This window comes from Urocitellus parryii, chromosome 4 (genome assembly GCF_045843805.1).
Source record: "Urocitellus parryii isolate mUroPar1 chromosome 4, mUroPar1.hap1, whole genome shotgun sequence".
Taxonomy (NCBI): domain Eukaryota; kingdom Metazoa; phylum Chordata; class Mammalia; order Rodentia; family Sciuridae; genus Urocitellus; species Urocitellus parryii.
This window is the reverse complement of record NC_135534.1, coordinates 61,201,504-61,345,682: the sequence shown is the minus strand read 5'-3', so window position 1 is coordinate 61,345,682 and position 144,179 is coordinate 61,201,504. Positions and strand designations below refer to the sequence as shown.

The following is a 144,179-nucleotide window of genomic DNA, read 5'->3' as shown; positions in this document are numbered from 1 at the left end:
CATGATACTCCTGCCTCAGCCTTCCCAGTTGCTAGGATTATAGGTGTGCACCACTTGCACCTGGCATGAGGGCACTTTTGAGTGATGGAAATATTCTATATCCTGATTATGTGACTATACAGATTTTTCAAAGCCCATCACACTGTGCACATACATCTACCAACTGAATTACTCTTACCTCAATAAGGCTGCTTGTAAAATATTAAATGAATTATGTACATATCATTTTAGAAATACTATTTTGAGGAAATTAGTACATATAAGTCTAAATATTTACACTTTATTAAAATCCCTAATTTTGAGTAATTTTTTGTACTTTTTAAATGTATATGATGATCACCTACCATTAAAAGAAACACAAAAGGAAAGCAGACAACAGTTGTCACATATTTTGAAACAAACAAAAATAGACACTATGTCCAAATTCCATCGTGTAGTAATAGTTCCTAAAACTTTGGCATGTCATCTAATCTGTAAGAATATTTAAAATACATGGGCTGGGGTTGTGGCTGGGCTGGGGTTGTGGCTCAGTGGTGGAGTGCTTGCCTAGCATGCACAAGGCACTGAGTTTGATCCTCAGCACCACATAAATGTAAAATAAAGATATTGTGGCCACTTAAAAAACCTAAAAAATAAAATAAAAATAAAATACAGCAATATAATAGAAAACAATATCAACTTCAGAGTATTACTAGATGAAATAGGTAATAAGTTACTTCATCATGTTAATGATCTAGCTAATTTAAGGGGATTAGGAACTCAAATGAAATAAAACAAAGCTAAGGAATTGAAGTACATATTTTCAAATGATTCAAATAGTCTTATAATGGTACTTGTTATTGTTATAATTATTAGTAATAAGAAACTAAATATGAATGCCTATTTCTTTCCATTCTGGCATGTATTGGCTTTTCATATCTCCAGCTGTTACTATTCATAGGATGGGGATAGAGAATGATGTGTTAGTGGATATTCTAGCAGCAAGACTATTTCTTTGGTTGTTTCATCACTCTTGAAATGATTAAAAGTCCAATCTTCCTTTGATGATTACTCTATTATAGGATGTTGTGACTCAACTTGGTGTAGGAACCACAGGTAAACAAAAATATATTACTTAGAGTAATAAAAAGAAAAAAGGTAATATTAACATTTTAGTAATTTCTAGATGGGCTTATTAACCAAAATTACCATATTTAGAATGGGAATATTCCAAAAATACACTCACTCACTGGTCCTAATAAGGTATAGAATATTATCAAATCTGCCTAAGACATTAATATGATTCACAGTTCCATTGTATACATACATTGTGATTTTTAAAATGTTTTGTTATTTTATACATGGAAATTTCACTGAATTATGATGGCAATGGAATAAGAGACAGAAATGCATTTGTAACATGTTAAACATCATTAAAATAGAAGTTAATATATCTATTTTGAAAAACTTACTGATAGGCACCTGCTTAACTTGTTGATTTTTAAATACATTCACATTGCATCTCAAGACTCAGATGGCTTTTGAAGAGAACAATCTCTGCACTCTTCTTCGTATCTGATGGGTCTTGATACTGTAGATAATGGGGTTCATCAGGGGTGGAAAAAGGATATAGATGTTGCCCATGAGGACATGAACCAGTGGAGAGAGGTGTTTGCCAAAACGATGAACCATGGTCAGACCAATGATTGGGATGTAGAAAACCAAAACAGCACAGATGTGAGACACACAAGTCTGCAAGGACTTCATTCTCTCTTCCCGAGATGCGATGGCTAAGACAGTGTGCAAGATCATAATGTAGGAGATTAGGATGAGCACAGCATCTAATAAGAGGTTGCTGACCACCAAAGCCAGACCATAGATGCTGTTGAAGCGGATGTCTGAACAGGCCATTCGAATTAAGTCTTGGTGGAGGCAGAAAGAGTGAGAGAGGATGTGAGGACGGCAGTATTTCAAGAACTTCAGGCGGATGATGACTGGTGGAATGAGTAAAGAACTCCTACATGAGATTGCCACCCCGATTTTCATGATTTTGTCATTGGTTAGGATGGAAGAATAGCGTAGAGGGTTGCAAATGGCAATGTAGCGGTCAAAGGCCATAGCTAGCAGGACAGAGGACTCCATGAAGGACAAACCATGGATGAAATAGGACTGAGCAATGCAGAAATCCAGGCTGATCTCTTGCATAAACCCATAAAGGACTCCCAGCACCGTGTACACAGTGGACAGTCCCATGCAAAGGTCTGTGAAGGCCAGCATGGCCAGGAAGTAGAACATGGGCTGGTGCAAGCTTGGCTCAGTCCTGATTACATGGAGGATCATGCAGTTTCCCAGGAACACCATGGCATAGATGGAGGAGAAGGGGATGGAGAGCCAGAGGGAGTAATTTTCTAGACCAGGAACGCCAGTGAGAACAAATGTTGAACTATTGAGGTGGGAGTGAGAGAGAGCAGACATGAGTAGAAGATGGAAACTTCTCCCAAAGAACTATTTTAATAATACAGGTTTGTGATGTAAGAATTTCCAATAATGTTGACCTTCATTGGTGAAGAAAATAATATATAAAACAATTCCATAAGCAGTAGTAGAGAGACCCTCTTCATTTTTCTTTATAAGTAACCCTTTTTCCTAGACTTGGAACTTGCAATGGGAGTAATGAGTATCTCAGAAATTTAGGGAGTTTTATGAAGAAACAGTAATTGAACAGGCACAAGGGATTTAGATTAGAGGCTCAACTTCTGGGAGTCTCTGTTCAATTCTGAAAAAAAAAAAAATAGTGCATGCTCAATTATTTTGAATTGTCACCAGGGCAGGGATCACCCTCAAGGGAATGTAAAATACATAGATAACTTTTCTCTTTGGTACCATTCTTGTGCCTTCACATAGGTACATTTGGTCATAAAATCCCTAAAGAAAAGAAAAGGTTGGAGTAATCTAACTTTTTATTACATAAAAGTTAAATGAGAGAAACTAAACAAGGTGGAATCTGAACGCATCCAATTGACCATTCTTTCCTCTCTATAGATCTGTATTTATGTCTGATATTATTTCTGTGTGAAGATCTTCGTTCACATTTCTTCTACATATTTATTGACCAAAAACGTCACCTCCTTTCTTGCTTTTCTCAGTAATTTTCATTTGGTTTTGAGTTATGAAATATATATTTGCACTGTACAATATTCAAATGACTACTTTTTTTTCTCCCCCAGTATTTTAAAGATGGTTCTTCATCATCCAATTTGGCACAGTTTCAAATATCCTGTAGTCTCATGTTGTTTGCTTTCTTTCAAGTATATCTTCTTTTATATATGTATTCTTTTAGAATTATAATGTTGTTTTATTTCAATTCAATAAACCTTTGTCTGTGGTTTGTATTTTTACTGTTATTAACATCTATCCTCTTTTGAGCTTTATGTGTATATGGTTAGTTCCTATTGTGAATTTTGAAGAAATATATTTGGATATTATTTTTCAAATGTTTCTTCTACCCCATTTAGCCTCTTTTTCCCTTCTAGAGTCCAAGTTGTTTTCCCTAACTGTATGGCAGATGTGAACAGCTCTTTAATGTTCTTTTGTTCTCCTCCATTCCTCCTTTCTACCTTGTCCTTCCTTTCTTTTTTTCCCATTTTTGTCTTCCTTCTCTTTTCTTTTATTCCACGTGTTCTCATTATGTTTCCTTCAGTAGCCCTATTTTCAAACTTACAAATTCTTTCCTTATTACGAGTTTCTCAAAGGCCTTTTCTACCTCTCAGTAATTTATTTTATCTTTTTTTATTTGGTCTAACAATTTATTTGATTTTTTTGGAATAGTTTCTCTCCATCTGCTGAAATTGCCCATTTGGTATTGTGTATTTTCTACCTTTTTCCATCATTGACCTAAATATCTTAAGTATATTTTTAAAAAATCTCCCATTAGATCCAAAATCTGTGTCATATCTTAGTCTGGTTCTGATGATTTGTTTATTACTTGGAAATTTGTTTATTACTTGGCCTTGATCTGATACATTTTATAAAATAATATTAAAAAGACCATTTTTTTCTTATACATCTGGTAAAATGACAATATATATTAACCAGAGTTTGCTAATAGAAAATCTTTGTGATGAAATAAAACTATATAGTGATTTTCACCTTATCACTATATTATATCAAGTAAAATTTTCCCAGATCAAATTGCTGTTGTAATTTTTTTTTCAGTGCTGGGGACAGTACCCAGGGCCTTGTGCTAAGCAAGTGCTCTACTATGAGATATGTCCCCAACCTATGGTTATAAATTTAAATGTGAAAACCTGATTTTCATATCAGTTTTTTTTTAACTCTACATGTCTATTTAAAATGACACTTAACCATACAGCATTGCCACAGTAGATCATGTATCTTCATGACTAAGGAGGTTTCTTCATGAATTCTTATTGGCTCAGTACTTAATATAGCTCCTTCCTGAAGTAGTAAATTTTTCAATTCCCTTCTGCCTAACCTCTTCATTGAATGAATAAATGCTTCTGATTAATAACATGGAAAGATATAGTCAATAAATTCACGAATTATCACAGATAATGAAACTCACTTTCAGTAGAATAATCTTTAACTGCTTGTACTCAAATTGCATGTAATCACATTACTAAAAATATACCTTTTTCGTCTGGAGTGAATTTGTGTAAGCCTGTTGGTAAATAAGTATCTGTGTGCATGTGGGGTATGTGTGCGAGTGTAAGAAAGAGAAGAGAGGGAGGAAGAAAGAGAGAGAACAAAAGACAGAAAAGAGAACTAAAATCTGAGGTAAACAATTTAAACAGATTATCTATCTCTATACACATTCCTGGACCTACTTAATTGCCTCATCAGTAAGTGGTTATGTCTGAATAAGGGCATGTGAAATATATTCAATGTATATGCCCAGAGGCTACAGTTTGATGATGTAAAGTTCTCCAAAGCTCATGTGCTGAAGATGAGAAAAAAAGAAAGGAAGGAGAAGGTAGAAAGGAGGAATGGAGGAGAACTATTTGGAGGAGGTAGAGGCTTTAAGAGTTGGGACCTAGAGGAAGGAAGTTAGGTCATTAGAAGGGTGAACTACAAAAAGATATGTAAATCCTAGCCCCTTTCTGTCTCTCTCTTGTTGCTTGCCAGCCACCATGAGGTGAAGAGGTTTCCTTCGCCATGTGTTCCTACCAGGTTGTAATGTGCAGTCACAGGCCCAAAGCAACAGGACCGAGTGACCAAGGATAGCAAACTCTGAAACTGTGAGCCAAAATAAAACTTTATATATTTAATTTGATTGTTTGAAGTATTTTGTTGTTGTGATGAAAAGTTGATTAACACACTAGCTGAGAAGAGAATACAGAAGAAACATACCCAATATCTACAGTCATCCTGAATCAGAAGGAACAAGTCTGGGAGCTCTAAACACTAAGTTGACGTGCTCAAACTCAGTGGCTGAGTCTCAGTCCTTGGTGATCCCTGGCTTTGGGTGTGTGAAGTTCAGGATTGGACTTCTTTCTATGACATGAACATCATTTTTCTAGTAGTAATTCCTTGTTTTTGTTTATCATGAAAGCCATGTACAACTTTAATGAGACTATGTTGCTCTTTCTGGCAATTCTTGGAGCAACATATATTTCTCTCAGTACCTGCATCCAACTAAACATTCTAGAAATATTCTAGTGTCCTCTGCCAAAAATGTGTTGATGCCTTTCTCTTAAAAAATGTGGTTCATCTACAAGCTTCATTGTATTGAGTCAGGCACTTTGCTAACCATGGCATAGGGCCATATTGTGGCAATCTGTGATCCTCTGGTATGAACAATTTTAAATCACCAATTTCTCATTCAGATTAGCATTGGCATTTCTTGCATGTACATGACTCATTCTCATCAAATGCAGAATAAGTGTCTACCATGGTCTCCCATTCATATTGCAAGCACATGGCTATAGTGATGTTGGCAGCAGAAGTTGTTGAAATCAAGAAAATATGTGGTCTATTTGTGGATTACAATATGCTTGGATTCACCATATTCTTCACACTCTCTTGCATTCAAATATTTATAACTCAAGCTGCCTCCAAGGAAAACTAAGTTCATCTGGGCTCATTGGTAGATGCTTTTAATCCTAACTACTCAGGAGGCTGAGGCAGGAGTAGCTCAAGTACACTGTCAGCCTTGGTAAATTAATAAGACCCTGTCTCAAAATAAAACTTATAAAAAGGGTTGGGGATATAGCTTATCAGTAGAGCACCCTTGGGTTCATTCTCCAGTATTGTAAACAAATAAACAAACTAGATTCAAGGCCTTTAATACCTGCATCACCCACACTGTGTCCTCTTGGAGTTTCATCTCCTGCTTTGCTGGGCCCCTCCCCTGACTCAGACAATGGCAAGGCCCTACTGAGGTGGATGGCGCAAGTTGTCCATCCTCTGGAGGAGCGCAGTATGTTTCTGGGAATGGGCTGGTTTGTTTTTGTATTCCTTTAATAAGTATAGTTGAGACTTCTCATATGACCATTAAGTATGAAGGAAAAAAACATGACTTTCCCAATTAATGTAACTACTTCTAAAGAATAGATCTGTTTGCTCTAAATGCAATCATTCAGCTGTGGAGCGTAAATTGTTAATGTCTAATGAAAAACTCCCTGTATTCCTGTCAAGGAAGTTTTTGAGAAATTAAGTTAAAATCTAGAGAAGAAGAATTAATGTTAAGAAGACAGATTAGTGCTCACTACTGGGCAACTTGTTCTTGTTCCTGTGCACAATGGTTTGTGCTCTTACTCTTGTTTGATTAAAATTAATAACAAGTTAACCACTTGCTGTAACCATGCACCAGTTCCAGTCAGTAAGTCAAGAAAGAATAGTCAAGGTATAGGCCAATAGTTTGGGACATTTCTAACTATTATTAAAAGTTAACTAAGCAGAAACAGCTCAAAGCAAAACGCTAACTGAAAGGAAAAATGCTTGCTTATGCCTAAGCCAAGAGACATTCTTCTATTCTAACTGTAGCTACAGAATACTTTGTTTCTTTGAATAATGATTCCTGTTTTGTAACCACAAAGTACTGTGAGCCTGCCAAAATGAAAAGTATATATGATCAACTTCACAAGTAAAGATTGGGATTCAGCACCTTCACTTTGGTGTCTGTGTTGTTTCTCCACCCCGCTTTTGCCAACGACTCCTCACCATCCATTCCTCTCCTATGACCCCCTGTTGGAGCTTTCTTTATCTTTACACACAGGTTTAGTTACCACATTTCAGCCTATATTCATGTTCTGTCTAATCTTATTTAGCTATGCCACTTTTACTCAATCATATCATTTATTTGGTAAACACCAAAGAGGTTAGAGATCAAGTGTCCAAAAATTTCTACACTAAGGATTCCTCTTTATTTCTCACATAACTCATTTTATTCCCAATTGTAAAGGTCATTCCGAAAAAGCTTTGTTCTTGGTGAGCATTGGTGTTTTCTCAAGTTCATAGTGTAATGAAATACATATTTTAGATCTTTGTTCAAAATGGTCAGTTATTGTCTCTTAAACAATCACTTGATCACAGATGTTTTGAAACACAGGGAGTTAATCACATTTGATCAGCACATGACATAAAAGGCTAAAATTACAAAGTTTTTAAAAGATAAGAGGCTCCAACAAAGGACATTCTTAAAAAGCAGTACTAAATGTTACAATTTAGTTCTGATAAAAGGAAACATTTTTAATTAAAGATATATTTAAAACTTAAATAATAACTATCAATTCTTTTCTTTCCAAGATGAGGTACATGGCCTTGACATTATTGCATTCCACACGTCCTAAAGATATTCCTGCTGTTTTTTTCATGTAACATAATCTTATTATATTATTATTATATTATCAAATTATTATTATGTTATCAAAATTGTCTTGCACTAAATAATTACCTTAAAAATCCAAGATTTAAGTTTAAATATTTTATTTATAGCTTGAAATTATCACTTAAAATTTTTTCAGTGTTTGATCACTCAAAAAAAGGATCTTTTAGGTAATTTTCATGGAAGTGTTACAGAGAATGGTATTATGCTTGTTTTAACAGTTTTCTGTAAAACATGAGCAAGAAAAATGTGTATTAGACTGATAGAATGCTAAGTTTACAATCTATTTTTTTTTTCTTCAAAATTCTAGTCAGGCTTTCTTCAAAAACTATACCTACTTGTCCAAATAAAAGGACTATTGAAAGTGTAGCTGCTATCGTCTGGAGCTAGAGAGCTCATATCCACCTGACAAATCAATGAATCTGATTAATTTTTAAATGCTATAATTTCTCTGCCCTCTACTATTTATATTTATTACTCTATATTAACACAATATTTCTTTTAGAGAATTGTGCAAACTTTGTGATTACTATGTGTATTTCATTATCTTCCTTCAATTTGCTTCAAAACATAAACTCTGTATTATAAAATTATTTAAATATAACTAGAACTTTTATAGTATTGATAAATGAAATTCTGTGAAAATTTCTTCCAAATCCATGAAATGAAATTGACTAAATAAACAGGAATAACAAATTTGGGATGAGACTATTGTATTATGGACACATTGTTTTGGAGGCATAGTTTTAGCACCTAGTCCAAGAGAACAAAACCCACTCTTAAGTTGAAATCCAAAGTTTATAATAAGAATTATTGAAAGACATATTAATGTATATGAAGAATATTTAACAAATTAGAATAGTTTAAAAAATAGAAATAATTTATATTTGTTATATTTAACAAATAGAAATTATCTATATTTCTTTCCTAAAAGTTGGCAATAAAGATGAAAAAATAAGTTTATTGTGATTTTCAAATTTTTGTGTGGCCTCTGATTAGCTTACTAAAAATGTTGTATTGGGATTTGTTATTTCAATATCGTGTTGCAGGTCAATGTTTATACATATTCATGTTCTTTATTTGTCACACATTGAAATCACTACGTTGTAATTTATAGGAATTAGAGTACAACATGGTTCATTGTAAAGATGAATATAACCGACACACTTAGTCAAACTCACCAGAAATAAAAAGAAAAGATAAATGACCAATTATATATTTAGCAAATAGCATGATCAATTTTTACCAATATATTTAATAACTTGGACAAAAAAGGGAAAATTACTTTTAACACACAAACCACCAAAGCTTCTTCCAAAAGAAGCAGATAACAGAAAGAGCCTTTCACCTATCTGAGAAATTGTAATTGGAAACATTTTAACAAGCAGTTTACCAGGCCCAGCTAGATTTACTGGGTGAACACAACCAAATGTATAAAGAAACTAAAATTAAAACTCTATAAACTTTTCCCAAAACATTTTAATAGAGTATAATAATAATACATAATAGTTTGATTCATTTTGACAAAATCATACATGCAAGGAATTTGATTTACTCTATTTTGGTCCCTAGTGCCCCCTTTCCCTCTTCTCCCTTCTTCCTCTACTTTACTGGTTTTCTTTTCACTCATTTATAAGTTATTTTTGATCTGTGTTTTATATATATACATAAAGGTAGAATTTACTTTGGCATATCTATACATGCATATAGTGTGATTTTGTTAAATTCATTCTGCATTTCCTCCCCTATCCACCACCCCTTCTCCCCTGCTCTTGACCTCTTTTTTCTACTCCACTGATTTTTCCAATATCACTATGATATTTGGCCATCCCCCCTTCCTCCTTATTTTGCTTTAGCTTCTGCATACCAGAGAAAACATTCAACCTTTGATTTTCTGAAACTGGTTTATCGCATGATGTTCTCCAGTTCCATCCAGTTACTGGCAAATGACATAATTTCATTATTCTTTATGGAGTAAAAGGCAATTGCACACGTGCACACACACACACACACACACACACACACCATATTTTCTTAATCCATTTGTATGTTGACAGGCATCTGGGCTCGTTCCATAGATAGGTGCATCATAAACTCTGGTTACCGTTTCATAGCTTAGATCAGTAATTTAAGTTCTGTCAGATTTTCAGCCACATTTAATGATAACAAATAACAGTGCACAAGCACAAGTCTCCTGCAGCCTGGGGTCAGCTTATATTACAGCCTTGGGTGGGTACTGTGTGGCATGAGAAAAGTTACAAAATTTTCTCTTGTCACCAAGTGCCTGTGGCAGCAGGTCAGGCTCTCTAAAGTTTTAACATCTTAATTCCCAGACCAAAATCTCGCCTTCAAATATAATAGAATTAAATGACTGAATCATGCATCCTTGTGAAACACCAGGTGTGTCTGATACAGGTTGAATTCTCTGGATGTGGTCTCTAAATTTATAAATTCTAGTGGTCCCTCAAGATGGTAGAGGAGTTAAAGACACCTGAAAATGAACTTGTCCTGAGGTATGATAGAAAAAAAAAAGAAATAAAAAGAACATAGGATGCCTCAGTTATAATTCTTAAGTAGACACTCCCAGAAGAAAATATGTGTCTTCCAAAACAATGGAATTTGCAGAAAATGGGGCAAAATGACCCTACAATCATGGATATGGGGAGATCTGTGAGAGCAAATGATGATAGAAAATCAGTCAGTCTCCAGCCAAAGAAGGCATAGGATTTTATTTTTCTAAGAAGAAATTCAACTCCTAAAAAGTCAGCAGTCAATAAAAACATGTATTTCCCACTTTAGTACAGACATCAGAAATATTGAGAGTTAATTGGGGAAACATATTGCAGAAAAGGAACTGTCATTGTACAAGTCAAGATAGTGAAAATGTTACTGGAGATTACAAAAGAGTGCAGAGAGTGTACAGGGGCAAAGTAAAACAAGCCATTCACTGAGAAATACCCAGTTTAGGTATTAGGCAACAGTATAGGTTTCTAACTGAAAACACATTCTTTGGAGTCATATTTCTAATAATCAAATATCTTTTTACTGATTTTATTTATAAAATCTATTTATAAATTTTATTTATGAAATCTGTTTACTGCTTTATTTATAAAATCTTAGGAAAATTATTTTATCTATATGTCAAAACTTTCAATCAAGGAAGTCTATACAAAACAGTTTTAATGATGTCTAGAGCATAATAAATATTTTATGAATGTCAGGAATTATTAATAAATAAAATAATAAAGTTTAATTTTCACATTTTCATAGCCATGTTGAAATTTGGTTCAAATATGGAACACTGAAAAACAGCTAATGTCAAAAGCAAATTAGCATTATTTTTAAGTAGAAGTTGCCAAAATTAGGAGTTTTTACCACAAGGATAGAAAGTTGAAAAGAGTACATACACATATATATTATGTGTATACATGTATTTGTCTTCCATATATAGGGAATTTTTTGAAATGCAAAGCTATTTTGCTTTTTGACTATTCTTGATCTTACCCTAGAGTCTTATTCTCTTTAAGTGTTTCTACCAGAATGTGGACTATATAATGAGAAAATTCTTGTATGCAGAAAAAAATTCTTTCTACACACACACACACACACACACACACACACGAACTGAATCCCTTGAGCATGAGATGTGGGAGAGAGACAAAGACAGAAATGAAAGATATGATCTTCAAGATCCCATTTTCAACTACATATTCCCTGGTCCTCATTCAAATTGTCAAGGTATGAAAGGACAAACTCAATGTGATTTGAGAGGTAAACTGAAAGCCAGGAAACAGTGACACTTGATTTCTTACTTGAGTATCTGAAGGAGACATCTCAGGACATGGGAGGTTAGCACTGGAGTGCAAATGACACTGATACATGTTCCATAGGAGAAAGTGAGTGTGCCACTGGTTTCCTTCTCCCCCAAGAGGCACACTGGGATGTGGGAGCTCAGTACTGTGGGAAACAGGCTAATCATGACAAATAATTGTGACATTGTCATGAGAGACATCTTGACTATGTCTACATTTGTCAAAGGACTTCATGGCCAAGGACCATAAAAACAAATGTTCAGTGGGATAAGTAAAAGAAAGTAGGTCATGTTTGAGGGATTGTAAGGTAAAAATCAAGGATACAGATGGGTCACAAAATGAACACCAAAGAAAATATCAAAGTTCAGCAGAGAGTACAGAAAAGATAAATTTTCATACAAAGTCTGGAAATAAGCTGACATTATTTCAACATAGGCCAAATAAAATGTCAAATAACAACAGGCCAAATGACATGCTGGAGGCTAACCCTCTCCTCTCCCTTACTCCTCAAATACAGGTCAGTTTCCTCCTTTTAAAAATTGGTTCTTTGCAGTTTTACATAACACTAGAATTAATTTTGACATAATTAAAAAAGCGTGGAATATACTTTGCTCTAATTCAGTAGCTTTCCTTTTAAAGAGGGTGACATGGGGTGGAATGTGGGAGGCTCAGAGACCTATGGAGAAAAAAGTTGTCCAGTACAGATTGTCAACTGCCAATTGGCAGAAAAGTTATTCAAATACCTCATTTTATACTACAACAAAGGAATTTTTATTCAAAAGCATTAATTGACATTTAAGTGGAAGGTTTTCAGTTCATTAACATATACAGGGTCACTTGGAGCAAAACAAGACTACAACAAGAAACAAACAAACCCCCAAAGTCTACCCATACCTGTCTTTAAATACAAACTGCAAAACCTACTACACAGGAATTTGATACCAGGATATTGGCTGACAAAGGATGGATCTATTAAATAATGTATTCAGTTGGTAACCCACTTGAAAGTAAATATTCACATCAATATACAATTTAAAATACTTCACAAAAGTAATACCACCAACCACAAAGTACCAGAATAATGAGGGAATAGCTCTTATACAAAATGAAATATCACTGAACATTTTTATGGTAAAAGTGCTATTTTTTAAAATTATCCCATTATTATTTTCTACTAATGTAAAATCCATTTACTGCAAGATACTCAGCTACATTTTGAGAAATGTTTTATAATCATGTGGTATATATGTTTATATTACCTTTATTCAAAACCCAAACCAGTAAAATGTTAATCAACTGATGAATGAATAAACAGATTTTTGCATATGAAACAAAACAAGCAGTAAAGAGTAGAATTCAAAATACAGCTATGCAGGTCTGGGTATATGGTTCAGTGGTACAGTGCTTGCCTAGCATGCATGAGATCTTGGGTTGAAATCTTAAGACTGAAAAACAACAACAAAAACTGTGGATATGACCACAGGAATAAGTCTATAAAGAGTTATTTTAAGTGAAATTACCCAACATGAAAGATATTAGCTACTACTTAATGTGCGTGACTTTCTCTGAAGGGCAAGCATATATGATGGAAATGAGAAGAGGAGCAGCCAATAATTAGAGGTTGCAATAGAGGGTGAATTAAACTCAGTTAGAAGGGTACTTTTGAGGGAGATGGAAATACTTTATTTATTAATTGGGTTACAGCTATAGGACTCTCAGGTATTTTTCATAGCTCATGAAACTATTCACATATCTAACTATAATGTATTATATTTGTAATTCTATCTCAAGAAATCAACCTTAAACCAACCATGATCATTTACACGTTTAAGTACTATGCCCCTTTTCTATTCATCCTGTCTTTGAAATTTAATGTATAATATAGCAAGCCAACTTATATTCCAGAATATGCACATGCAATGGATTGAAAGCACATTTAATTTGTCTTTAATCACTTCAATCTGCAGGTTTTATAACTTAAAAAGTGTCAGCAGCGGATGTAATGAGTAAATTGTTATTATGACATACAAATGAAATATGTTTCTAATTTAATCTTTTCAAAGACTGAGGTATATGTTGTTATCTTTTACATTAATTGATATTTAAATGCACAGTTTAAAGGATATGCCAATGTCTAATATTAATTAGATATGTATCATTGTAGAAATACTAATTAGGAGTATCTAATGCTAATTAAATATTTTTAATTGTAGAAATGACTTTTTAAATTTTATTTTATTGGTTCTTGTTAGTTATACATGACAATAGTATCCATTTTAATATATTTAGACAAACATGAAATATATTTTATCCTATTCAGACCCTAGTATCTCTCCTTCTGCTTTCATTTCCTCTACTTTTGTTCCCTTCCCTTTTAGAAATTTTTTTTTCTTGCAAATGTACACACACAAACTAGAGTGTAAATGTGTTCAGCTTATTACCATCCAAGATTTAATTTGGTGACTGTTTGTATATCTGTTTGTCATATAAATGTTTATGATAGTCACAAAACTATTTGAAAACATTGTATTAAAGAGAAAAACAGAAGAAAGCAAGAAGGAAAGAACTGTCATGAGACCTATTACAAAGTATTTTGGACAAAATATACAATTTCCATCACAGGCTACCGCCTAATTGTTGGCATATCTTTTAAACTCTGCACATTTAAACATCAATTTTGTAAAAGATAGCAACATATACCTCAGTCTTTTGAAAAGATTAAATTAGAAACATATTTCATTAGTATGTCATAATAACAATTTACTCATTACATCCATTGCTGACCCTTTTTACATTATAAAATCTGCAGATTGAAGTGATTAAAGACAAATTAAATGTGCTTTCAATCCATTGCATGTGCATATTTTGGAATATAAGTTGGACTGCTATATTATACATTAAATTTCAAAGACAGGATGAGTAACAAAAGGGACAGTACATAAAAATGTAAATGATCATATAAATTGAACTTAGAAACTACTTTTAAATACTTACTGAATATCAACTTTTCTTAACTCCAGTGGTTGACTTTTAAATACATTCATATTGCATGACAAGACTTAGACTGCTTTCAAGGAGAACAACTTCTGCACTCTCCTTCGTATCTGGTGGGTCTTGATACTGTAGATAATGGGGTTCATCAAGGGTGGGAAAAGGATATAGATATTGCCCATGAGGACATGAACCAGAGGAGAGAGGTGTTTGCCAAAGCGATGAACCATGGTCAGACCAATGATTGGGATGTAGAAAACCAAAACAGCACAGATGTGAGACACACAAGTCTGCAAGGACTTCATTCTCTCCTCCTGGGATGCAATGGCTAAGACAGTGTGCAAGATCATAATGTAGGAGATTAGGATGAGCACAGCATCCAGCAGCAAGTTCATGATCACTAGAACCAGAGCATAGATGCTGTTGAAGCGGATGTCTGAACAGGCCAATCGAAGTAAGTCTTGGTGCAGGCAGAAAGAGTGAGAAAGGATGTGAGGATGGCAGTAATTTAAGAACTTCAGGCGGATGATGGCAGGAGAAATTAATGAAAAACTTCTACACAGAATTGCCACTCCGATTTTCATGATATTGTCATTGGTTAGGATGGAGGAGTAGCGTAGAGGGTTGCAAATGGCAATGTAGCGGTCAAAGGCCATAGCTAGCAGGACAGAGGACTCCATGAAGGACAGACCATGGATGAAATAGGACTGAGCAATGCAGAAATCCAGGCTTATCTCTTGCATGAACCCATAGAGGACTCCCAGCACCGTGTGCACAGTAGACAGCCACATGCACAGATCCGTGAGGGACAGCATGGCCAGGAAGTAGAACATGGGCTGGTGCAAGCTTGGCTCAGTCCTGATCACATGAAGGATCATGCAGTTTCCCAGAAACACCATGGCATAGATGGAGGAGAAGGGGATGGAGAGCCAGAGGGAATAAACTTCTAGACCAGGAATGCCAGTGAGAACAAATGTTGAACTATTGAGGTGGAAGTGAGAGAGAGCAGACATGAGTAGAAGATGGAAAATCTTCCAAGAGAGCTATTTTAACTGCACACGTTTGTGATTCCTGAATCTTTAGTGGTTTTTATATGCTTTCAGGAAGAAAATAAAACATTAAATTTCATGATTAGCAATATAGAAACCTGTGTCATTATTTTTCCAGATAAACTTCTTGTCTCCTCATGGAAACTACAGTGTGTGTGATCAGTATTCCAGGAAATTAAGAACTTTTATGCAGTAATATTATTGGAAATGGGCACCTGGGATTTGTGGAGGATGGACTTCTGTAATCCTCTGTTCACTTCTAAAGAGGATAATACATGCTCACAGGTGTGAAGTGGCACCATAGAGGCTTAACCCTCAGGAGACTGAAATACAAATGCATTTTCTAAGCTCTGCCTTTGGTTTCCACTAAAGATTTATGAAATCCCTAAGGAAATGGGTTGATTAATGTAATCTAATTTTGTAGAACTCAAAAATCAGCCAAGATCCACTAAACAAGTGGAATCTGAACTGCCAAACGCAATGCCTCCCAATAAAATTGGGAAAAGATTAAGAATCTTCTGATGAGTGTTTGGTGAAATAATAAGAATAACCTGAATCTTCCAAGTTCATTGTGTTATTAAAATGATATGTTTTCTACTATTTCCTTTTGTGTTTCAGTAGCAGATCATGATGACCTCGACCAAGAATCCAGTGACTGAAAGATAAAATTTCCCAGGTATTTTAATTTAATTTAATTTTATTTTATTAAGAAAGAGGGAATATGTGGGAGGCTGACTAGCACATGACCGTGTCTGACTACCCTGCTGACCAGTGAGGCAACTGGCGGTCACACTGTGATCTGGATAGCCCTGGACTTCTATGGTACAAGTGACTGTGTCTTCGTGTATGGGCATGACTTCCTATATTCCCATGGGTCCAGCTATGCTCACTTGTTCCTTTGTAATATTACCCCTTGCCCTGTTTAGAATAGAATGTTCCATAGAAACACCTTTTGTGTGTCCCCTTCTCTTACTGTGCCCTTGGGTGTGGCCTTCCTAGATGTCAGTCAACATTTGGACAGCAGTCATCATGAAGCTAGACTCAGTCCTCTGAAACCTGACCCCTTGCCTCATTTGAATGGCTTCTCCTCAATAAAAGAGGTCAACATATGCTCTTGCTCGCTCGCTCGCTCTCTCTCTCTCTCTCTCTCTCTCTCTCTCTCTCTTTGTACAGACCCTTAAGGTTACAGGAGCTGTCACAGCACCCCCAAAGAAAAAGGCATTTCTTTCTCTTGTGTGGTTATTTTGTGCAGCCCAGTTAGCCCAGTTCCCCTGGAGTGACCCCTGAGTGTTTTAGTCATGAGCAACCCGGCATTCACAGCAGAGAAATAATCAAGGGTGTGAAGAGACAGCCTTCAGAATGGGAGAAAATCTTCACCACCTGCACCTCAGATAGAGCATTAATCTCCAAGATATATAGAAAAATTTAAAAACTAAAAACCCCCAAACAAATAACCCAATCAATAAATGGGCAAAGGAACTGAACAGACACCTCAAAGAAGAACAAATATGATCAGTCAACAAATACATGAAAAAAATATTCAACATCACAAGCAATTAGAGAAATCCAAATTAAAACTACAATGAAATTTCATCTCACTCCAGTCAGAATGGAAAATATGAAGAATACAAGTAACAATAAATGTTGGCATGGGTGTAGGGAGAAAAGTTAACTCATACATTGCTGGTGGAACTGCAAATTGGTGAAACCACTCTGGAAAGCAGAATGGTGATTCCTCAGAAAACTTGGAATGGAACCACCATTTGACCTATTTATTCCACTCCTCAGCATATACCCAAAGTACTTAAAATCAGTATACTACAGTGACTAGTCCACATCAACGTTTAGAGCAGCTAAATTCACAATAGCTAAGCTATGGAACCAGCCTAGGTGCCCTTCCACAGATGAATGGATAAAGAAAATATGGTGCATATTTCCAATTGAGTATTACTCAGTCATAAAAAGGAATGAAGTATGGCATTTGCTGGTAAATGGATGAAACTGGAGACTATCATGCTAGTGAAATAAGTCAATCCAAAGAAACCGAAGGTCCACTATTCTCATGTTTCTCTCTCTCTCTCTCTCACTCTCTCTCTCTGTCTCTCTCTCGCCAGTACACTGGATTGAACTCAGGGACACTCGACCACCCAGTCACATCCCTAGCCCTACTTTGTATTTTATTTAGAGACAGGATCTCACTGAGTTGCTTAGTGCCTTGCCCTTGCTGAGACTGGCTTTGAAATCTCAATCCTCCTGCCTCAGAATTCCTGAGCTGCAGGGATTACAGGTGCCTGGCCAAATGTTTTCTCTGGTATGTGGATGCTGACTCACAATAGGCTGGGAGGTGTGGAGATAGGATGGGAAGTTTACCAGAACAGAGTTCGGGCAGTGGGGGAAAGGGAAGAGAATGGAAATGGTAAAACAGTAGAATAAGTTGGACATAACTTTCTATGTTCATATATAAATACATGACCAGAGTAATGACACACCATATACCACAAAAATGGGAAGTTATGTTCCACATACATATGATATGATAAATTGCATTCTACTGCATGTATAACTAAAAACAACAAACTAATAAAGAGAAAAACAAAAGAGTAAATTATGTGATTTTTCCCATAATATTTTTTTGTAACTGCTCTTATGCAATCAAGTTTGGAAATCTTTATAAATATATAAATCATTGATAATCATTTTCAATTTATAATAGTTGCATATCTGTAAATGGGTGCAAAACAAATATAGGGATTGCCCAGAAGTTAAAAATAAAACTGTCACATGACACAGCCATTTTACATCTAAATTTATAACAGAAAATGAAATATACATGAAAACATTATACTTCCATATTTTTGCAGCATTATTCACAATAGCCAAGGTACAGAAACAAGCTAAGTCTTAATTGACAGATAAAAATATAAGGAATCATGATATACTAATAAGATGGAAGATTATTCAGCTAAAAATATAAGGAAATACCATTGTGCTCTTAAGTATGAAACTGAAGATATTATGCTAAGTGGAATAAGCCAAACAAAAAAAATATGTTCCATTATACCACTTAGATATGGAATCTAAAGAAGTGTAAGATATATCAAAGGTATAAATGATACTTTCTAGGGGCTGAGGGGGGAAAGTAGTTAAAATAGAGGTTATGGGATTAAAATTTTGATCATAAGATGAATACATTCTACATATCTAGTGTACAGCATGTTGGTTTTGGTTAATTGTAATGTACATATTTTATTCTGAGAATTTATTCTAAGAGTAGTTTTAAAGACTCTTCACACACACACACACACACACACACAAACACACAAACACAAATACCTATGTGAGGTAATGGATATGTCATTGCCTTGCTTGTGGAAAACATCACAAAGGTATTCCCTATCAAAACACCACTGTATTCTATGCCTTAAAAATATACATGTGTTTATTTTCAATTATACCTCAAAAATTTAAAAAAAATGCAAATTGATAAATCTAGATGTTCAATTCTTCTATAAAGCAGTATTAGCATTTCCTATGATACATAGTCTCAAACTACATTGTAGACCTAAGTATAAAGCAGTAAGAGTATAACTTACATTTTTGTGTTGTTGATCATGTTTTGATGGTGTCCTTAATAAATTAATTGGATAAGTCACAAAGATTTAGTCCTAAAATTTCTTTCAATGTTTTATAGATATATAGTGGTGCACATCTTAAATTATATCTACTTTGGAGATCAAAGCAGATGGATGGCTAGTTTAAAGTCAGTCTATACAATTTAGCAAGAACATCTCTCAATAATTAAAAAAATACAAAACAAACAAACAAACAGATAAAAAGTCTTGGGATATTGATTACTCAGTGGTAGAGCTGTTGTAAGCTTGTGAGTCCATGAGTACAATTTCTAGTAGAATCCCTGTTATTATCAAATAGGTGTATGTGTGTATTTTTCTGTGTGTGTGTGTGTGTGTGTGTGTGTGTGTGTGTGTAGACCAAATACCTTTTACCAGAAATCTGTGACTCATTCTAGAGTACATCTTTTCATTCTATATATTCAAGAATCTAAAAATATTGGCAAAATTGGCAAAAATTTTCAGTACAGGTTTATCAAAGACAATAATTGTTTTCCTTCATTTTTTCCAACTTTATTACAAATCAATAGCATATGAATGGATCATCTTACATCTATGATGCCCATGTCCAATTTGAAGAAGAGCTCATCATTAGTAAATGACAACCTTTCTAAAGAACATATGTAGTAGGTTAGTAGGCATGGTAAGAACTCAATCTAAAAACACCAAGCAAATTGACCAGCTGGAAGGTAGTCTCTTATGCATGACAAATAAACAGTACAATTTAATCTCAATGATTAGAGATCTCTATGCCGAATCTTAACCTATACAGGGGTAAAAAATCAACAGGGACTTTGTTTCCCTAGCACACTTTTATAATTTCAGTTTCCCTGAATTCAGCTAGTCCATTTCAGCACTCATGAAAAGTATATTAAAGGTCCTACATCAATGTTACCATAACAACAAAATAGTTTAATATTTTATAATCCCTCCCCCTATTTCTACATGTTTTGCCTCAAGTTTCACCACTTAAATAAGCAAGGGAAAGATGAAAATTCCAGTTTCCCAAAGATCCTGTTACCTGAAAACTGGTGGTTGGACAAATGACTAAGACACAGAGGTTAGGTGATTGATTGTGGCTAATGCACTACCCACTACTACTTAATTTTTTTTCTATTCATTTCCTCTGTGCACACTCACCAATATCTGCTGAGTTCTCAGACCTTCAGGAATATATTTCTTTCCGTCTCCTTATGTGAAATACAGAAGAAAAGTAAGACAAAGGAGCTATAATAAAATTTAATCTAATATGAATAGATAGTTAAGCTGAATCCCATCATGCAAACCATTGAAACTATATGTATTTTAAAAATCAATTTATGTTAAAGAAATTACTATTTACCTCATCCTTGATGTAGAGCTTATATTAAAAACACTTATATTTCTCAATCACAGTAACAATACAGACACTTTATTCTTTTAATGGAAACTAGGAATTGAAATGATAAATGAAAGTATGGCCTCAATCTAAACATTTTTAAATGATTTTAATGGCTTTCAAATTCTAGTTACTGTTGGTATTATACTTTAAAGAAACTGATAACAAAACTCTCTTTTTCTCCACTAATGCCAATACTAATTATTCATATCTTTGGCTAAATTATTGCACACAGAGTGGGAGTGGGAGAGTATTAGGACAATGGACAATCAGGCATCAAGACTACTTACTCTTTGTTTATTTCACTACTCCATAAAAGATATAAAAAGTCCAGTCTCCATATGATGCTCTACCAATTGAAAGGCCATGTTACTGAACTTGTTGTAGGGTACATGCATAACAACTAAATATATTGCTTAAAATAATAAAAGAGACAAAATAATGGTTGATGTTTCAGCAATTATTTGATGAGACTTTAACACAAACATTTACTTTTGCCTGATGGATATGATAAAAAATGTTCTCATTCAGCTGTCCTTGAAAAGGTATAGATTTTACTGTCAAATCTACCTATATTAATATGGTTTTCATAACATATAGTGTGACTTATAAAATTGTTCATTTAAACATATAGTGTGACTTATAAAATTGTTCATTTAAAATTGTTACACATGTCAACATCATAGACTTATGATAGCTGTGGAAAAAATGGGGTAAAATTTGTGACAAGTAAATCATCATTTAAATGGAGGTGAGAAATATATTTTGAAATACTTACTGAATATTAACATTTCTTAACTCCAGTGGTTGACTTATAAATACATTCATATTGCATGACAAGACTTAGACTGCTTTCAAGGAGAACAACCTCTGCACTCTCCTTCGTATCTGGTGGGTCTTGATACTGTAGATAATGGGTTCATCAAGGGTGGAAAAAGGATGTAGATGTTGCCCATGAGGACATGAACCAGTGGAGAGAGGTGTTTGCCAAAGCGATGAACCATGGTCAGACCAATGATTGGGATGTAGAAAACCAAAACAGCACAGATGTGAGACACACAAGTCTGCAAGGACTTCATTCTCTCCTCCTGGGATGCAATGGCTAAGACAGTGTGCAAGATCATAATGTAGGAGATTAGGATGAGCACAGCATCAAGCAGCAAGTTCGTGATCACCAGAACCAGAGCATAGATGCTGTTGAAGCGGATGTCTGAACAGGCCAATCGAATTAAGTCTTGGTGCAGGCAGAAAGAGTGAGAGAGGATGTGAGGACGGCAGTATTTTAAGAACTTCAGGCGGATGATGACTGGTGGAATGAGTAAAGAACTCCTACATGAGATTGCCACCCCGATTTTCATGATTTTGTCATTAGTTATGATGGAGGAGTAGCGTAAAGGGTTGCAAATAGCAATATATTGGTCAAAGGCCATAGCTAGCAGGACAGAGGACTCCATAAAGGACAAACCATGGATGAAATAGGACTGAGCAATGCAGAAATCCAGGCTGATCTCTTTCATAAACCCATAAAGGACACCCAGCACTGTGTGCACAGTGGCAGGTCTGTGGAGGCCAGCATGGCCAGGAAGTAGAACATGAGCTGGTGCAAGCTTGGCTCCGTCCTGATCACATGGAGGATCATGCAGTTTCCCAGGAACACCATGGCATAGATGGAGGAGAAGGGGATGGAGAGCCAGAGGGAGTAGTCTTCTAGACCAGGAATGCCAGTGAGAACCAATGTTGAACTATTGAGGTGGGAGTGAGACAGAGCAGACATGTGTAGAAGATGGAAAATCTTCCAAGAGAGCTATTTTAATTGTACAGGTTTGTTATTCCTGAATCTTTAATGGTGTTTATATGGTTTAAGGAAGAAAATAAAACATTCAGTTCCATAAGAGGCAATGTAGATACACCTGAGTCTCTGTTATTCACAGAAAGTCATCTTCTCTCCTCATGGAAATGACAATGGCAGTAATCGTTATTCCAAGAAATTAGAAACTTTTATGCAGTAGTATTAGTGTAAATGGGCACCTGGGATTTGGTGTGGAGGAAGGACTTCTGGGAACCTCTGTTCAATTCTAAAGAATATAATGAATGATCACAGGTGTGAAGTGGCACCATGGCTGGCTTCACCCTCCGGAGACTGAAATACACAGGCTCTTTCCTCTTTGGTATCACAGCTGTACCTTCAACTTGCACAAACACATCATAAGATCCCTAAAGAAAAGGGTTAGTTAATGTAATCTAATTTTGTAGAACACAAAAATCAGCTAAGATCCACTAAACAAGTGTAAACTGAACTGTATTGCATTCTATATTGGACACTATGCTTAAATATTTACATATTTAAAATTTATTTCATTTTCTTCTTTATTTTCATCCCCTTTTTAATTGCAAATGAGATTTCTACATTTTCTGATTCACAGTACTATTATATCTTATGTGTTTCATTAATAAGCTAGCACAATTGTCATGCATTTTATACTGCATATTGATAATTAATATTGTATGCTATCTCTGTTATCAATAACTGTGTGTCTGTTTATAGTTAAAATAAAACTAGATGTTTTGAGCACATATCACTTCTGTAATAACCAGTTTATAAGGTTATACTATATATATCTAGCCTCTTTAGATCAACTGTAGTACCCAATGATTTCAGAACTTTCCATGAAATGCAAAAATAATAATAATAATAATAATAATAACATGATTGTTTTGTTTGTCTGTTTTGCTTTCTTTTGTTTTGTCTTTTGGTGGTGGGGATTTAACCCAGAGGCACTCTACTCTTGAACTTGTAAGGTCTTGATAAGTTGCTGAGTCTGGCCTCAAACTTGCAATCTTCCTACCTCAGTCTTCTGAGAAATTGGAATCAAAAGTATGCACCAATGTGACTGGCAACATGAGTTTGTTTTTTAACAGAATTTATGAATTATTACAGCTTATAAGAATATATCTAGAATTTTTTGGAACTTCATACAAAACTTCCAAATGATTTGTAAACTTGGTTAAAAGAAACTTTTTTAAAAAGCATGATTGTATTTCTTAAAGAGAATTTAATATCTACAAATATTTTTAAAAATCACATATTTACAACATATATGGCATTATCGTGCAATGCCTCTGATTGCCAGAATACTATATGAAAGGTTAATTAAGACAGCTAGTAAAGATGAATAATCACCTTGATACAGAATAGAGTTATTAAATGTGTGTAATTTTTTTTCTGAATAGGGATTCAGTCAAAATATCAGTGACTAATGCAATGAGTTTCTGGTAATATGGCTAAGAAAAGCCACTGGGAAATGTAACCAAGATATTGGATAGGTCAAGATAGAAGGGAAAATAAATGCCAGTTTTTAGGCAAAGACTTTCCCAGCTTGCAAGAACAGATATTTTAGTCATGTCACTAATAAAATTAATTAAATAGGGAGCCCCTTCTTAATGATTCTTCAATATATTGTGACCACCTTTGGTTTCACTATATTTTATGTTTATGCCCATTAAATATGCCAACTAATAAAAAATTCAATGCATGTTTATGAACACAGGAAAAAAATATTTAGAATAAATTATATGACCTTTCTAATAGTATTTTTGGGGAAACCACTATTATGTGTTCTAGGTTAGAAATTGTTATAAATGTGTAAATCATTGATAATCATTTCCAAATTAAAATTATTGTGTATCTCTAAATTTGTGCAACATAAAGTATGAAAGTTGCCCAGAAATTAAAAGCAGGACTCTCATATTTCCTAAGTATTCCATTTCTGAATTTATATCTAGCAGAATATAAAATAGACCTCAAAACATGGTATTTCCATATTTATTGAAGCATAGTCACAACATCTAAGGTATGGAAACAACCTAAGTGTTCACTGGCAGACATATAAGAAGTTGTAGTTAAAACTGAATACTATTCATCTTAAAATGAATGAAACTGAGGAAATTATGGTAAGTGAAATAAGGCACATAAGGAAAAGCGAATGGTCCATAATATCCCTTAAATTTGATACCTAAAAAATTGAGAGAATATTGAGGGTAGAAATGGTAGTTTCCAGGGACTAAGGGAGTAAGTAGATGGCCCAATACTGGCTATAGCTAAAACTTTCACACTTTTTTTTTTCACATTTTGTAATGGTGCATTATGAGGATGGGATTTTTAAATTTCATATTCATACAGGCACACCATGTAGCTATAGAATTTGGCCAATATCACTCCTCAGGACTTCCCCCTTTCTCCCCATCTGACTTATACCCTGTCGCGACCCCTTGCCAGCAAGGAAGACGCAACTCAGGAATCTTCTTTCAGCAGTTTATTCAGGCCCTTGATATTTCTTCTTCTGAATCCCGGATGCCCCTCCCAGCCTTAATAAAGCATCTCAAGCCCCAATGCGAAGCTGCCACGTGGAACTTTCTCATAGGGTGTTGAAAAACCATGCGCCAACTCTCCCAAATAAGGAGTTGTTTGTCACAGGCCACAGCGGAGCCAGCGCCATCTTGTAATGGCGACCACAGTCCGCAGAAACGGCTCACCACAATACCCTTTGGTCCTTTTTCTCTCCTGATCTCCTTTTGACCTCTATGGGATCTGCCTCAACTTTCTTTTTCCTCTTCCTCTCTAGTTCCAAATTTGAGAGAAAAACATATGACCCTTGACCTGAGTTTGACTTATTACAATTAAGATAATGGTTTCTAGTTCCTTCCATTTTCCTGCAAATGTCATAATTTCATTTTCTTCATTGCTGAATAAAATTATATTGTGAATATATATAAGATATTTTCTTTATCCATTCACTCGTTTATAGACACTTAGGTTGGTTCCAAGATTTTATTATTGGGAATTGTATTGCTATAAACATGGGTACTTATGTATCACTGTATTATTGTGAATTTAATTATTCAGCATACTTATTGAAGTGGCATAGCTGGGTCATACTGTGATTCCATGTCCAGTCTTTTGAGGAATCTCCATACTGATTTATATCGTGGAAGTACTAATTTATAATCCCACCAAAGGTGTAAAAGTGTTCTTTTTACCCCACATCCTCTCCAGTATTGATTATTACTTGTTTGTTTATGACTTCTATTTTGACTGGATAGGATGAAGTCTCAGTGTAGTTTTGATTAGCAATTCCCTTATTGTTAATGATACTGAACAATTTTTCATGTATTTGTTGACCATTTGCATTTATTCTTTTGAAAAGTGTCCATTTAATAATTGGGCCATTTGATTTTCTGGTGTAAAGTTGTGGGGGTTTTTGTCCTTTATACATTTTATGTATCAGTCCTCTGTCAGAAGGTTAGCTAGCAAAGATTTTCTCCTATTCTGTAGACTCTTCTCACATTCCTGTTTCCTTTGCTGTATAGAAGGACTATAAAATAGACTTAAAACATTATATTATGAAGTGAACAGGTCTACATACCTAGTGTACAGAATGATAACTGTGGTTAATAATAATGTACATACTGTATTCTGGGAAGTTATTTTGAGGTAGTGAGGTAGTTTTAAAGAATTTCAACACACACACACATACACATACACACATACACACTTCCACATAGATGTAAAATAATGGGTATGTCAATTTGCTTGAATGTGGAAAACATTTCAAAAGGTGTGCTCTATCAAAACACCACCATATTCTATGCCTTAAAAACATACATTTGTTTCAATTGTCAATTATATCTCAAAAGCTGAAAAATGGAAATTGATGAATCTAGATGTAAGTTCATTTTTTCCAACAGCATTAGCATTCCCTCTGATACAAATTCCAAAAGTGGATATTAGATATTATCTTAGACCTAACTATAAATTAGTAAGAGAAAACATGGATAAAATATGTGTGAACTTGGACATATGTTGAATTTGGTCATATTTGATTTTGTACAGAAGCTACAGAATTACAATGGTGTTTTTCCTCTTCAGTCTGTCGGAGTTGAGTGTCACAGCACTGATGAGCTCAGGTGAGGTTGAACCATGTGATTCTCTGCTCTCCTGTTTCAGTTCTCATACCACATACAGATGTCCTCATGTGGTCATTTAGTGCCATGTTGTAAAGATTTTTGTGCTTTTTATTGGTAATTGTTGTTGAATATGTCCCCCAAGGGAAGTGGTGAAAGTATGAATAATTCCTAAATACAAAAGCATGGCAATGTTACTTAGGGAAAAAATATGTCAGACAAACATCATTCACCATTTGCATGAGTTATAATGCTGTTAACTGTGTGTTCAATGCTGATGAATCAATATGTTCCATCCAGAAAACAAAAATAAAGTTGCCCATTCTGCACATAATGAATTTCCAAGAACAGTGGTGAAGTAACATTTATTATATAGATGGGAAATATGAGTAATATGGAAAAGCAGAAATATTTCAAGACATATGAAGTGACAACTGACTAAACTGTGAAGTGAACAACTTTGGTATGAGGCTGCTCAGTATTATCCACAGGGTCAGGAAAATAAACTCATCTAGGCTGCTGCTGGTTGTCTCCCCAGGTTCAAAAGGGAATGGGAAATTATAGACAAGGCAAAGGTGCAGATCAGGGGAAAACAAATAAATTAAAGCCAACAAGAGAATCATTAAGTTTTATCAAGAAAAATGTTTTGAGGATGAGCATATTTTTGATAATGATGACACTGTTAGTTTCACAAGGACATTGGTATATAAACCTATATTATAACAGGATTTCAATTGGTAAAATTTATTGGCCACAGGCATTGAATCCCCCATAGCAGTAGTTTTCTATGTATTGTTTATATCAACTTTATAGATCACAAATTCAATCAATAATGAGATTAATTTATAAGTGCATGCTTTTTGACTGTCAGTACAAATAGGTAGAGAAATAAATATTTTTCTAATACCTGAACTCAACCCACTGGGAGAGAATTTAAAGCAGTAATTTCCTATGATGAATGACCTGTTGCACATGTAAAGCTCTGCCTTTTCTGTCTTTTGCAGCTTTCCATTATGATAACAAAATAACTGAGATGATTAACTTACAAAGAGGATAGGATTATTTTGGTTCACTGCTTTGTACACTCTGATACCTGATTTATTGAGCCCTGTGGCAAGGCACCATACCACAGCAGGAGCACATGACAGAGTGAAAACACTGAACTCAGAATCCAGGAAGCAAAAGAGAAAAAGGCAGAGGTCCTACAATTTCATATGAAAGACACACCTCCTATGCCTGACTCTGACATTGAATGGGTATATATGATATTAATCCATATTGCAACATTATTCAGTATTTCATATCTTTTCATAGGTGGAAAATATTTCATTGAATGTATCTACTACATTTTATATGATAATATTTGTTGGACATTTCTGGTTTTTATTTTATTTTACATTTTGTGCTATTACCAAGAATACTATGGTGTACATTCATATAAAACATGTTTTCAAATCTTTTGGGCATATATGTAGCAGTGGGTTAGAATAATAATTCTACTTTTCTAACATTTTGAGAAGCTGATTAACTATTTTCTAAACCTGTTGTAACCTTTTGTATTCCCACCAACAAATGATGTTGGTTGAGATTTCTTAAGAGACTCAGTAACACTTGTGATTCTATCTACTTTGTAGTGATTCTGGTGGGTATGAATCTTGAGTTTTGATTTGCTCTTCTCTAATGACTAATGATTGATGGTATTATATTGTTTATCATTAAATTACTTAATTGGAAGAGCTATGATTCCATTATCAGAAACATGATTTACAAATATATTTATTTCTGTCTATTGCTTTTCTTTGCAATGTCAAGGGGATGACCTTTGAAGTGCAAAATATTATAATTTTTCTTGAGCATAATTTATATTTTTCTGTTGTTGATCATATTTTGATGGTATACTTAATAAGTAGTTGCCTAAGAGAAGTCACAAAGATTTATTTGTATGTTTTCTACCAAAATTTTATAAATATATACTGGTGCACACCTTTTATTCTAGCTACTTTGGAGATTGAGCAGAATGGTGGATAATTCAGCCTAGACAACTTATCAAGACCATGTCTCAATATTAAAAAAACAAATAAAAATGAAAAGGCCTGGTGTGTTGATTGCTGAGTCATAGAGCAGTTGCAAACTCATGATTACCTGAGTACAATCTCTAGTATAATTTTTAGTATCATCAAAGATGTGTGTGTGTGTAGATAGATTAGCTATTGCTAGAAATCTGTGATCACTTCAGAGTACATTTTTGCATACATGTATTCATAACTCTAAGATAACTTTGTTTAAATATTGATGACCCACTTATGCAGTACATGTTGATTAAAATAGTTCTTTTTTCCTTCAATTTTGTCAACTTTATTACAAATCAATAGCACGTGAATGGATCACCTTATATCTATGATGCCCATGTCAATTTCAAGAAGAGTTCATTATTAGCAAATGACAATCTTTCTAAAGAACTTATATAGTAGGCTAGTAGGCATGTCACAAACTTAATCTAAAAACATCAAGCAAATTGTCCAGCTGGAAGGTATGCTCTCATGCATGACAAATAAACAGTATTTTTTCTAGACTGATTTAATTTCAATGATTAGAGATCCCTATGCCAAATCTTAATCTGTGCATGGGTGAAAAATCACCAGGGATTTTGTCTCTGTAGCACACTTTGATGTTTTCAGGTTCCCCAGATCCAGCTAGTCTGTTTAGCACTCATGAAATTGGAAATGGCAAGTATATTAAAGGACCTACATCAATGTCTACCATACATTCAGATATTATAAAAACAAAATGGTGTATTATTTTATAACCTCTTTTCCTTTAGCTCAACATGTTATGTGTAAAGCTTCACCAGTTAAATTACTAACCAGAAAATGAAAATTCCAGTTTCCAAAAAATCCTGTTACCTGCAAACTGGTGGTTGGGCAAGTCAAAGGTGGGCTGAGACACAGAGGTTAGATGAAGGATTATGGCTAAAGAAGTACTCACACTCTTCTTTATGTTTTTCTCTACATCTCCTCAGTACACAATCACCCCTCTCTACTGGGTTGTCAGAGCTTCAGGGATATATTTCTTTCTGTCCCCTCACGTGAAATCCAGAAGAAAAGTAAGACTGAAGGATCTATGTTGAATTTGAAAGTGAGACAGAATAGCCAAATCTTATCTTGTAAACCTCTGAACCTATATGTATTTAAAAAAATAAATTTGTACTAAAGAAATATTTACTTCATTCTTATGTAGAGCTTATATAAGAAACATTTATATTACTTGATCTTTGTAACAATCTAGGCACTATTTTTAATGGAAATGGAATTGAAATGAGTAATGATAAATGAAAATAATGATTTTTAAATATTAGTTACTGTTGGTATTGCAATTTAGATAAAGACACTAATAATAAAACTCTATTTTCCTCCACTATGGCACTTACTGGTTGTTCCTATCTTCAGTTACATTATTGCACATAAACTGGGGGTGGGGGCAATTGTTGGATTAGTGGACAATCTAGTATAAAGCTTACTTATTGTTTGTCTTAGTACTCTTTACAAGATTTAGGAAGGCCAGTCTCCTTATGATTTTAGTCCATTAAATGGCCATGTAACTGAACTTGGTATAGAGCATATGGATAAACGCAAAAATGTTGCTTAGAATAACAAAAATTGATAAAATAAAAGTTAGTCTTTCAGAAATTATTTGAAGGGAATTAGACATCAAAATGTACCTTTTTCCCAATTAATGTACTAAAATATACCTTTACTCATCTGTCCCTAATCAGTATGAATTTTAATTTCAAAATTATCTAAGACATTAACATGGTTCTTATTCAACATACATATTATGATTTATAAAATTCTTCATAGATTTGTAGTAGCTGTGAAAAATTGGGGATACAATCATTTAAATAGAAGTTAGAGAATCTATTTTGAATTACTTACTGAATCTTAACTTTTCTTAACTGTACACATTAACTTCCAAATATTTTCACATTGCAACTGAAGACTTAGACTGTTTTCAAGGAGAACAACCTCTGCACTCTCCTTCGTATCTGGTGGGTCTTGATACTGTAGATAATGGGGTTCATCAAGGGTGGAAAAAGGATATAGATGTTGCCCATGAGGACATGAACCAGTGGAGAGAGGTGTTTGCCAAAGCGATGAACCATGGTCAGACCAATGATTGGGATGTAGAAAACCAAAACAGCACAGATGTGAGACACACAAGTCTGCAAGGACTTCATTCTCTCCTCCTGGGATGCAATGGCTAAGACAGTGTGCAAGATCATAATGTAGGAGATTAGGATGAGCACAGCATCCAGCAGCAAGTTCATGATCACTAGAACCAGAGCATAGATGCTGTTGAAGCGGATGTCTGAACAGGCCAATCGAATTAAGTCTTGGTGCAGGCAGAAAGAGTGAGAAAGGATGTGAGGACGGCAGTAATTTAAGAACTTCAGGCGGATGATGGCAGGAGAAATGAATGAAAAGCTTCTACACAAAATTGCCACTCCGATTTTCATGATATTGTCATTGGTTAGGATGGAGGAGTAGCGTAGAGGGTTGCAAATGGCAATGTAGCGGTCAAAGGCCATAGCCAGGAGGACAGAGGACTCCATGAGGGATAGACCATGGATGAAATAGGACTGAGCAATGCAGAAATCCAGGCTGATCTCTTGCAAGAACCCATAGAGGACACCCAGCACCGTGTGCACAGTGGACAGTCCCATGCACAGATCCGTGAGGGACAGCATGGCCAGGAAGTAGAACATGGGCTGGTGCAAGCTTGGCTCAGTCCTGATCACATGGAGCACCGTACAGTTTCCCAGGAACACCATGGCATAGATGGAGGAGAAGGGGATGGAGAGCCAGAGGGAGTAAACTTCTAGACCAGGAACGCCAGTGAGAACAAATGTTGAACTATTGAGGTGGAAGTGAGAGAGAGCAGACATGAGTAGAAGATGGAAAATCTTCCAAGAGAGCTATTTTAATTATTCAAGTTTGTGATTCCCACATTTCCAGCAATGTTAATCTGCTTTCAGAAGAAAATCAAATATAATGCAGTTTCCACAAGCAGCAATATAGAAAGTGATTCTTTATTCCTGTTATCTCTACATGGAACTTACAGTGTGAATGATGAGAGATATCAGAAATTTAGTTGCTTTTTATACAGTTACAATGATGCTAATAGGTACATGGGGTTTAGTTTGCAATCTAGCCTTTTGGGAATGTCTGTTCAATCTTAAAGAAAATTAATACATGACCACAGTGTAAAGCACTACCATGGCTGATACACCCTTGGGATTAGGTGAAATACATGACCAATTTCCCCTTCAGTACCACATTATAGCTTTCTGCTGTTGCAACAGATCATAAAATCCCTTTAAATGTACTGGTTAGGATAATTTAACTTGATGAACATGGAAATTTGAATAAGAGACACTAAGTCAATTAAGTGATATCTTAAATTTTGCTCAATTGTCTTTGCCTATTTAAATTATACTTTATATTTCTTTCTGTTTTCATCCACCCCTTCCACCTGTATAAAATTTCTACTTTTTCTTAATCACAATGTAATCACTTTTTATATTACGTATTTCTGATATCATACGTGGCATAAATTTTATACTGGGAATTAATAAATATTCATACTATTAATTGTGTTAATGTCAGTGTTAAGTAACTACTTATTCTAATAAGTTTATTTATTTTAAGCATATAAAATTTTTGTAAAAGCTAATAATGATATATGATTTGCATCTACCCTCCATAGATCTGTAGCAATTCCCTCAAATTTCAGAAATTCCAATTAATTATTTTACAGCAACATGACATGAGTTTCTTTGTTTGAGTTTATAAAATATTGAATTTTATAAGAAAAAATCTAGGATTTTAGAATATAATTAAAGCTCCATAGAAGTCTACCAAATGATTTGTATAATTGGATAACAGAAAACTTTTTCTAAGAAGAAGTGATTTGATTTTTTTGAAAGAAGTTAATATTTCCAAATATAAGGTTAATATTTAATTTTTTGATAGCTTTGGTACTATCCTCAGAATATGATTTATTGGCTGCATACTAGCCTTGAGAGAAGGTACTTAATAAATTTGTTAAGGAGAAAAAGTTACCTTGAAATAGAATTGTATTATTCAAGAAAGGTAGTATTTTTCTTAATAGGTATTCAGTTAAAATATCAGTGATTAATGCAATAAATTTTTTGAAACATGGCTTGGAGATGGTACTGAGAAATGTCACAAGATATTGGCAAGTTCAATGTGGAAGAGAAATTACATGTCAATTTTTCTATGAAGTTTTTCTGTCTGTAGAAACAGAGTAAAAAAAAATTCCATTAAGCTATTTCAGTAATGTTCTTAACAGAGAACTCATTAAATGGGGAAAATATTTTAATCAATGTGTGTCTATTTTCTTTTAGTAAGAAACTTGTGGTTTGATATATTTTATGCTTTTATCTATCTAAATGTAGTCCCTTACAAAAGTAGAGCCTCAATACACGTTTGTTGAATACAAGAGTAAGTTAATTACAGTAAATTCTGTAGCTTCTCCAATAAAACTTGATTTTTGAAAGCTTTATCACAGAATCCAGTTATAATCCCTATAAATATGCAAATAATTGATCATCATTTATATTTTGAAATAATTGGGTGTCTCCAAATATGTCTGAAATTGCTGCAGTCTGGCTGGGCACAAAATCACGAGCCACCACACACCTTGTAGATTCAAACAGCAACTCTTTATTCCCCAACTCACACCGGCACTCTACAATCATGTTCTGGGGAAATTCATGTTCTGGGCCAAATCCACTACTCCACCAGGCTCTAATCAGCAGGATACGCCCTATTCCCGGCAGGGTACACCTTAAACCTGGAACCGCCCTAAACCCAAGGAGCAGGATACTCCCTAAAACCTGATCTGCCCTAAACCCAGATCCGCCCTGGTCCTTGAGCAAGGTCACCTTACTCAAGCATACATGCAATGTCACTGCAAATGACCTGAGTCTAAGACAAGCCCAATTCCACAATGGAGAGTCCTTCCTCTAAGCAACATGGGGTAGGCTGACAAGAAAATTTCGATGCATCATTCCTACTTGGCAATGGCTCTCAGCATGAAATAATCTATGGAATGTTTCAGGTATCAAAACACAGTGAGCACAGACTTGTAAGATCCTATCTGAGTTCAATTCACTTGATGAGTCTGGAAACAGTGATATAATGATACAAATGGCCCGTTAATCAGGCAAATTTTAGCTTCTCTGTGTTAGTTACCTTTATGTCACTAAAATAAAATACCTGGAATGATTAACTTATGAAGATAAAAGTTTTGTTCAGGCTCATAGTTTGCAGATACTGGCATGTTATAAATTGATTCCATCCATTTGAGCCTGTGCCAAGGTAACATGTGTGGCAGAAGCACATGATGAACAAAACACTTAACCAGAAATCCAAAGAGAAAAAGGGAGAATCCCATGAATTTCCTTTGAGAAATCACTTCCAACAACGTTAGTGTAACTTGGAGCATACTGTTTTTGAGATTCATCCATGTTGTATTATTATTATTCAGCATTCTACTTCTTTTTACATTTACATTTGTGTTTTTTCCCACTTTTTGACTATTACCAATAATGCTATGATGAGCATTTATTTACAAACATAAGTTTTCAATTCTCTTGGGTAGATATCCATCTGTGGATCAGAATAATAATTCTATTTTTTAACATTTTTAGAAGCTGATAAACTATTTCCCAAAGCTTCTGAAACATTTTATATTTCAACCAATAACATTTTGGTTGAGATTTCTTTATAAACTCACCAACACTTGTTATTCTTTCTATTTTGATTCTGGTGGGTATGAATCTTGAGACAGGGCTTAATGAACAAAAATGTCGGTTCTCAAGCCTTTTCCAGCTTCTAGAGTCTATCTACATTTTTTGAATATATCCCTAATTTGATCTTAAAGGTCCTGCAGGACATTGAAGAAATGCAAAAATCACAGTTTATCAAGTGATATTCTCAAAAAAAAGGTAACTGTGAGATCATAGAGGATTGAACCACTCGTATGTTAGCAATTAAGTACTGTATGCCATAGACTTTTCATAGATGGTATATAATTTCTTATAAATTTAAATAGCATTGTTTCTATAGGTGGAAAAAAATAGTGCCACAAATTTTAGTACATTTAGCCACTGTCACATAATTTGACAAGAAAAAAAATCACAATTCTCATACAATAGTTGTTTTTCATGGAGAAATTCTAATTTTAGAGTTCTGTCCCTGCATTTATTATTTTATGCTAAGGTTGCTCTTCTTTTCCAACTTCCATTGTCTCACTCTACACAATTCATATGTTTTCTCAGTTTATACTGGTAACTATGGAAACTGGGAAAAAGAAATAACCAAGGTATGAATAATGTGCAGGAATTAAAAGCAATCTAGAATATTCCCTTCAGCCACTCCTTCCTTCAATAGTGAAGTCAAAGACCCCTCTCTGAAGACTTTGATCACATTTCCTCTTTGAGACATACTTATTCAGATTCTCTGTATATGAAGCCTCCCTGGGAAGATCACAGAACTGTAGAAAGTTACAGCAGGTAAGAGTTTCAAAATCAAGAAGTCATGTGTTATCACTTTATATATAAATAAAATAAGACCCAAAGATAAGATTTTACTAGAATTGTCTCAGAATATACAGAATAGATAAGTACTCTTGGACAATCAGGAAGCCTACAATATGAGCATATTTTACCTATGGGTTAATCACAATTGTCTATAAAAAAGGATCATGATGGCTGCAGAGTTCCCTAATTCAAGGTTGATTTTTAATTAATGATGAAAACAGTACCTTTATAGGGAAATTTTCATTTTTTTAGAAACTAGGAATGACTCTCTAGATCAACCACTGTTTTCCTATGCAAACAAGCAAAAGCTATATTAACCACTCATGCTTCATTATATAATAGCTAAAAGAGTTTATGATATTCACATTGGTTAAAGTACAGAGATTATAAGTCTTGGTAACTCCATTTTGTGTAAAATAGCACTTCTCTGGTATAACCACATTGAAAAGTGCTTCACTGAGCCAGCTTACATGGAAGGTAAAATGGTTGATTCAGGATATTGGGAGTTGTCTAGCAGGTGTTGGTGAAAACTGAGACATACAATGATTTTATGTAAATATCTTAGTGGTGTTCAGAAAAGTTTTTTGATATGGATGATATCACTTTCAATTTTTTGAAGGTAATTTATGAGTCCCTTGAGTATACTGGAACTGGTGTCTTAGAATTGGTTCTGACCTCTTCCCAGCTTCAATGCATTCTCTTTCAGAAATAATTCAAAGCCAGAATAAGCAATTTATGGTTTTGATGACATTTCTTTATCTTTCTTTTATCAACTCAGGTGTTAGGAACTGCCCAAAACTGAGTCTTTTTAAAACTTTTATTTGTTCTTTACAGTTACACATGACTGCAACATGTATTTTGACATATTTATACAAATATGGAATATATCTTATTCTAATTAGGATCCTAATCTTGTGGATGTACACAATATTGAGACTATTTGTGGTGTATTCACATATGAACATAGGAAAGTTATGTTAGATTGCACAGTCTTTCCTATTCCTATGTTTCCTCCCTTCCCTTAACCCTCATTTTTCTAATCCACTGAACTTCTATTATTCCCCTCACCCCACTTTTCATTGGTTAACATCCATTTATCAGAGTGAATATTCAACCTTTGTTTTGGGGGATTGGCTTATTTTACATCACAATAGTCTCCAAATTCATTCATTTATCAGTGAATGTCATACAGTCATTCATTATGATTCATAGTCATTCATTATGATTCATTCTTTATGATTAATTAATATTCCATTGTGTATATTAACCACATTTCTATACCCATTTATCTGTTGATGGGCGTCTAAGTCTAAGTTGATTCCATAATTTAGCTATCCTGAATTATGCTGCTATAAATATTGATGTGGCTGCATCATTGTAGTATGCTGATTTTAAATCCTTTGGATATATACCAAGAAATGATATAACTGCATCAAATGGTGGTTCATTCCTAGTTTTTTGAGGAAGCTCCATACTTCTTTGCAGAGTGGTTGCACCAATTTGCAGTCCCACCAGCAATATATGAGTGTATTCTTTTGACCGCTTTCTTGCCAACATTTATTGTTGCTTGTATTCTTGTTAATTGCTATTCTGACTGGAGTGAAATGAAATCTCAGTGTAGTTTTAATTTGCACTTCTCTAGTTTTTAGAGATGTTGAACTTTTTTTCATATACTTGTTGACCATTTATATTTCTTCTTTTGAGAAGTGTCTATTTCCTTTGCCAATTTATTGATTGAGTTATTTGTGTAGGGATTGCTTTTTGAGTTCTCTGTATATTCTGGAAATTAAAGCCCTAGCTACCTATCTGAGGTGCAGGTGGAAAAGATTTTATCCCATTCTGTATGCTCTCTCTTCCTGCTCTTTATTGTTTCCTTTGCTGTGACGAAGCTTTTTAGTTTGATACCATCCCATTTATTAATTTTAAAATTTTACTTCTACAGTTTTAGGAATCCAAGATTGAGTCCTATGCTCTGAATACTTAATGGATGGTTCCGAGTTACTGAGATTCAGGGAGGAAAAACAATGGAGCCTTGCAATGCTTCCTATATGCCTTCTCCTCTTAAATAAGGCTAGAAGGATCAGCTAAAATTCTTGGCCTGTAGAAATGATTATTTTGTCACTCATCAATTCCTCAGTAGAATCAGATTATTGACTTCATTTGAATGTTGATATTTCTTCACTATGCATGTCTCTAGGAATGAATTTCTTCATCTGCATGGAATGCAACAGGGGGGTGCACTGTTCTGTTCACATAGGAAGACCAGAAAATAAAATATGCAAGTCAGTGTTCATATGAGTGACTATGCACTTTGAAGGGAAACATTTTGGTAATATTTAAAGGGAATATTGGGAACTGAACATATTATTGTACCTAAGGGATTTAGTCTGAGTAAGTTTTAACTCTGACATTTAAAATTTTGATATTCAGAAAAGGAAATTAGTTTTCATATAAGATTTGATCTAGGACATGGGGAATCTTAAAAAAGTAGTAGTGATTTCCTTTGGTCTCTGGGTATTTTCCTTTTCTTCTCTCATCAGAACTAGTGTTCTTCAAACATTGCACTAAGAAAGGCATTTGTTTTTGCTTGGGTCAGCATAGGAACAGCAAGTTGTAGCAAAAGTAGATAAAACTTATACCTCAAGGTAGGATGATCTTTAGAATTTTTCCTAGATTTATCCTCTATCCTTCCCTTATGTGTCCATTTTTAACTGCAGGAAAAGAGCAACTGGATTTCCATCTGCATTAAAACCTGAGTAAATTTCATGTTTAATCAATTGAGAGAAAATTAAACTCATTAATTTATTAATTTTTGGTGGATTATATTAATTAACCAGTCTCTCACTGAGGACATAAAAGAAGAATATCAACTTCTATTTAAGTCCATAAAAAATTGTTACATAAAGAAATTAATGTTTCAGCTGAGAACTGAATAATTCACAGAATTTGTTGGTAAAGGGCAGAAATCAGGAGGGAAAAAAGTCAGGAACAGGAAATGAGCAAAGGAAAGTTTAAAAAGATATGTACATAATTCCAGAATACATTTTCTAACAACAAGAAAAATGCTTGTAAGGAGGGTTGAAGTGAATGACAATAGTAATATTAATAGTATAGTGTATATAGTATACAGTGCTGCCTACATGGTAAACATTCTTTTAAGCATAGTTTTCAAGTCATGCTTTTTAAAGTACTTCAGTTGCAGTCATTTCACCACAGAGCTTTCCTTGAAGACCAAGTAAAGAGCCCAGATAATTTAATGTAACATTCTTTCTGGGAAGCATAAAATACTAGAACTAAGTAATGGTTTTTATCATTGATTATTTTATTTTTGGATTGCATAAGGTATGGTTTAAGAGGTAGAAAGATCTAAATAAGAGAATTATAAAAGGTGAAACTATTCCAGTGTTACAGGTGAGCAAAGAAATACCAAAAACAGGTCATGGTGGATATCTTAGAGTGGTAGGATTTAATTAATTTTCATCAGAACAGAAATCATCTCTTTTCATAGATATGACATCATCCTAAGAATGAGGCTCCATTCAGATGATTCTCAATCCTAAACAATGTAGTTTTGGAAGAGATAATGGAGACCAACAAAGCAAATGATCATGTGTGACATATCAAGGATGAACAGGTGAGAAGGAGTTTTCCTGGAAACTAAGTCTTTCTTCTCTAACAAAGAGGAGAAATAATCTATACATACTGCAGTAAATTAACTGAAGGAACTAACTTTGTTATTCCAGGATATTCAGTATGAATGACATTTCAAAGGATTATGTATTGTGTTTATATTTAAATTCTACAGGTGAGGAGGTGATTTATGTTGAAAGCCTCATACATCTGGCTGTAATGTGTGCACCATGGAGTCTCTGCCCTTCTGGGTTGGTATCCCTTTCTGTGCCAGGTACATCACTGCTCTTTGGAAGAATTCCCAACTCCGGGTCACCATCAAAGCCAACTGCAAATTGCATGAGCCCAAGGTACCTCCTTTCTGGGAATGCTAGGAGCCACTGCTTTCACTACTTGTATTCTGCCCAAGATGCTAGAAAGTTCTGGATTTCATCTATTGAAACTGTAGTTCGATAGCTGTGTCTTACAGATGTGGTTTATCCACACATTGCAGTGTAGTGAGTCAGGTGTTTGGCTGGCTATGTCATTGGACCACTATGTGGAAATGTGTGATCCTGAAACATGCAAACGCTTTTACTCACCAATTTCTCACTCATATTAGGTTTGAGGTGGCACTCTGAGTCACCCTTTTATCTGCATGTCTCATTCTCCTAAATGCTGTTTCAGGTTCAGCTGGAGCACTGTGTCTCGTCTCTCATTTATACTGGGAATATGTGTCCATACTGAAGGTGGTATCAGAAGACATTTGAATCAACAAGATATATATGTAAAGCTGGTGTGACTTCAGTATACTGAAATGTGACATAACTTTCACCACACTCTCCTACTTTCAAATATTCATAATTGTCTTCAAGTTGCTCAAAAGGAAACTAGACTATGCCACCTATGTTTATATCTTCTCTGAGTTTCATCTCCCGGCTTTCACCTTCTTTACCCACAGGTTGGGCTTTGCATTCCATGCTAATTCATACTCTTATGTTTTACTTTTGAGCTATTTGTCCCATCTTTGCTCAGTACTATCACTTATGGGTAGACTCCCAACTTATTATAAAACATGTGTCAAAGATTTCCTGTTGGAATAACTTTTGGTTTACAGCTAGCAGCTATGTTCGGCTCAAAGTGCTAGTAAAACCTATGCTTGTACAAGCCTGAGAGGAACACCTGCAGGACAGGACACTCTGCTTTAGCAAGCCGTCAGTGAAACCACGTCCTCAGTGCTTGAGGTCAGCATTGCCAAGCTACAAGGCCAGGAAACTGAGAGTTAGGTGCTTCAGGGCATGAAATCCCTGACTCATAAGGCCCCCTCCCCTAGGGACAATGATCCTTCCAGTCTGCCTTCCACTATGTAGTAATATTTAGAGCTTCCTCATAGTGTGGCTACATTAATCATAAGATGATTGGTTTCTAGATGTTGTATAACCTGCTTGCTTATGTATGATTGGAAGATGCGCTCTATATCAATTGTAATCACTTCTGCACTAAACGAGCTTGCCTGAAGGTCGACTGCCATTGTCACCTGCCATCTCTCACCAGCTCCTGGTGTCTGTGTGTTGACTCCATGTCTCTACCCCCTGTGACTGAGGAAGCCAAGTGACCAATTGACCACACCAGTAACCAGAATGTATACAATTTTCCACTTTGATGATCCTCTTGTTTTATCATATGATCTTATTTGAAATAATCGAAGGTCACTCTGAAAAGGTCTTTTTCTTGGTGAGAATCAGTGTTGTTTTTTTTTAAGTTAATGGTGTATTGAAATAAGAAGTTCTAGTTCTTCACTTAAGATAATAATACTTTGACTCATAATTTATTTTTTTTGAGTTACACACTCTAGGCAAACTAAGCCCATCTAGTTCATCTTTATATCTCTAAAGCTGGTATGTAATGAATATTATTTTGTTGACTAAATGAAATAGTAAAATCACATTCATTATTTAATTTCATTCTTTTATGAACATGCTAACCCTGTAAAGCATTTAAGGAATGGCAGAGATAATGAAACATTGAGCTGAGATGAATGGAAAGCCTATTCCTCATCCTTGAACGGAAATTACAAATATCAAAAAGCAAAATAAAACCTGCAGTTCATAATTTGAATTGAAATTATTAGTATATTCAAGGTTTTCAAAATGTATGAATATCTACAAAAACAAACACAGATGTAATGTGTATACTATGGTGTGCTATGTGTGTTTATGTGAATTTGCCGTGTGTGGCTGTACTTCTAGCTCCTTGTCCTCTGGTCTTTGAGCAGTGATCCCTCAATAACAGCACAACTAAAATATGCTTCACCATCTTTTGCCAAGCAAATACTAAGCATCATCACCAGGTGGAAAACTCAATTCTGTAAATTTGCAAGTCGATCAAATTCCATTTGTTATCTTGAGGTCATCATATGAGCTACTTTTTTTAAGATTTAATGCTTAATATCATCAACTTCCTTTGTTTCCATATTATGCATTGCTAACTAGATGGACACTGATTTAAGGCAGGGGAAAGATGAGATTCCTCTGTATGTTTCTAATGCTGCAGAACTCTATGACAAAAGGCTCATCAAAGCCCTGGCTGACCCACTGCCCTGACTGTAAGCCTTTTGATGTCTCACACTTTAAGAATTTGCAGCAAGGTCTTAATTCTAATACCTGTAACTCCACTGTGTTGTCAAGCTCCATCATAAATCTTAAGAAGGCCTCTTGTGAGCCTGAAAACTGCACCCCATTAGTCAACCAAATTTCATGAGCCACTGAGGATTTTAAAATAGGACTACTTTATCAACTGAAGTACGGAGCTCATGGACACTTCCTTCCCTTTATTTTCATATTCCACTCTTTTTACTTAGTTTAAAACATGGGTTTTAAAATTTTCTCTTGAGACTTTTCTCTAATTTACATGTTGTTTAGAAAAGTGTGGTTTAATCTCCCAGTGTTTGGGGATTTCTATCCATGTTCTGTTAATAATTTGTTATTTAACTCTATTGTGGTATGAAAACATACTTTGTATAATTTCCATTTATCCATATCTCTATTCATTGAATATAATTTCCGTTTCTCTATATCTGTATTCATGGTCTATAATGTGAATGCTCTTTGTGAATATTGCATGTGAGCTTGAGGAAAATGTTTATTTACATGTTGCTAGATGAAGTTTTCTATAAATGTCATTCAAACCAGGTGGCTTAGTGGTACTCTTTGGGTCACCTCCATCTTTACCAATATATTGTCTTCTTAATTCTGAAAATTAAGAAGTCAAGTCTGATTATAATAGATTTGTATTATTTTCAAACAGTTTTATCAATTTTATTCAACTATTTTGTTGCTGTGCTATTAGGATAAATCACATTAATTATTAGTCTGATTGTACAATTAATCCCTCATCATTACATAATGACCACACTACTTTTATTAATTTTCTTTGATCCACAGTGATTTATCTAAAATTAATATAGTTACTCTAGCTTTACTTGGTGAGTTATCATTGCATGTAATTTTTCATGCCTCTACTTTTAACCTTTATGTGTTTTTACATTTAAAGTGCATTTCTTATATTCAATACATAGTTATTTACTACGTTTTTTTGTCCTCTCTGAAAATTGTTTCAATTTTTATATTTAGACAATTTACATGTAGTGTGGTAATTGTAGTTGCTTTTTATTTATTGTATTTATTCTCTCTTTGTCATTCCTTCTTTTTCTGTCATTTCTGAAGTTCTTTGACTATATTATAGATTTCAGGGTTAGAATACCAGTTACACAACTGTGACACACTTAGTGGTTTTCTTTGAGGTTTAAATGTTCATTTACAACGAATTAACCCCCGCCCTCGCTTTCCAAGAATATAATTCTGCTTCATAGGAAGTGCAGGTTCCTTATAATGGAGTTTTCCCAGTCCCTACGTTCACCTTCATAATATTGTTCCTGTTCTCTCGTGTCTGCATACCTCATGTCACTGAGCTTTTACTTGTCTCTTCTGCTCTGATCAACAAATTCGTTATTAAATCAATTATTATAAGAAATATCAAATATTTTACCTCTAGTTATAATTTTCTGAGGTTCTTTCTTTATATACATTCAAGTCTCTGGTATATGTATATTTTCTTCTCTGAGAAATTAGGTTTAACCTTCTTTTTTTAAATAGATTTTTAGTTGTAGATGGACACAATAACTTTATTTTGTTTATTTATTTTTATGTGGTGCTGAGGATCATGCCTCACACATGTGAGGCAAGTGCTCTATCACTGAGCCAAACTATAGACCCTAGGTTTAACATTCTTTTAGATCAAAACACTCTTCTCTTCAGTGCTGTCTGTTTGAGGTAAGCTCATATGGACTGATTCTCTGGGTTTACCTGACTCTCTAAATTTTGGGTTAGCAGTTTGCCATGTAACTTCATATCTCTGGAGAATTGGATAAACATGATTGTCATTTTTTTTAAGATATATTTCTTGCTATAAGAATGGAAGTAATGCTTTCCAAACTTTTCATACATGGGAACAGAAACTGAAACTCCTGATTGTCTTTTACTCTGCATTTTCCTCTAATTATCTAGAGAGCTTACTGCATATTGCTTCATCAATAGATATAGATATTGAGAGGTAGATATATTTAAACAACAATTGTGAAATATAGTAAGACAGAGAATGAAATGACAAATATGTTTCTCTGAGAGATTGCCATAAAAATAAAACTCAAAGATAAGAAAAAAATTATACCACATCAAATATCCTTGCTACAAAGGTTAACTGAGAAATGACATTTTGAAGACAAGGTTGGAAATGTTGTTAATCCATCCTAACTTCATAAACCATATTCTTCCAGCAAAATTTGTAATGAAATGATTTAATGTTCAGAAATTTTCTTATTTGGGAAGAAGAGACCCACCACCCGGTCCCGAATCTGCTTGGTTTTGATTCCATACACCAGGGGATTGACTGTGGGAGGTACCAGAAGGTATAGACTTGCAAAGATTATATGGACGCTTGGAGGAACCTTCTTGCCTATGCGATGAGTTAAGAAGCTGAACAGTGCAGGTGTGTAGGAGACAAGGATAGTGCAAACGTGGGCAGCACAGGTGCCAAGGGCTTTGGAGCGGGCATTCTGGGAAGACAGCCGGAAGACTGCTTGGAGAATTTTGATATAGGATGTGGCTATGAGCCCCAGGTCTAATATCATCACTGAAAGGGCCACAGAAATGCCATATGCTCTGTTAATGTGGGTGTTGGCATTGGCCAACTTCACCACAGCCATGTGCTCACAGTAGGCATGATTGATGATATAATTTGTATAGTATGGCAGCCTCTTAATAAGAAGAGGACAGGGCAGAACCATGAGTATAGCTCGGCTGACACCAACTAGGCCCATTTTAATGATTTTAGATGTTGTTAGGATGGTTGTGTAATGCAATGGGATGCAAATAGCCACATAGCGATCAAAAGCCATGGCAAGTAGGAGAGCTGATTCAATAATGCAGAGTGTGTGGATAAAATACATTTGTGTTAGACATATGTTAAAGCCAACCCTGTGTTCATTAAACCAGAAGATGCTAAGCATCTTGGGGGCTGTGGAAGAGGAAAGAGCCATGTCATTCACTGCCAGCATGCAAAGGAAGAAATACATAGGCTGGTGGAGGCTTGGCTCTAGCTTGACAGTAGCAATGATGATGCTGTTCCCCAGCAGGGTGAGGGCAAACAGGAGGAAGACAGGGATGCCGATCCAGCAATGAAAATCTTGCAAGCCAGGAATACCAACGAGGAAGAAAGATGAAATGGGGTTATGTGTGCCATTATCTTCCATGTTAACACTTGAGGGGCTGCATGTTCAGTATCAAGTATGAAGGCAAAACCCCTGTGAGCAGGTATCATGACGACAGAACTCCTCCATGGCTCTGCAAAGGTAGATTCAATAAGCACTTGAGAATAGCCTATCTGAAGAGCTTGTTCTTTTTCAAAACTTCCATAAATCCTTAGGGAAATATCTTCTTTTGTGATCCCTAATATCTTGATTTGCAAATAAGAAAATGAAATTAAACGGTCTTTATTTTTTTTTCCTTTTTAACTTTATTCTACTTTTTAAATTTTTGTTATCTAGGAAGTAAACAGATAATGATAAAATGGTTCTGTCTTTGTATCTGTAAATTTTCAGGATGATGTGATACAGATTGTCTTAAGACAATTGTGTTAATCCCAATTCATAGAGTGGCCTAGGCAGGGGGAATCCCAAGTTCAAAGGCAGCCTGGGAGACTGAGGAAGACCCTGTCAAACTAGAATGTAAAAAAGTCCATTCGTGACGCAGCCCATTCATAATCATTTGCGTAGCATGTGACAAATCCTGTGTTCAATAACCCATATTGCAAAAAAAAAAAGAAAAGAAGGAAGGGAGGGAAGGAGGGAGGGGCAGGAAACAAAAGGGAAAAACATGCACAAATAACAGCCAAGCAAGGCCACTGATCTCAGGGAACTTTCAATCAAGTATGCAACTACATATAGGCGTATACACATACACACGAACTGTACATACAAGGATGTGCATATTAATAATTAGCATGCTATTCTAAAGGCAGTTAGCATTTTAACAATATACTGTCTACAGATAACTTAATAAAATAATCAGTAGTGTAGAATAAAGAATCTCAGAAACTAAATATGACCAAAGTTCTTTAGGACACTACAAAGAATAAACTCTTACTGTATTTTGGATCACTATATTCTTAATTCACAAAAATTCTTGACGATAGTCCAAATATTGACAAGATATTAGAAACTTACTTTAATGTTAGGAGTATCTCCTGAAATAATAAGTAAAAAAAATAAAAATTGTCATTGGAATTTTAACATATATTAGTTACATAATTTTTAGACTTTCTTTTTTTAAAATTTTTTCACCATGATTGTATCCTATAATACTTGGCCTTTCTATGCAATTAAAAACAGAATTTACAGATTTCATTTATTAATTCATTCAATTTCACTAAGAACATAGGCCAGAAAAGAAGGATTAACTGGCTTTTCTGATCCAGCCAAGAAAAGTTAAATTTATTCACCATCATATAAAATTACCATTCATAATTTATTTTAAAGGATTTTCATGAAAATGAATACCACATTTACATGTCATGAAATAAAATGTTGCAAATAAGTTATCTGCTTTTCCAAAGTAACTGTGAATATTTTATTTTTTATTCTTTCAGATAATTAAAATATTGCCCTAAATAAACACATTAGCAGTTAATGAGATAATGTGAGACTTTTCAATGTCCTGCCCACCCATGTGTTCTCACCCTAGGTCTGGCTTTGTTAATACTCCTACTCAGTGGCAGTAAAGACCCAAGCACTAAATCCAGTCCTCTGAATCTGACCCACCATGACTATTTTCCTGTGACCTTTACTATGAGCTTGTACTTTGATTCTAGTAATTGTCCTCTCATCTTCTTCCTCAGATGCAGATTCCTCCTATTATCTTAATACTGAAATCTTAACCCCTGTCTTCATAATATACCTATTTTTATTTCTAGTTGGTCCTAATATCTAAATCCCATCCCTTGAATTCCACAAATGTGAATGTTCAATAAACATTAAGGGATATTCTAATTAACAGTTCTTCTTTGGATTTCCAAATATCACATGAAAAAAACCTCTTTTGGTGATGAGATGTGCATTGTCTTATGAAACCTATGCTTTTGTGGGTCTATGTAAATGAGCATATGCGGTGTTTTCTTGTAAAAAGGTAAGACTCAGAAGTTGAGTTACATTAATAGTTTAAAAGTCTTAAGAATTTAAACTTATCCAGAATTCAAAAACTGAGTTATGGAGCATTGTATATTAGAGATGGGTTTTATAATTCCAGAGAGAGAGATAGAAACTTGGAGTTAGAAACTAGGAGTTGAAATGCTTAATGCCAGAAAGATTTTGAGGTTCAATACAAAGAATACATTTTAAGGTTTATCCATATTCCATGATTTTTTCCACTTTTAGGAGAAGCAAAATTTTAAGAAGTTGTTGGAAGAGAATTATATACACAAGAAGAAAAGCAAAACATCTAGAAATATAAACATAGCTCCTAGCTAAGAAAATTGCATAAGATAAAAATCAAGGTTAATTATTTACATATATTTACATATTAACAAATTATATCTTTTAGTTGTCAATTAATTGTGATAAGATAATAAAAAAATATGTTGTCACTTTGACTGGACAAGAGGACAACTTCCCCTGAAGCTCCAGAACTTGTAAAACAGAGGGAACTGCAGAGAACAATTCCTCCAGAAACCATTTCCTATATAAAGCCCCAACCTTCTGGAAAGGTTTCTTAATTTTTCCTGGGCCTATTTTGAATGAAATCAATGAGGTCCTTCATTTTGGATTTAGTAGATTAGCAGCAAAGTGAAAAGACCAGAGAATACCCTCCTGCTCTGCCATTGTGTCTGTTTCTGAAACAGGTAAATGTCAATATTCCCGCCACATGTTCTGTTATTAACTTACTTGCATCTGGATCTGTTTGCACAGACCCAGATGAAATCTGCCGCTTCAGAGAGCAGAGTGCTAGTGGCACATGTGACACTTTCTAAATTTTCTGATATAAATTATATGTTGTTTTGCATGTGTGTGTGTTTATTTACTGTCTTCTCTCACTTCAAGTTTTTCTAAACAATATTCACTCCTTTTGTTTTTTTTTTTTCAAATCTCCCCTACTCTGAATTTTATTTGCTGGCGACAGCAGTCACACAGTCATTTAGACCATAAATCTCAGGGTTATCTTTTATCCTTCTCCCTTAGTAACTTTAAGATTGCAAACAAGTCATTTTGTCTTGTTGAATTCAATTATCTCATATTCATCAAATATAGTATACCTCACCTATGTCCATCTTCTTTAGTTAATTTTTTCATTAACTGACACACACTCCATGATTTGGCTTCCCAATTACTTTTCCTTGTTTTTTTTTTTTTTTTCATTGTTGTTTTGTTTCGTTTTCTTTGTTTTGTTTTTAAATTCCATACAAAATCCATTTTCTCACATCATCATAGTCATGTTTCCAACATTACATATTAGGTTACTTAAAACCTTACCATTAAGGACCCTGGGGCTGGGTCTGAGCAGTAGAGCACTTACCTGACATGTGTGAGGCACTGGGTTCGATTCTCAGCATCACATATAAATAAATAAAATAAAGATCTATCAACAACTTAAAAATGTAACAACAACAACAATAAAAACAAAAACGACCTTACCATTAAAACAATCTTATAATAGCTCTTAGATCGCTTTCTATGACTTTAAATCTAGTCTACACTTGGACTTAATTGCACTTTCTCTTGTCTGGTGGGTGAATTTCTACTTATCTTTTTAATGTGTGCCAAACACGGAACAACTGTAATAACTTTTCTCTTTATTTTGAAAAGTTACACAATATTTTCTTTCCAATATTCTTTTATCTTGGAAATAGTTTAATGATTACAAATAGTAGTCTCTTGTTAACTAGTCATTTACAAACTCTACATAATGAAGAGTTTATATCTTAATGAACCTCATGTTTCTGGACTTTACATGAAATACATTTTAAATCTTAATGGACTTTATATTTCTGTTGTGTCAGCTCACATCTTGGAATAACAAAAGCAATTAATCAGCCTGTGATTTTGGTATTAAATGAAACATTCTTTACATGTTGTAATATCACATTACAATAGTTTAAAGGTGCCTTTGGCTTATAAGAGCAGTTTTTCTTCTGTCTACAAATTAACTTTTCTCAAAAAGTTCATTCTTGCTCACTTGAAACAATATAATCAAGTTTTTAAATTGATTATATGAATTTAATTGCGAGTAACTTGAGTTTTTTGTTTGTTTGTTTGTTTGTTTTGGAATAGCAGAGGGTGAAGATATAAGGTGATTCTGATTTGCCTAAATGTGGGTTCATTACTAGGTACCAAGGGAATTATTTTGAAATGTTGACAATAGTATTCCACAACAACATGTTTCATGATAGATACAAGTCAAGAACCTATTTCATATTTTCTTACATTTATACATTAATGTGCTAGCATATACACATGCACACATATACCTACCTACACACACACACACACACACACACACACCATTCTGAATTTTATATCAGTTCTTTCCAGAGGTTGTTATTTCAAATTTTGCTTTCTCCCAAGGAATAAGTCAAGTAAATTAATATAAAAAGCACAACAAATTATATGTGCCAAATCTATTTTCAGTCTCTTAAACTGCTCTTAGGGCTTGAGCAAAAAGTTAATTATATTGTCATAAATGATTGTAGCAATTTTTCCACCAATAAAAATACTCATGTCAACAATTTCAACTTCTTTGATAAAATTTGAGTTTATTTCCTTATCTTAAAATTAAAAGAAGACAAAAAGAAAACCAAACAACTAATTTTCTTTAAATAGATCCTATGTCCAAATAATGTGATCAGGAGAGTGCTCATGAACCTCATTCACTGAATTGTTACTTTTCACTTTGTTACACTTGTATACAACCTACTTAATATATTTTATATTAACTTTGATGTATAGAAATAACTATATCCCAGATCCACATGCATTGAAGAGTTTCCTACATGGCTTATATTTTACGGTTCTACTCTTAGATTAATAAATGACTATAAGGTATGTATGGGTGAACCTTTTCTGAACCCACTTCACTTCTCTCAATTGGTAATGCAATTTCCTTGTGAATCAAAACAGACACATTTATCATCATCAATAACTGTACCTCCTCTGAAAATATCAGCTCCAACCAACTGTATCATGGGCAGTCTCCCAACCTCTAATTCTCCCAGCACAAGTACCTTCTCTTATATAAACATAGACCTTTTGAAATATCAATCCATATATTCATTTGTCAGTATATTCAAACATCTTATTATATTTTATTTCTTTGTTCCTTTGCAACTCACCAACATTGTATCCAACTCTTTTGCTTCTGCACCTGAATTCTTGAACACTATTAGGAAAATGAAAAAAAAAACATCCAAGTTAGTGCCATATAAATCATATTTCAATTTTCCTACCTCTAAAATGTGCATAATAAAAATAAATTTTATTTTAATTGTGTTGTTGTAAGGACTATATCAACTGATAAATGTGAAAGGCTTAGTCTTCCACTTAGCATATAGTAATCACCTAATAAGTGTTAGTTATTATTGTTAGAGACATTGATCAAATAACATCTCCCAGTTATGCTTGGAATTCACAACAAATTCTTTAAAATCCTGGTTATACTATTCAATAGGAGATGGATCTTTATGAACTTCTTTACCTCTTGATACCTTGGTTTCTTGATAAGTATGATGAAGATAATAATAATTAATACATCATAAAATTATTTCTACAAGAAAATGTTCACATAAATAAGAACTAGAAACATAGTGAACATTCAGCAAATGCTAGCTTTAAATAGATTTAATTAACCTTCCCTGAACTGGGTTGTCTTCATGTAAAATTAGATACCACTTCTTAGAAGGGAAAACTGTTAAGAATTATAAATTACCTACAAGCATTCTTACATGTACATGTATCCTTATTACTCTTTCCCTAAAAGAAAGAAAGCCTCCCATTCCCACACATAAGTATCCACCATATGCACCTCAGATCTAATCAATATTTAGAATTAACTGTGTCAGCAGCCTCTGTTCTATTTAATTTAAACCCTTCTTCCACCACTCTATCCTTTCTCTTAGTCAATTGCACCTTAAAACAAGCCAATTCATTTCTTTCTTGTCTCCATTTGTATCATCTTTTTTTAAAGGAAATTGAATAGTCCCTATCTGTTTTAAAAAATAATCTATTGACCCAATAGATGCAGGAAAAACTATTAAATTTTTTGTATCTATTTATTTTTATATTTATATCCTTCATGAGACTCTGAGAGTCATGAGAAGAAAGTACTGAAATACAAAATATTTTCAATGAATTTCCGAGGAAAATTCATGTTTTTGTATATCCTCCTCAGCCAAAGTATTTCATAGATTTTTATCCTGTTACTGAAGCTTGTGACTGCTCTACTCTAAGTGGTATTTCTGTAATAATTCTGTAACCTATGCCTTCCTCAACTTTTCTTTAAACATATTCTTTCCATTTTATGACTAACATGAGTTCCAAAATCAGAAACCATAGAAACTTCATAGATTTTTGCATAAAAATCCAAAAACAAAACAACACCATCAAAAACAGAAAGGATACTAAACTAATCCTTTTTTATTACTGGGGAACATTTGATTTTTATTCTCTAGTTCTAAATCACATTACTCAAACCATATATATGTCTGTTATAAACATGTATCTCGATTTTTCTACCTGCATATCATCTTTTCCTCCTTGACTGCAAAATATTTTATCTCAAATAATGCATCACAAAATAAATAACATGTACTGTTGCTCCCTGAAAATTCTCAAATGATCCTTTTTCATTGCAGTGCTCAAACAAAGAAACTTACCTGCTTAAAATACACGACGGCACTGGCTTTTGGGCATTGAGTCCTCTGTGGAAAACTTGATAATTATGGTTGTCCTATAACAGGAGATTATGAAGGTCACTTGTCTCATCAGGCTTTGGAAGGCCCAAAGGTTCACTGATTATACACAGAAGAGATATACACGTGGAGGGGAGACAAGACTACAACTATGCACAGACATTTGTACATGAAAGCTATAACACTATAAATATCACAGCACTGGTATGGGCATAAAGGGATTCTATTACTATTTTAAAAATATAGTCTCTAGAGACAGGGCCATGGTGCTTGGCTTGACTGAAGTACAAAATAAATATTTACTCAATTGAGAATGTTTAAGAAGATCAAGATTTCCCAGAGTCTAGTACTTATATACAGATGCATATTAAGACAAAGACATTGCAAACCTATTCTGAATTGGCACCATTTGATTTCAATGTAGATCCCAGCTAAGAATAATGACACCAAGAACTTAAAATTCGGGATATTTCAAGATTTCCATTATTATTTTGAATGCATACCATCCTATTGGAACACGATTTCTACATGTCCAGTCTCTTCAAGATTCGCCTTCCTATATCCATTGTTCTTCTGTGCACTGAAAAAACCTGCAGTGCAGCTGCAGTTTCTTCAGTTAATGAGGAATTAGATGCTCTCTGTAACAGCCTCGCTCATGTATAGCGTCAGTAGATCAAATTTCCTGCCCCTCTGGATTTTTAGCTCCTTATACTTTCTGGTCTACTACAGTAGTCAAATGATAATTTAGTTACTCATATACTTCAGGTATTACTTTCTTCCTGTTACTAGGAAAGAAAACACTTTCACATGCTGGAGAGTCCTTTGTGATTTTCGCTCATGGAAAGGAGTGGATTTAAAGAATTATTTCTTATGATTGTTGATCCTCAGTTTTTCTCATGGATTTATAGCTGCTTCCTTTATATATAGCACATTTTATAACAAAATTATAAATTTTGTTAGTTGTAAATGCTTCAAGTAATCCTCCCAATTGAGTCATCTGTTAAGTTTTTCTATGATTTCTTTAATTGAAAAAGAAAATAAAAGCCCTTCATTTTATGTAAAGTCATCCCAAATTTGCCTATTATTTATTCTTGGCATTTCCTTTGTATTATTTTTAGATTTTTTTCATACTATATCACAAAGATATATTAATGCATACCTTTCTGATTTCATATATTTTGTAATGCTTTTCTTGTCTTCAAAGAAGAGAACTGTTCAATTCTAAAATTCATTTGGAAAAATATAAGAGCCAGAATAACCAAAGCAATTCTAAGCCATAAAAACAATGCTGGAGGAATCACAATCTCTGACTTCAAATTATACTACAGAGCTAAGTAACAAAAACTGAGTGGAACTGGAATAAAAATAGACGAATAGACCAATGGTACAGAATAGAAGACACAAATGGAGACAAACCCACACACCTGTAGTCTTCTGATCCTTGACAAAGGTGCCAAAAACATATTGTAGGAATAACAGCCATTTTTACACATGTTCTTGGAAAAACTTGTTATCATCTGTAGAAGAAGGAAGCTAGACTCTTATCTCTCACTCTGCACAAAAGTCAACTCAAAATGGATCATAAACCCGGGAATTAGACCCAAAACTGTGCATTTGTTGATGAAGGTTAATGGTTGTATGTTTTCTGACACATGCAGAAACTATAGAAAATGACGGTAAAGAAAGGTGGGAGTGGATCTCATGAACATTAAAGGGAGACCAGTAAAAGAAAGGAACCAAGGGATGGGAGGTAGAGATGGAGTGGGGGAATGCTGGGGAATGATACTGGTCAAATTATATTGTTGCATTGTGTACATGTACAAATTTTTAACAACAAACCCCATCAGTATGTACAACTAAGACACCAATTAAAAATTGTGTGAAGAAAAAAAGGACAGATGCTTGTGCTGAACATAGTAGCACATGCCTGTAGACACAGCAACTCAGGAGGCTGATGCAGGAGGATTACAAGTTTGAGGCCAGTTTGTGCAACTTAGATACAGTCTCAAAAACAAACACACACTGAGACCCAGTTTCAAAAACAACAATGACAACAACACACACAAAAACAAACAAACAAACAAACAGTCTGTGGATGTAGCTCAGTGGTGGAGTGCCCCTGTGTGTTCAATCTCCAGTAACCAACTCCCCAAACATCCAAACAAAAACAAACAGACAAACAAACAAAGAGCATTGGGGAATTTTGCTTTTACATTCAGTGTAGCAATCTACAGTGGTCCTCCCTTATGCCCAGTTTTCTTTCAACATTTTTGGTTTCCTATGGTCAAAAATGGTATAAAAATAAAAATGAGAAATTCCAGAAATACACCATTCATGAATTTTAAATTATGTATTTTTCTTGGTGTGATGAAATCTTGTTTAGTATTCTTCCATTTTGTAGAATTATATTTTGTCTAGCATATCCATCCTATATGCACTGTATGTCCATTAATCACTTAGTGTACTATCCATTCTCAGCTCTACAGTATCACAGACTTGTTTTCAAGTAAACTTATTCTACTAATTAATAGCCCCAAGAGTTGGGCATATTTGTAATCTCAGTGACTTCAGAGTCTTAGATAGGGAGATTACAAGTTTGAGACCAGCCTAGGCAATTTAGCAAGCCCCTTTCTCAAAAAAAAAAAAAAAAAGGCAAGGGGTTGGGGTATACCTCAGTGATAGAGTAACCCTAGGTTGAATCCCAAGTACCACTTAATTAATTAATTAATTAATAATATCTCCAAATTGTGAGAGTAATGTTGACAATTTTATTACCACATAATGTTATACTTCTCATATTTTATAATTATTCTTATTGTGCCTCATTTGTAAAATAAACTTTATTATAGGTGTGTGTATAGGAAAAAAAACATAGTATATAGGGTTCAGTGCTATCTGAACAACTAGGAGTACTGTGTTTTATGTGGATAGGAAAGGACTTAAATATCCTCAAATTGGAATACTTAGTCTACAAATTTGAATGCTTATTCTCTTTATTTTTAATGTAATTACTAGTGTAGTTGAGTTAAATTTTAGTACCTTGAAATTTTTTCTGTATTTATCTTTCTAAATGTACTGGTCTTACCTTTTAAAATTAACAAAATAGTTTTAGTATTCCTTTGATATTCTCTATTGGATTTTATACTTGTTAATTTCATACCATCTGAGTTTTAGATGGTACTCTAAAATCACTAAAAGGTTTTGTTATAATATACAATGAATAAATATAAAGTATGTGAATCATCAATAAAATATTTTAGTATGTTATAAAAACTTAATAACAATAAAATTCCTTGTTGATTTCTCTGATTTGTGATCTGTTTAATTATTTGTATTAAAAGAATAGTTTTCTTTCAAGAAATATGTTTGATAATTACATTGTCATGTTGCTCATTTATTTATGGAGATCACAGGTTGCCAGATGACAACCAGCAAAACATTTCTTGTCTGTAGATTTTTTTTCATTTCATTTTTTTCTTTTCTTTTTTCTCTTCCTCCTTTCTCTTTCTTCTTCTGTACATCTTGTGAGTTGAGAAAGTTTGTTGCATTATTAAGCATTATTTAATGAAATATAGCACAACAAAAATATACTATAGAGAAAGTATATGGACAGCAAAGTCTAAAATATTAATATATGACCTTTAAAAAATTAACATCACCTGCTTTATGTATTTTTTTCAATTTTATATTACTGGAATTTTACTATAAAACAAATCTGTTAAATTCTCTGGCACTACGGTGCTAGGAACTAATTCTATTACTCTTTGTTTATCAATCTTTACTACTTATTCTAAACTAATACATAAAATATAAATGTTGTCCTTATTAATCTGGTGCCAGGTAATGTTTTGGTGCACATACATATTATACAGTGTTTAAATAAATGTTAGCATATCTATCTCCTCATACATTTAGCCATGGTGAAAACTTTCAAATCCCTTCTTCTAGTTGTTTAAATTATACTGTTCATTACTACATCATGGAAGAGGGCAACCATTACAGGAAAGAAAACACACTAATATTTCAAAATTATGTTTTCTTAGTGTCTTGTTTATCTCTTTTGAAGTTTATGGAAAAGACTTTCACTGAATAGTCTCCTTGGATTTGTAGAAATTAAAGAAAATCGTCTGGGAGATCCTCATTTTGTCAGGGAAGGCACTCAATTGTATCAGAAGCTTCATTGAAACTACACTAATCCTAAAGGCACAAAATCTTTAGGGGTACTTTAGACTTATTAATAAATTAGATACGGCAGTGAGATTCAGAGATTTCTCCATCATCAATTAGTCCTTAATTTGGCTTCTCAGTAATCATATCCCACTTCCGACAGTGTTCAAGGCCAACAGGGTGGAAGCTTAGCAGATTACTCCAATGTGTTGAGCTTTTCTGTACAAAAGAATCATCTACAGCAATAGTCCAAAGCAAGAACACTCTCAAGATATAAAAGAACCCAGGAGGAGAGATTTTATTTGTGTGGAGACTTTTCACTGTAGACAAATGGATTTCAAAAATGCAATAGACAATCTGTGGGCCCATATGAGATATAGTGATTTTTCAATCAATATTTTAGAAAAATTGGTGGAGGAAAGTCCATATATATGATTGTCCAAATAAGAACATGCAAAGATCCTTCGTAATGTTTATGTTTCATGTCTTTATTTCCAGATCTAAGAACTATCTCTTTGTGTTCTTTATTATTACCTGTACCAAATCTGGTTATTTTTTTCTCCTATGAGAAAAGGAAGGTAGCAACACGTTAAGACTCATAATGCCTTTAACATAACCTCTTTTATTGATGCACCATTGGTCTTATTATCCCTTCAGTGACCTAAAACCAGTGTTTAATGTAGTTATATCTACTGTGTTGCTGGGTTAGGTTTGATTTCTAAAGGCACAACAAGTGAGAGCATCAGAAAGAACCAAGGGCAGAGTTACCAGCATAGGGAGAAGACAAGTGTGTAATTACACCTGAGTGACACTGATGAAAACCTCAGCTGAAAGAGTCATTAGAATGGTGGCTAAAGTAAAAGACACGGCTAAAATAATGCAGAGAGCCATCCCATACACTGAAGACTTTTACTCTCAAATGTTTCTAACCTTAAGTTCTTCTCAAATAAAAACTCCTGTACTTGTAAAAGTTTTATCTTCCTTGTATCCTCCTTCTGCAATTTTCCCTCTGTGAAATAAATCCAAAATAGACTTCTCAGATTTATAAGAAAAATCAATGGTTTATCTTCATCAAAAAAGGTTATGCGTTTCTGAAGACTTGGTTCAATATATTCAAGGTTACATGGCCATGAATATAAATAAAATTCCACTTTATTCAATTTAAAGTTTCGTCTAGTCAGTGTATTTTTCTATAATGAATAAATATCCATGGAATAAAAATAAATTGATGAGAAGGTATTGCATTGAATATGCTTTCAGAACAATAGGAGTCAATTATAACCTTGAACAGTTTAATGTTATCAGGCACAAATGGTCAGATTTAGCATCTCCAAAATTCATAGGTAGATTTTAAAAATAACATCTGGGGTTGGAGCTATGGTTGATTTTTCTTTGCATTGTATTTGGGTGCTATAATTTTTCCCTCTATTACTAATAATTTAATAGCTTACTATTTTCACTTCTAATTGGCATATTATGCAGAAATACTAATAGTTTTAATCAGGCTTCATCCAGATACTTGGTATATATCAGCACCCATTGGTAAACAACAGTTATGTAATATTTTTAGGATTGGAAAAATAAAAAATCTATATCTGTAAATACTTTATATAATATTCACACTTATCCCATCTCTTTCAAATTAGAGCTCTTTTATTTATTTATTTATTTTTCTTCATTGAATTCAGGGACACCTTATACCTGAGCACATTCTCAGACCTTTATATTTTACTTTGAGAGAGGTTGTCACAAAATTGCTAAAGCCAACTTGAAACTTGCAATTCTCCTGCCATAGCTTCTTTAGTCACTGGGATCACAGCAGTGTGCTGCCACATTTAAATGGACCCCCTTTTAAATCTTGAACCTGTGGATCAAGTGAGCACATGATGGAATATTGGATCTTAGCTATTCACTGTTAAATAAATTCATGGAAAATAGTCCAGGCAGCCCTATATTAATTGCATAGTATTTCACATACAATAAATAATACTTTTATTGAACACTTATTCAAGTAAATGGTTTTATTATCATGTAGAAGTATCATTTACTATTTTACTAATTACTCTTTTGATTTATAATAGTGTTGTTGTAGAAAGACCATGAGAATTGGCAAGATGGCCTGCATTTAATTTTGAGATCGTTACCTGATATTTATGCAGAACAAAATGACAACTTTTTGAGTTTAGTGTTCCTATCCAATGGAGACATTATATATATAATGTTTCCGACCCAGTGTCACTTCACCACTGAACCACATCCTCAGTCATTTTTATTTTATATTTTGAGACAGGATCTTCCTACATTGCTAAAGCTGGCTTTGAACTTGCCATCATCTTGCCTCAGCCTCCTAAGCTGCTAGGATTACAGGCATGTGCCATAATAACTGGCTCAAAATTGGGGATCTTTATGGGTTTCAATAACAGACACATCAGAAAATGTGTTTTGAACTTGAAAAGTTCTATGACAGTGGGAGTTGACTATAATACCTATTTCCCTGCATAAACATCTCTCTTCCTACACTAGACCATGAGCAGGGAACAAGGGTTGTGTATTATTTTCTATAATGGTAGTTGGTTCATTGAACATGGAAAAAAATGGCTTTAAAATACCTGCTGGTAAGTTGTTCTATTTTTACCTCATAGCTCATGCTATATCAGGAGGTGGTAGATTCCTAAAGAGTGCATTTCTAACATTGTATAACAGCCCCTTGTGCTCTTACAATCTCACTGTCACAAAATTTATGTCTTTGACAAGTAAAAACCACACCAGCATCCTTTATTCTTTGGCTGGTTTGTGTCTGTCAGAGCAGTGGCAGTGTAGGCTGTTGCCACTGACAGGGCTTTTATTAATCTCCCAGGATTGTATCAGAAATATACTCTGCCCATGAGCTAATTTAATCACTTAAGTTCTCTTTGGATTTACGAAAAGGACCGTGGGCCCAGAGGACACATCTTCTTGGATTTCTCAGTCACTGAGGCTTAGGTCTCCTGGGAGAGAGAAAGCTATACATCCAGACTCTTGGCTGGTGCTGAGTCCTAGATGGAAGCAGAGTCAACACATCCTGCAGAGAGCCTCAGTGAGTCTGCAGTTGCAAATAGAGGGGATAACAAACACATAGATTTCCTAATTGGACAGATGGTAGATGACTGCTGTTTTCATAAGGTGCCCCAGGAATCTCAGGTTTTAGAGTAGCAAGCTCCTTATTGAGAGGAAAGTCTGTGATGTTTCCTATGCCATGCCTCCCCCAAGCTACAGCACCTGACCAGGACACTGGGTTAAGCTAATCCAAGGCTGGGGTGGAGGCATATTTCATGCTCTTAAAATTATATTGCTTATTCATGTTCAAATTGTAACAACTGATCAGACCATAATACAGTCATCTTCACAAGGAAAAATTATGTCAGAATGTGAAAGCTGGGTTCTTCCTGAAATGGGAATCAGCAGAAGACAAGAGCCTGAAGTTGTTTCTCCAACCACAGCAAATCGCAGGTTAGATCTCCCATAACTGAAGAGAGATCCCTGAGAATCTTTCAGGTTTTAATTCATAGACTTCTGCATGGTTTACCTTATTACTTTAAGCTTTCTAATTAAATATGTCTATGGAGAACTAAGGGCAAAAGAGATTTGCCTTACTTCATCCAAAATAGAAAAGGAGACAAGACAGAAAAGGAAGGAGCTCTTCTGGGTATAGAAGCCAGATTCTCAAGACAGCAAGAGCTGAGATCTCAGAAGGCTTAAATGGTAAATTTCACCTACTGCATTGTTTTTGTTTTTCTTTTCTTTGTTTTGAATATTTATCTATGGCCAGGCATGGTTGTACACAGCTGTAATCCCAGGACCTCAGGAGGCTGAGAAAGAAGGATTGCAAGATTGAGGCCAGCCTCAGAAACTTACAGAGGACCCAAGCAACATAGTGAGACTATCAAAATAAAATTAAAAAGGAGTGGGGATATAATTCAGTGGTAAAGGATTCCTGGGTTCATTTCCTACCATACCCACCCACCAAAAAAAAAAATAGTGTCTCTAGGTATTTGTGGTAAAATAGACTTGGAAAGAAAATGGAAAAGATGAAAGGTCTGAATATCTGAAGCCAAGGCATGGTGTAAGAGTGCTATAAATAGGAATAAAGAGGGAAAAACTCTAAGGTATTTAATGAAAGTTTACTCTTGATAAGTTAAAAAATCATGGGCTATGGACTGTGTGTGTTAGACAACATTCTGATTCTTTCTAAGAAAAGAATGACAAGCTTCTCAAATTGGTTGTTTGCACTTATTAATGATCTTTCCTACCAGAAGGAAATGAATTCAGAATAACCCCAAAGTTGTAGTGGGCTATTATTTTCATTGAGATAAGCATCAGTTATTAAGGAGAAAGGAGAATGATCTGAATGAAAAAGGAAACGTGGGGGTTCTGGATGATTCCTAGATCAGAACTGAATGATGGAAGGTAAAAAAGGAATCCCACATTGGGGACTATGAGGACTATGACATGTTTTGTTGTTGTTGTTGTTATTGTTGTTTTGTTTTTTGCTATTTTTATCTTCTTATTTGTTATTTTTAGACATATATGACAGTATAATCTACTTTAATACATTCATGCAAATATGAAATATATCTTATTCTAATTAGGGCCCCAATCTTGTGGATGTACATGATGTTGAGATTCACAGTGGTGTGTTCATACGTGTACATGGGAAAGTTTCATCAGATTCATTCTACTGTCATTCCTATTCCTATTCCTCCTCCCTTCTCTTCATTCCCCTTTGTCTAATCCACTGAAATTCTATCCTCCTTTTGCAGATTAACATCCACATATCAGAGAGAAAGAACATTTGACTTCATTTTGTGGGAATGGCTTATTTCACTTATTTCACTATTCATAAAATAATCTCCATTTTGGATTATTTTATGAATAGTGGTTTAGAAGATACCTAACCTAGTTTCTATGATCAACTTATTTCTGTGTTTTGTTTTGCTATATCAAAACACATTTATTTAAAATTAGTATGCCCAGTACTTGGAGATGAAGCATAATGGTGAGTACAAAAAAAAGAAGGTATGCAAATCGAAGCTTCATTGAGACCAGAAAACAGAGAGGAAAAAGATTGGAAGGACCAAGAGAAGCTTTTACCTGAGTAGGATCAGATGAAGAATGCAAAAATTCACTGTGACCAAAATTTCTCTTCCTCTTTTGTTTCCTTGGCATTGTTTCTATCTTGGGGGTAGAATCCCTTGACCATGACTCAGCACATCCTTCAACTGATACATAACTACACTCTTCATATGACAAGATCCCCTATCTCTTTCTCTCTGATTCTTCCATGAGCCTGGAAAACTTATCTTTCCTGTTGTAAAATTAAATGACCCTCAGTTCACCATTGGTAGACCCTTTTTCTCCCAGGGTTCCCCAGGCTCTTTCTCTCTCTCTCTCAAAAAAAAAAAAAAAATCCTTCTCTCTTCTCCTGAAGAGCCCTCTCTGCAACTGCACAGTTGTTAGTTCATACTTGTCTATACTCTGCAGGAAACAGAGGAGGAAGCGAGGAAGAAGGTAAAATGTGTAGGCGATGTGAGGACACTGGTGCTAAGTCAGAATAATGTTGTATTGGATCTCACTTTGCATAGAGTTGGTTTGGCTGAAAAACATGCATACTGTGATGCTGCAAAACAAGGACCCAGTCCCAACACATACTACATTAAGTTGATACAACAATACACAAATCAAGGATAATCTATAGTTCTCTTTCTACTCCACTCCAAATAAATTACTAGAGAAAAGACTATGAGATTCAAGGTAGGCTTTCAATTCAATTATAGGCATAGCGATTTTATCTGATAAATGGTGTTGAACTCCTAAAAAGATTACAAAAGAATCAACCTAATTTAAAAAAAAATACCCTTGTTCTATATCTCCAGTGCCTCTTTCTTCCATCCTAGGCTTTAGAATCAAAGGACTGAGTAAAACATGACAATGTCTTCAAATCAAACCAACATCAGAGACACCTGGTACACCATGACTGGGATCCCAGGACTGGAAGAGGCACACATATGGATTTCCATCCTCATTTGTTTCATGTACCTAGTGGCTATTCTGGGCAACACTCTCTTATTATTCCTGATCTTCACTGAGCGCAGTCTTCATGAACCTATGTACCTCTTCCTCTCCATGTTGGCCCTGGCAGATATCTTGCTCTCCACAGTTACCACACCAAAGATGCTAGCAATCTTCTGGTTCCAAGCTGGGGGCATTTCCTTTGGTAACTGTGTGTCTCAGATGTTTTTCCTTCACTTCATCTTTGTGGCAGAGTCTGCTATATTGTTGGCCATGGCATTTGACCGTTTTGTGGCCATCTGTCATCCACTAAGATACTCGACCATTCTAGCACCCTCAGTCATTGGAAAAATGGGTGCTGCAGCAGTAACTAGGAGTTTCTTCATCTGCTTCCCCTTGGTTTTTCTGGTATATCGGCTCCATTACTGTGGAAAGAACATTATTCGTCATTCATACTGTGAACATATGGGCATTGCTAGATTGGCCTGTGATAGCATCAAAGTGAACATCTACTATGGGGTGATTGTGGCCCTGTTTTCCACATGCCTAGATGTGGTACTAATCATCATCTCCTATGTTCTTATACTTTGTGCTGTGTTTAGAATTCCTTCTAAGGATGCCCGACTCAAGGCTCTGGGTACCTGTGGTTCCCATGTCTGTGTCATCCTCTTGTTCTATATACCAGCTTTTTTTTCCCTTCTTTGCTCACCGGTTTGGGGGACACAGCATACCCCTGCATGTGCATATCCTCCTTGCTAATCTTTATGTGGTGGTACCACCCACCCTGAACCCCATCATCTATGGAGTTAAGACCAAGCAAATCCAGGACAGAGTTATTCAGGTCTTTTATTTGAACAAGACACTTTGTTAATATAAACCAAAAAGATTGGTTCTTTATTATCCCCAAAAAATCAAAAGTTGATGTGCATTTGAAGTTATAGTCAACATCTTTTATCATGCCAACATTAGGAAGAAAATAACAGCAAATTTTTGAGTAAATGACACAATATTAAATTATTCCTGTGTGTGTATCTTTTCTCAGGACAGTATTAGAGCAAGGATATCTTATTTTCTGTATAATATTTAGCTTTGTTACAACAGGCTTAAAGTGTAGTAATTTGAAAGCAAGTTTCAATTGTATATTGACGCAAAAAAACAGAATTACAGATACAACCCACCTCCACATGCTAAAAGATATGAAAAATAAATTTCCCAAACTGTGTAATAGACATACAGCATATTTTTACTATAAAATAGGAAGATAAAATGGTATTATAGTTCGAATAAAGTAGTACTCACCTGCTTGGCACTATAATAATTGAACATTTGGTTTATGGTTTGGGTTTGGAAATTCAGCTATCTGACTGAATAGTATATTTACTATTCCTGGGCATATGTATATGAACTATATAATCAACATATATATTATTTTATGCCCATTATAAGGTGATTGGAAGGCTTACACGACATGCTCACCTGACATGATCTACATAAAACTCCTAAAACAAAGCCCAGCACAAAATGGAAATGAAATGATGTTGCTTACTGTTGTTATAATTGGCAGTTATGGAACCAGCCTGTGTCCCACAAATAAAAGACCTGCAGGACAGAAAAAGGAAGCTCTGCATTCCATTTCTTCTTTCCTATAATTACTGTTAGGCATCTTGGGACATAGTGAGTATAGTTAATCCTGGGTATTACATCATTTAAATTTGTCCCGGTGGAGACAAGAGAAAGACATTATCAGTGATTGGTTTCAAAATTAATAGCTTGTATGCCAATTAAGACCATTGAAATGGACCTATATTCATATTTATTAACTAAAGGGGCAGTACACTCTTGGTCATGATATGATGGCCCTATGGCCTAAATATTTTTCACCATGAAGGCCAGGGTATTTTTAATGGCCATGGTAAGATGCATTCATCAGGATATAGAAGCAACAGTGGGATATCAAGAAGATTATAGGAACACAAGATAAAGTTGAATTTAAAAAATTTACATATTCTTTTCTAAAAATATACTTGCAAAGGAACAAATGTGCATATATATGCTCAAAGCATTGGTGATGAAAATGAACAACTAAAAATTATAAATGCGCATAATGAATGTGTTAACATGCATCTTAAAATTGTGTATAATGCAATTATTACAGAATGTTACATATATGTGCTTATATGGAAGTGAACTTAAAAATACTTTTCAGAGAATCAGATATTGAAGAATACTAATCATGTGATCTCAATTATATAGATGCATGCCCTTATATTCATCTCTGGAACCATATAGGCATTGCATTTTGTAACAGAGAAGTACATACAGAATTCTCTGATGTTGTGGATATTTTTTAAGGAAACATTTTATATAAAAAAGTTTAAAAATTAATTTTGCCTTCCAATTGTCTTTTCAAAATGAGACATGTAGCATTAACATTACATTACTCCATCAGTTTGTAGATATTACTGTTCTTCTCTTTATATAATATTATCTTGTAAACAAGGTAAATTGTAAACTCTGTGTATATAAAATTTAATTTGTTTAGCATTGAATGCCATCGGGATAGGTTTCTCCTCAGAAAATCATCAGTCTATTCAACTCACAATTCATACTTGTTCACATTTAATCCCAGTGAAGATAAATTGTGAATGACTAAATTGTTTACATATCACATTAAATTTCTTATTATCCATAACTTAAATTCTCAGAAAATTTGCTCCAAATGGATTAAGGGTACTTTACAACCAAACAAGGATAACATATTTAGCATAAGACCTATTGTCTCCAGAATACATGGTATGGAAGGAATACATTTAGCCTGTAGTCCAAGACATCAAGACCAGTGTTCTCCTTACTCCTAAGTTTGTAATAACATGCTAAAAATACTTTATTGGTGTGCAATGGATAATTTCTGTAGAAATAATTTATATTTAATCTATAACCAGACGATGCAAAAAAAATTAAGTTTACCAGGATTTTCAAAAATTTTTTATAGTCCCTGATTAGTTCTAGTTTAATGTTGTCTTTGGAATTATTTTGGTGTCTCAATGTGCTCTTAAATGCCAATGTTGATATATATTCATAGAAAGTAAATTGTATATTGAATTAAATTGAGGAAAAAGATATTAAGGTATTTACTAATATCTAAAGGTGGTTAGTATAGGAAAATTTATTTGAGTGATATAAACAGAAAGGAGATACATCATTAGTACTATGAACACACACACACACTTTCATTAAAGAAATAATTTAAAACAATTTGAATTCATTCCATCATTTTAACATATTTGAATATTACCTCATTTAAGAAAAAATTATTATTTTCTAGGTTGGGTTAGATGAGAACTTTGAGATATTTTACCCTACTCTCTTGAAGCAAACAATAGCAACCTTATTAATAGGATATATGTAAATTTAAGATATTTTTAGGGGCTAGGGTTGTGGCTCAGGGGTAGAGTGCTTGCCTAGCACATGCAAGGCCCTGGGTTCGATACTCAGCACTACATAAAAATAAATAAAGATATGTGTCCAACTAAAAAATAAATATTAAAAAAATTAAAAAGATATTTTAAATCAAGTAAGTATAAGTTGAATCCTACAGAACAAATATAATTATTTATTTAATATTTTATATTGCATGTGAGTACTTATATTCCCTGAGTTAATATTTATGATATACTTAACAAAATAATACCAAGACTAGTTTTTCTTGAGCACAGTGTAACATAAAGATACTTATTGATTTGATTTTAATAATAAATAATTTTGTAGGATAAATTAAGTGTATAGCAACTTTTAACTTTTCATCATTATTTTATGATGTAATATGTTACTTAGTTCACAATTTTCAGTTGCTAATTTTTGTAAAAAAATTAATGAATGTAAAAGTTTTATTGCTTACTTCTAAAACATCTTTTTTCCTGTGTATTGGTCCTTTTTGTTTATATATAACATTAAGATTCATTTTGACATAATTATAAAGGCATGGGAATATAATTTACTCTAATTTGGTCCCCATTATTTCCCCTTTTGCTCCCTTATTCTCTCCCCCTGTACCTCCCTTCTATTCTACTTTAACTATGTAATGTTATGAACGACCAATAAAAAAAAAAAAATTAAAAAATAAATAAATAAATAAATTAAAAAAAAAGAACTAAATAAACACTTCTTAAAAGAAATATAAATTGTCAACATCTCTAGCAATTAGGAAAATTCAAAACAAAACTATATTGAGATTTCATCCAACTCCAGACAGAATGGCAATTATCAAGAATACAATTAATAATAAGTATTGGCGAAGAAATTGCAAAAGAGCTACATTCATAAACTGATGGTGGAACTATAGACTAGTACAACCACTTTGGAAAACAGTATATGGAGATTTCTCTAAAATTTAGGAATAGAACCACCATATAATCCAGCTATACCATTCTTGGCACATATCTGAAAGATCTAAAATCAGCACATTATAGGGATATGTCATATCAATGTTGATAGTAGCACAATTCCCAATAGCCAAGCCATGTAACCAAATTATGTGTCCTTCAACAGATGAATGGATACAGAAAATGTGGCATAAAACATCTTTTTTTTTAATACAAGTTTCCATAGAAAACATCCCTTTATTCCAAACATCATTTGGGATAAAGGAAGATCTAATTATACTGTCACATTACATTTGTATGCCCCATATGTGTTTTTATAAAATGATAGATGATGTGGTATTGCCCCAGTAGATCACTCTATTCTTAAGACTAAGGTGACTCCTTTATGAGCTCTTATATTTTCTTTACTTTTTTCAGATCCAAATGCCCCTTCAGTTCCCTTCTGCTTGATCTCTTAACTGAATTAATTATAGTTTTTAGGTAAAGATGCATGTAAGGAAAAAAAAGGAGACAACAGAGACAAGATGCAGAGGTAGGAAAGAAAGATGCAAGATGGCAGAGAGGCCAAGTTGCCAAGCTGTATTTATATCAATAGGTTACTTTAGGTCATTGCCAAAATTAGTACATATTGTTAATTATATTACTAGGAAGGTTACAAACCTAGCAACATTATTCAGCATATTTCTCAGTTACTTACTAAGTTGCAATGTGCAATGTTAGGAGCTTTGTGTAGCTCTGAAGAAAGTCCATTGAATAAAGTTACTATTATGTGAACAGGTTTAGATTCAGTCAACATTATGGTTTTCTAACCAGAGAGTCCCTATATTCCCAGGAGCCGTGTGCCTGAGATCAAAGTCGAGACTTATCAGACTCCAACACAGAGTTTTCTTGTGAAGGACATTGCTACAGCATCCAGGCATCCTGTGTCTTTGCACAGAAACTTTCCCAGAACCCAGGCATTTGGTATCTTTGCACAGAAACTTCCTAGCCACCATGTATGCCACAGTCACGAAGCTATCAAAGACCTCAATCCCAAACACAGAACCCCTTCAGATACAAAAAAAGGATATATCCAGAATATCCATTAATTATCACAGAAAACTACACTCAGATTCAATTGAATTATTTTTAGCTATTTATACTAAAATTGAATATGATTATATTTACTAGAATGTCATTTTTTTCTCTAGAGTGACTGTGTGTAAGCTTGTTGGAAATTGTGTGTGTGTGTGTGTGTGTGTGTGTGTGTGTGTGTTATGTGTGTGTGACAGAGCCAGAGGAAGAGAGATATAGAGAAAGAGACACAAGACAGAAAAGAGAACTAAAATCTGTGATAAAACATTTAGAAAGCCTGTGCTGCATTCCTGGACCTATTTAATTGCTTCATAACTAAAAGGACAGATTTGAAAAACTTACATGAAACCACAACTCTGATTATATGTATCTAAGTGAGAACAGAGAACAAAAGAAATAGCCAACACACACTGCTGACTGAATCAGAAGCTAGAGCCTGGGAGCCAACATGCTCAAGCTCAGTGGCTCTGTCTCAATGTCCTTGGTTCTGACACTGACTGGGATCCCTGCACGGAATGTGTACACTTCTGGATTCAGATCACTTTCTGTATCATGTGCATCATTATTCTATTTGGGAATTCCTTGCTCCTAGTCCTTGTCAAATACAATCTCCATGAGTCCATGTACCACCTTCTGGCATTGCTTGAAGTAATAGATATTGCTTTCAGTACCTGTATCCCACTCAAAGTGCCAGCTATATTCTGTCTCATCTGCCAAAAATAGACCCTAGATGCCTGTGCCTTGTAGATGTTGTTCGTCCATGCACTCCAGTGTAATGAGTTGGGTATTTTTCTGGTCATGCCACTGCATGCTATGTGGAAATCAGTGAAACTCTGAGATCTGTAACCGTTTTTACTCACCAATTTCTCACTCAAATGGTGGTTGGGGTGACACTCAAAGCCATATTCTTGTATCTCCAAGTCTCATGATCTTCAAATGGTGTTTCAAAGTCTTCAGGACCATGTGGTCTCTCATTCATATTGGGAACACATGGCCATGTTGAAGTGGGCAGCACTAGATGTTTGAATCAATAAGATACTTGGTCTGTTTGTGGCTTCAGTTGACTTGGATTCAACTTGGACTTCACTGCGGTCTCCTATATTTGAGTGTATATAAACTGTCTCCAAGCTGTCTCAAGAGGAAGCTGGACTCAAGACCTTGAAGAACTGCAGTGCCCACATCTGTGTCTAATGTCAGTTTTATCTCTTGACTTTCTTCTCCTTTACACACAGGTTTGAGTTCCACAGTTATTCTTCTTTCATGTTCTTCGACCTAATCTTCCCTAGTTGTCCCACAGTTGCTTAGCCTTACCACTTATGGAGAGAGACAAAACAGATTCAAGATCAAGTGTCTAATATTTTCCACACTGAACTTGCTCCTTGACTTCTCCTTTATCTCATTTATTTCAAAGAGCAATATATGACTGAAAATTCTTGTTGGTGTTGAGTGTCAGTATTTAATTAAGTTTATTGAATACAAGTTCCAGATCTGAACTCAAGATAATAGCACTTTGACTCTTTCTTAAATGCTTTCACTTGTTTTGGTTACAAAATCAGTTGAAACTCAAACAGCTTTTCACATTTAAACAAAAGATAACATAAAACGCAAAGTTATTAATTTTAATAGCTTGATTAGCTTTCAGTAATTAAAAAGCAAAACTAAATTATAATATTTTGGCTTCTTTTTCAAAATATCAAGTGGCATTGATGCCACTGTGTATGAATTTCAGTTTAATATATCTTAATTCTATTTAATATGAAGCCAATCATTTGTACCATGATCTTTTATTGCATTAATCATAAATATTTTCATCATAAAGCATTGTCATTTTTAGATCCCTGAATATCTCTTCTAAATTATGATTATGATTATTATATAGGGATTAACTGAACAATTACATTTTAATTTTGGCATTAAAATACAATAAAACTTTCTTCTTTTTCCAAATATATTTTATTTGTATCATAACAGAAACATGAATAAAGGAATTATTAACATAAAATTAAACTCTGGTAGGAAAGTTTCTTTGAAGATAAAGAAAGAAAATATGGAAAGATTAACCATCACATCAGCCTACTTTTTTTCTGATAGTATTTTATATGTGGTCCATGGGAGTGATTCATTTTTTCTCAACCTTTTACCTTCAGTCTGTGGATGTCTTTTCCTGTGAGACAAGTCTCTTGAAGGCAACATATTGTAGAGTCTTTCTTTTCTAATCCTATCTGCCAGTCTATGTCTTTTAATTGATGAATTTAGGCTGTTCACATTCAGGGTTATTATTGAAATATGTTTTGTAGTCTTGATCATTTTGGTTTATTTTTGGTTTTTAGCTTGACATGGTTTCTCCTTTGATTGGCCTTTCCTTTAGTGTGATTTCTCCCTTTGCAGATTTTCATTGTTGTTTTTTATTTCCTCCTCATGGAATATTTTGCCAAGAATGTTTTCTAGTGCAGGGTTTTTTTTTCTGTAAATTCTTTTTTTTTAATCATTACAGGTTTTTATTTAATCAGCAAATCTGAAAGTCAATTTTGCTGCATGTAAGATTCTTGGTTGGCATCCATGTTTTTACAGAGCTTGGCATATGTTGTTCCAGGACCTTCTGGCTTTGAGGTTCTGCGGTAAAAAATCTGCTGAGACCCAAATTGGTCTCCCCCTGTATGTACTCTGATTCCTTTCTCTTTCTGCCTTTAAAATTCTATCCTTCTTATGTATGCTAGGCATTTTCATTATAATGTGGCTTGATGTACATCTGTTGTAAGTTTGTACATTTGGTGTCTTGTAAGCCTCTTGTATTTGATTTGCCAATATATTCTTCATGATTGGAGAACTTAGTTATAGTACTTCATTGAGGAGACTGTGCATTCCTTTATTTTTAATTTCCTTGCCTTCTTCTATCCTGATAAATCTTAGATTTTTTATGTTATCTCATAATTCTTGCATGTTCTGCCTATGGTTTGGTGTTTTTGTTTTTGTTTTGTTTTGTTTTACCATCTTCACTATATGGTCAACTTCACTTTCAAGATTATATATTTTGTCTTCATTGTCTGAGGTTCTGTCTTCCAAGTGACCTAGTCTATTGGTGATGCTTTCTATTGAGTTTTTTTATTTGGTTCATTGTTTCCTTCATTTCAAAGATTTCTGTTTGTTTGTTTTTCAGAATCTCTATCTCTTTCTTGTAGAAATCTTTTGCTATCTGTTTTTGCTCTCTTACCTCTTTGTTGATGTGATCAATTTGCTTGTATTTGCCCTCTTAGGTAATTCTTTAATTCACAGATCATTTAAATTATGTACATTTTGAAGTCTTTCTCTGATATTTCATCTACTTTGCTGTCAATAGATTCTATTGTTGTAGAATCTTGCTTTGTTTCAGGCACTTTCTTCCCTTGTTTTACATGTTGTCTATGTGTCTTTCTCTCTTGCAATGCAGATCTGAGATATTGCAGTTTCTACCTATAATCATGTAGTGTCCCTGCAGGTTACTAATACTTCACCTTTAAGGGTGAGATCAATATTTATAGCACCCAATGCAACAATACGCAGCCATAAATCTATTAGCTTCTATTTAAACATTTACAGTTTTGTCACAATAAACAGAAATTATGAGTTTGATTATCTTCTTCCATATAGTCAGTAGGTCTGCATAAAGGTTTACAGATGCTAATGAAGGACAGAGAGAGAAGGAAGGGTAGGGGTGGGGGTGTAGGATATGATGATTACGAAGTAGGATGTGAGAATATAGAGGTATTAGATTATAGGACCAGTGAAAGTGTAATCAAAAGAAGTTGGCTATTATCAGGAGAAAAAAGAAAAAGAGGCGACCCCTTGCAATAATCTCTGTTTTCTCTGCAACAGGATGATGTCTGTTAACATACCTATTAGGGATACCTCTGTTGCCATCAGGACCACAGGGACCTTGGCGATGATCTTCCAGGTCCTACTTGTTGTCCCTAGATGGAAATGGCCATGTCACTAGTTGTTTGTGGCAGTAGCATCAAGCCTGTAGGTACATTTATGTTGGATTTCCAGGCCCCATTCAGTGTCTGAAGATAGAAGTGCCCTAACTAAAGATGATGGAGTTGGCAGAGGAGGTAACCCAAGATGGTGGTGGAGGTGTCCCAAAATGGAGGCATTTGAGGAAGGGGCTGGAAGGATGAGCTGTGCAATGGCATTGGGCAGCCTGTTTGGTGATAACTCACTGTGGCATACAGTGATGCAACAGGCAGCTCACTCCTCGCCCTGTCGGTTGTCCCCAATTGACAGTACCACGTGGGAAGGGTTAGGGCCATGGCTGCATGTCCCAAGATGGAGGCAGTTTGGTTGGAGCTACATGTTGGTGGGTATGAACCACAGTCTCCATGTGGGCACAGTGGAGCAACCACAGTTGCTCTCTGGGCTCCAGCAAGGTGAGGCGGGGCATAGAGGTGTTCTGCCCTGGCCTCTGTCAAAGTGAGGCAGGCTCCAGTCTTATAATCAGGTATTTGATCCACTTTGAGATTACTTTTGCATGGGATGAGAGAGAGGGTTCTAATTTCATCCTTCTACAATTGGATATCCAGTTTTCCCAACACCACTTATTAAAGAGGCTGCCTTTTCATGATGGTTCTGTAGTACAATTTGAAGTTGGATATTGTGTTGCCTCTAGCATTTCTTTTTTGTTTAGGATGTCTTTAACACGTTTGAGTCTTTTGTTCCTCTATATGAACTTTAGGATTGCTTTTTCTAGTTCTGAGAAGAACATCATTGATGTATTTATGGGAATGATATTAAATCTATAGAATTTATTTTATATGGCCATTTAAAAAAGATTGCACCTGGCCATACATGAATATGAGTAGTCTTTTTATCTTCTAGCATTTTCTTTGATTTCTTTCTTTAGTGTTTCTTTCACCACCTTTGTAAGTTTATTTCTAGTTATTTTATTGAAGCTATTGTGAATGAGATTGTTTTTCTAATTTTTTTATCAGCTGGTATATTATTGGTTTATTGAAAAGCTATTGATTTGATTTATGTATGTTAATTTTGCATAGTGCTACCTGGTGAATTTATTCATAAGCTCTATTAATCTTTTGGTTGAACGTTTAGGGTCTCAATTATATCATTTCATGACTTCTTTTTATATTTGTATCACTTTTCTTTCTTTCTCTTGGCTAATTTTCAGCTTAAATTTAATAGAAGTGGTGAGAATGGACATACTTTTTCTATACCTAATTTTAGTGAAAATGCCTTTTCATTTTCCCCATTCATTCAGTATGATGCTGGCATTGAGTTTATCATTTATAGCTTTTATGATATTGAGGGAAGTTTTTATCCCTCTTCATGGTTTTTATCATAAAGGGGAGTTGAATTTTTTTCAAAGGCTTTTTTTTCTGCCTCTGTTAAAATGATCACGTGATTTTTGTCTTTAGTCCTATTTATGTAGTGTAGTACACTTATTGAGTTGCATATATTAAACTAACCTTTTATCCCTGGGATAATGTCAATGTGACCATGGTTTATAATCATTTTATTGTGTAGTTGGATTTGATATTCTAATATTTAATAAGGATTTTTGCATCTATGTTTATCAAAGATATTGGTCAATACGTTTCTTTCCTTGAAATATCTTTTTCTAATTTTGTTATCACAGTGATATAGGCTTTCTAGAAAGAGTTTGAAAGAATACTTTCCTTTTCAATTTTATGGAATAATTTGAGGAGTATTGACATAAGTTATTTGAAGATCTGATAAAATTCAGATGTTAATCATGTAGATCTGGAGGATTTCTTTCTTGAACTCTTTATTTTTGCTTCAATATCTACTTATAATTGTTCTGTTTAGTTTTCTATATCCTCTGGGTTTAGCTCTGATAGGCCACATGTGTCTAGAAAATTTTCAATTTCTTCCAGATTTTCCAATTGATTGGAAATATATTTTCAAAAAATCCCTTAATGATACCCTGGATTTCAATTGTATCTTTGTACTACACCAATTTTCATCTCTATCTTTATTAATTGTGTGTTCTTTTTTTGGTCTATTCATCTAGGAGTTTATCAATCTTGTTTATTTTTCAAAGGACCAACTCTATCTTTCATTTATCCTTTGTATTTTCTCTTAGATTTTATTTCATTAACTACAGCAATAATCATTGCTATATTTTTCTTTACTAATTTTGGAATTGGTTTGGTCTTATATTTTTAAGACTTTTTTCCCATTTATTTTTATACTAACTAGGGATTGCAGTAGAAAGATGTACAGAAGTGGTGAGCAGACTCCTTTTTTTTTGTTTAGATCATTGCAACACATGCGCTTCTTAAACATTAAATATGTTGTTAGAAATAGGCCACTCTTGTAGTAGATGCTCTCCACCATGTTGAGGGGCTCCCTTATCTCTATTTTATTGAAATTTTATTTTTTAATGTATAAATGTTATACGTTTTCAAATACTTATAATATTTTAATTAATATGATCATATATATCCTCTCTAGCCAATTAAAGTGATAATGACATGAATTGCTTTTCTAATATTGTGCTAGTTCTGCAAAATTAAAAGAATTCCTACTTTGTGATAAAACATTATTTTTATAAATTAGATATGATTTTGAACACTCGTGTGGCTTTCTGCATTTTCATGAGGATGTATTAGTCTCATGAGATGCATAAATTCATATTTCTATTTCTTTTTCTGTATGTTTTAGTAAACTGCATATTCCAATACACTCTTTTATAATCATTATCAAATTTATGGGCATAGAGTTGTTCAAACTATTCTTGTCTTTTCTTTTGTATGCCCATTGTGTTGAGACTTAGTCACACCCTATTTTATTGCTGACACTATTTTCTTTTAACTATAATTTTATTACTTTCCTAGATATAGATTTTTTATTTGGGTTATAGTTTTAACAATCAGTCAACAATATTTTGATAACTATATTTCTTTATTATATTCAATTTTATTGAAAAGTGTTAGAATATTTATTGCTTATTTTACTTTCTAGGTTTTAAGGTTAAATTTCTGTTCCTTCTCTAGCATTTAAGGTAGTAGTTTTAATTACTTATTATGTGTTTTTCTTCTGCTATGATGTATGAATTCAAAGCTCTAAATTGCCCTATAAGCACAGTTTTTACTGCAAACCACATGTTGTAATATTTGATTCTTATTTAGTTCAAATATACATTTTAAATTTTCTCTTGAGACTTTTTCTGACTTCATACTTCTATCTATTTTTATTAGTAATTTGTTTTCAATTACAATGTGGTATAAGAACATACTTTGTATTATTTTCATCACTTTACATCTGTTTAGGTATGTTTTATGTACCAGAATGTTGGCTATCTTTTTGAATGCTGCCTTTGAACATGAGGAATAGTTTTATTACAATGTTGTTTCATCGAGATTTGTATAAATGTCAATCATAACAAGGAGTTTTATTGTGCTCTTTGGATCACCTATGTCTTCACCAATATTTGTCTGATTGATCAATTACTGAGAGTTAGATATACCTAAACTATCATTGTAAAATTTACAAAGACAGTGAATAAAATAGTTACATACATCACTTTTAGTGATTTCCATAAAAATAATATTTGAAGACTGATAAAAAAATCATACAACATCAAATATCCTTGCTACAAAGCATAGTTTAATTGAGAAATTACATTTTGAAGACAAGGTTGTAAATATTGTTAATCCATCATAATTTATAAGCCACATTCTTCCAACAAAAGATATAGTGAAATGTTTTAATGTTCAGAAATTTTCTTATTTGGGAAGAAGAGACCCACCACCCAATCCCAAATCTGCTTGGTTTTGATTCCTTACACCAGGGGATTGACTGTGGGAGGTACCAGAAGGTATAGACTTGCAAAGATTATATGGACGCTTGGAGGAACCTTCTTGCCTATGCAATGAGTTAAGAAGCTGAACAGTGCAGGTGAGTAGGAGACAAGGATAGTGCAAACGTGGGCAGCACAGGTGCCCAGAGCTTTGGAGCAGGCATTCTGAGAAGACAGCCGGAAGACTGCTTGGAGAATTTTGATATAGGATGTGGCTATGAGCCCCAGGTCCAATATCATCACTGAAAGGGCCACAGAAATGCCATATGTTCTGTTAATGTGGGTGTTGGCATTGGCCAACTTCACCACAGCCATGTGCTCACAGTAGGCATGATTGATGATATAATTTGTATAGTGTGGCAGCCTCTTAATAAGAAAGGGACTGGGAATAACCAGAATTATAGCTCGACTCAAACCTAGTAGACCCAGTTTAATGACCATGGATGGTTTCAGAATGGTCAATGTAATGCAATGGGATGCAAATAGCCACATAGCGATCAAAAGCCATGGCAACTAGGAGAGCTGATTCAATAATGCAGAGTGTGTGGATAAAAAAACATCTGTGTTAAACATCCATTAAAGCCAACCCTGTGATCATTAAACCAGAAGATGCTAAGCATCTTGGGGGCTGTGGAAGAGGAAAGAGCCATGTCATTCACTGCCAGCATGCAAAGGAAGAAATACATAGGCTGGTGGAGGCTTGGCTCTAGCTTGACAGTAGCAATGATGATGCTGTTCCCCAGTAGGGTCAGGGAAAACAGGAGGAAGACAGGGATGCCGATCCAGCAATGAAAATCTTGCAAGCCAGGAATACCAACGAGGAAGAAAGATGAAATGGGGTGCTGTGTAGCATTGTTTTCCATCTTGACACTTGAGGGGCTGGGTGTTCAGTACCATGTACAAACGCAAAACCCTAGTGGGCAGATATGATGACAAGAGTATTCCATGGCACTGCTGATTTGTATTACAGACACATTCAAGAATAGTCTTTCTGAAGAGCTGGCTCTTCTCCAAAACTTCAATAAGTCCTCAGGTAAATAACATCACCATTTTGACCCCCATCATTTTCACCTATAAATAAGAAAATTAAATTATTTCTAATTATTTTCTTTCTTGTGTAGTTTTATTTTATTCTACTCTTTATTTACAAGATTTATAAAATACAACATAGTGAACAATATAGGCTTACATATTTTCTTACAATTTTTATGAATGATGGTATGTAGATGGATTTAAGAAAAGCAACTGTGAAGGGCTAGGAATGTAGATCATTGGTAGAGCATTGCCTGGCACATGGGAGGCCCTTGGTTCAATTTGTAGTAAAAAAGGAAAAGCTCTGTTCCTAGGAAAACTTTATTCAATGTGCTACTAAATATAGAAACACACATTTAGGCATAATGCACATACATCTGTGCATGGAGGACAGTGAAAGAAAATATTTTGCAGCTGTGGTACAGGGGCCAACTGCTAGGGGAGCTGATTACTGGCAGAATAAAGTATAAAGTCTGCCCCCCCAAAATAACTTGCCAGGCAGACACATGCATCATGACAGAGACTGAGCCTAAGTGACTAGAGGAAAATCAGGCATGGAGAGAGATTTACACAGAGGAGTACTGGTCTCAGAAGCCCACCTGTCCTCCAAACTTCAACTCCAATCCAGCTGCTTGCAGGACAGGCTGCGAAAGAAGCACCTGACTGGGAATTTGAAAGGGTGGGGCAGGAGAGATTGAATTCAGAGACTTAATCAGAGAGCAGGAATTGTGGAATCTGTAGGCAAAGTAGTGGGCTAACAACAGGCTCCTACAGCATATGAGAGAAACCCAAAGGAGATTCCTGGGGTGAGGTCTTCCAATGTGGACCAGCAGTTGCTGAGCCCTTGAGGTACACTGACTTAAAATCTCCAGAACAACTGGCTCCCAGTGAAGAGACCAGAGTATATCTAAGCTTTCCATACCCTGTCTCCAAAAGTTCCATGTCTATGAATAATGCTTTCACCCTAGCAACCCCAATGATCCTGAAGAGCTAGCATCAAACTCCAGACAAGCTCAATGCTCAGAAGGGAAGCTAAAAACATTTGAACTCCAATGGAAACAATAGCTCAATTTTCCATCGATATCCTTTTATTTTATTTTCTCTCACATTTCTACCATTTTTGAAACCAAATATTTTTTCATTCATCAGTTTATTGAGGACTGAGTAGTCTGAATATAGAAGTCTGAAAAGTATACTACAGTTTTGTTGTATATTCTTATACTTTTTATTTTTTCTATTTTTAACTTTTTTATTTTTATTTTTTAAAAGTTTTACTTTATTTATATTTTTCTTCTTACTTATCTGTTTCCCAGGATTTTCTTTTTCTCTTTTCTCCTGCCTATAGCCAAACTCTATTAATTCCTCTTTTACTCTACTTACAATACTTTACTTCTATCTTCTCTCCCCTTTCCTCAGAAACATTGCATCCTACACCACTGTTCTCTCTTTGTCCACCATATGAAACTGTAAATCCTTTTGTAAACTGTTTATATTGGAGACAATAATTGAACACAAATCTCTGGGTATTGTGACAAAACTGTAGACATATAAATAGGAGCTACATGATTTAAGATTGCATAATGTTTGCATTGGGTGATGTTATTTATTATTTGTCTCCCCCTTAAAGGTGAGGTACTGGAAAACTTCAAGGACACTATAAGATGAAGTAGAAACTGTACTGCCTCAGATCCACACAGCTAGATGGGTATACATACAAACAAAATGAAAAAAAAACAAACAAACAAGAGAATGAAACATCCCAAACAAACAAAGATGCTCCAGTGATAGAACCCATTGACAACAGGGTAGAAAAAGTGTCAGAGAGTTTAGAATGTAAATAGTTAAACTGATCCACAACATAAAGGACAATGTAAGAAACAAAATTAAAAATTAAATTCAGGGAATGAAAGATCACTTCAATATAGATATATTTAAAAAAAAAATAAAGCAGAAATCCTGGAGATGAAGGAATCAATAGAACAAATTAAAAATTAAATGGAAAGCATCAACAACAGATTTGGAAAAAAGAACTTCAGGTGATAAGGAAAAATGAAGTTGACTGTGTAGAGAAGCTGTTAAGAAACCATGAACAGAACTCCCAAGAAGTATAGAAGTTCTTTTCATATTAAGTTCCATCTTAATATGAAAAGAAAACAAATTTAAGATTTATTGGGATAGATGAAGGTGTGTAGATAATCTCAGAGAATTTCCCAAACCTAAAGAATGAAATGGAAAATCGAATACAAGAGGCTTGCAGGACGCCAAATGTACAAAATTACAACAGACCCACATCATGACACATTATAATGAAAATGCCTAACATACAGAAGGTTAGAATTTTAAAGGATACAAGAAAATAATATCAGATTACATATATGGGGAAACGGATTCAGATGTCAGCTGAGCTCTCAGCCCAGATCCTCAAAGCTAGGAGGCTCTGGAATAATATATTCCAAGCTTCAAAAGAAAATTGATGCCAACCAATAATTCCATGTACAGCAAAATTAAGCTTCAGATTCGAAGATTAAATAAAAACTTCTGTAATAAACAAAAGTTAAAAGCATTCACAATCAGAAAGCCTACACTACAGAACATCTTCAACAAAATATTCCATGAAGATAAAATGAAAAAATAAAAGTGAAAATCAGCAAAGGGAGGATCTAAACTAAAGGAATAATCAATCAAAGGTCAAACAAATTCAAATTAAAAAACAGAAAAAAAACCAAAATGACTAGAAATACAAATCATATCTCAATTTAAAAAAACCTTGAATGTTAATGGCCAAAATCATCAATCCAAAGACAAAGACTGGAAGATTGGATTAAAAAACAAGATCCAACAATATGCTGTCTCCAAGAGACTCACCTCCTAGGAAAAATACATCCATAGCCTGAAGGTGAAAGGATGAAAAAAAATATATCACTCACATGAGTCGTGTAAACAAGCAGAAGTTTCTATCCGCATATCATATAAGGTGGACATCAAGCTAAAGTTAATCAGAAGGGACAAAAAATGACCTTTCATAATGCTTAAAAGAATTATACATTAATAAAACATAATATTTAGGCCCCAAACAATGTACTTCAAACAAACCCTTATCAATTTCAAGAGTCACATAGATGACAACACATGAATACTGGCTGATTTTATCACACATCTCTCACTATGGGATGGATACTCCAAACAAAAATTTTAAAAAAGAAACTATAGAACTAAATAATACAATCAATAATTTAGGCTTAACAGAAATATAAAGAACATTTCATTCATCAATGAGCAAATACACTTTCTTTTCATCAGCACACAGATCCTTCTCTAAAATGGAACATATCTTATACCACAAAGCAACTCTTAAAAAATACAAAAGAAAAAAAATACAGATACTACCCTGCATTCTATCTGGTCATAATGGAATGATTGGAAATCAAAAATAAACTCTCCATTAGTGAGAGTTAGAAACTGAATTCCTCAACAAAACTCCTAAAGCACAAGAAGTAAAATCAAGAATCAGTGAATGGAATGGAATAAAACTAAAAAGCTTCTTCAAAGCAAAGGAAACAAGCAAGAATGTGAGGAGTCAGCTTATACAATGGGAGATAATCTTTATCACCTGCACATCAGATAGAACATTAATCTCCAGTATATATAAAGAACTCAAAAAACTTACCACAAAAAACCCCAAAAACCCAATCAATAAATGAGTAGAGAAAATGAACAGATACTACAGAGATGAAGAAATATGAATGGGCAACACATATATGAAAAATATTTGATTAAAGAAATGAAAATTAAAACTACACTGAGATTTCTTTTCACTACAGTCAGAATGGCAATCATCAAGAATATAGGCAATAATAAATGTTGGTGGGGATGTGGGGAAAAAGGTACACTAATATATCCCTGATGGGACAGACAATTGGTGCAACCACTCTGGAAAGCAGTATGAAGATTTCTCAGAAAACTTGGAATGGAACCACCATTTGACTTAGTTATCCCACTTCTCAGCATATACCCAAAAGACTTAAAATCAGTATACTACAGTGATGCAGCCATGTTAATGTTTATAGAAGCTCAATTCACAATATCTAAACTATGGAACCAAACCAAGTGTCTTTCAACAGACATACACAATTGAATATTACTCAGCTATAAAGAAGAATGAAATCATGGCATTTTCAGGAAAATGGATGGAGATGCAGCATATCATACTGAGCAAAATAAACCAATCTCAAAGAACCAAATGCAGAATGTTTCCTCTGATATGAAGATGCTAATTCACAACGTGATTCCTAGTTCCTTTATCTACATTGAGTTAAGTTTTGTGCATAGTGAGAGAACTGTGAACTTACATAAATCAGAAAAAAACCAAATTATCTTGCTGGGAAAAAAAAACAGGTGAGAACTACCATGTCAATAAAGCAGGACTAACCCAAAAAAAGAAGAAGAAGAAGAAGAAAAAGAAAGAAAGAAAATCCCCGAATTAAAGAAAAGAAAAATGAATGCATTTATCACCCTCCACTATGAAGAGGAAAACAAAACTCTTTCTTTTTTGAGTTAATTATGAAGCATATTTTCTATCTGAATCAATTGGTTTAGATTATATAACAAGTGACATAAAATGCTGAATGTGATCCAGATAGAAAAGGTTGTTCGTGCAAGTTCAGGGTGTCGCAAAAGCAGCATCCCTGTCAAATAACATGATTTAGCATATTCTATTGTATGAGACAGACATATTAGTGATTGGAAAAAGTGCCATGTGACAGAAATGGCATGACCATTTGGTGAATTATAATGCAGAAAAATAAGAATTCTGGAGCATGGACACACATTTACAGTGGAAATTATACTTGTTTTTAAAAAGAGCCTCTAGACACAGAAAACTTGGAATGGAACCACCATTTGACTTAGTTATCTCACTCCTTAGCATATATCCAAAGGATTTAAAATCAGCATATAACAGTGATATAGCCACATCAATGTTTATAACAGCTTAACTCACAATAGCTAAACTGTGGAATGAACCTAGGTGCCCTTCAATATATAAAGGAATAAAGAAAATGTGATATATATATATATATATATATATATATATATATATATATATATATGCAATGGAATGTTTCTCAGCCTTAAAAACAATGAAATTATGGCATTTGCTGGTAAATGGATGAAGTTGGAAAGCATCATTCTAAGTGAAATAACCCAATCCCAAAAAACCAATGACAAAATGTGTCCTCTGATATGCAGATGCTAATTCACAATAAGGGCAGCTGGGCTAGGGAAGAATAGAGTTACATTAGATTAGGTAGAGGGGAGTGAAGTGAGGAAAGGGAGTATGGGGGTAGGATGGATAATAGAATTAATCAGACATTATTATCCTATGTATATACATGACTAAATAACTAGTGGGATTCTACATAATGAAAAACCAGAGAAATGAGAAATTATACTTCATATATGTATGATCTATCATACTGCAGCCTACTGTCATGTATAAGTAATTAAAACTAATAAAAAAGAGCTGCTAGTATGTTACTTGTTCTCAACATGGAACACAAATGAATAATATAGGAAGATTACCCACCAATTTTCAACATGTGTCATAAACAATAAGGTATAAACTCCTATACAAGATGAAAACAGTATATTAAAAATAGACACCCTAAGCATGCCTGTTAGGCATAGTCAATTTGCAGAAGCATTAGCCCGATTTTTATGTTATCTCTCAATGTTATAACAACTTTGCATTAACTCACATTTATGGTCACATATAGGATCTGTTTTAAACAGATGACAGAGAAAGAAAATTCTAAAGATTGGTTCATGAATTAGTTAGCTTAATTTGTGCATGACTTAAAAAAGCATGCTTTCTCTTTGATTAGTAATGACCTTGGATATTGAAAATCTTCCCAATGGCATAATGTCTAGCATTGCAACTGGTCATGAATTTAGTGAGAAATTAAGGGACCACTGGTTATAGTATGCAGTGGCTTGTGGGAAGCAGCAAACATTTGACAAGCAAGTTAGAGATTAGAAAGAGAAAAATTGATTGTATGGATATGAAAGGTTTATGGGAGTGAAAGCTAAGTGTGAATACTTTCTTATTGCTTTTTGTGTGTGTGTGTGCCAACCAGAGGACATTCTATGAAAGAGAAGACGATGGGAAGAAGGATAAACCACTGTAGATAAACAGAATTAAAATTTGATGTTCTATGGATACTGATATTAAACACACTGATGTTTGTATAATATACCTATAAATGGTGTAGCTATGATGGCAAAGATGGAGATCACAAATGGTCCTGGCAGCTCTACTTTGACATGCTGGTCCAGCTACACCTGTGTATGAATGCCAGCTTGACCCCGACCTGGTATAATTCCTCAGGGAGGCAAACAGGCTATTCAGTGGTAATTATTTGATTATACTGGGCTACCTCTAGCTGAATGGGTAATTGATCCATTCTGACAGTTACAGATTGGGATGTTTACCTTTTCTGCTACAATGATGTATTCAGTGACTGATGTGAGGTCATAAGACTTAGTCCCTTTATCCCAACTTGGGATACATTGCATTCAACTGCAGAACACTCTAGTGGTTGCAAAACAACTCATCTCCCTAAGTTTTTTTTCCATTTGTTACTGATATTAATTCAAGCTTTGATTTTAAATTAATCTTCTCCACAAATCTTCCTATCAAAGTCTGGTTCCCATACAACCCAATCCATAAGGAGCACAAGTGACAACAACAAAAATAGCAAAATTACTACAAAATGCAAAATCGTAAAATGTAAATTAATAAAACAAACATATACATTTAGAGATGAATAGAAAATTGAGGCAGGTAATAAGGGAAAAGCAAAGAATACGAAGAGCACATTCAGATCAATTTTTTTCTTTAGATGAATTAGATGATCAAAGAGAAAAAGAAGATAATTAGCAAGGAAGCAAACATTTCTTGGTATTTAGCTCTAAATAGTTGGTGTTAGATTGTATTTCATAAACATTGTATCTCTTAGCAAAATGAATGACTTAAGTAGAATTCATTATAATGTCACTGTTATTCTGCCAAGAACATAAAGTCCTGATGTTGAATCATGCTATTCTATATAACAAAACACTGTGGAATAAAGGAATATCTTTCTGTTGTTCTACTTAAAAGAATAAATTATGGACATTCAACTTATTACCATTTTTACAATATTTTAAAATGAAATTTTCTTCATTTAAAAAAAGGAGAGAAAATAGGCTGAATAGATTTTACTCTGCTAAAGACTTATGATGTCAGATTGGTCTGTGCTTCAAAATGAATACATACATATGTACTTGGGGGAAACAGATTAAGTTTGATGCCCTTTTATAAATGAGCAGTAGATTAGTTGAAAATTATTGAAATATATAGACATTGATCCATGTGTGAAGGTATTACCAAACTTTACATGTAAACTGATTTTTTTTTAACCTACTCTAAAGCTAAATGGAGTCCTAAATGACTTTTTTCAAAGAATACAGTCATGAACTGAGATTTAGATAAGACATGCTGACTCTTTGTACCTGGAAAAAAGAAGGAGAAGATCTGAACTGGAAATAATGTTATAGGAATTATGATAATGGTAATAATTACATTATTTTACATATATATACATATATATTTTACTTGTAGATGGACACAATACATTTATTTTGTTATCCATTTTTATGTGGTGCTGAGAATCAAACCCAGTGCCTCACACATTCGAGGCAAGCACTCTACTGCTGAACCACAACCCCAGTCCCTAATTACATTATTTTGAGCAGATGTAATCACTAGCAAATTCTAGAAGTTATAGAGTGAAAGGACTCAGAATAGAATTTTGGGCTTACCAGACATTTAAATAAAATTAGTAGAAAAAAATAGAAAGGAACCAACTAATATAGATTATTTGTTGATTATTGAAGAAGTTGAGAATTAGCACAGATGCCAATATTCTTTTAGAGTCAATTCTGCTCAGCCTAACAAATATCATTCATTTCCATTTATTCACAGAGTAATTCTGGAAAGAGCAGAGCAGATGACTTACATCTTCATCCTTCTCTCTTATGCTCCCTGAAATCCATTGTAAATGTTATGCACCATTAACTTTCTTGTTCATTTGCCAATGTCTCCAATTAACTCAAGTACCTCTTAGTTGGCTACATACAGGAAAGTATAGAACCTAGTGAGAGATTGTCAAGGAGAATGATATATACCATGTGCATACATCTCTTAAATTTCTCAGTTTTCATGATAAATAGCATGCCAACTTGTAGTCCCTAAGACTAATGATTTGAAGATTGTACCATTTTTTTTGTTTGCATCCACAGCACTTTGCATGATTTCTTCACACATAGGAGGTATATCAAAACTGCTTTTTGAAAGAAGAGAAGGAAGGAAAGTGGCAAGAAAAAGGGAGAGAAGGGGAAGTACGAATAAAGAAAATTAGTGACTTGTGCAATAACTTGCTCAGGGTTCTACATGGAAGAATGTCTATTATAATTAATCATTATGGTAATGTCATTGAATTAGCAAAAAATGATTTCAATAACGTGAAATTGGAAAGAATGAGACTGCAGAAGACCAACAAATAAATACATGATAAAGAGGAAATTAATATGAACACACTTTTCTTTCCAGAAAGAATGAGAAAAACTTTGCTTTAATAAAAGGAAATATCACAAGGATGTGAAAAGATAGAGTGGAATTGGCATAGGAATATTTCAGTATTTAAGAGGACTTTAGATGTTTTTTAAAGTAAGGACAGCAGAAAAGAAAATTTGTATAAAGGAATAAAACTTTTAAATATCAATTTCTTTGCACTTATCCTATTGGGAATTAATTTTTTTTAAAAAAAAGAAGAAAGTGAAGTGATTTATAAAAGAGTAGAAATAATTGCAGATATATTGAGTGTGCATGAACCCAAGAGGACTGACTTAAAATCCACTAGCTCTCTCAAGGTTTCAACTAGGGATGAGGAAATCCCTCAGGCCAAGATTATAACTCCACCATCTTCAACACACACTTGATAGAGAACATTATACTCAGTAGCCAGGAGCTTTATTCCACAATTCAATTTCAGGAAATTTATACTGTGCCTCAGAATGCTAGAGAACTTGCTAGGAGTTTTGTAGGAGGATGGTCACACAGCCATGGTCTCAGATAGATGTAGAGAGAGAGAAATATATCTGTATTGCAGAGACAAAAGAAAAGTGTGAGAAACCATCCCAGAGATGTCCACAGTATCACATTGGCAGATAACAGTGGCATCAAATGGATTAGAATTCATGACATTAACTGTGTTCTGTTACACAGAGCACTAAACACAAAACTCAAGGACATGAGACTGGAATGCGGAGGAAAAAAAAAAAAGATGAGCAATGACAGTGATATGAAGAACTGACAGTACTCTGCAGATACCTGGTAAGAGAACAGCCATCTCACAATAAGAAAGGAGCAAGGCTCACTATCCCCAAGATACCCCACAATTTTTTCTTACCAGTGTTTGCAATTATAATAGCTCCATTTAACTACCTAGGTACTTAACGTACTCCCTTCCCCACTATCTGTACTTGTCAGGAAGTGCTCACACATTGCCTCTTTATTTTTGAATAAGTCAGACATTGTGATTGCTCCAGGAGAATTCTTATTCCAATCTATTATCTTTGCAGAAGAAAAAAGATGCTCAAATAGAAAAATTGACTTACAGAATGTTGTCATAGATTTAAGAATTGCAAACCTGTGCATATCACTGTATTGAGTTAACTTGTTAGTTTCTCCCAAATGCATGTTCTCTGATAACTCATTCTTTGACCAGAGAAGCAGCACCATTAACCACATCTACTTTCTGGCATATTTTGATATTGAGTATAGGAATAAGTGATTCGTGGGTCTGCTAGCATAATAAGCCCTTTTGGAAAGTCTAGGGGAAAAAGAAGAAAGAACCTAAGTCTATTTTTTATGAAATCATAAATATTTTTCCAATATATAACTTGAGATTTTCTTGATTCAAAATGCATAATTTTAAAAGAGGTATTTTTGAGAATTTTTTTTTCTCAAGACAGAGTCTTGCTAAGTTGCCAAAGCTGGCTTTGTTTGCAATCCTCCTGTCTCACCTTCCAATATTACTGGAATTATAGGCATGTGCCACAATGTAATGAGAACTTTCATATAAGATGACAGAGGTCAAGTTTTGAGAAAATTCAGTCATCAGACTAAATAAGTCCTTAAATTCTCTTTAGTTATTCTATAAACCTCTTCTGAATAATTTCTGTTTTCCTAAAGTCTGTCTTCCTTGTCTATTACATTATTTGATTCCTTTTAAGAAATCTAGTTTTTTATCCCTTTAGTTTCTATTAATTTGTTATACCTGATATCATGAGATGATACAAATTTTCCAGATGATGTAAAAACATTATAGATACATGAATATATTGTGCTTTTGAATTTTAAATATTTATATTTCTAGTCTCTTCTACAGAGTTCTTTTTACATTAATATTCTAAAAAGAATCTTAGAATTTACTAGACCAAAATGACTATTCCTCACCTGAAGGCAATTGAGAATAGAGCTCTGGAGGAGTAGCTGAAAACTGGGATAAGTAGGGACTCACCAAACTGTGATTAAAAGAAAATTTACAATCAAAATAAGTAAATCTATATATTTTTCTTTTATTTCTTTCTTTTTGTGTGTGTGTATGTGTGTGTGTGTGTGTGTGTATTTGTGTGTCCAGAGATACGGCAAGGAAATAACAGACAGGTCAGTAGTTTAAACCCATACGGAAGGGATTTTGCTGATCCTAATGCAATGGACCTGGCACACATGTAACATCTTATCCTGGCACAGTACCCATGGATGTTCTTTCTGAAAAAAGTGATCTGTCTGTATAGAGCTCTCTTTTCACTTCAATAATAGAAATGAGGTAGATGATATGATCTTAGAATCCTATCAAAATCAGAGACTCAGTATGATGACTTTGGGTAAAAACAGTAATTTAGAGTGCAATAGCACTGACAGAGAAACTTCTTTTGTTTCCATCAGGAGGCTCAAGAGCACAATGTTCCTCTCCAACGTGACAGTCTTCATGCCCTCTGTCTTGACACTAATTGGGATCCCAGGCCTAGAGTCTGTGCAGAGCTGGATTGGGATACCATTCTGTGCCATGTATATCCTGGCCATGATTGGAAATTCATTGCTTCTGTTTATCATCAAATCAGAGCCCAGCCTCCATGAGCCCATGTACATTTTTATAGGCATGCTAGGAGTCACAGATATTGTACTTGTTAGCAGCATTATGCCCAAGATGCTTGGAATCTTCTGGTTTCATGCACAAGAAATCTATTTTGACTCCTGCTTGCTTCAAATGTGGTTCATCCATACATTTGAGTGTATCGAGTCAGGCATCCTTCTAGCCATGGCCCTGGACCGATATGTGGCCATCTGTTATCCACTGAGATATGCCACCATCTTTACCCACAAGCTGGTTGCTCAACTAGGAACTGTTGTAGTACTCAGGGCTGCCATTCTTGTAGCACCTTGCCTACTATTGATAAAGTATCGATTTCAATTTTATCACACGACAGTCATCTCCCACACCTACTGTGAGCATATGGCCGTTGTGAAACTAGCTGTAGAAAATATCAGGATCAACAAAATCTATGGTTTATTTGTGGCCTTTACTGTTTCAGGGTTTGACCTCACATTCATCACTTTTTCCTACAGCCAGATATTTGTCACAGTTTTTCATTTGCCCCAGAAGGAGGCTAGGTTGAAGGCCTTCAATACCTGCATAGCTCACATCTGTGTCTTTCTCCAGCTGTACTTCCTGGCCTTTTTCTCTTTCTTCACACATAGGTTTGGTTCTCACATCCCCCCTTATATCCATATTCTCTTTTCTAGCATGTACCTGCTGGTCCCTCCATTTCTAAACCCACTGGTCTATGGTGTAAAGACCAAGCAGATCCGTGTTAGTGTGGTAAAAATGTGCTGTCCATAAAATCTACCTTGATTGACACCTGCATCCTTTCCTTTTTGTTCACTAGTAATAATCTCTCAAAACAAAACAACAAAACACTATATTATTTGAGATATCTGAGTTTCCAAGTTAATTGGTTTATAAACAGATTGCTGTAATACAAGTCAATGGGGTCGTGGATTCTACTTAAGGAAAGAGAGTAAAATAAGTAAATAGAACCAAATAGAAATATTTTAAATATTTTTTAAAATTTAGTTCCTCATTGAGTAATTATAAGAATTATTCTCTGGAATGATTTATGAATTATGTATGTTGCCAAACTTAAATGCACCCAAAGCTCATTTCTCTGTACTGGCACAAATTAAAAGCAAGTTATTCACTCACTTTTTATTTAATGTCTAAATAATTTATAAATACAAAGGAAGTATATCTTAAATGTATCCTTTTTCAAAAACTGAACTTTTATAGATCTCATGCAATAAAGTATAAAATTTAAATATTTCCCTGGGGTTATTTGGACATTACAGGCACAAAGACCACTAGTACTATGTGTTGCATTTTACCTTCTCCTTTCCACACACACACACACACACACACACACACACATACATACATATGCATAATACATGCATATATATACATATGGTTTGTGTAATATATATATAATATGTAATATAATTTTAAATTTTCATCTGGAAAAGTCATTTTCAGTGGGCAATATATAAAAATAGGAAATAGAGTGGATATAGATGGTCCACAATACTTCCAAGCATTTTTGGGGAAGTTTTGAAATAGAACTAGCTCTAACAATCATCCTGAAAACTGTGGAAATAGAAGACTGATATAAAAATACAATGTGAAACTATAATATATTTGATCTCTCACAATATATGTAGTCTAGATTCCAATTGCTGAAATAGTCCAAATTGTCTTAAAATTACCAGGAATAGTATCAAACTGAGACTTTCAAATAAAAAAGAAAAAAAAATAGGTTATTGCAAGGATAAGAGGATAAACAGGACTTTCTACCAACTCATGAAATAGATCAAGACAATTATAAAATAAATAACTGGACATAAATTGAGATGAAATAATTGTATTTTATAAACAATAATTGTCGAGAGAAATCCCAAAATTAATATCCAAAAATATTTGATCAGTTTCAAAACTGACTAAAACAACTTGCTTTTATTAATTTTCAATAATACTGATCATATCAACATTTTTAACCTTCAACAATGTAATAGCTTAAATATGATTCTCCTATAATTGGCATTTAACAAAGAATAAGCTATTCATATTGTGGGATTTTTTTTAATTTTTATGCCCTTTTAATGTAGTACTTTCTTGTTTCCTTTACTCATTTAAAAATTTGTGTCCCTTTTTTCTTCTTCATTTCTGAATCTGTTGCATAAAAATCTACTTATTGTTTTCAAGGGCCATTCCTCAAATTGCACAATAAGTTTTCCATCAGGCTTCTGATCTTTCCTAGTAAGAGTGATTTCAAGAAAGGAAGATGGGTTAACACTGGTGGTTTTTTGACTAATAGGGACAAAAGTTGATTCTTTTAACTTTAATTATTGGTTTCCAGATGAGAGAGCAATAATGCATTGACCTTCCTATGTGTCTGCTGCCTTTCACGTAAATTGTTCAATTTTGAAAGAATACCTTGCAACTTTGGTACATATCCACCCTTCTTTTATTTTTGTAATATTCTAAAACATACAAATCTAACCCAAAGTAGAAATTTCAAAAATTAGTCCTTCTTCTGCAGAGTGGGAAAGAGACATTTTGAGGGAATTCTGCTTAAGGAAAAGCTCTCTCTCTCCTGAAGGAATGGTGAAAAAAAATCTCAGAATATAAGTTTAAGAGACACATATTTTGCTGACATTTTACACTACAAAAGGTAGGATAGCTAAAAGAAACTAATAAAAAAATAAAAAAATATATAACTCTAAAAAAACAAATGCTAAACATTTCTTATGTTTGCTTTTCACAGTGAAATTGACTAGAAATATGCAAGTTACTTGGCGGTTACTATAGGCTTGAAAAAATGAGAAATACTGAAGATAATTAAAAATAATTTCCATACTATTAGAGAATTGCTTTTATAAAAACCTTTGGGACCAAAATGAGCTTTAGGGATTTGGATTTTTCATTGAAGTTGTATGGACTCATGATTTTAATGGATGTGTAAACATAAGTCTAGTTCTATAGTTGCATATATGTGTTTATTTCTCTGTGTGTTTTTTTAACTCTGTCCAATGATAGAAACCAAAAGTAGTGACCAAACAGTGGCATGAGCAGCATTACTTTCACATCTTGGGTTGTCAGTAAGTTTGTTTGCTAAAAGAGGTGAGGACTCCTTGGAAAAAGAACAGCTTCTGTGGCTTGGGCTAGGAAATACAAAGTAATTGGAAAACAAAGAAAGTAAGGAGGGGCTCAAAGTATGATTGAGACCTGTTGAAATATTAGGGGACAGACAGATAAAGATGGTGGGAATATGAGGTCAAGAGACTAATTCTATAAAATGTGCTGACCCCCACATGCTTTTTTTGCCAAAAAAAAGCAGTTTACCTGCAGTCCTGCCTGGCCTAAATGGACAGCATATGTCACATTCCTCAGGAAACTACCTGTTGTCTGCAAGGAAATGCAGGCAAGAAATAACGTTGGCAAGAGGAACCCAAGTTACTTTGAGGTGAGAGATTTTGTGACTCCTTTCATCAGATTCTGGAAGATAAGGAAAATTCCTCCTACCATAAAACCTGTAAAAGTGCTTAAGAATCCAATTAGACCTGATCTGCCTGGGCCAAGTGACATAGAGTGGCCATGGCAGTGGGGTTGGAAAATCTGATGTCACCCTGCTGTCAGTCAACAGTCAAGAGGTGGACCTGGGCAGGACTCTCTGGAAACTTCCCTGGAATCCCCAAAAAAACTGGAGTGCCAGAGAGGCACATTGTCTCTCTCTTCTCTGAGAAGACCCACTTTCCTCCCTTGAGAGTGTCCCCTTTCCCTTTTCTTTCAATAAACATATTCTTGTTACTCTGAGCAATCTTAAAATCTTTCTGACTGCATCACAAGAATCAGGGTTTTTTAATGTTGACATTTTGTACATTTATTATTCGTAAGTGTTTAAGAAATATTTTTCAGGCTATTTTTTCCTTAAGAAAAAGCAACCAGCAGCAATACTCTGCACAAGTATAAGAAACATTAGAAAAATGCATGATTTCAAAATAGTTACAAGAAAATTTCAGTTTAGAGTCCACATCAAGATGTCCTGTTCATATGTGCCCCCAAGGGAAAAAAGTTACAGTATGTTAAACATACCACTGCTACACAATAGTCTGAAAACTCAGAAACTTGGACTATTGAGGCCAATCAACACCAGTCACCAAGACTTTGTTCACCTTAACAAGCATAATCAAGCATCACAAAAAATAAATAAATAAATAAAATAAAAGCCCGGCTTTTTCATCCCAAATGAAATACAAATAAGAATCAGCGGCATAGTTGACTACCACTCCACTCCCACGCCCTGGCCCCTGGAGCCTCTGACTTTACAAAATATAAATCCAGTGGAATCAATTGTGCTGAAGTCTGGCTGGAGGTCACAATGTAGTCAAGTGGAACAGACACCAAATGTCACTTCACACTGGTGTTAGCAAAGACACATCCCCAATGCCTATCTTTTCCAGTCACCCCCCCACCCCTGCCATCAGTTACTACTCAGATAATTCCTATCAGGGGATTAATGCACTGATTAGATTAGGGCTCTCACAACCCAATATTTAACCTCTAAGCTTTTTTACATTGTCTCACACATGAGGTTTTGGGAGACATCACATATATAAACCATAACACTCTGCATTTTCACCTCTAATTTTCTATCTGAATGATTTGTCCACTTCTGAAAGTGGTATTTTAAGGTCTCTTATGGTTATTGTATTGAAGTTTCTCTCTCCCATTAGGTTTATTGGTTTGCTTCAAAATTGGGAGCATATAAGTGAAGAATTATTACATTATCTTGCTGAATTGATCTTTTTTATCATTACATACTGACCTCCCTTGTCTCCTTTTTGAACTGCTTTTGATTGAAGTCTATTTTATCTGATGAACATAGAGCTTCTCTTGCTTTCTTTTGGATTCCAGTTGCATGGAATATTTTATTACATGCCTTCACTTTCAATCTCTACATGATCTTAGAATTAAAGTGAGTTACTTTGGACAGTTTGCAATTTGGTCGTATTAATTTTTTTGTTTCTTTGTATAGCCTCTTGGTCATTATTTGTCTTTTAATTTGGAACATGAGTCCATTTATATTTAAGATAATTATCAATAGATATACTCATATAGCTGCCATTTTGATAATTGTTTACTATTTTGTTGCAATTGCTTTCTTTTTTCTCATTTTCTTAGTCTTTGTTATTAAATTATTTTATCGAGGCTATTTTGATTCCTTTATTATTTTTGGTCTGTTTCTGAAAGACTTTTGCCTTGTGGTTACCATGGGGCTTACAAAAATATCTTTTTATTATAATAAGTTATTCTGAAATGCTAGTGAATTAACATGATCATAAAGACAAGAACAGAAACAAAAGAAAAGAATGAGAGAAAATATACTAATAAGAAAACTACACTTTTACTTCATTCTTCCCTATGTTTTGTATTTTTGATACCCCATTATACATACACAAACAAACACACAGTCTGATAGTTTAATTAATTGGACTGAGTTCATTTTTAAAAAAATATTGACATTTTTCTTTTCACAGATAGATGTGGCTGTTTCTAGATTTGATGTATAATTGGATGTTTATACACAAATTTTTCCCCTTGTATCAGGAATTGTACCCAGCTGTGATTAACCACTGAGAAGCATCTCCATTCTGTTAGTGGTGTTGTTTTAATTTTGAGACAAGTTCTTGCTAAGTTACTTAGGGCCAAGCTAAGTTACTGATGCTGACTTTGAACTTGCAATCCTCCTGCCTCAACCTCCCAAGTTGCTGGGATTATAGGCATGTGCCACCATGCACGGCTCCACAAAGTTTTTTGAATACTTTTTTACTGTTTAAGTTCTTTAGTTGAATGACTGAGTGTCTAAGTGAAATAATGAAATGTTCTTAACAATGATTTCTACAAAAAAAAAATGCCAAACATTTAGTTGGTGCTCTGTTGACACGCTACTACTGCATTTAGTGATCTTCTCTGCTATTATTATTATCATTATCATCATCATCATCAGGGCATAAAGATGATGAATTCATAATTAAAAGGATAAAATTTGACATTGTGAAAAATAAAAAATTGCATTGTATTTTTGATTAAAGGTAGGTGATTGGAATATAAAACTGAAGAATTTTAGGGGGTTACTGGATATCATATAGATTATACAGGAATGCAAAGAGTAAATTCAGAAGGCAAGAATGTATTCATGATATTATATAGCAAGGTAATATGATTAAGACTGTCTTCTAATTTATAAATTCACATCCAAATGCAATAGAAGATTCTATCATATCATTAAAAATTCAAGACAGAAACAGGAGAGCTTCTTGTATTAAAAGCATTAACTGTTTATCAGATAACTGGCCTCACATCTTGAAGACTGAAAAAGTGTATATGCAAATAAATTTATTATTTATTTCATATTAATTTATACATTCAGTAAATTTTGAACACCTCTTATACAATGAGTATAGTGCTAACTGATTTAGTTTCTCCTTGATAGAAAATACATATGAAAGCATATTACTTATTATTGAAACCTATACATAGATTAGGACCCATAAAGCATACTTTAAGTTTTATTTTTTCCTAGGTTTATTTTTTTTCTTTGAGTCATAGACACATGAACTAAGAAAATGTCATTCACATTGCAATTATTATTATCTAACTCTATACAAAGATACAGGAAAGGTAGATTTTATGTATTAAAAAGGAATTCCATACAAAACCCAAAAGACCTGCATTTTCTGTTTCCTGCTACCACAAACTTATTAGGCTTCAGTGAGCTACTTTTTTGGTATCTAAATAAGGGGCTTACCCCATTTTTAAGGTATATTTTGTTTGATTTTTGTTTTTGTTTGTTTTGGAAATGAGGATTAAACTAAATGGATGCTAAGCCACTTCCACAGCCTTTGTTTGTTTGTTTTTTTGTTTGTTTGTTTTAAGACAAGGTGTTGCTAAGATGCTTAGGGCCTTGCTAAATTGCTGAGAGTGACCTTGAATTTGCAGTCCTCCTGCCTCAGCCTCTTGAGTTCATGAGATTATAAGGGTGCACCACCATGCCCAGCTTTAAGATACATTTTAAACAATGTGTTTTACTGGCTGTTTTTGATGCTACCTGTGAGTTTTCAACAATTACTACATATGGGCTTTCTATAAGATTAAAATTATTTCCACGAATGAAATAAAAGTAAAAACATATGAAGCTTCTCTTTTATATTCCTAAAAAAACTAAACCTCATATCAGGAGAAACACATATGAACATCTGAAAGGTGATGGTGATGTACCACAAGGGCTGATAACTTCTACACAGATTATTATATCAAAGATAGCTTTCACCCTCTTTCATAAAGATAAAATAAGGACATTCACAAACACAATAATAATAAAACAAAAAGGTAGTATCGCACTCCATGGCAAATATTATAGAATATCAAGAACCAAAGATATTCGGGCTTGATATCATGAAGGAAAACTTCATGGATAAGCAGCCATGAATAAAGGCTAAAGACAGAGGAGGGAGAAAAGGCATGGAAATCTCTAACCTATTCCTCTGCACTGCATTCAGATATAAAGGGGAATGATGAAGTGTTCAGTCAGGCTGTCTAGTCCCAGTGAGCACTGTCTTCTTCAGAGCCTCTTCTTGATGCTTTGTTGTCTCTATTTCTACTTTTCTTTGGTAGAATTTGTTGACAACTGTGTTTACAAATTCTTAGAGCAGACCATTCACCACAGGTTTGTATTATTAGTATTGACACTATCACTGCCTTGAGGACATGCCTACATCACAGTAGAACTGATTTTGGGGGGAGAATCAGGTGAAGGACTCCTTGGCGGATCTGTTTGATCTTCACACTGTAGATGATTGGGTTGAGCACGGGTGGAACCATTAAGTAGATATGAGCCATGAAGATGTGGACAAGGGGAGAGGAATGTTTGGCAAAACGATGGACAATAGATAAGCCTATCATGGGCACATAGAGAATGAGCACAGCACAGATGTGGGACGCACATGTGTTAAGAGCCTTAAGCCTCCCCTCACGGGATGCAATCCTCAACACTGAGTGAAGGATGAAGACATAAGAAACTAAAATACCCAGAGAGTCCATGCCCCACAGCATGGTAATCACAACCAACCCGTATATGACATTAAACTTGGTGTCAGCACAGGCGAGGCGGATGATGTCCTGGTGCAGACAGTAGGAATGAGAAAGGACATGGGAGTGGCAGAAGGGAAAGAAGGCCAGACTGACCAGGAGTGGAATTATTAGAATAGCACTTCTAAGCAGGGCTGCAATTCCAATCTTGGCAATAAGCTTTGGGGTAAGAATAGTAGCATATCGCAGGGGGTGACAGATAGCTACATACCGGTCAAGGGCCATGGCCAAGAGCACCGATGATTCAGTGAAGGAGAAAGTGTGAATCAAAAACATTTGGATGATACAGATATTGAACGGGATCTCCTTGGAAATGGACCACAACACCCTTAAGAGTGATATCATTGTGGGCAGGGACATGCCCATGTCACTGAGGGAGAGCATGGCCAGGAAGTAATACATGGGCTCATGGAGCCTGGGGTCTGTCCGGACAATATGCAGGATGATGCAGTTGCCTGTTATTCCAACAAGGTAGAAGAGGCAGAAGGGGATGGAAATCCAATGGTGGAATTCTTCATATCCAGGGATCCCTGTGAGAAAGAATGTGGAGGACAGGGTACTGGTGGAGTTTGAGGCTCCCATAGGGCTGACTTTTAAACGACAACCCAATTCCACAGACACTCCAATGGGTAAAGCATTGATAAGACCAGAATCTGCATCATGGAAAACTGAAGAAATAAAAAGAAAGAAAACAAAAAAGAAAGAAAACAAAATTTCAGTGCTTACCTCTAATCACACTTTAATCCATCCCTAAATTTCTGCTTCATTTCCTCCATTTCATTGCCAATATTCTTAATTAAGTAAAATATTCATTTTATAAACACCAGGACTTTTACTTCTCCTTCCCAGATGCAAACTTCTTCAATATTCCCTTTAAACATAAGTGATCTCCTTCCAAAGATATTTTGCAGACATAGCAGCATACACACAAAATTCTACACCACATTTTTAATTTTATCATTTATTTAGGAGATTGCTTGGCCATGATACTGGTCATACATTAGCCATATTTTAAGATGACTATTGCATTCATTCATATTAAATCCCTTTACCTTCCTAAACTTGATATTTTCTTTCATAATGTTAGAACACTAGGCAAGGTACATTTATAGAATTCAAGCTGTATTAGAATAGAATGATTCCTATTTTTATCTACCCACAATGATGAGATTGATGACATAGTCCAGCTCCCTCCAGACAACTGACAACAGTTTGGTTTTGCCCTGTCATCCCCAAGAGTTAAGTAGGGCAATAAAGACTTAATGTAAACAATATAGAAAATTTAAAGAAAAATTTAAAGTGTACAATATGTAATTTAAATAAAGCACTGACTATCATGGTTTCCTATTGTTTCAGAACTGGAACTTGTTTAGAAACTTATAATTAAAGGAAAAATCAACAGAAAAGAAAATAACAAAAAGTTTTTATATATATTAGAAATAAATGAGACAATGAGTCTATCAACATCTGACTTCGATAATAAATCTTTTGTGAAGCCAAAGGATACATATTTTCCCCACTTCTATGATAAGAAAAAAAAATCTCTGAAATAAAGAGAACTGCCTCTCAAGACTCTACTGTGCATCATTTGCACACATCCATGCTCACCAAATACTGACCTAAGAATTTACCTTCTAAGGGACACATTACTTCCAATTATAATCAATAAATCAACATCCTCCTGTCTTGTGAATTATATTTTGGCCCTTTGAGACTCTCAATTCCCTTTCAATCTCCTTAAGTCCCATGAAGATGAGCGCTAAATGCAGCAGATATTTGCCTGGAATGTTTAATAATGGCAGTTTTCTAGGAAATGAAAGATCCATAAACAAGAAATCAAACAAGCAAATTCCAGAAATGAATTCAGTCTTGCTGACTGTTCATATTGTAATCAAATTCTATCCACATATTGTATCCACTGGTACTTGGAGTCCTGCTATTCTCTTTTCTCTATCTGCCTTAAAACTTCCCCACATGCTGCTCTCATCTTGGGCTTGTGTGCCTGTCCCTCTTCCTATGCCCACACTCCTGATCACTTTCAGTGCCTTTCTTTCCAGATCTGATCCCTTCTTCTTGATTCCTTTCCAGTCTCTCAGCCAAAATCATATCTAAGAATCACATCTGTCTTTTCCCCCTCACTGCTCAGTCAGTTGAGACCATTTCTCTGATCTTAAAACCCCTGTCTTTCACTGCCAAGAAGAAGGGAATATGAAGTTAAATTGAAGGCTGAAAGATATTTGAGTTGAAGACCAGTTTTATTCCTGCTTAGTTATCTCAGTGACTTTCTTCAGGCTTTAAGGACATAGGTCCCCAGTGTCTCCCTCATTAACACTCAGCTGCTCTGGCTCTGCAGTCAACACCCACCTAGGTTATATTCTGGTTTCAATGTTTGCTTATTTTTTAATAGTGAACAAATAATTTTTTATCTGCACAAAGTTGACTCCTGCTGGGCACAGTGATGCATGCCTGTAATCTCAGTGGCTCAAGGAAGATTATGAATTCAAAGCCTCAGCAACTTAGCAAGGGTCTAAGCAAAAACTTAAGAAGACCCTGTGTCTCAAAATAAAATATAAAAAGATCTGGGGATGTGGCCTAGTGGTTAAGTGCCCCTGGTTTCAAGCCTTGTTACAAAAAAAAAAAAAAATTGACTCCTTTGTAGATTCAAGATACGAGCAACCTGAATGGATCATACTGGGAAGGAAAGGAGATATTTTAGAGTGATAAAATCAGGACACTTAGCATATCTGTTGTCATTTGTCATTTTTCATTTGTCATTTCTATTTGGTGAAACATTAAGACATATCAATTAAAACTATAATACAACAAAAAAAGGACGTATTGTTGGTAAAATACTTAGACTATATCCTATACAGGGTAACCACAAAGTGTTGCTGCTGCTGCTGACAACACTGGCAATGAGCAGCGGCAGCAGCAGCAGTCCTGTGGTATCTAATGGGAGGGTGGAAGAGATGGGCACATCTGCAGTGTCCTCTCACAGAGATGAGCAGCAGGCATGTGCATCTCACAAAGTGATCAAAGTAGCCATGTGGTGAGAAGGTTAAGTTTCATCCAGTGAAGATACAACATAGATAGAGATGTGAATCACTTCTTAATTTTTTTTCTGTATTCCAAATTCCTCTAATAATTATCATGGGCTTACCTATGTGCTTTTCATTCTAGTCCATCGGTGTTATAATTTTGGGGGTTGGGGGAGAAACGGTGTCCAGTGTAGAATAGGAATTTCCACCTAAATAAAGAATGAGTTTGTGGATGTTAGTGGGCAATGAACCTCAACAGTCACATTCATATTCTGAAGTTCCCACAATTTATGTATTCACTGTACAACATCTATGTTGAACAATACTGGTCCTCCTGCTGTTCTACAACCCCTTACACTGTAGACTGCTTGATTTCCACCATACGATTCCTACTGCTGCTGATTTTATATTTTCAAACTCATCCTCATGACCTTGTGTTGTCTTCCTTCCTTCCTCAGAAAAGGAGAATTAGTTTGGGGAGTTAGTTTATTAACTCAATAATCTAAAGGAATTATAAATTAGGGCTAACACTTCCAAGCTGTATTTAAAGTAGGATTAGAAAACAGTGACACTTAGGACCAAAAGGGGCCTTGAAGATTATCTGGTGAAATTCCAGTTTTATTCTGAAATGCCTTCTCTGTTGTTTGAAAACAGAACTTCACCCTGTGTAAACAACACTTCCATGGACATTTAACATCTAGGATATTTTAAGGAAGCCCTTCTGAAAAGTCAGAGTCAGACTTGGACATTCCAGACATGCATATGAACAATAAAGACATTTTGGTGACATGTCCTTCACCACGCTTAGAATTGCTCCTTCCCTGACCTAGTTTCTGTGTCCTCACACTTTTGACGTCTGCCCTTCTCTTTCGCTTCTCCTATTACCTTCTGAGTTTTCCTATTTCCTCCCACTTTTGTTTTCCCCAGGTCTCACATACTTGGTGGAGTAGTTCCTCTTGCTATGAGTCAATGTTCTATTTCTCTGAGCAAGCGGAGTGAGTTAATAAAGCTTCCTTCCTCTGGTCCTCAGAGACATGAGGCCCCAGAATAAACACAGAATGATGGCTGCCACCTTGCCAGTAGTAACAGTTCAGGACCTTCCCGAGATCCTCTCGCTACCATTTTCAGATTGCATCAGGACAGGACACTGCAATTTAGGAGATCAGAGTAAAGAATGTTTTGAAGAGGATCAAATATCTGTAGCATCATTGTCTGAAACACATGATCCTATGCACAAGACATGAACTGCTAGTTTACACACATAATATGAGAGGACAATAAAGAATTTTCAGTATTAGTACAGCTAATCGGAGGGACTATTAGGTATTTATACCAGTAGGGGCATAAAGCTGGAAATGACGTATATACAGTTCTATATAATAACAATACTGAGTAAAAATGAAGCTCAGATATTTGACTTGCCTTTCTCAAAATCATAAAGTAATCAATAAAGTCAATGTTATCACTCAATTTCCTGATTCTCTAGTATGCTACCTTTTTCACTGTGCTATAGAGTTCTCAAGAAAATATATTAAGCAAATTTGAGCTGATTATAAATGGCAGCTTTGCCTAATGAATAAAATCCTCAGTTAATAATACTGACTTCCACATGCCTGTTGGTGCAGATTAAGTCATGCAGTAGAGTTGGCAGGTATACTACTAACTGATAAAAATATCTAATCAAGAGTGGGAATTTAAATTGTAATATCAGTCCCACTTAGTACAGGAAATAGCTTAGGGTCAAATCTTATTAATCTTCAAGCACTATGTACTCAATGCATTAAACCAATAGTCTTTTTTGTCCATAAACTCATGACCTTAGGAGATGTTACAATTCTCATAAAGAAAATTTTGTTAATTACTAAAGAAATTCAACATCCATTGATAGTCTATGAAAATGAGATGTTAGACCTTATCATGTGTAAAACCTTCCCATCTCCATCTTTACATCTCCTCTTGTGAAATTACCAAGTAAATGATTTGTTCTTAGGGCACTCACTGGCACTGGATGGCCTAAGAATTTTTTGGTACTTTAATTATTTTAATATCGATTTAAAAAGCACTTAAACTATGTAAATTTGATGTAATTAAGGAATCCTAATTTTAAGGATTAGCATTAGTTAATATGCATATGCACCTTTGCCATATGGTTTATAAATTACTCAGGATACAATGGGAGGGGAAAAGCAATTGTATTACCCTTTACTGGCAGCTTCTCAGGCAACCTAGTTTGTAAACTCTATCCTGTATGTCTCATCTTTATCCTAGATGAGAAGAATGTGATGGGCAAATGGCCACCTTTAGAGTTACACTACCTAGACCATTAGGCAGCGGGCTTCATATCTCTCCCCTGCCACCCCCTGTGTCTCACTCACTATCTGGCTACTTTCCTCTGCCACACTCTGCTACCATGATGCCCTGCCTCACTGTGAGCCCTGAGGAAAGGAGCCTGCTGTCTATGGATTGAGACTTCTAAAAAAGTGAGCCCCCGAATAAGCTTTTCCTCCTCTAAAACTGTTCTGGTTGGGGCCTTTTACTCACAGCAGTGAAAAAGCTGACTAAACATTTGCCTAGTACTAATTTGGGTACCACCGCCACTACCAACAACAACAACACCAATAACAACAACAACAACAACAACAACAACACCAACAACAACACTACCACCACCACCAATTCCTTTTAGATGCAGTGATAGTGACAAGACTCCCAAGCTGCCAAGCTGGCCCTGCTACCTATAGAACCCCTGTGAAGAAACAGCAGTGGAATGGTGGAGTGGCAGAGTAGCAGTCGGGGTGGGTTGAAGTGTGGACTGCAAGCACTGCCTGGGTCCCTATGGAGCCCGCCATGAAGGCGTAGAGATCCTGAGGTTCTGTGGGCCAAGGTACACCAACCTGTACTGGACATGGTACAGATGACTGCTGCACAAGCCCACTCCACCCAATGTTTCAGCCCTGAACCTGCAAATACACACCATCCCAGGAACTCAACCTCTAGCTTCCTGACCCGCCCAGAATAAAATGGAATTGGGGCAGACCTGAATGGAAGTCAGAATTCAGTTGACCAATAGTGTTAGTTTTCAAACTCTAATTAGCATTAGTTTGAACCAATAGCATTGGTACTTCTTCCAAACTCTAAATAGTATAAGTTTGGACCAATAGAAGTGACCCAATATAAACCTCTAGACTAGCTAGCATAGTTGGATGGGAAAATTTGCTCAGGGTTCCCTCTTGCAGTGCAGGAGTTCTGTTCCTATTCCTTTTCCTCAATAAATTCTACTCTTACCTTCATTCATCCTGGTTTGTGGAATTCATTCTTTGAATTTGTGAGAGAAGAACCCTGACAGAAGAAATTGACAATGAGCTGCTAGAGTCTGCTGCAATACTGGAGGGCATGGGCCATCATTAAGAGCTGGGGTTGTGCTCACTGATAGAACGCTTGCCTAGCATGGGTTTGGTCACAAGCACCGCATAAACAGAAACTAAATAAACAAAATAAAGGTATTGTGTCCACCGACAACTAAAAATATTTTTTTAAAAAAATGCCGCAACACTTCTGGGCTACAAAGGCCTGCGACTTTACACAGACTCCACCCACCAGCAGAAGCAGGTAATCAAGTTTCATCTCACAAATTCAGTTTCAGTAGTCATATTTGATATGAATTTGTTTTTCTAGTTCCTTGAGATACAGCGATAACAAAATTTATATAAGTTCATATAATATGTAACATTATATTTATGTGGGACATATATGTGACTACACACACACACACACACACACACACACACACACATACACACAGAGTGCTATCAACTTCCTTCTTGATACTACTTTTGCTTTGTCTCCATGCCTTTTAGTATGCTGTGTTTCCATTCTCATTTGTTTTAAGAATGTTTGTAATTCCTGTCTTAATTTCTTCCTTGATCCACTGGTTGTTCATGAGTAAGTTACTTCATTTTTATATATTTGTATAGTTTCCATTGTTTTTTTTTATTTCTTTCAATAGCTCCCCACCTTTCAAATGTTTGATGTCCCTATTTACATCTTTCTGTATTGCCTATCTCATAATATATTATTGTAGTTTTAATTTTTTTTACTCTTCATACTAAAAATATGAATGGTTCAAACATCATGTTTACTTTAGAATATTTTGAATATGTTTGTGTAGTTACTCTTTTCAGTGAGTTTCCTATCATCTGATATATTATTTTTACTCTTCAACCTCTTTTTCTTCCAGTGTAAAGAACTCTATCATTTTTTTAGAATAGGTTTGATGCTATTAAATTTTCTCAGCTTTGCTGGGTACAGTGTTTTTTCTTGGCAGGTACCATGCAAATCTCCCCCGACACACTACTGGCCAATAAGTTTTCTGCTAAGTGTGTTGTTAGGCTAATGGTGACACCCTCTGTGTTATTTCTTTACTTTCACTGCCTTGAGAACTCTGTCTTTATTCCTAACTATGAAGAGATTGAATTTAATAGTAGGTCTTAGGGTAGACTTGGTCTACTTTAATTTGATGGTCCTTTCGCTTTCCTGTGCCTGGATATACATATCCTGCTGCGCCCCTCTGCTGACTCAGGCAATGGCAAGGCCCTACTGAGGTGGATGGCACAAGGCGTCCCTCCTCTGAAGGAGCACAGTATGTTTCTGAGAATGGGCTGGTTTGTTTTTGTATTCCTTTAATAAGTATAGTTGCGATTTCTCATATGACCATTAAGTATGAAGGAAAAAACATGACTTTCCCAATTAATGCAACTACTTCTAAAGAATGGATCTGTTTGCTCTAAATGCGATGATTCAGCTGTGGAACGTAAATTGTTAATGTCTAATGAAAAACTCCCTGTATTTCTGTCAAGGAAGTTTTTGAGAAATTAAATTAAAATCTAGAGAAGAAGAATTAATGTTAAGAAGACAGATTAGTGCTTAGTACAGGGCAACTTGTTCTTGTTCCTGTGCACAATGGTTTGTGCTCTTACTCTTATTTGATTAAAATTAATAACAAGTTAACCACTTGCCGTAACCATGGCACCGGTTCCAGTCAGTAAGTCAAGAAAGAATAGTCAAGGTATAGGCCAATAGTCTGGGACATTTCTAACTATTATTAAGCAGAAACAGCTCAAAGTAAAACGCGAACTGAAAGTAAAAATGCTTGCTTATGCCTAAGCCAAGAGACATTCTTCTTATCTAATTGTAGCTACGTAATACTTTCTTTGAATAATGATTTCTGTTTTGTAACCACAAAGTACTGTGAGCCTGCCAAAATGAAAAGTATATATGATCAACTTCACAAGTAAAGATTGGGATTCAGCACCTTCACTTTGGTGTCTGTGTTGTTTCTCCACCCCCCTTTCTCTGATTCCTCACCATCTGTTCCTCTCCTGAGACCCCCTGTTGGAGCTGGACTCCGACAATATCCCCCTGTAGAAATGTAAATACCTCTGGTATTATATCTTTGAACAAACTTTCTACCCCTTTGGTATTGCCATATCCTCTTGAACCACCATTAACTTGAATATTTTCTTTTTCAGTGCTGTTCCAAAGTTCCTATAAGCTTTCTTTATTCTTTTTTTTTTTATTGGTCGTTCATAACATTACATAGTTCTTAATACATCATATTACACAGTTTGATTCACGTGGATTATGAACTCCCCCTTTTACCCCATATACAAATTGCTGTATCATATCAGTTTCCCTTCCATTGCTTGACATATTGCCTTTCTAGTGTCTGATGTATTCTGCTGTCTGTCCTATTCTCTACTATTATGTTTTCAAATAGTCCATCATTAAGTTCATTGATTCTATTATCTGTTTGGTTTGCTCTGCTATTTGATGCCTTCTTTCACAATTTTAATTTCTCTGAGTATCCTTTTCAGCTAAGGATTTATGTTTTATTTATAAAATTCTTTCTCTGTCTCAGTATATTGGACTGTTTCTGTGTTTTCTTGAAGTCTGTTTAGTTCCCTGTTAAAACTGAGGATTTTAATTTAACATCTGAGAGTTTCAGTCCTCTCTATATGTTGCTATAGAGTCAGATTCTGTCACCTTATTTTGTTTTTTAAGGAGGTCATGGTTCCTTGCAAGTTCTTGGTATTTGTTGGTGTACCATTTTGTCTTTTCATTAAGGATTAGGTCTTAATTCAAATCTTTAGAATCTGGCATTTCTGGGGTCCATCTTTTCAAAAACTGTAAGCAGACCACTTGTTTCCTCTCTGGACATGTCTACTATTTCAGCACTGTATGGTCCCCTAAGTCCAGGTTTGCTAAGTGTTGTTTTCAGCACTAGAGGGCGTCCCAAGCCCAGTCCTGTCCCAAAACCTCCTTGTGGTGTTCCAAAAGATCTGGGGGAGTTTCTAAATCAGATGCTTCATCCCCACATCCCCTACCTGGTAGGAGAATACGCCACACTCCTCATCCTGTGGTCAAGTGCCACAGGATTCTGTTGGGTTCTGGTCCCTATTGTGAAGAGACCAGCACACAGCAAATAGGCAGTGGCTTCACAGCTACCTTCTTTTACTCTACCTAAGAGAAAAATTGTTTTATCTGTGTGGTGCAACCTTGTTGGGGGGCGGGAAGGAGTGGATAGTCCCATGGGCATGGGCTACAATCACAGATTACACCCTGAGCCCAGAACCTACCAGGAACAGTGCAGCACTGAATGGACCAGCATGTACTCTGCTATGGCCTGTCTACTGCTGCAGGGGACTCATGGCCCAAGACTACTGCAACCAGCCACAGCTGGTGCTGGCTGGGATATTAGTCTGTGTACCGGGGTCTGTGAGTCACCAACAGACACCCACGTGAGTCCAGAGGCACTGTCCTGGGGACGGTGACTATTTTGATTCACACAGTGCTGGGTTTTACCAGCCCTATACTGAGTTCTAAGACAAGGTCTTATGCTCACTTTCCTGTCCTAATCAACAGGAACTGGAGCTTTGACCCTTATTATCTGTCCAAGGTTGTAGGAGGGGTGATGGGCATAGTACCTTGGCCACCTACTAAGGGGACAGGAGGCTCAGCTGGGCGGTAGAGTCTATGAGCCCTGTCCAGCACTGAGTTTCCCTTGTTGGGGACTACACTGGGTTTCAAGTCTAACATCTGGACTTAATCTTTGCTTCCTACAACTCTCTGCACACTGGCCTCCTTGAGGTTGGAGGAGGGCTGACCCTGATAGCTCTTTTCTTCCTACCTTCTTCAGTGTGTGTTTCCAGGCACTGCAGTGTTCCACCTGAATTCCGTGGTGATGTGAAGTTGTTTGGTGCATGAAGAGCTGTCTAAACTGGGCAGATGATCACTGAAGCCTCTCACACACCTATCTAATGACCTAACCCTTTTACATCTAGGTTTGTACCCTGAATAAAACACTGATCAAAAAAGATTTATAAATGAATGTGAACAGCAGCTTTATTTATCCCACACCCAAATTGGAAAGAACCCCAATGCCCATGGACAAATAAATTGTAATGTATCCATATACTGTAATATTATTTATTAAGAGAAAATGAACAATTGATGAAAAAACTTAAAAGTAATCTATCATAATCAAAATAAACAACAAACACAATTAAATATTTTATCATTACATTTGCATCAACATCTACAATGTACAAAATTCATCTTTACTAATAGCAAGCAAGTGGTTGCCTGGAGATGGTGGTAAATGGAGGGAAGAATCACAGATGCACTTGAAATCTGGGTGATTGATGGCCTGATTGAAGTAATAGTTTTATAGACCTATGTGTCTGTCAAAACTGATCATTATATACTTTATGTACAGCTAATCATATGTTAATTTTATAATAAATTGTAAAAATATACAGTATCTACTACTTCTATGATTAAAATGTGATTCTGAATTTATTTTATGTCTTAAAATGAAAGATGATAGAATGAATTAATTAATAGGAACATACAAGGCAGATTATTTTTAAATACAGCGCAGAAAGTACTAGCCTTTAGTGTTTGATAATTTGGGATACATTGAAACAAATATATCTGTTCTTCAAAAACTGCATCAACGGTGCATTTCAGAAAAGAGGACAATATTTTCAATATGTATAACACAAAATTATTGCACACAATATATAAAGACTTCTTAAATATAAAAACTAATGCAGATAATTTGATAATTCAGGTAGAAAATGGAAACAATTATTAAATTTATACAAAAGAATATTTGAGCAGTCTATATATGTGAAAATATGATGCAGTTTCATTAGTTTTCAGACAAATGTCAATTAAAAATCAGAGTTTCTGCGCTGAGGTTGTGGCTCAGCAGTAAAGCACTAGCCTAGCACAGGCAAAGCCCTGAGTTCGATCCCCAACACCATATAAAAATAAATAAATAAAGATATTGTGTCCAACTACAACTAAAAAATAAGTATTAAAAAAAATTAGAGCTTCTACTATTTGTATACCACATGCCTAAAATCACAGTTCATTCTCAAGCTTCAGGAAAGATGTTAAGGAACACAAAATTCTTAAACTTTGCAGGTGATTTTAGTTCATAGACACATTTCAGAAATGTTTAAAAACATCTACCAATGTTGATATTATGAATTGGTTATTTGATTCTTAGATGCATCAATCAGCATTCAAAGTGCATGAAGACACTCAGATATGAATATATTACTCATAATTGACCTTTCTTAATGCACATCAACAGAAGAAAGGTCAACAAATTATGGTATTTTTTCTATGGCATATTATTCAGGAGGAAAGATGAGCAAAATAGAGTATAATCAACAACTTGGACAAAGTTTACAAGAAGACACACAAAATATACATTGTCCATTCATACAAAATTCAAAACACAAGCAAAACTAAAATATAAGACATTGGAGTGCCTGCATAGGCTATAAAGTATATCTAATAAAAGAAAAAAGGAAATAATTATATTAGACATAACAAGGAAGTTTATCCCTTTTAGGGGAAGTGAGAGTTTGTGATAATAAAGGGACAACTACAGGACATGTTGATAGTGAATAATGATTTATTTCTTCACCTACATTGTAATATCATGGTCATTTTCTTTATGATAAGTTTTCCCCTTTTATTCTTGTGAACTAAAAGAAAAAAAAAAACACTTCCACCAGTGGTTTTATTTACCTATTTTTTTTTTTCTAATCACGTAAATCTAAGACATTGCAACTACTTATTCATAGTTAAAGTAGGGCTTTTACCACATTTGTATTTCCTTCTGTACTATCTTCTCTTACAAATTTACATAAATCTAATCTATTTTAAATAGAGAAAATAGTTGCTAAATTATTACAACCTAAAATATTTTCCCATATTTAATTCTGATGTTATAAGAGTTTCTTTTTAAAAATTATTTTTCTAATTTATATGTGTATTTTAAGATTTTTGTTGTCTTCCTTCATATTCCATATAAAACATTAAAACATGAATTCCTAAGGGCACATAACAGGTTTCATTTTTTTCTGATGCAACAAGGTTGGATTGTTACATTTTCTGTTGATTTCTTCCAAAAAGGTATTTTTTTTCTAATTTGATTTTTTTACTTTGATATATTTTATATTTGATATATTGAATTTCACTTTTTAATTTATTCATGATTAACTTATAGTTATCATTATATTCTATTTGTTTTTGTTTCTTATTTGGAAATACCACATATGTACTCTCTCTATTCTTTAATTTTCGTGTATAATAACTTTATGAAAGAATTCGTATATTTGGCACATATTTTTCTAAGAGAATGATTCCTCATCAATTATTCACTCTGTGTTATTGATCACACAAATACTGGAATATCTAACTCTCCAATGCAGAATTAAAATGAATTATTTAGTTGTTAGCCTTTATTATCTCACTTAACATTTTTTTATCTTGTCTGCCTATCGATCAACATGATTCTTTTTAATTTTCAAAATGTTTCTATTAGTGTATTATAGTTGTGCATACTATTATACCTCATTTGACATAATCATAAATGCATGGAATATAATTTGCTCTACTTTAGTCCCCAGTACTTCCTCTTTTCCTCTCTTTCTCCCTCCCCACTCCCCTTCTTCTACTCCACTAGTGTTCCTTTATTTACATTTTTAATTGCTGATTTATAGATATACATAAATGTAAGGTTTACTGTGATACATTCATATGTGTGCATAGTATAATTTTCTCTGTTTCATTCCACCATACATTCTTTTTCTTTTCCCTCCTGCCTTTCCCTCAGCCTTCTTCTTCTACTCCACTGATCTCTTCCATTGATCTCCACTCCTCTCCTTTAATGTAACCTTCACATATAAGTGAAAACATTCAGCCCTTGACTTACAGAATCTGGATTATTTCACTTTGCATGATGTTCCCCTGTTCCAACCATTTACCAGCAAATGCCATAAGTCCATTTTTTTTTGTTACAGCTGAATAAAATCCATTTGTGTATGTATGCCACATTCTCTTTATCCATTCATCTGTTGATGGGTACCTGGACTGGTTCCATAACTTGGCTACTGTAAATTATGATGCCATAAATATAATTGATTCCAAATTGGTTAAAACATAGATTCAAAAATAGGAAAGACAGTGGAATGAATCTGACATAAATTTCTTATGTACATGGATAATACACCACAATGAATCTTCACCTCATTTCCAACCACAAGACTGGTATCCTAATTAGAAAACATGTATTCCATGTGTCTACAAATATGTCAAAAGATATAAATATATTCTACAGTGAATGTATAACTAAAAAGAACAAATTTTTGAAATGTAAAAAAAAATACTAGGAAATGGAACACGGTCAGAATTATAATAGTGTTTTTGGTTACCAGTTGAGAATGTTCATATATCCTTCAAACTTATTTAGAATCAAATGCTGTTTTCTGAAATCTTATTTTCTGTATAGGTATAGATGGTGCCAAAGAGGAAGCTTTGAATTTAAATGGACAGGATAAAAACAGAAGAATGATTTCAATAAATTGAAATCTCAACATAACAGAGATTTTGTTCTTTATGTATTAGCCAATCAATTGAATACCTGCTTAAATTATGAGCATCTGAGATATAAACCTTTTTTTAAGATATACTTATTTGAAGAAGACATGAATTTTTACTTCAGTGAAGTTGTTACTGATAACCAAACTAAAACTTCTCTGTAGGGAGTAGTTAACAATCAAGACTTTTGGAAGGAGACAAAGATTTTCCAGGCATGCCTACGGATTTCTTTGGTCTTAACTCCATAGACAATAGGGTTGAGAAAAGGTGGGACTAACAGGTAAAGATTTGACAAGAGGATATGAACATAGGGTGGTATGTGAGAACCAAACCTGTGTGTAAAGAAAGAGAAGAAGGCCAGGAGGTAAAACTGTAGGAAGACACAGAGGTGAGCTACGCAGGTATTGAAGGCCTTGACTCGGGCCTCCTTCTGGGGTAACTGGAAGACACAGACAAAGATTCGAACATAGGACATGGTAATAAAGATTATGTCAAATCCTAGGATGGCGAAGGCAACAAATAGGCCATATATCTTGTTGACTCTGACGTTTTCAGCAGCCAGTTTCACGACGGCCATGTGCTCACAATAAGAGTGGGAAATAACTGTAGTTTGGTAGAATTTAAGACGGCATTTGATAAGCAGCAAGGATGGTAATATAAGAAAAGTAGCCCTCATTGTTACCCCAACTCCAAGATGAGTCAAGAGTTTCTGGGAGAAGACAGTAGCATGTCTCAAGGGGTTACAGATGGCCACATAGCGATCCAGGGCCATTGCCAGCAGGACGCCTGATTCGGTTGCCTGGAATGAGTGAACAAGACCCATTTGCAGAAGGCAGGCATCAAAAGAAATCTCTGGCCAATGAAACCAGAAGATGCCTAACATTTTGGGAAGAATACAGGTGCTAAGTGCCATGTCTGTGGCTGCCAACATGGCCAAAAATATGTACATGGGTATGTGGAGGCTGTTTTCTTTTTTGATGATAACCAAAATGAGGGAATTCCCAATCACAGCGATGATGTACATGGCGCAGAATGGAATCCCAATCCAGCACTGCACTGACTCCAGGCCAGGAATCCCAACTAGTGTAAAAACAGAAGGCATGAAGAAGGAGCCATTGAATGTGAGCATGGTGACTTGGTCAGAAGAGCCACGTGGTGGTGCTACTGTTTCATCTTCTAATCCATCTCAAGACTGGATGAATGGAAAATGAGGAGGAAATAATTTATGTTAGAAAAATATACTGCTGTTAGATTAGGATTAACCTTTTCATTCCAACAACTCCTCTCTAATTATTTTTCTATCTTCTTTTCCAAAGTCATTTAGAAATCAAACATCTGGATTTATGTTTCTGCATACCATGATCATATTGAATGAGAAAAATTAAATTTACTAGATTCTTCTAGTTAAATTAAATTTACTAAATTTCTGCTCCATGACTACTGAACCAAGAGGATTCCCTTTATCTGTGTTTGCTACTAATCATGTATGGTTTTATTGTGACTTGTGAATTGGAACATGCAAAGAAATTATTTAATTATAAAGATACTTCAAGAACTAAGCTCTACCTGCACCCGATAAAGAATTCAGAGGTGACAAAATAGTACACAGTTTTCTCAAATTTAGAAGGCAAATTTTCCAGGAACATTCTCCAGTTTTGCAGCTCTTTAGCTGGATTTCTCAGGTCAGTCTATTTATAATCTCTTCTGTCATAAATTCCCTCAGAATACATTCAAACTCATTTCTCAAAGTTCCACTATTCCCAAACTCAATCATTCATTTTGTAATTTGTTCTGTTTGTCCTCTGAGAAAATAAACCCAGCACTTTCAGAACTTCTTCTCACCTTCCATGACCTGCTATGTGCACATCACTTGTGTTTAACATCAGTGCCAACCCATGTTCTCTGCTTCTCTTGCTCTCTCTCAGCAATAATCTTAGTTTTCTAAGAATGAACAGCTATTTCTCTTTAACCATTCGAAATAACATGGAATGACTTATAGAAGAGTATTTTGTTTTCTTTACAACCTTGTAGATCTTCTATCTAACCAAACTACAATTTCCAAAAAGGTGAAATTGTCTTCTCCACAGTGTTTTCCATGGGACTCTCTCCATCCTGTTCTGTCTCTGCCCTTCACTGGTCACCCCCACCCATGACACTGCAGACATCCAGACCCTCCATCTTGGTTACCAAGGGATTTGCTTCAGCATAGAGGGGCTTTGTCCTACATCTTCTTAAGTTTAAGGACATTTTCCTGCCTGATGTTTAATTTCAATCCGTGTTTATCCTCCTTCTTAGGAATTGCAACAGTCATTTTCTGAAACCATTTAAGTGAAACATAAAATTGATAGAGATAGTGAGAGTGGCCTGAAAACATACCTTCTCCATCATTTCGCAGAGGTGTTATGTTGTTGCTTTTTCCATTCACCTGATAAACTGAAAGGGCCACTATAATCCACATGAAGTCAACTGGAGGAGCATTTGCTGCTTCCTTTTCTTTAAAGTTATCACACTATGATTAAAGTTTCTATCTGCCTATCTGATATATGACCACACATCCCATAGAATATCATCATGTAGTAACCAAAAAAAAAAAAAATCTGTGATTTATCTAAAAATTATACTTTCGATTTTTATCATGTTAGTTTGGGAAATTTAATATTGTCATATGATGGATAATTGACCTGGAGAATAACTGGAATTAAGATAGAAGCTGACTCTGACAAAGTGTATATAAAGCAATCAAAGAAAGGAGAGAAAAAGTATAAGAATGAAGTAAGATGTTGTGTTTGCCGAAAACTAAAAAATAAATACTAAAAAAAAAGAGAATGAAGCAAGAAAACAAAATAGCAAGTAAATAAAACAGAAAAAATATATTTTCAGTCTAAAGGACCATGGATTATGTTGAGAAAATAATTAACTTGCTTCCTTTTCCGAGTCTCGCAGCATCTAACTGATAATCTTCAAGGGCAGGTTTTCTCAATGTCAGCCTAACTACATTTTAGGCCAAATCATGTTCAGTTGTTGTGGGGATAGTCTTTGTAATTTTAATATTTAGCAGCATCCCTTTCTCCTACCCATTGGATATCAGAATGAACAATCAAAACTACCTCAGGCATTGCCAAATGTCCCCTGGACATTTGGGGAAGGATTTGTTAAAGAGGGGTGCTAACCTTTGTTCAAGAGTCTTACACAAGGGAAGGGGAGGAGCCTTTTGTTGAATAAGGATTGATGAACTTATATAACTTAAATTGAGCAAAATAAAACTGGCTATCCAGAGGAGTAATTTTTCAGTAGATATTAACTAGGAAAATTAAAGAAGAGAATTCCAAGGAAAGAAAATAGATGGTTCAAAATTGCAGACGTGATATATGCTAGCATTAGCATAAGCAGAACATTGTCTGATAAGCAGGCATGATAAGAATTGTGGCTAATGAATAGGGAAGAAGACCAAGTGAGGTGACCAGTTTAAGCTAAATAAATCTTGCAGGTGGTAGGACGAATTTTTGCCCATTAAAAGTCCAATGTGTTAGCAGCTTAATGAATAAACTGAAGAGCTTGAAAATACTGGATAGGAATAACTTAGTAGAAAGCTACCCCTTCATGAAATTATGTAAAAACAGTGAAAGAATAACAAGGCAGAAAAATCTATGGGACTCACTGATATGATGCAGGAGAAATTTAGAAAGAAGAGATTGAGAATTACTCTCAGGCTGAGAATTACTGGACTGGATGGCAAAAGGCAACTGGGGGAAGCACTTTATGTCCATAAATATATACATCCTTAAAAGAAGGAGAAAAGAATTCTTTTTTTTTTTTTCGAGAGAATATTTCAATATTTATTTTTCAGTTTTCGGCAGACACAACATCTTTGTTTGTATGTGTTGCTGAGGATCGAACCTGGGCCACAAGCATGCCAGGCGAGTGTGCTACCGCTTGAGCCACATCCCCAGCCCCAAGGAAAGATTTCTTTAACCATTGAAAACTCTGACACAAACAATACAGAAATTTAGATCTTCTCTGTATGATTATACCTTGAACCATTATTGTTACCTACAATTCCTGTTCTGACTCATGGTAATTAGCAACACATAGAAGTTTAAAGAAATTTAAGTCCAAGCTTCCTAAAAGGGCTGTGATATCAAGGAACTCTTCCTTTTATCTCATGTGTGATGTGCGCCATTTGATCTCTGACTCAAGATGTTCAGTGACAGAAAATCCCTTTATTTTTTCTGAGGTAGTCTCACATTACAGAACCTCAAGTAATTAGCTCCAAACTGCTTCCCTTCTAATTAACAATAAAAGTCCTAAATATATATTCCCATAATAGACATTTTCCATGGAACATAGCAGTGAATTGTACAAAATCTGAAGCCAATCTAGACAGTTCAAATTCTGAATCTTCCAGTGAATAGCTTTCATTTTCCTGAGCCAGTTTTGAAAGTAAGTTCCTCAATGTCACCATTGGTAAGATAAGACTAACAGACAGAAATGCATTAGAGGATGACTGTGAAAGGGGGATCATTTCAACCATTTAGAAAGAATTATGAAATGTACTGTTCTCTTCTATAATGCCAAATATTAACCCACAGAAATCTACACTCTCCTTCCCATGAAAAAATTCAGATATTTGAAGATACAGAGAGAATTTCCTTTGAATCTCCTCCAGTCTAAGCACGAATAGTCTCTGGACCTTTTTAGCAGACAAGCTTTACATTCATATATTAATTTAGTTCTGGAGAGGTCCTACAACTTGTCAGACTTTATAATTTGCCCCCCTATTTTTTATTAACTGTTTGAGCAATATTCTGGAAAGCATGAATTACTATGAGACAAAATTGTTCTAGAGTTGAAACTCTCCAAAACAAGACAGTGTTGCTTTTTTATCCTCCTGCCCTCATATGGGGTCATATGGGGTTTGTATTCTTTTAGAAACAAATCTGTCAGTTCCCCACTCACCTTACAGAATATCCAGCCCCCAGATTTACCAGGGACTATCTACTGAAGCATAAATAGAACCCACAGATCAGAATCTTTTGGATGTTTCAGGCAGTGAAGAATCAGTGTTTTACACCATAGTGTGCCCCTGTGGGATTGGGTTTTTCTAATCCCTTGTGATGGGAAAATGAAAGAATAACATGGTTATGAACGTAGAAAATTCCTGTCTCATAGGGGTTCTGTGTCTGTTTTGTTTTCCTCTCAAACTCAGATATCTCTTTGAAACTTGGAACCAAAATGACTGTCCTTTTAAAACTTTATAAGGAAAGTCAGCTTTCAATGATGACACAAAATAAAACAAGGCACTTATTTACAAAAATAACCAGCTGTAAAGGAAAAGAGAAACAACTTCTGACATTCAGATTAATCTGGGCAGACTCTTGCTGACTGAGAAACAAAAGGAATCTTTTAAATTCCAGTGTGACAAAGAGTGATTTTTCTTATTAGGCCCATGAAAGGGTCTGGCTTTAGAAAGTACACCACAGGGCCCCCAAAATTCTTTCAGAACCCAATTTTTTTTTACTTGAACATGGGTAACATAAATGTTTCCTGTATTCAACCATCCCTTACCAAGTTGTTTTTGCTATGTCCATAATTTTCACCTAAAAAATGTATCTTCAATAATGTTATTGTCAATTGTTATATCTATAATCTCAGACATAATCTTGAAGCCTCTATTTACTTAGTTGAAAGAAGAATATATACCTTAGAAAAAACTTTGGGAGTTGAACTCATAGAATCAAAGAGGAAAATGGCAGTTACCAGAGAGGCTGGATGGGTGGCACCCCCACCCAGCAGAATCTTTTGGATGTAGGTCCAAAGAAAATTTCAGGTAGGCACAAAATTTCCAAGAGGTCTGTGGTACATCATTGTGAGTACAGTCAATAACAATATATTATATACTTGAAAAGTGCTAAGACTAGATTGTAAGTAACATTACTACAAAACAGTTGAGGTAATACACATGCTAGAAATCTCAGTGTAGCCATTACACATTTTATGCATAGATTAAAATACCACACTGTACACCATAAATTTACACACATTTTATGTGTCAATTAAGAAAAAAATAAAAGGAATTTAAACCTTTAGCTTGAGGAAAAAGAGGAAGGAAAATTCCCGTTCTCTGCATAGTACAGGAAATGGGCTACCAAGACTGGATTGCACGCAAATCTTTGAGAGACACAATGATGACATATGACAGACACAGCTTTCGTCTTGTGTCATTGCATCTGGTCTGATTCAACAGACCTTCTCTTTTGCATTTAAAGACATTTGACTATACCTTTTGAATATTCATCTGTATTTATTTATTTATTTATTTTGGTACTGGGGTTTGAAACTAGGAGAACTTTACCACTGTGCTACATGCTCAGTGTATTTTTATTTTTTGAGACAGGATCTCACTAAGTTGCCCATGCTGGACTAAAATAACAATCCTCCTGTATCAGCCTCATGAGTTGCTGGAATTACAAAATGCTCCACAATACTTAACTATTTTTCTTTCTTGACGGTGAAATTTTTGAATAACCGTATCATTTATTACATAGCCTGTCCATTCTTGAATGTTTCCTCATGAATATGGCTTAGGTTATATGAGATTTATTTTTACTTGAATACCACAGAATAATATATCATTTCTCTGTTCACTGCATCATTAATCATGTAATATTTACATATTCTAAATTTAATGAACTTAGTTTCAATCACTTGGATAATGAGTGTCATCTATTACTTTATTGTAATGCCATTATTCTTCCCTTTGTAATTTATGAAAATCTGTGGGGAGATACTTTGAAATTATTTAAATAGTTATTCCTCCTAAAACCTTTTTATTCTATCAATGAAATTCTCAGTTCATCGTACTTTATATTTTTATTTGTTGTCACTAGATTATAAGAAAAGATTTGCTCTTCAGTCATTTGATTATGTATTGCTTTATTCATCTGAGTAACATTTAGAATATGACTTTATATGATGGGCTATAATCAATTACCATTATTATTCATTTTTTTAGCTCCAAATTTCCTAAATTTAATTTAGAGGAGCCTTCTCACAGAAGATAATGAATGCTTTTTTTTTTTTTTTTTACAGAGTTGAGGGCTTCTGGGAAACAGAGGAGGCTTGAAAGTCTCCTCTTCAAACATTGATTCTTAAAGAGATCTGGTGTTCCAAATGAGCTGGAAACATGAATGTCATGCTGCTGCTCTGCATCCTGGAGAAGACTGGGGATAGGGCCACTGGGGATGGCCATGGTATTTACAGCATAGTCATTGGAAAGGAAAGACTAAGGTGTAAATAGAAGGGACAGGCTGGGGGTGAGTCCAAGGCAAGAGGAAAGTGCTTCTGAGCTTCTGCCCCAAGCCCTCCCAGGAACAATGAACTGAAATTTGGAGAGTTCCTTGGAACCATGGAGATGGGTTGAGCTTTCTGCTCAGTATTTGACAGGTGCACATAAGAAAGCAACTAACCTGGGATTTACTGTGCATGAAAGGGTTGACAATTGTGATCAGCTGGTTCAGGGGATTTGGGCCATTGATATCTTCTCCCAAGAGCAAAACTTTATGCCTCCAAAGTTGAATCTAGTGACAATTGGCACCTGTGAAAAATGACCTCCATCCAGACTTCAGCACAATTGATTCCACTGGATCTATGTTTTGTAAAGTCAGAAGTTTCAGAGGTGATGGTGTGGGTGTGGAGTGGGGGTCAACTATGTGGTTGATTTTTATTTGTATTTCATTTGGGATGAAAAAGGCTTGTTTTTATTTTATTTATTTATTTATTTATTTTTGCAATGCTTGATTGCACTTTTTAAGGTAAACAAAATCTTGGTGACTGATGTTGATTTGCCTCAACAGTCCAAATTTATGAGTTTTCAGACTACTACACAGTAGTGTAGCAGTTGTGTGTTTAACATACTATAGGTTTTTTTGTTGTTGTTTTATTTTTTCCCCCTTGGGGGCACATATGAACAGGACATCTTGATTCAGACTCTAAACTGAAATTTTCTTGTAACTATTTTAAAATGATTTGTATTTCTAATGTTTCTTATACTTGTACAGAGTATTGCTGTTGGTTGCTTTTTATTAAGAAGGAAAAAAGTAGCCTGAAAAATATTTTTTAAAGACTTACAAATAAGAAATATCCGAAATGTCAACATAAAAAAAAATCCTGATTCTTGCGATGAAGTCAGAAAGATTTTAGACACATTGCTCAGAGTAACAAGAATATGTTTATTGAAAGAAAAGGGAAAAGGGACACTCTCAAGGGAGGAAAGTGGGTCTTCTCAGAGAGGAGAGAGACAATGTGCCTCTCTGGCACTCCAGTTTTTTGGGGGATCTCAGGGAAGTTTCCAGAGAGTCCTGCCCAGGTTCACCTCTTGACTGTTGACTGACAGCAGGGTGACATCAGATTTTCCAACCCCACTGCCATGGCAACTCTATGTCACTTGGCCCAGGCAGATCAGGTCTAATTGGATTCTTAAGCATTTTTTGCAGGTTTTAAAAAGTAGGAGGAGTTCCTTATCTTCCAGAATCTGCTATGTGAAGAGGGTCAAAAAAGTCTCTCACTTCAAAGTAACTCGGATTCCTCTTGCCAACATTATTTCTTGCCTGAATTTCCTTGCAGAAAACAGGTAGTTTTCTGAGAAATGTGACATATGCTGTCCACTCAGTCCAGGAAGGGCCATAGATAAATTGCTTTTTGGCAAAAAAAAAAAAAAAAAAAAAAAAAAAAAAAGCAAAAAAGCATGTGGGGGTCAACACAGTGGGCCCATTTTATAAAATTAATCTCTTGACCTCATGTTCCTACCATCCTTATCTGTCTGTATAATATTTGAACAGGTCCCCATCATACTTTGGGCACCCCTTACTTTCTGGCCAACTGCTTTATTTTCCAATTACTTTGTATTTCCTAGCCCAAGCCACAGAAGCTGTTCTTTTTCCAAGGAGTCCTCACCTCTTTTAGCAAACAAACTTACTGATAACCCAAGATGCGAAAGGAATGCTGCTCATGCCACTGTTTGGTCACTACTTTTGGTTTCTATCATTGGAGAGAGTTAAAAAACACACACAGAAATAAACACATATATGCAACTATAGAACTAGATTTATGTTTACACATCCATTAAAATCATGAGTCCTCATCTCTTAGCAAACAAACTTACTGACAACCCAAGGTTGTGAAAGGAATGTTGTTTATCACCATTGTTTGTTCACTACTTTTGGTTCCTATCAGTGGGCAGAAGTAGGAAACACATGCAGAAATAAACACATATATGCAGCTATAGAACTAGATTTATGTTTTCATATCTACTAAAAATAATGAGTCCATTCAACTCCAATGAAAAAATTCAAATCCCTAAAGTTTGTTTTGGTCCCAAAGTTTTTTATAAAAACAATTCTTCAATAGTATGGAAATTATTTTTAATTATCCTCAATATTTCTCATTTCTTCAAGCCTATAATAATCACCAAATAATTTGCATGTTTCCACAATATCCTTGTGAAAGCAAACATAACAAATGTTTAGCTTTTTTAGAATTGTATATTTTTATTAGTTCGTTTTAGTTATACTACCTTTTTTTTTATTGGTTGTTCAAAACATTACCAAGCTCTTGACATATCATGTTTCATACATTAGATTCAAGTTGGTTATGAACTCCCATTTTTACCCCAAATACAGATTGCAGAATCACATCGGTTACACATCCACATTTTTACATAATGCCCTATTAGTAACTGTTGTATTCTGCTACCTTTCCTATCCTCTACTCTCCCCCCTCCCCTCCCCTCCCATCTTCTCTCTCTACCCCATCTTCTGTATTTCATTTCTCTCCTTGTTTATTTTCCCGTTCCCCTCACAACCTCTTATGTGTAATTTTGTATAACAATGAGGGTCTCCCTCCATTACCATGCAATTTCTCTTTCCCTCCCACCTAGTGTATCTGTTTAATGTTGATCTTTTCTTCCTGCTCTTCCTCCCTGCTCTGTTCTTAGTTGTTCTCATTATATCAAAGAAGACATTTGGTATTTGGTTTTTTTTTTTTTGTAACTGTGTAATGTCATAAAAATATGCAGATCTTAAGCTTATATTCTGACATATTCTTTTCATTATTCCTTCAGGAGAAAGAGATTTTCCTTAAACAAAATGTTCCTTCAAAATGTCCCTTCCCTCCTCTCAAGAAGAAAGCAATAATTTTAAAAATTTCTACATTGGATTAGTTTTGTATGTCTTAGAACTTCATATAAATAAAGAAAGGTGGGGATACACGAAACTTACAAGGTATTCTTTCAAAACTGTCAATTTAGATGAAAAGCAGCAGAAACATAGGAGGGTCAGGGCTTTATTGCTCCCTCACCTGAAAGCCAACAATACAAGGGAAAAGAATCAATTCTGCCCCTATTAGTTAGAAAACCACCATGTGAATCCTTACTAGGAAACACCATTAGGCTGATGGAAGGCCTGTTGTGCAGTCTTGAAGAATGGCTCTTGAAAATAATAAATAGAGTTTTATTCATCAGATTTATAAATGAAGAAAAAAAATGGACACAGATTTTAAAATGAGTGAAGGGAAAGAAGACAGTATTGAATGAAAGGGGCATACAAAGAAAAGAAAAAAAAAACTCCACAATATGAATAGCTTGTTCTTTGTTAAATGCCAATTACAGGAGAGTCATATTTCAGCTATTAGATTGTTGAAGGTTAAAAATGTTGATAGTCATCAGCATAATTGAAAATCCATACAAACACTTTTTAAAGTCAGTTTTGAAACTGATGAAATAGATTTGGGATTCAATTTTAGGATTCCTAACAATGATTGAAAATTATTGTTTATAAAATACATTCTTCCCTCTCAGTTTATGTCTAAAAATTTATTTTATAATTGTCTTGATTTATTTCATGAGTTGATTTAAAGTCGTGGTTACCCTCTTGTCCTTGCAGTAACCCACTTTTTCGCTCTTTTTTAGAATTTTTAAGTCAGTTTGAAACTAATCCTGGCAATTTTAAGTCATTCTGAAACATTTCAATAATTAGAATATAGACTAGATATTTTTTGACAAACAAATGTTTTGTAGTTTCACTTGTACTTTTTATATAACTCTTATATTTCCTCATTTTTAAGGATGATTGTTAGAGCTAGTTCAATTTCAAAACTTCTCCAAATATGTTTAGAACTCGGGCTGGTGCTATAGTTATGTAGCAAAGCACTGCCTATCATGTGTGAGGCACTGTGCTCGATACTCAGCACCATATAAAAATAAAGAAAATAAAGGTATGCTGTCCATTTACAACTACAAAAAAAATTTTTTTTAAAGTTTGCTTAGAAGTATTGTGGACCATCCAAATCTGCTCTACTTCCTATTTTTATATATCGCCCATTAGCTAAAATGGGTTTTCCAGATGAATATTTGAATCACTGATATAGAATAACTTCTAGCTGCACTTAAGCTAGTGAATGCACTCCATAAAAAGTGATTTGCATTCTTCTATTTAATAGATCTATATTAGAGGAAATGCTCCATAATTATTTTTTAATTTCATGAAGAAAATTTTTTCTTTCTTGTTTTATAGACATTGAATAATATTCTCAAATTTGACTCTATGCCTACAAATCCTCAGCTACTTTTTACTTGAACTTTTACTTAAAAATTCTCTGAATCCTCATGACAACATCAATCCTAATGCTATATTAGTTCTATTTTTAAGAAATTATACTATCTAAACAAAACTGTCCCTGTTGATAATCCAATCCAACAAGCTCCAATAAATTTCAAGTTTTATTCTCACAGATTTCCTAAAAATAGTTTTTTGTATTTTGGAATGTAATCCTCAATAGCAACATATGTCCAATAAAATAGTCAAATGCATAAAATCAGCCACAGTGTCCACAAGCTCTATGACATACAGTACAATATTTCTTACACATACAATGATTTCAAACTGGCGGATCAATTTATGGACATCAGCACACATATGAGTATTTTCCATAATTTTTTCAAAAACCATCCATGACTTGAGTTTTCAGGAATAATAAACTATTTATAAGTTTTCAGAGCATTAGTCTTACAAAAAAAAACACTTTATATCTTCATTAATAATATCCCTGATTCATATAAAAGCATAATATTTTACATCTGCTGAAATGGTATGCTGTCACATATGCAGTAGATACATACATGTATGAGTGTTACAGAGATAAAACTTCCACTGACACATTATATCTGAAAAAAAACAACAACTTTTCACAACATTAATGGTTGTTTTTTCTTAATCATATTTTCCAAGTCTCCCACATTGTATCTTGCAAAGAAAAATTTGAAATGTCTGAAAAATCTGAGAAGTTAACTTAAACTACAGTCTGTATTTGAAATCTCTTCAGTTATCTACCTGATTTTGTATTCCTTCATTTTCTTGGCCATTCATTTATCATTTCCTAAGAATCACAATACTTAACTAAAAACCACAACTCTCTCTTCTCCCCTTCCTATCTTTCCCTCATTCCATCCCTTCCTACCTTCTTTTCCTTCTTTCTCCCATAAATACCCAATTATAAACTCGGAAAATTTTAGCAATAAAATTAGAGAAATTAATTAAGTCAATAGCAGAGAAAATATTGATGTATATCCAGGTGCAGTGGTGCACGCCTGTATTCCCAGAATTCGGGAGGATGAGGCAGGAGGATCACAAGTTTGAGGCCAGCCTCAGAGAGTTAATAAGCAAGCAAATTAAGAAGATCTGTCAAAAAATAAAACATGAAAAAGGCTCTATGGTAAAGCTTCCCTGGGTTAAATTCCCAGTACACCTCCAAATGTGTGTGTATACATACACACAAACACACACACACACACATAATACACAAACATATATACACATACATATGTATCTATGGAGAGAAATAGAAAGAGAGAGGTGTAAAATGCAACACATCATTCCCATGGTCTTTGTGCCTGTAACATCCATATGACCCTGGGAAAATATAAAATTTGAATTTTATAAAAAATAAAAGTATAAAAATACTTTATAAAGTATTTTATACTTTATCTCATGAGGTCTATATTTTTTTTAAAAAGTAAACAATTAAAATATACTTCCTCAATTTTTACAAATTACTTGGAGACTAAATAGAAGTGAATGAATAACTTGTTATTAATGAGTGCCTGCACACTCTAGAACAATAAGCCTTGTGTGCATTTAAATTTGGTGACAGATACATAATTCATTTCAATCATTCCAGAGAATAACTTTTAGGAGAAGAACTCAACCAGGGACAAAATTTTTAAAATATTTCAAATATCAACTATTTTGTTCTTTTTGCTTGTCTCACTCTCATTCCTTAAGTAGGATTCACAACCCAGGTTGACTTATAGTACAGCAATCTGTTTAAATACGACCTAACTGGGAAAAACTCAGGTATCTCAATAACAGGCATTTTTGTTGTTTTGTTTTGAGAGATTATTACTAGTGAACAAAAAGGAAAGGATGCAGGTGTCAATCAAGGTAGATTTTATGGACAGCACATTTTTACCACACTAACACGGATCTGCTTGGTCTTTACACCATAGACCAGTGGGTTTAGAAATGGAGGGACCAGCAGGTACATGCTAGAAAAGAGAATATGGATATAAGGGGGGATGTGAGAACCAAACCTATGTGTGAAGAAAGAGAAAAAGGCCAGGAAGTACAGCTGGAGAAAGACACAGATGTGAGCTATGCAGGTATTGAAGGCCTTCAACCTAGCCTCCTTCTGGGGCAAATGAAAAACTGTGACAAATATCTGGCTGTAGGAAAAAGTGATGAATGTGAGGTCAAACCCTGAAACAGTAAAGGCCACAAACAAACCATAGATTTTGTTGATCTTGATGTTTCCTGCAGCTAGTTTCACAATGGCCATATGCTCACAGTAGGTGTGGGAGATGACTGTCGTGTGATAAAATTGAAATCGATACTTTATCAATACTAGGCTTGGGGCTACAAGAATGGCAGCCCTGAGTACTACAACAGTTCCTAGTTGAGCAACCAGCTTGTGAGTAAAGATGGTGGTATGTCTCAGTGGATAACAGATGGCCACATACCGGTCCAGGGCCATGGCTAGCAGGATGCCTGACTCTATACACTCAAATGTATGGATGAGCCACATTTGAAGCAAGCAGGAGTCAAAATAGATTTCTTGAGCATGAAACCAGAAGATTCCAAGCATCTTGGGCATAATGCTGCTGGCAAGTACAATATCTGTGACTCCTAGCATGCCTATAAAAATGTACATGGGCTCATGGAGGCTGGGCTCTGATTTGATGATAAACAGAAGCAAAGAATTTCCAATCATGGCCAGGATATACATGGCACAGAATGGTATCCCAATCCAGCTCTGCACAGACTCTAGGCCTGGGATCCCAATTAGTGTCAAGACAGAGGGCATGAAGACTGTCACGTTGGAGAGGAACATTGTGCTCTTGAGCCTCCTGATGGAAACAAAAGAAGTTTCTCGGTCAGTGCTATTGCACTCTACTTTCTGCTTTTATCAAAATTCATCATTTTGATTCTCTCTGCTTATGATAGGACTCTAAGATCATATCATCCACCTATTACTGAAGAGAAATGACCTCTATAGAGACATATCACTGTTTTCAGTAAGGGCATTTATGGGTACTGTGCCAGAATAAGAGGTTAGAAGCCTGGCAGGACTATTGCTTTAGGATCAGCAAAATCGCCTGGATATGGGATTAAACTACTGAACTGTCTGTTATTTCCCTGACAGAACTCTGGACACCCCCCACCCAACATGCACACACAAAGGAAAGAAAAAGAAAGAAAAAATATAGATTTATTTATTTTGATTGGAAATGTGCATTTAATCAGAGTTTGGTGAGTCCCTACTTATCCCAGTTTTCAGCTACTCATCCAGAGCTCTATTCTCAATTGCCTTCAGGTGAGGAATAGTCATTTTGGTCTAGTAAATACTAAGATTCTGGCCAGAATATTAGTGTAAAAGGAACTCTGTAGAAGAGACTAGAAATAGAAATATTTAAAATTCAAAAGCACAATATATTAATATACTACAATGTTTTTACATCATCTGGAAAATTTGTATCATCTCATGATCTCAGTTAAAAGAAATTAATTGAAAATAAAGGGATAAAAAGTAGATTTCTTAAAAGGAATCAAATAATATAATATACTAGACAAGGAAGACAGACTTTGAGATAACAGAAATGATTCTGAAGAGGTCTACAGAATAACTGAAGAAAATTTAAGGACTTATTTAGTCTGATGACTGAATTTTCTCCAAACTTGACCCCTGACATCTTATATGAAAGTTCTCATTACATTTTGGAACATGCTTATAATTCCAGCAATTTTGGAAGGTGATACAGGAGGATTGTAATTTATTTTGTAAGTTCAAAGCCAGCTTTGTCAACTTAGCAAGACCCTATCTTGAGAAAAAAAATTCTCAAAAATGCCACTTTAAAAATTATGCATGAATCAAGAAAATCTCAAGTTATATATTGAAAAAATACTTAGGATTTCATGAAAATAGATTAGGTTCTTTCTTCTTTTTCCCCTAGACTTTCCAAAATGACTCACTATGCTAGCAGACCCATGAATCATCACTTATTGCTATGCTAAATATCACAATATGCCAGAAATTCATAAGGCATATGTGGTTAATGGTGCTGATTCTCTGGTCAAAGAATGAGTTCATCAGAGAACATGCATTTGGGAGAAACTAGACAGTTCAGTCAATACAGTGATTTCCACAGTTTTGCAATTCTTAAATCTATGACAACATTTTGTACAGTCAGTTTTTCAATTTGAACAACCTTTTTCTTCTCCAAGGATAATCATTTGGAATAGGAATTCTCCTGGAGCAATCACAGTGTCTCTGACTTATTCAAAAATAAAGAGGCAATGTGTGAGCATTGAACAAATTTCCTGACAAGTACAGATAGGGGGGTGGTGGGCAAGGGAGCATGTAAGTACCTATTTGTTAAATGGAGCTATTGTAACTGGAAACACTGGTAACAAAACAGTATGAGATAGCTTGAGGATAGTGAGGCTTCCTCTCTACTTGTTGTGAGATGGCTATACTCTTACCAGGTACCTGCAGAGTATTGTCAGTTCTTCATATTACTGTTACTCATTGCTCATCATTTTTTCTCCTCCATGGATTCATCTCATTCCCTTGAGTTTTGTGTTTTGTGCTCTGCGTAACAGAAAACAGTTATTGTCATGAACTCTAAACCATTCAATGCCAGGGTCATCTGCCAGTATCATATTGTAGACATCTCTGGGATGGTTTCTCACACTTTTCTTTTGTCTCTGCAATACAGATACATTTTTCTCTCTCTACATCTGTCTGAGACCATGGTTGTGTGTCCATCCTCCTACAAAACTCATAGCAAGTTCTCTAGCATTCTGAGGCACAGTAGAAATTTCTTGAGATTGAATTGTAGAAGAAAGCTCCTGGCTACTGAGTATACTGTTCTCTATCAAGTGTATGTTGAAGATGGTGGAGGTATAAATATGGCCTGAGGGATTTCCTCATCCCTAGTTGAAGCCTTGAGAGAGCTAGTGAATTTTAAGTCAGTCCTCTTGGGTTCGTGCACACTCAATATACCTGCAATTATTTCTACACTCTCAGAAATCACCTTATTTTCTTCTTTTATTATTTCATTCCCAATAGGATAAGTGCAAAGAAATTGACATGTAAAAGTTTTATTCCTTCAAACAAAGTTTTTTTCAGCTGTCCTTACTTAAAAAAAAAATCCAAAGTCCTCTTAAATGCTTACATATTCCTATGCCAATTCCATTCTATCTTTACAAATCCTTGTGATATTTCCTTTCATTAAAGCAAAGTTCTTCTCATTCATTCTAGAAAGAAAAGTATATTTATACTTAATTACCTTTTATCATGTATTTCTCTCTTGGTCTTAAGCCTTATTCTTTTCAATTTTATTTTATTGAAACTTTTTTTTGTAAATTCAATAACATTACCAGAACAGACATTTCTAAGTTCTACCATGTAGAACTCTAAGCAAATTATTACACGTCACTACTTTTTTAATTCATCCCTCCATTTTACCCCTTTTTCCTTGCTACTTTTCTTTCTTCTCTTCTTTCAAAAAGCAGTTGTGATATACCTCTTAATTGTGAGGAAATCATGCCATGTTCTGTGGATGCAAACAAACAAATGGCACAATCTTCACATTATTATTTCTGTGGGGCTACAAGTTGGCACGTCATTTATCATGAAAGCTTCTGTGAAATTTAAGAGATGAATGCACATGATATCCTCTCCTTGACAATTTTTAAGTTTCTACATTATCCTACATTTAGCTAACTAAGGAGCACTTCAGGTAATGTGGTGACATTTGTAAATTTAGTAAGAATGGTCTTGTGGATGATATTCATAGTGGATTTCAGCAAGTGTAAGAGAGAAAGATGACAATATACAGCTCTTTCCAGAATTTCCTCTGTGAAGAAAAAATAAGAATGGTATTGGTTTAGACTGAATGGAATTGATCATAAAAACAGGTTGGCTTCTGTGCCAATCCTGAACTTCTTAAATCATCAACAAATAATTTAGGCTAGTTTGGTTCCTGCCTCTTCTTCTGTTCTTTTTATTTTAGTTAAAATTTGAAACCCTAAAAGTTCTATCCTGAGTCTTTTCCCTCTAAAACTTCACAAACTTGCTAGTAATTCCACCTGCTCAAAATAATTTAGTTATTACTTTCATTTTACTAACACCCTTAACATTATTTCCAGCTCAGAATTTTTTCCTTCTTTTGGGTAGGCCAGCATGTCCCACCCAGATTTCAGTTCATGACTTCATTGTTTGAAAAACTGTCACTGACCATTTAGCTCCAGAGTAGGCAAAAATCAATCAATCAATTAATTCCAGTTTACATGTAAAATTTGGAAACACCTTCACTCATGGACCAATACCTATCCATTTTAATAATTGTTTTCACTACTCTACTGCTCATTCTTTTTTTATTAGTTGCTCAAGACAATGCAATGATCTTGCTCATTCTTTAAAGGAGCATCAATCTTAATATGTTTCCTAGAATTCATGGGTATGCATTCATTCTGAAGCCTAGACCCATATGACATCCTAAATCTTTAGCAGAGTAAAATCCATTAAACCTATTTCTCTCCTCTTTTAAAAGAGAAAATGTCATTCAAAAATACTTTTAAAATGGGGACTGGGGTTGTAACTCAATGGCAGAGTACTTGCCTAGCATGTATGAGGCACTGGGTTCAATCCTTAGTATGGCATTAAAAATAAGCAAATAAAATAAAAATATTGTAAAAATGATTAATAAATTGGATGTCTATGATTTATTCTCTTAAGTAGGACATCAGAAATATATTAATTTATTCCACAGTGTTTTATTTCATAGAAGAGCATGACTCAACATCAGGACTTTATGTTCCTGAAAAGATTATAGTAATGATGAATTCTACTTCACTGATAAATTTTGCTAAGAGATTCAACATGTTTATGAAATATCATCTTACACCTACTATTTATACCTAAAAAACAAGAAATGTTTGCTTCCTTTGCTATCTAATTATCTCCTTTTTCTCTTTCACCTATAATTTATCCAAAGACAAATTTGAGCTGAATGTGCTTTCCTTATTCTTTGTTTTTTCCTAACTATCCCCCCACCTAATTTTGTATTCATTCCTAAATGTATGTTTGTTTTCCTAATTTACATTTTACGATTTTGCATTTTGTTGTAATTCTTCTATTTTTGTTGGTTTTGTGCTCCTTATAGATTGAGTTGCCTCAGAAGCAAACTTTGATGGGGAGATTTGTGGAGAAGATCAATTAAAAACCAAGACTTGTACTAATATCAGATATAAAAATAGAAAGAAACTTAGAGAGATGAGTTGTTTTGAAGTCTTTGTGGTCTTTGCACAGAGTTTTATCATTTTTTAGGTCACTGAGGGCAGAGCAAAAGTCACAGAAGTAAACTTTATTCTTGAGACTATATAGTTCTTGAATCTGCCACCAGGGAGAAGGCAGATTGCTATTCTCTCATCTAGACAATATATCCTGACTCTCTGATTCTCAGATTTTGACAATACTGTCCAGCTTCTCATTCATGTGTGTTTCTATTCTCACTTTATCAATCTCAGAATCTTAGAATATTTTGTTTTTGCTTTTGTTAATTCTATGTGGGAGAGCATGTTCATTTTCTTAAATCTCCCCAAGTTTTATGGTGTTCTAATTTTGGGGGGTGGTGTCTAGCTGAAAGAGGTTTAGTGGTCAAGGAAACAAAAGAAAATAAAAATTCTCTTCATATTTTCTAAAGTTATAACTCAGTGATGCTTTAAATACAAAAATATTGATATTTAAAATATATAGACCTTAGTTTCTATTGACACTTGTTCTAAGAACTTGAGGAATTTACCTGTAGATTCAATGCCTATGAAATTCAGGTACAGTTATATATACATATCTCTGAGAGAATGTCTTGGACCTTAGAGAAGAGTTTATAAAAATATGTATTGAAGAAAAGATATTCAGTAGATCAGACAAAAGGGAATGAAGGAAATGGAAGAGGATAGAAAAAGGAAAAACAGAGAATGAATCCAAAATATTTTTTCTGTGTACTTATATGAATATACCATAATGAATACACCTTCATGTACATCAATAAGAAGGAGGTCCTAACTAGAATAAGATGTATGCCATGCTTGTACAATTGTATCAAAATGATTTCTACTGTCATGTGTAACTAAAAAGAACGAATAAATTTTTTAAAAAAATGTGAATTGTTCTGAAGGAATTGGGTATAGTCTGGAGACAAGCTAATAGAATATAAGTATTTTAGAATGATAGCTGCATAAGTCAGATATATCTCTACCCAAGGAGTGTCCAATGGCATTAGTTAATTGTAAAATAACCATTATTATGATAAAAATTACTTTAAACAAGTTTAACCTTTCTGGTGTGATTATATCCTCTTTAAATGCAATTTTCTTTGCAACATTCTAGATAGTATTCTATTGGATTTTATTTTTAGTTTTTCTAAATATTTTTTTTGTGGTTGCTAGGTATGGAATTTTCCAACCATTTACTTGTTTAATAAACCCTCTGTTAGATACCAGGATATTCCTTTGATGATTTTGGCTTAACATCCCCAATGAGTAGGAGAAAATAGCTTTTAAATCATTCATGTGTTCTCATGTGGGTTAATTTAATGTTGTTCGTTATTTTATATTCAATATTATCCATTCATTCAATGTATATATTTTATGTTTATGCCATAGAATAAACTGAGATATCCATGAATCAGACAATGTCTCATTTAGACATAATATTTTAATCAAGAAATATGTCATAGCAAAATAATTATAACATGGTGCTTTCCTGTCTTTGGTAGATGTATTTGTTGCTAGCAATATAAGTGGTTTACATTTCAGCAAAAATTCATATTAACTATAACAATATTCAATGACTTTCCACTTCCATTTCCTAGATCTACATAGGAATAATCAAGTCAGGACATACCGCACATTCTGGGGGCTGGTGTGATTGTAAAGGGAAGAATCCATCTGTGCTGCTCAGTTTCCTTTGAATGAAGGAGAGTGCAAGGTTAAGGATTCAGGAGCACCACCTTAGGCTGAATGTCATCTGATCTAACTTTTCCCAATATTTTCATCTGTATTTGCTCCCCCCCCAAATATTTCCACTCTAACAGTTTTTCTTTGTGTCCTTAGGATAAGTTGAAATGCATGATAAGATTTCTAGAAATGTTGAAAAAGTAGTTTTCAAAATATTTGACTACCTTCAATAACTTAGTGTAGACTTTTGGCAGATGCTATCCTTTTAAGATTTTGTCGTGTTTTTATAGATTTCTTTTATATCTGTTCCTCACAGAAAGAGATTTTTAAGAGAGAAAACATTTTATTTGGAAATATACAGTATTGCATGCTATTTATCATTTTAACAACATGTACTCATAGAGGAGAAAAGCAAAACCACTCGCTCTTGAATTTGTTTGGTCTTCACCCCATAGATGATAGGATTGAGCATAGGGGGCACCACCACATAGAGGTTGGCCACTAGGATGTGGATGTGGCGAGGGATGGTTTTGCCTCCAAAGCGATGGGCAAAAAATGAAAAGAATGCTGGTGTATAGAACATAAGGATGACGCAGATGTGGGAACCACATGTGTTAAGGGCCTTAAATCTGGCAGCCCAGGAAGGGATCTGAAACACTGTGCAAAGTATCATTATGTAGGACATAATAATGAAAACTATATCCATCCCTGTAGAGAGGAGGGCCACAGTCAGGCCATATATTATGTTAACATTGATATTGTCACATGCCAATCTGGCAATGCCCATGTGCTCACAGTAGGAATGAGGAATGATGTTTTTCCCGCAATATAAAAGTCGGTATACCAGGAAGATGAATGGACAGCAGATGAAAAAGCTCCTGACCATAGCCGCAATGCCAATCTTACCAATGACTGAGGAGGTGAGGACTGTGGTATATCTCAGTGGGTAACAGATGGCCACATAACGATCGAAAGCCATAGCCAGGAGGATAGCAGATTCTGCCACAAAGATGAAGTGTATGAAGAACATCTGGGCCACACAGCTACCAAAGGATATATCTGTGGAATGGAACCAGAAGATGGCCAGCATCTTGGGAGCTGTGGCTGTGGAGAGAAGGATGTCTGCTAAGGCCAACATGGAGAGGAAGAGATACATGGGCTCATGGAGACTGCGCTCAGTTATAATCAGGAAGAGCAGGAAGAGGTTGCCTACTACAGCCACAATGTACATGGAACAGATAGGGATGGAGATCCAGGTATGCAAATCTTCCAGTCCTGGGATTCCAGTCAGGACATACCACACATCCTGAGGGCTGGTTTGGTTGTAAAGGGAAGAATTCATCTGTACTGCTCAGTTTCCCTTGAATGAAGGAGAATGCGAGGTTAAGGATTCAGGAGTACCACCTAAGGCTGAATGTCATCTGATCTAACTTTTCCCAGTATTTTCATCTGCATGAAATGACAGTAAGATAGATTGCCTATCCTAAAATTCTATTTCTCCTCTAACCTAATTAATTCTTGCATCTCAGAAAATAATTATCATTTAATAACTGCCCAACATGACATAGTATTACACATTCATAAACTTAAGTCTTTATAATGGCCTTTTGAAAAGATCTCTGCAATAATCCATAACACAGATACATATGAAAAAGGTGCTCCACATACTTTTGTCCTTTACCATAGCTCCTACTGGATTCTGTCAGACCAGGTAAATCTAAAAGCTTTAGTTTTAACCACTATCATCTACTGCCTTTCAAAATAAAAAAAAAAAACAATATACAAAAATATAGAATCAATGTTTTCATATCCCTGAGAAAAATAGATTTGAAATGGAGTTTGCTTCTTGTAAAAAAGTAAATTAAGTTGACAAGACAGATTTCAAGCAATATAGCACATATGACCCCTTTTACATTGATTGACCACTGTCTTGATGATAAACCTTATGCCAGTCATTGATAACACACAGTGAATTACACTAATCCCTGTCTGCTAATCAATCCATTCCTCAAAACTGAATGAGACATTAAAAATCTAAAAGATTTGCAATACCAAGCTGAATTGGGTTCTTACATGTAGGTGCCTAGTATGTGATAAAGAAAAAGCATTAAATTCTATTACACTTAGGTCACTGATTAAAAATTAGACAATGTTCTTTATCTGACCAAGTGCACCATCACAGCAAATAATTCAGTATTTTCACATTAGAAAGCAAATGCAGTCCTTAAACAAAAGGAGGAAGAAAATTGGCTGATTATTAGTTCCAAATAAATGTAGAAGACAGAAAGAAAAATGTTTGGTATAAAGGCAGGGTAGCAGATACAACAGTAGGGCAGGATATACATGTATGTGTGTGCATGCATGTATATGTGTTTATTTATAGGTATAATCATAGATATTAACATAGACACAATATGTGATTTATAAGTATCTACCATTCTTTCCTAGTTCATTTGTAAGATAAAACTTAGCTAAAGTTCTTTTTCTCCAAAGTGGTACATGAACTTAAGAAATAATTGGGAAATCCTAATGAAAACTACACTAAGATTTTATCTCACCCCACTCAGAGTGACAATTATCAAGAACATGAATAGTAATAAATGGTGGAAAAGATGTAGGGGGAAAGGTACATTCTCCCATTGTTGGTGGGACTCTGGAAAGCAGTATGGAGATTTCTGAAAACATACAAACAAATAAAAAATTAAACTAAGAATGGAACCACCATATAACCCGATTATACCACTCATTGATGTTTATTCCAAAGATCTAAAATTAGCATACTATAGCAAAAAAGCTACCTCAATGTTTATAGCAGCACAATTCACAGTAGCCAAATTAAACAATCAAGGTTCCCATCAATAAATGAATGGATTGAGAAAATGTAGTATATATACACAACGGAGTTTTACTCAATCATAAAGAAAAATTAAATAATGGTATTTGCTGGTAAACAGATAAAAATGGGAAAAAATCATGCTATGTGGAATAAGCCAAGCTCAGAAGATCAAGGGCTGAATTTTTTTCTCATATGTGGAAGTTAGAGCAAAATAAGGAAAATAAGGTGGTTGGAGAGGGGACAGTACATCATAAAGATATAAAGGATATCAGTGGAGTACAAGAAGGAGAATGAGAGGGAGGGAGGAAGGAAAGGAAAGGAAAAGAAATATGGAATGTATTAATAAAATCATGTTATATTCATTTTTAAAGGCACCAAAAGTAATTTCACTTTTATGTAAATGTAAAAAATATCAATCAAAGTAAAGTGTACAAGGAAAATTGGTAGGGAAGGGACAATAGAGAGAGCAAAGGAGGGTAGGAGGGAAGAAAAATCGGGGGAAAGGAGATAGAAATAAAATTCTTTGCTTATATGATTTTGTCAAAATGAAACTAAAAAATATTTATAATTATAATGCTCTAATAAAAAAAGAAATGATTGCCTCTCTATACCTTGATTTCGCTGCAGTTCAATATACTAACCATGTATAGTATAGTTTTGCTACCTTTAATTTTTTTTCTATTATGTTAAACATCCTCAGCTTTCTTTTCACATGATTTGAAATATTTAGACCCTGGACCCAGGGATGCTTAAACACTGAGCCACATCCCCAGCTCATTTTTTATTTTATTTTTTTTTTTATTTTGAGACAAGTCTCATAAGTTGCTTAGGACCTGGCTAAGTTGTGGAGTCTGGGCTTGCCTGCTGCTCTTACCTCAGCCTCCTATGCAGCTGGGACTACAGGTTTGTGCCATGTTGCTTGGCTCCCCCTCTTTTTGTTACATTTAAATATATAATGCCCACTTGATCAGCCAGTTTGATTTTGCCTTAAGTTGGCTTAAGGTTCATTAAAAATATTAGAATAAAAAGTTAAGATATTTATGTCTAAGCATCTACTTTATGTACATAAGCCAAATATTTTCCCTTTAATCAATAGTCAACTTTTTTTTTCAACTTTTTTAAGTTGGATTTTGATGGTTCAGAGAGAGGAGAGAAGATTAATTCTGAAGTATGCCTGACAGAGTTCCATTGCAGAGCCTTGGGAGTGATGAGGATCCTGAGGGTTACAGTGAGTGGGGCTTCTTAAGGGAATTAGGGATGGGTACGGAATAGTCTGAGTGAAAGGAAGAAATGTAAATGGAGGTGCAAGTGAAGAAAACAAATTATGCTGGTGTTCTTCTTTGCCAGTGATCTTTTACTAAAAGGTGAAAGATTTATACCATCTGAAGAGAAACCAGAGTATTAGCCAGTGATCTTTTAGAACACCAAGAACACTTTGGTTTTGATTTGTTTCCACTGCACCATTATCGCCTGTGATTGTTCTGATTATAAGCCTGGGCTCCTTGTAGCATTCCCATCATTCTATAATGGTACTTATGGCATATTCTGACTCATTTAGGAAAAGCAGAAGAATTGACTTTTAGTGCTTGCTTCATCATATTCTGATTGGAGGACACAGAAACAGTCACTTTTCTTTTGCTTATAAAATACCTTAAGTGCTGGGCACCGAGAGGTGCTTGCCTGTAATCCCAGCAGCTCAGGAGGCTGAGGCAGGAGGATCGAGAGTTCAAAGCCAGCCTCAGAAATGGCAAGGCACTAAGCAATTTAGTGAGACCCTGTCTCTAAATAAAATACAAAATAGGGCTAAGGATGTGGCTCAATGGTTGAGTGCCCCTGAATTCAATGTCCAGTACCCCAAACCACCACCAAAAAATAAATAAATAAATAAATAAATAAATAAATACATTATCCTAAAATTCCTTAAAACACTATCAATTTAAAGTGTTAATCAGTTCTAAATAAGTGTTTTAGAATGATAGTTGTATAAATCAGATATATCTCTATCCAAACAGTGTCCAAAGGCATTAGGCAATTGTAAAATAAGCATTATTATGATAAAAAAAATGTTACTTTAAACAAATTTAACCTTTCTGGACCTCTGGTTTATGGGCTACCAAATTGAGACAAAAGGCACCTAGGGTACCTATAAAGACCAAGATGTATTTTCTTATACTGGGCACATTATATCAATTAAAATCTTCACTCTAAATCTGTCATTTATTTTTAGAAGGCACAGACAAATAGCATAGTGTTGGACACATGTTATTCTTGCCCCATCACCAATGTAACACTTTTATTACTTGAGGAATAGAGTTTAAATATCTGAGATTCAGACTCTCAACCTGTGCCTAACCCAGAATCTGATGAATAATAAGTACTAGTAAAATTTTTTGAAAGAAAGATATGCACATATGTGTGTATTTACATATACACATTATTTCTAACTACTCCACTTGTTTAACCACTAGGCTTCTTTTTAACTACAAGAAGTTCATTGAATCTATGCAGAACATTCAAATCCACACTCAAAGAATAAAATAACCATTGCACAAACACATTCTAAAAGGAAAAAATATTTTGTCTCGAATGACTCATTCAATAAAAGAACATAAAAAGATACCACAATTGCAGATCAAATTCAGTTAGAGTTAAGAATAGTACCATATGTGTCAAGACTGAGGAATATGTGAGATTATTAAGTTGTTGAAAAAATAAGCATCTTCTGCAGTAATCTAACTTTTTCCTCATTGTCATTTTATATATACCTTTACTGAGCATAACTCAGTTTGCTTACTTGGATTTCTTAGAATCCAGAAGATATCTAACAGTGTGAGAGGAGGAAAAAATGAAAGCAAGGAGATGCCCAAAGCACAGAAGCATAGCTGGAACTATTTATACCTCCTCTTAGGAATCTCTTGGATCCAAGATTTTCAGCCCCAGAGGATTGAATTTTTGCTTTTCTCATGAAAGAAGGCCCAGTGCTGGTCCTGGTACATTGTCCATGGGGAGAAGCATCCCTGCTTTCTCTCCTTCTATAATTTTTGCAACTTTTTCTCTAGCTAGCATTCTCAGACACCAATGTTAACACATAAGTTGCATATACAATTATTTTTGTTTGTTTCTTTCTGCATGTCAAAGTCTGGTGCTAGTACAGGCATATTCTGTTCCCTTGTCAGCATCTGCAAACATAGGTTGTAAGTGCCAAGTATAAGAGAAGGACTGTGTGCTTCTTAGAAGGCACCGAAAAGAGAACTCCCTCATTTTATTTAAGACCCCTTGGCTCCTGCTCTCTTCTGTTGGTCACATGGTAATACTGGTCAGTATTAGAAGCATTAGAAAGGTCTAGAAGTACTATTAGCTGCTATAGACATTTCTTTCAGCCTTTGAACAACACTTTACTGAGGAATATAGATGCAGAAAAAAGACATAAATACAAATTCCATGATACTCATGGGATTCCAAAGGAACTCCTGCAGTAGGTGTTTTCTTATTAACTCCTCAAAAGTAAAATTTTTCAAACATTTAGGATAGTCTAGTATTTACTAAGAATTCCTTAATATATTCTTAACCTATGTTAGTAGAATTTCCCTAGAAACAGGATGGTTGATCATCAGCTGACCCTGACTAGATGATCAATGCTAGGAAAGTGCCCAGATCCCAAATCTTTGCGCTCACAGACTGAGATAACCTGAGAGACACTAAATGTCCCCTGTATTTCAATGCTTCCCATCAAAAAGTTTTAAAACATAAATGAGTGTTAATTGGGTAGCTTCTCTTTACTGTTTCAAATCTATATAAAGATCCCTTACTTATCTTCACACCTATCCTTGGAAAACAAATGAAGAATGGAAAGCATATTAGAGAAAAAGAGATTGAGGAAAGGCTTTGAGGATTCATGTAACAATAGAAATTGACCTGTTCATCTGATTTCTATTTGGTGACAGAAATAAAAAAGAATAGGATCCTTAAGTGGATATCATAGGCTCTGCTGGTAACCTATTTTGATACTTGGCTTCTATACAACACAAATTAACTCATCTCCTTGAAGAATCATGAATTCTTTTTTTACTCAGAAGTTTTTGGTAGATACTAATTTCAGACAAATATAACCAACAAGAGGAGCATAATCCAACCTGCTTCTAGTTTAAAACTCACTTCCAATAATAACCTATGCAATATGTTAATAATTTTTCATGACCTTCAACACATTTAATTTCCCTTATAGAAGTCTTCACTCCATTGTCTGAAATTCCAAGACCACATAGTTTGGAAAATTAATTCCTCATATTTTAGAAAAGTTAGATCTCATCCTTCATGCTATGTAATGATACCTCAGGAGTGTTGTTTTTTCCCGTGTGTGTGTGTGTGTGTATACACACACACATACATACATATGTATGTACATATATATGCATATATACATGTTTATATACATATATATTTCTGAAAATAATGTGAATATTTAATTATATAAAATAAAGGATTATAAATTCTCTAACAACAGTTTATGTCAGTTTTGGACAACACTTTAGGTCAGGTTGTGCTACCCAAAGCTTCAGTTTTCAAATTTCTGTGAATTTGGAAAAAAGGGGTAAGGGATTGTGGTCCTCTTAACTAAAATTGTGGCAGAACTCTTTAGGGTGCTGAGTGCCTCATGTATTTGAATTTTCATCCAATTTGAATTTTCATCCCATTTCCAAGGTTTGGAAATTTTTCTAGCACTATTTCACTGAAATGTTTATACATGCCTTTAGTGCATATCTCACTGCCTTCTCACTGTCTTTCTCAATGCCAGTAGTTCCTATATTTGGATTCATCACATCTCGGATTTCCTGAATATTATGGCCATGGTCTCTCATTGTCTTTATTTTTTGTGTCTAAATTTTCAAGATTACATATCTTGTTTTTGAGGCCTGAAAATCAGACTTCTGTGTGGTCTATTAGTACAACTTTCAGTAGAACTTTTAGGTTGATTTATTGAAATGAGAGATCATTTCCAGGACATCTGTTTGGTTCTTTTGCAGAATATCTATCTCCTTTTTGAAATGATCCTTCACCTCTTATATGAACTATGACAGAAGATACATAAAGTAAAAAAGCAGAGCTGTTTAAAAGCAGGATGGAATGGCAAAGTGCCATGTAAAATGTTGTATTCAAGTATCTCATTGAAGTTCTGCACCTGAGTTTTAAATGAAGGCTGCTTCTCTTTCAAAGTGACACTGCTTCCAGGAAAAATGAAGTATTTGATTCCTTCTGATATAATTAAAAACAACAAGTTTCTGGTAGTCTGTAACTATAAAGAACAAAGGTTCTGCCTGAGCCTGAAATCAGTAGTTACCCAAAGAAGGTGATTAATAAGAAGTTTATAGCTGCAGCTAGTCCTTGGGAGGATTATAGTTTTCTACTAACTTTGTTGCTAACTTTACCCATAATTTTTGTTCTAGCTTTATGATTGACAAGTGGATTTTTAAAAATTTTTGCATTTTATTTTATCTCAATGTAACATCACAAATGTTTAAATTACATTAAAATAAAATGAAAATATTAATATTCAATGCACATACACAATTTTATAACAATTGTTTAAAGAGATCATCACTGAACATTTTCAAACCATTTCTATTGGTATTGGAAAAGAAAATTTCAGCTGAACAATGTATTTTTTAAAATGTAATCTTTGATACTTTCTTTATTTTACTTTCTTAGCTTTAGTAATCTTTATCAGATGTGTCAAAGTTTTCCAGATTGTTTTGCCTCAGTTACTCTGGTATATAACAAACTCTTTCAATGTAAAAGTGAACATTTTCTTTTACTTTCCAGAAGGACTTTGTGAATTATAATTTTGATTTTTATTGAGTTTTGCTTTGTTTTTCCTTTTTGTTTTTCTAAGGAATCCATAAATGCATGCTAGCCTTTTTGTCTTTTGTGTATTTGCCATTGACACTTACACTAACTTTTCTTCTCTTAGTTGCAGCTATTTTCAATTCACATTACAGTATTTTTACTATTCTACTTCAGACATTATGGATGGTAATCTCCCAAGAGGACTGTGATCATGTTTTCCATTTTCTGTGTCTGTGTGCAACTGCTTCCATCAGTAACAACCACTCAACCACTCATGGTAGTTGTTTTTACCAGAAAAATATGGCAGGAGTGATAGTGATGTTCTGGGGTTACTTCCTCAAATGTTGGGAAGACTAGCAATTTGTATTTTGCTCTGAATTCACCATCAACAATTCTGAAATTGGCGTGATGTAAAGTGTGATAACACAAGTGGTTATATTTGGTCTTCTTGTTATTGCTCATGAGTTGGGAAAGGTGAGAAAAATACAGATATTTTTAAAATGAGAGCCTTCCATTTATTCCAGTAGCTTCCTAGATAACGTTTAAATTTTGAAATTACTAGTGGAAATGTATTTTCTTCTCTTTCAGCTGGTACATTTGTATCTACTTAGGTATTCATTTTCCTGTTAGGAAAAGTTTTTAGAATGTCTTTTTAATTCTGATTTCATAGTAAAACTTAATGATTAAGTGTCCAAGTATGATTGTCTTTTCTTTTTTAAAAATTGATGAACCAATATTGATACAGTATTATTAACTGAAGTCCACAGTTTACCTCAAGGTTCACTCTTTGTTTATAATTGTATGGGTTTTGATAAGTGCATAATAGTATATGTTATGGTTTGGATGTGAGGTGTCCCCCAAAAGTTCACATGTGAGACAATGCAAGAATGTTCAGAGAAGACATGATTGGGTTGTGAGAGTTTTAACCCAATCAGTGAATTAGTCCCCTGACAGGGATTAATTAAGTAGAAGGATGTGGCTGGAGGAGATGGGAATTGGGAGTATGGCTTTGGGATATATACGTGTATCTGGCAACTGGAGACCTCTCTGTCTGCTTCCTGATCCCATGTGAGCTGCTTCCCTCTGTGACACTCTTTCGCCATTATATTCTGCCTCACCTTGAGCCCTGAGAAATGGAGCCAGCCTTTTATGGACTAAGACTTCTGAAACTGTAACCCTCCAACTTTTCTTACCTAAAATTGTTTTGGTCAGTTCTTTAGTCACAGCAGTGAAAAATCTGACTAAAATGACATAAATCCACCATTTTAATATCGCACAGAATAGTTTTAACCACGATAAAAATTTATTGTGCTCCACCTATCCTTTTCTCACCCGCCTATCCCCAAACCTTTTGCAGTTAGTGATATTTTTTTTTTTTACTAACTTTGTAGTTCTGCCTTTTCCAAAATGTCATATAGTTGAAATTATATGGTTAAAGTCTGGCTGTTACCTAAAAATAAAAAAGAAATAAAAATAAAAATAAAAGAAATTATATGGAACATAGCCTTTTCAGGGTAACTTCTTTTCATTAGAAATATGCAGTTAGCTATTCCCCCATGTCCTTTCATGGGTTTATGGCTTTTATAAATTTCTGTATAATATCCTATCAAATGTATGTTCCAGTTTGTATATCCACTCATCTTGGGTGCTTCTAACTTTTGGCAATCATGAATAAAGCTTCTATAAACATTTGTGTCTTCTTGTTATTGTAGGTCTTTGGGTGGACCTACATTTTCAACTTATTGAGTAAATACTTAGAAGTTTTAAGACAGGGTCACATGATAATACCATACTTAGTTTTGAAAGAAACTATGAAACTGTCTTCCAAATTGCTTCTGCTATTTTTATTCCCATCAACAATGAATGAGCGTTGCTGTAGCTCATCACTGGCATTTTACAGTGTCAGTTTTTGTATTTTAATCTTTCTAATAGAAGTACTATGGTTGGTATTTTGTTGTTTAGTTTTCAATCCCTTAATGACGTAAGGTATTGAGTATGTTTTTATATTATTGTTGGCATCTGCATATTTTCTTTGGTAAAGTGTCTGTTATATCATTTACTCATTTTTTTAATTAGGTTATTTCCTTATTGTTGAATTTTAAAAGTTCTTTGTATAGTTCAGATACAAACCTTTTTATCAGATAATGTATTTTGTAAATATTTTCTTGATGTGTGTGTGTCTTTTTATTCTCTTACTATGAGACGTTATTTAATGTTATGTTTTGTATTGGGGATTTGGAAAATGCCCTCAATTAAGACTTTTGTTTTCTTTTGTTCAAGGAAAAGCTTTATATCAGTGTCTAAATAAATTTCTCCTATGTTTCTCCTTTCTATCTTTCTAGAATTCCCATTAGTAAGATGATAGAGTAGCTGCATGGTCATTTTTTAAAAATCTTTTAGTTGTAGAGGAACACAATAAATTATTTTTAAAATTTATTTTTATGTGGTGCTGAGAATCTAACTCAGTGTCTCACATATGCTTGGCAAGTGCCCTACTCATGAGCTTCTACTGTTACCCCCCTGGATTACCTTTTTTTCCCCCCTCACTGTAATCCCAGTGGCTCAGACGGTTGAGGCAGGAGGATAGTGAGTTCAAAGCTAGTTCATCCACTGCAAGATGCTAAGCAATTCAGTGAAACCCTGTCTCTGAATAAAATAGAAAATAGGACTGGGTATGTGACTCAGTGGTTGAGTACCCCCGAGTTCAATCCCCAGTAACACCTATCCCCCCCCCCCAAAAAAAAGACTTAAATCATTGGAAACCGAATCTGATAGTTTTGCTTTCAAGATTCTAAGTCTAAAGAACAAAGAGACTGCTTAATTGGATGAAACATAAAAGCAAAGAAGAGGGAAAGGCAAATACATAGAAAGAAAAATATAGATAGGTTTTGGTTGATATACAAAAATATCAAGAAATACTTGCCGTGTTGATTAATATTGCTCTGAAGAATGTCTTAAAATCTGGTATTGCCTTCAGCTTAGTTCTTTTTGTTAAAGATTTCCTTGATTATTGATATCTTTTTTATTCCCTATGTATTTAATAATTTTTCTACTTTGTGAAGAGTATTATTGGTATTTTGATAAGAATTGTGTTGAATCTGTAATAAATAAAATTCCCATATAATAAATGGCAGGGGGTCAAATTATTTGTTTGTAGATTATATAATACTACATTATAGGAAAATCTAAAGCCTCCACCAAAAGACAATTAGAACCCATAAATTCAGCAAATTTGCAGAATACAAAAATCAAAATACAAACATCAGTTGGCTTTCTATAAATGTCAATAACAAAATTGGTATGAAAGAAATCTTGAAAATAATCCTATTCACAACAGATATAATAAAATAAAATAAAACACATAGAAATAAACAACCAAAGAAGTGAAAAATCTATACCATGAATATTTAAGAAACATTGATTAAATAAATTGAGAGAGACACAAAAATTTTTGGAAAGACCTCCTATTTAATACATTTGAATTATTAATATTTTTAAAATGTCAATACTACCCAATGTTACATTTTTAAAAACCTGAGTATTGCTATATTTTTTCAGAGGAATCAGTCTGAGTATTCTGGCATTAATCTGTTGAGTCTTGACTATAGATGATGGTAAAGGCAGGGCACAGACTTGGACAATGGGAAAGAGATACTTACAAAAAAATGCACCATTTTTAGCCCAACAATAGGACCGTAGAACACAAAGACAACATAGAAGTGGGAGTTACAATTCCAAAATGATTTATCCCACCCCTCCTGCAAGACAATTGCCAAGACTGAATTAAAAATCAGGACACAGAGAAAGAGGGTGAACATCCAAAAACATTTTTCAAATGGCTGGCAATGGTCATGGTATCTGCTTAATCAGATGTCTCAACAGGCTAGGCAGAGAAACAGAAAACAGGTAGAAATAGAAAGAGCAAGAGAGAATGTGGAGATAATAGTAACAAGTTAGTTTGGGATGGATCATAAGGGGTATAATAAAGGATGAATTCGTACTTAATACACTACCCAATGTTGATAACCCCAGAATTTTCAGGATGAAGGAATAATGAAGTGGATTCAAGCTGCAAAGGACAGTCAATTCCTTGAAGGATAGATGAAGAATGAAACAGGAGCAGGGAGTGCAGAAATATGAGCTAACTTCCCATTTGAATCTGCATAGGTTTCCCAGCACTGTGTGCATGATGGCATGGTGAACAGACCCATGCACAGGTTGGCCATGATGTGAAACATTGGCTGCTGCAGGTTTGGCTCAGTCCAGGTTACATGGAGCACCATGCCATTGTCCAAAAGCTCTGTGACATAGATGGAAGAGATAGGAATGAAGAATCAAATATGCTGCTGCTCCCGGACAGAAAGTCCAGTGAGAAGGAAAAATGAAGAATGCATGCTTAGACTTACTAACGTAATAATTCTGGAGCTGAGATACTAAAAAATATTTTTTAAATGAAGTGCTCTAATTTAATATGAATAATATACAATTCCTAAGTAAATAAAATCTTCATAAAAATTTACTAATTCACCAAATATAGTTGAGTCCAGTTTTTGCATGTTTTTCCAGCATAATCACTGAATGGTACCCACATGTGTTCTATCACCCTTTGAACATGATTTTTCTAGCTAGGCATGGTGGCACACACCTGTAATCCCAGTGGCTCAGGAGGCTGAGACAGGAGAATCGTGAGTTCGAAACCAGCCTCAGCAATAGCGAGGTGCTAAGTAACTCAGTGAGACCCTGTCTCTAAATAAAAATAAAAAATAGGGCTGGGGGTGTGGTTCAGTGGTAGACTGCCACTGAGTTCAATCTTTGGTACCAAAAAAAAAAAAAAAAAAGTTTCTTCTAATGATCCTTCCTTCAGACACCAGTAGGGGACAGCAGTGGTCCTTTGCATTTTTCTCCTTTCTTCACTGGTGAAGCAAGTTCCTTTCAGAGCAGGATAAGCATAAGTGAGTTCAGCCCTCTTGGGCCTTGGCATGGCTGAAGAGATAACCACCTCCTCCTACAAAACTTATCCAAATAATTGGGAGCTTAGAGTTTCTGTGTATGCTAATATCAGAGAGGATTCTTCATCACAAATTCAAAGTAGGCTTAAAAGCCCAGTTTTCCTAAATGTTTGTGACCATCAACTTGTCTTATTTATCTATTTTGTATTAATATGTTGTCTTATGAAAGTTCTAAAAATATCATCCCCATCGTGAATAAAATATTTAAAAAGCTGTTATCCATAACTTACAGTCTAGATAAACATATATGACAGTGTACATTTAATTGTAGTCACCTGCATTTTCAAGTTTCCATCAGTATTTAGATGATTTGATCGGACTATGATGAATGATTAATTTATCTGTTTTGTTTACTTTGATACTTTTTCTTTAAGAAAATGAGAGACTACTTAAAACCAACCACAAGAATGTATCAAATGCTGAATAAAAGATGAAAATAGAAAGAGGGAAAGGAATTACAAATAATCCTATTTATTTGTGTTTTCTTGTTCATTTTTTACAGTTATCATAAACATTTATGAAGTGCAGTATAATGTTTTTAACTAGGCACACATTTTAGAAAGATTCAATCTAATTAACATATCCATCACCTCAACAATTCATCATTTTTTATATGGGATGTTAAAAATCTACTATGTAGAAATTTTGAAATA

General features: G+C 34.6%; 9 protein-coding genes and 3 pseudogenes across 9 annotated transcripts; 2 read left to right on the top strand and 10 right to left on the bottom strand.

Moving 5' to 3' along the window:
* Window positions 1-1,509: 1,509 nt before the first annotated feature.
* Window positions 1,510-2,454, bottom strand: LOC113191373 (olfactory receptor 51V1-like). Its single transcript, XM_026401093.1, has one exon. It carries the CDS (start codon window positions 2,452-2,454, stop codon window positions 1,510-1,512), a length of 945 nt encoding a protein of 314 aa, XP_026256878.1.
* A 12,242-nt stretch (window positions 2,455-14,696) lies between these two features.
* On the bottom strand, window positions 14,697-15,641 carry LOC113191372 (olfactory receptor 51V1-like). Its single transcript, XM_026401092.2, has one exon. The coding sequence runs from the start codon at window positions 15,639-15,641 to the stop codon at window positions 14,697-14,699; it is 945 nt and encodes a 314-aa protein (XP_026256877.2).
* Window positions 15,642-21,527: 5,886 nt separating this feature from the next.
* Window positions 21,528-22,458, bottom strand: LOC113191383 (olfactory receptor 51V1-like; annotated as a pseudogene).
* An 8,184-nt stretch (window positions 22,459-30,642) lies between these two features.
* Window positions 30,643-31,587, bottom strand: LOC113191374 (olfactory receptor 51V1-like). Its single transcript, XM_026401094.1, has one exon. It carries the CDS (start codon window positions 31,585-31,587, stop codon window positions 30,643-30,645), a length of 945 nt encoding a protein of 314 aa, XP_026256879.1.
* A 12,145-nt stretch (window positions 31,588-43,732) lies between these two features.
* On the bottom strand, window positions 43,733-44,686 carry LOC113191370 (olfactory receptor 52P1-like). The gene has a single exon (XM_026401085.2). The coding sequence runs from the start codon at window positions 44,684-44,686 to the stop codon at window positions 43,733-43,735; it is 954 nt and encodes a 317-aa protein (XP_026256870.2).
* A 16,829-nt stretch (window positions 44,687-61,515) lies between these two features.
* LOC113191322 (olfactory receptor 52Z1P-like) lies at window positions 61,516-62,473 on the top strand (annotated as a pseudogene).
* A 12,305-nt stretch (window positions 62,474-74,778) lies between these two features.
* On the bottom strand, window positions 74,779-75,734 carry LOC113191369 (olfactory receptor 52K1-like; annotated as a pseudogene).
* An 11,235-nt stretch (window positions 75,735-86,969) lies between these two features.
* Window positions 86,970-87,908, top strand: LOC113191337 (olfactory receptor 52A1). The gene has a single exon (XM_026401048.1). It carries the CDS (start codon window positions 86,970-86,972, stop codon window positions 87,906-87,908), a length of 939 nt encoding a protein of 312 aa, XP_026256833.1.
* Window positions 87,909-94,898: 6,990 nt separating this feature from the next.
* Window positions 94,899-95,852, bottom strand: LOC113191385 (olfactory receptor 51G2-like). Its single transcript, XM_026401106.2, has one exon. The coding sequence runs from the start codon at window positions 95,850-95,852 to the stop codon at window positions 94,899-94,901; it is 954 nt and encodes a 317-aa protein (XP_026256891.2).
* Window positions 95,853-109,445: 13,593 nt separating this feature from the next.
* On the bottom strand, window positions 109,446-110,396 carry LOC113191250 (olfactory receptor 52A5-like). The gene has a single exon (XM_026400924.2). It carries the CDS (start codon window positions 110,394-110,396, stop codon window positions 109,446-109,448), a length of 951 nt encoding a protein of 316 aa, XP_026256709.2.
* Window positions 110,397-122,767: 12,371 nt separating this feature from the next.
* LOC113191249 (olfactory receptor 52A1-like) lies at window positions 122,768-123,706 on the bottom strand. Its single transcript, XM_026400923.2, has one exon. The coding sequence runs from the start codon at window positions 123,704-123,706 to the stop codon at window positions 122,768-122,770; it is 939 nt and encodes a 312-aa protein (XP_026256708.2).
* Window positions 123,707-130,219: 6,513 nt separating this feature from the next.
* On the bottom strand, window positions 130,220-131,179 carry LOC113191314 (olfactory receptor 52Z1P). Its single transcript, XM_026401007.2, has one exon. The coding sequence runs from the start codon at window positions 131,177-131,179 to the stop codon at window positions 130,220-130,222; it is 960 nt and encodes a 319-aa protein (XP_026256792.2).
* Window positions 131,180-144,179: the final 13,000 nt, after the last annotated feature.

Excerpts from the sequence above, each read along its gene's own strand:
- LOC113191374 (XM_026401094.1), bottom strand. The coding sequence starts at position 31,587 with ATGTCTGCTCTCTCTCACTTCCACCTCAATAGTTCAACATTTGTTCTC.
- LOC113191314 (XM_026401007.2), bottom strand. The coding sequence starts at position 131,179 with ATGAATTCTTCCCTTTACAACCAAACCAGCCCTCAGGATGTGTGGTAT.
- LOC113191372 (XM_026401092.2), bottom strand. The coding sequence starts at position 15,641 with ATGTCTGCTCTCTCTCACTTCCACCTCAATAGTTCAACATTTGTTCTC.
- LOC113191249 (XM_026400923.2), bottom strand. The coding sequence starts at position 123,706 with ATGTTCCTCTCCAACGTGACAGTCTTCATGCCCTCTGTCTTGACACTA.
- LOC113191250 (XM_026400924.2), bottom strand. The coding sequence starts at position 110,396 with ATGCTCACATTCAATGGCTCCTTCTTCATGCCTTCTGTTTTTACACTA.
- LOC113191373 (XM_026401093.1), bottom strand. The coding sequence starts at position 2,454 with ATGTCTGCTCTCTCTCACTCCCACCTCAATAGTTCAACATTTGTTCTC.
- LOC113191370 (XM_026401085.2), bottom strand. The coding sequence starts at position 44,686 with ATGGAAGATAATGGCACACATAACCCCATTTCATCTTTCTTCCTCGTT.
- LOC113191337 (XM_026401048.1), top strand. The coding sequence starts at position 86,970 with ATGTTCCTCTCCAACGTGACAGTCTTCATGCCCTCTGTCTTGACACTA.
- LOC113191385 (XM_026401106.2), bottom strand. The coding sequence starts at position 95,852 with ATGGGAGCCTCAAACTCCACCAGTACCCTGTCCTCCACATTCTTTCTC.